General features: G+C 34.5%; 6 protein-coding genes and 1 long non-coding RNA gene across 11 annotated transcripts in view; 3 read left to right on the forward strand and 4 right to left on the reverse strand.

The window, feature by feature from the left end:
- Positions 1-8,578: 8,578 nt before the first annotated feature.
- Positions 8,579-11,731, reverse strand: dusp19a (dual specificity phosphatase 19a). Its single transcript, XM_051119762.1, has 4 exons — positions 11,409-11,731; positions 10,818-10,864; positions 10,584-10,736; positions 8,579-9,852 (listed from the first exon to the last, which is right to left on the reverse strand). The coding sequence occupies exons 1-4, from the start codon at positions 11,629-11,631 to the stop codon at positions 9,634-9,636; spliced, it is 642 nt and encodes a 213-aa protein (XP_050975719.1). The 5' UTR covers positions 11,632-11,731; the 3' UTR covers positions 8,579-9,633.
- Positions 11,732-14,705: 2,974 nt separating this feature from the next.
- On the forward strand, positions 14,706-71,684 carry nckap1 (NCK-associated protein 1). 4 transcript variants are annotated; one of them, XM_051118700.1, is made up of 31 exons: positions 14,706-15,005; positions 21,522-21,539; positions 24,801-24,911; positions 30,233-30,325; positions 30,950-31,006; positions 31,103-31,245; positions 31,361-31,451; positions 31,635-31,772; positions 32,909-32,957; positions 33,431-33,587; positions 34,988-35,044; positions 35,191-35,394; positions 36,821-36,953; positions 37,310-37,391; positions 38,622-38,680; positions 43,433-43,578; positions 43,965-44,097; positions 49,597-49,716; positions 51,000-51,139; positions 51,557-51,688; positions 54,975-55,193; positions 56,863-56,993; positions 57,138-57,235; positions 59,707-59,800; positions 61,221-61,303; positions 63,164-63,244; positions 63,315-63,408; positions 67,932-68,048; positions 68,207-68,316; positions 68,475-68,564; positions 70,720-71,684. In XM_051118700.1, the coding sequence occupies exons 1-31, from the start codon at positions 14,898-14,900 to the stop codon at positions 70,834-70,836; spliced, it is 3,405 nt and encodes a 1,134-aa protein (XP_050974657.1). In that variant the 5' UTR covers positions 14,706-14,897; the 3' UTR covers positions 70,837-71,684. The 4 variants fall into 4 exon arrangements, with proteins under 4 accessions (XP_050974657.1, XP_050974658.1, XP_050974659.1 ...); XM_051118701.1 differs by having other exon boundaries at positions 30,239-30,325; XM_051118702.1 differs by lacking the exon at positions 21,522-21,539.
- Positions 71,685-74,486: 2,802 nt separating this feature from the next.
- frzb (frizzled related protein) lies at positions 74,487-79,048 on the forward strand. Its single transcript, XM_051118704.1, has 7 exons — positions 74,487-75,376; positions 75,855-75,893; positions 76,010-76,066; positions 76,236-76,301; positions 76,447-76,651; positions 76,725-76,788; positions 78,076-79,048. The coding sequence occupies exons 1-7, from the start codon at positions 74,920-74,922 to the stop codon at positions 78,139-78,141; spliced, it is 954 nt and encodes a 317-aa protein (XP_050974661.1). The 5' UTR covers positions 74,487-74,919; the 3' UTR covers positions 78,142-79,048.
- Positions 79,049-86,714: 7,666 nt separating this feature from the next.
- On the forward strand, positions 86,715-88,989 carry LOC127170513 (uncharacterized). The gene is made up of 3 exons (XR_007828374.1): positions 86,715-86,787; positions 87,729-87,822; positions 88,903-88,989. It is a non-coding gene; the product is annotated as an uncharacterized LOC127170513 (long non-coding RNA).
- Positions 88,990-97,562: 8,573 nt separating this feature from the next.
- dnajc10 (DnaJ (Hsp40) homolog, subfamily C, member 10) lies at positions 97,563-116,613 on the reverse strand. Its single transcript, XM_051119927.1, has 23 exons — positions 116,490-116,613; positions 115,533-115,820; positions 115,279-115,444; positions 115,106-115,156; positions 114,323-114,405; positions 114,096-114,227; positions 113,920-114,013; positions 113,060-113,137; positions 112,937-112,980; positions 112,681-112,812; positions 111,234-111,323; positions 110,879-110,989; positions 110,341-110,455; positions 109,175-109,302; positions 108,805-108,921; positions 108,209-108,310; positions 105,698-105,853; positions 103,357-103,490; positions 103,218-103,271; positions 102,704-102,851; positions 100,459-100,581; positions 100,248-100,358; positions 97,563-98,442 (listed from the first exon to the last, which is right to left on the reverse strand). Exons 2-23 carry the CDS (start codon positions 115,728-115,730, stop codon positions 98,431-98,433), a joined length of 2,379 nt encoding a protein of 792 aa, XP_050975884.1. The 5' UTR covers positions 115,731-115,820; positions 116,490-116,613; the 3' UTR covers positions 97,563-98,430.
- A 1,762-nt stretch (positions 116,614-118,375) lies between these two features.
- zgc:66484 (uncharacterized protein LOC327557 homolog) lies at positions 118,376-124,598 on the reverse strand. The gene is made up of 3 exons (XM_051120128.1): positions 122,339-124,598; positions 120,605-120,788; positions 118,376-119,023 (listed from the first exon to the last, which is right to left on the reverse strand). Exons 1-3 carry the CDS (start codon positions 123,526-123,528, stop codon positions 118,904-118,906), a joined length of 1,494 nt encoding a protein of 497 aa, XP_050976085.1. The 5' UTR covers positions 123,529-124,598; the 3' UTR covers positions 118,376-118,903.
- A 759-nt stretch (positions 124,599-125,357) lies between these two features.
- vil1 (villin 1) overlaps positions 125,358-144,179 on the reverse strand; it is a 20,021-nt gene continuing 1,199 nt past the window's right edge. The window contains exons 1-20 of one of the 2 annotated variants that reach the window (XM_051119560.1): positions 142,411-142,501; positions 139,118-139,223; positions 138,940-139,014; positions 138,663-138,859; positions 136,889-136,997; positions 135,755-135,865; positions 135,453-135,655; positions 135,293-135,371; positions 134,310-134,408; positions 133,736-133,889; positions 133,040-133,140; positions 132,823-132,960; positions 132,454-132,612; positions 131,764-131,943; positions 131,308-131,453; positions 128,068-128,212; positions 127,796-127,984; positions 127,643-127,711; positions 127,305-127,469; positions 125,358-125,980 (exon numbers count right to left, since the gene is read on the reverse strand). In XM_051119560.1, coding sequence (XP_050975517.1) covers positions 125,867-125,980; positions 127,305-127,469; positions 127,643-127,711; positions 127,796-127,984; positions 128,068-128,212; positions 131,308-131,453; positions 131,764-131,943; positions 132,454-132,612; positions 132,823-132,960; positions 133,040-133,140; positions 133,736-133,889; positions 134,310-134,408; positions 135,293-135,371; positions 135,453-135,655; positions 135,755-135,865; positions 136,889-136,997; positions 138,663-138,859; positions 138,940-139,014; positions 139,118-139,195 — 2,511 coding nt within the window. In that variant the 5' untranslated portion in view covers positions 139,196-139,223; positions 142,411-142,501 and the 3' untranslated portion in view covers positions 125,358-125,866. Of the gene's footprint in view, positions 125,981-127,304; positions 127,470-127,642; positions 127,712-127,795; positions 127,985-128,067; positions 128,213-131,307; positions 131,454-131,763; positions 131,944-132,453; positions 132,613-132,822; positions 132,961-133,039; positions 133,141-133,735; positions 133,890-134,309; positions 134,409-135,292; positions 135,372-135,452; positions 135,656-135,754; positions 135,866-136,888; positions 136,998-138,662; positions 138,860-138,939; positions 139,015-139,117; positions 139,224-142,410; positions 142,502-144,179 lie in introns of those variants that run through there. The other variant, XM_051119559.1, reaches the window with a different exon arrangement.

Here is a 144,179-nt window from a genome sequence, read left to right on the forward strand (position 1 = left end):
AAATAAAATGCATTAAAGGTCTTTAATCGTACAGCACGTGACCTTCAAGGGAAGCGATATAAAGCAATAAGATAAGTTTAATGAATGTTTTATCAAGGATCATCTCAAGGTGAGTAGATGTTCCTCTCTTGATTTAATAAGCTCAAATGTCAAATGCTATATCAGACACGATCCGTGAGTAACAATCACACTCCCATCTTTAGAGTAATGACAGACTTTACACTGAGGAGAGGGGGATGGATCTGACCTGGCCCAAAGCCTAGAACTGTTCTCATGGTAGTCGCTAAGTTCTGTGACAGATAAATATGGATTAACTAAGACATTGAATCATTTCTGCATTTTTTCCATTTTCAACAAACTTAGGAGCAAAATTCACTGAGTAGATGTTTAAACACAACATGTTAAAAACATCCAGAACGGAAAAGAACACAGAATACACTGTCTACCAGTCAAAAGTTTTTGAACAGTAAGATTTTTAATGCTTTTTAAAGAAGTCTCTTCTGCTCACCAAGCCTGCGTTTATTTGATCCAATATACAGCAAAAACAGTTAACAGTTTTTACTATTTAAAACAACTGTTTTCTATTTGAATATATTTTAAAATGTAATTTATTTCTGTGATTTTTTTAGCATCATTACTCCAGTCACATGATTCTTCAGAAATCATTCTAATATTCTGATTTGCTGCTCAAAAAAACAATTATTATAATTATAAATTATTAGTAGTATTAATATTATTATGTTTAAAACAGCTGAGTAGAATTTTTTTCAGGTTTCTTTGATGAATAGAAAGTTCAGAAGAACAGGATTTATCTGAAATAGAAATCTTTTTTAGAATCTGTAACATTATAAATGTCTTCATCATCACTTTTGATCAATTTAAAGCATCCTTGCTAAATAAAAATATTAATTTTAACTTTTTATCTCAGATAAATGCTGATCTTTCTGTTCATCAAAGAAAAAATTATACTCAACTGTTTTAAATATGACAATAATAATAATAATTGTTTCTTGAACAGCAAATCAGCATATTAGAAAGATTTCTGGATCATGTGACACTGACGACTGGAGTAATGATACTGACATTTTTTTTAACTTCGATCACAAGAATAAATTATTATTTTAAAATATATTCAAATAGAAACAGTTATTTTAAACAGTAGAATATTTAAAATGTTACTGTTTTTGCTGTACTTTGGATCAAATAAATGCAGGCTTGGTGAGAAGAAGAGAATTCTTTTTAAAAAACTTTTGACTAGTAGTGTATATCAAGACATTTTTTAAGACTCCAATGGCTCATCCCTCACTGAAATACTGAAATAGTTTTGAATGAATATAAATTTTTATATTTTCCATTTTCATTTAAATTTTACCTATTAAAAAAACAATAAATTATATTTTAAAAATTATATTAAAAATAATAATAATAAGTTAAAAATAATGTTTTATTAAATTTGGCTGTTTTTGTAATTTTTTCAATCAGTTTTATTTCAGTTTTACTTTTAGTTCTTTTAGCATACCAAGTGAAACTAAATGGCATTATGACTGGTTAGATCACCTGTCAATCAAACTGTCTGAGAAGGGTCAACTGAGCTCACTGATTTGGACACATTGTGATATTTTAGCACCTGACTGACTGCGGGTGTGTTTACAGGGTGTGTAGTTTGGTTGTCTTTGGTTCTTCTAGTCCAGTGCAAAATGTATAGGTAAATGATTATATTTAGTCCTTGTTCGTTTAGCATTCACACTGTCATTTTTAACAATAACCTAAAGATACAAAACAAAAGACAGCGGTTCTGACACTTGTACCAAACTGTAACGACCAACATACTGTAGCTCCAGCAATGAGAAGAACCAGGTACTCTTGTGACATCTCGTGACATCATGTCTTTTGGTTCCTTTAGATGTCTTTGGTCTATGTTGCATTCATATTTCAGCCAAACCGCACCCGAATCCATTTGGAAATGGACCAAGACCCACCTTTTCAACAACTTTCAGTCTGCTATTTGGTGCGCATCAAGGTTTGGATGGCAGCATTCACATTTATTCAAATGAACCACATTAACAAAACAAACGTGCCAGAGTTTGTTTCAATAAAAAACAAACCTTACAAGTGTAAACACACCCTAAAACATCACAATAATCTACAAGTAATGACTCTATCAATTAATATCTTGTGAAATAGTGACCTGTTTTCAAGCATGCCCTGTCTGTCCTCTTGCTTGGTCACATACATAGTTTCACCCTAACACTTACACTGTTGGTTGAGCCAAAGTTGTTATGTCAATCCAAGTTGGGTAATGCATAACGCATATAATATATGCAAAGAAAATGGCATGGTAATCTATATGCGTCTTCTTGTGTTATTCATTGCCTGTTTTCCAAACTATCATTTACAACACTTTGAGCTTGTCTGCACTGCATTATTAACGTCACCCTAGATTTACAGCTATGTGGGAACATTCTTCAAACAATACAAAACTCTCCACATGAGCCTTACTGATAATACTGCTAATGCTTTTCAAACACATGCCATTTTTCAAAACACTGATAGCCATTTATTTCTTGCACTCTCTCAGGAATATTATGGGTAAAGGGAGCCCTCTGGTGACTAAAATCTCAACTTGTAATGCTAGTAAATATGCCATTGTGAGATTTCCATTTAAATATAGCTCAAGTGCTATTGTTTTGAAATTATGGGTAATTATATGGTATGGGTAAGCAATTACATGGTAGATTTAACAGACAACAGAGAGAACAAGTAATTGCTAAAGACCCATTATTAAGTAATTTAGTAGTATATTAAAATATTTTATTTAAAATTATGAAGAAAGGAGTGTATATAATTCTTCTGTTGACTATAAATATATTCATCTATATATTATGTGTTTTTATTATTAATAGATTTTTATATTATATTATATTATACTATATTATTATATTATAATTTAGGCTATTACAATAGATGTAGCCAATATATTATCAGTATTTGTCCTGATATCTGTCAGGCTGTATGACGATTTAATGCATGCTATTCCAAAAAAATCACTTACTTTAAAGCAAGTCACGCAATGAACAAATTAATTGTAGCATCCTTTTATATCACTGTTAAGGCTAAACAACACAGCGGTGAATCACAACTGCCCTGTCTATTCTCTAAAAAAAACACTTTTTATCATAACAAGAGAGGAGGTTGATGATTCTCAGTAATGTAATTGACACGTTCCACAACCTAGTTTGTTTCTGGAAATAATATGCATGTTTATCAGACATGAGCATGCAAATTGGTCTAATGAAACTGTCCTGGCCATACTCAAGGTCATCTAATTATCAGCAACAATGAACAGGAAATCATCTTTGAGTTTGCACTAAATCAACGCTCCTATTCTTCCATGATGACAGTGCAGGCACGTCACAGGAAGAGTTTCTTCTGCTGCTCCAGCGACAGAGTAATAAATCTAAAACTGATACGTAACAGCACGCCCTGAGTCTCAAATGAACAGAAGCTATTTGGAAACCTTCTTCATTACATAGGCTCACCCATGTGCAGACACATTTGACAGAGCACTATTGCAGGAACTCAACGACTTAATTATGGAGTTTAAAATATAGATCACTACATCAATTAACACAACCACTGTCGTAACTCAAGCTCACTTCAGCCTACGCAGTTGCAGAGACGAAACTTGTTTTGGCTGGTGATGCCAAATGACCAAAGAAAAATGCTCTGTGGATCCTCTGCAGTAAATGGGTGCCGTCAGAATGAGAGTCCAAACAGCTGATAAAAACAAAACAATAATTCACAAGTAATTCACACGCCTCCAGTACATTGACTTGAGAAGCATAAAGCTGCGATTGTGAGAAACAAATCCATCAATAAGGTATTTTAACATTAAACTGCCACTTCTGGCCAAAATATAACTCCATAATACATAATAATCCTTCCTCCAGTGAAAAAGTTCATCCGCTGTTGTTCTCTCACATTAAAATCTACTAACATATGTATTCATTTTGAACTGTTTTGGACTGTTTTGTTTTTGTAAACAGTGCTAGATGGGTGCACATTTCTCTCCTGATTCAGACAAGACAACTTTTTCATTGGAGGAGGCGTTATTATGGATTATAACCTCAACATTTTTTTTCTGGAAGCAACGTTTTGAGGGTCTGTAGATGTGTGGATTACTTGTAGATTATTGATGTTTTTATCAGCTCTTTGGACTCTCATTCTGACGGCACCCATTCACTGTAGATTTCTCTAAATCTGTTCAGATGAAAAACAAACTCAGGGCTCAACGCTAACAATTTTTTTTACTTGTTCAAGTAACTTTAAATGCGTTATACAAGGTCAAACAAAAAATAAAACACCATGTAAACTTTTCTTAAAACAGTGAGTTCCCATCAGAGATACATTCATATAAACCCCTGTTTATATTTCCAATATTTTGCGCATTGTGAACCGTGATCTTGCTCTCCCTGCTACAGTATTTTTTCTTCTTTCACCATGTCTACATCGGACGCAAGCGGCGCGACACGACGCATCAAAATACAGTAAAACCCATTATAATCATTGATGCTGTCTACACTGAACAGCACGACACAACAAATCCCTGAGAGTAAAACAGTGGCCCAAACGGGCCAGTGACAAATTCGTCAACTGTCCCAAGCGTCTTTTACACTGGCCCCGGGCCATCGGGCACTCCTTATTGTTGAGCCCTGAAACTCATCTACATCTTGGTTGGCCTGAAGGTGAGTAAATTTTCAGCAAATTTTTATTTTGGGGTGAACTGTTCCTTTAAGAACAAGATGTGACATACTAAAATTAAAGATACTTATTGTGAGCTAACAGTAGATTCGTAAGGAAGTTACTAGGGGTCAAAGGGTGGAAAAACACTGGGAACAAAGCACGCTGCCAGCACTTATGCTAATCTAACCACCAACAGCTCTTCAGTGTGATTGTGAAATAAAGAGGCTGAATTCATTCCTCTTAATTGCTCTTCATTTGGCTATAAGACAAAATCTTTAATTGCTTTCCTCGCAGCCATCCAGCACGGTTGGCAACCAAAACAACGGTGAGCAAATTAGCCCCCAATCTGCAGCATCCCAATCGACGACGCAGAGAGGCCTCGTAATGAATTCCACCGGCTTTGTTCTGCCCACTCAACCCCTTTACGTCCAAGAGGCTTGAAATAAAATAGTAAGATTCAAATCATTATAATGCATTCTCTAAAGAAACAAGACCTCCGATGACACTCTATTTAATACTGTACAGGGGTTGCCATGACAAAGACAGCAGTGAAATACTGGCCATGTCATGTCATTCTTGGAAGTGCATTCAAATTCATTTTGCTCACCTAGTGTTTTGCATGTACAGCCAATGCATATGAAGCCTGTTTAATATGATGCTTGACTACATTTGCCCGTAACTCTTTACAAAACAATCAGCTTGTTAAATAAGATTCAAATTCAAGAACAAAACAAGAACAATTTGTCTCAGTTTTAGAGTAAGATTTTTTACTTATTAATGGACTTGACACAGCATCTCTCTTTAAACACTCCCTCCATAAAATCAACCATTTAAAAATGTCACTTTCGAACTCCTTCTAAGCTTGTCGTCTCATTAGAATTTGATGTGTATTATCTAAAAAACAATTTTGATTTGCAAATGTTTTTGCAGAAAAAGCCAATTACATTTTTGGGTGTGGCCAATGATGAGTATAATGAGTAATTGAACACCTGTACACCAAGGCAAATATAAAACCGAATTAATATTGGTTTCCAAGCCGAGAAGTCGTTTTGAGGATGCATGGAAAACTATGTCAAATTTCACCCATACATTGTCTACAAATGCACTTGGACCTGATAACACTGTAAATATACTGAATCTAGCTTTTGCTGGAGAAATCCCCGGTGAATATGTTGTATAAAGGAAAATGTGCTTACCTTAAAATATGAGTTTCTCATATTTTGCAAAACCGTAAGAATGATGTTTATTCAGTAAGTTTCAGAGGGGTCAACTTTTAAAAAACTCCAAATACCACCCAAAAAATGGCCAAAATATGCTCTCAAATTTGATTATTTTGGTCATGTTTTTTACAAACGTGCTTGGACCAGATAACATTGTAGTTAAATAGAGCGTTTTTATGACACATTATCAGCTGGCCAAATTGGCGGGACCAAACATAAACAGTGCCACTGAAACAAATGAAACTTGCATACTTTGCTGATTATTGCTGCTGAAAATGGTAAATTATTGTTATGTTTTGGGCTGTACTAATCCGTCGGACCAGAAAAAAACATTTGGAGTTTCCAAAAACATCTGCCAAAAGTTATAACAAATCAAGGAGAAGAGTGCAGAAAACTGTCTGAGGAACAAAAGGCGTTTGTGGTTGGTGAAACTGAACCAGGATTTCCAGGGCAAGAATGTTGACAACCTTTGTGTTTGTTCTTATAATTTCCGGAGTAGTAGGTAAAGTATCAGACTAATATCCTAATTAATACTGCTCGTATGTATCTTTACCACCTATAAACTTTAGTTTGTCAAAATATTGTGCCCTTTCCTGCTTACTTGGTCCTTTCTCTACATGATTTAGCAGCTTCCACACAATTTTCTATGGTTTAGACAACATAAATTAGCAGAACAACGTATTCAGTAGTACATTAACCGTGCAATCCATGCTATTGTTTACATCCGAGTATAGCCAATATGGCCGCGCATCCGGATAACTGACCAAATCGCGACGTAGGTGCAAACCGTCTATACTGAATTTAGCTTTTGCTAAACAAATCTCTGCTGAATGTCTAAATAAAAGTGCTTACCTGAGTTTCTGACGTTTTTAATAAAACACTAGTAGTTTTTGTTATTTATTTATTTATTTATTTAATTTCTGTTGCTTGCTTTGGTCTCCTCCTCAGGTAATTTCTGCACTCCAACAAACTTGCAATCTAACTTCTATGGTTATTTAGTGTTTTGACGCTACTGAAAAGTATAGTGTATATGAAAAGAATGCATTATTTAATGTAACATTTTAATCTCCGAGATTCAAATCATAATTTGCACCTTATAAACTAATCCCGTGTAATGAATTGTGAATTAAATCCTTTGATAAAACACAGCTTTGATATTACTGCACTAGCATTAAGCTGTAACCAAATGTCTGACATCATTTTACCCGCTTTTAAAGTTAATAAACAAAACCATCAGTGACCATGCCAAAGTTTTCCTCAGCACGGACAGTGTTGAAAACAGCTGTGAAACTCTCATCACTTGCCTCCCTCGGTGATGACAGACGCCCTCTGAACTTCCCGGCTGACCCTCTGAACTGCATTTTTAATGACCCGAGTCTGGCTCTCGGTCAGGTCCCGGTTCGCTCTGCCGTCATCGGACTCCTTGGGCTTCACGGTCACAATGTTTCTCCTGGAGAGCTTGGATGAGAACGTGCCCATGTGGAAAAGCAAATCCCCGAGTTTATCAACACCATGGGAGATAGAGTTGAAGTGACGACAATTGCCCAAAGAGTTTCCCTGTGTTTTCGATATAAGTCATCCTAGTTCAACCATAATGTCCTAATGTAGGCATATTACTGTAGGATATAACTGTAGGCAGTCCAGTTAAAAGCGCCATCGGCGGACGTGCGCGTCCTCGAAGGTGTTATTTCTATTACAGACACAGGGGGCGCTATAACCCTGTCTATTCTGACTAGTGGAGACGTTTTATAAAAATACAGTCCCAAATATATGTGACCCTGGACCACAAAACCAGTCATAAGGGTCATTTTTTTAAAGTGTGATTTATACATCATCTGAAAGCTGAATAAAAATGATTTCCTTTGATGTATGGTTTGTTAGGATAGGACCATGCATGGCAGATATGCAACTGGAATCTGAGGTTGCAAAAAAATCAAAATATTGAGAAGATCGCCTTTAAAGTTGTCCAAATTAAGTTCTTGGCAATGCATATTACCAATCAAAAATTAAGTTCTGATATATTTACGATAGGAAATCGTAATGATCTTTACTTAATATCTTCATGATTTTTGGCATAAAAGAAAAACTGATCATTTTGACCCATACAAAGTATTGTTAGCTATTGCTACTAATATACCCGTGCAACTTATGACTGGTTTTGTGGTCCAGGGTCACATATAATTGAGCAGATTCATTTAGAGCATCACGAAAGTGGTTTGTCTCTGCGTCGTTTTAAATGTTTAAAAAAGTAACTCTTACTTTCACAGCTTTATAAATCAAATCTAAATGTTTTTACATTCATATTGTTAGCAAATTTCTCTCAGTATGGTATGGAAAATAAGATTATAAATAAAATAAAAATTAAAAAATAAAAAAAATAAAATTATGGGGCCAGTGTATGTTTATAGACTGAACAAGTTTAATGTGATCTAGTTAAAAGCACTGTCAAACACAGTTTATACAAAAAAAAAAAACAGACATGTATAGCTATTTTTTGTATATATGTACACATTTTATTCAATACAATCCATTCCACACATCCATACTTCAAAATTAAGGCTCGGTCTACACCACACAGTTAATCCCAGTAAAATTTCATGTCAAACATCCTCACAAGCATTTTATGACAATTTCCTACCTTCAGAAAAAACACATCACATCAGTGTAAATAAAACAGGATTAAACGAGAATCTTAAGATTTGTTTAAAAAATCACTATATTACTATGCAATCTATGGACATAAACATCAAAATATGTAATTAAAATTACAAAATTACAAAAGAAAATGAACTAAGATTTGATGTACCAAGAATACTTGTTTAACTAGTCCCTCTCTTTTGGTTGATATTTAAGTTACTATATTGCACAAATATAGCTTAACATCCCAGAGGATGATCAAGGATGTAAAGTGTAATATTAATAATAAATGAACTGGACCAAATTATTTTTCCAGAAAAATAAAAAGCCTGAATGTGAGTGTTTACCAAAATATGTCTGGAAAGTTGATTCTAAATGCCTAACGAACATAACAGAATGGGAAAATAACTGCATCTTAAAGGTTACACTTTGTTAAGATAATTGAAAGAGTGTTTGTATGTGATTTATTTTGATAGTGAATTCCTGAAATTAAATTGAAGTAGCACAAAGGATGACAATTGTAATTGAAATGAAGTAATTGCAAATAAAATGTAATAGGCTAAGAATGAGAACCAATGTAATTCAAATTCCAGTTCAACATCATGTAAAGCCAGTTCAATTCAAATTCCAACTGAAAGGCAGCTATGTTTCTTTTTGTCATATTAGCACCTATAAGACAATTTGGAAGTGTTAAATCAAAGCCATATATGAAACTATGATGGAAGCACTGGTGGCTTTAAAAGAGCAGTTCATCAAAAAATGAAAATTCTGTCTTTATTTACTCACTTCATGTCATTTCAAACCTATTTTATTTTTTGTGAATTCTAGACTTGTGAAGAGTAGACTGATTCCAGTCACTTTTACTATAAGGAAAAGAGCAGCTTGAACATTCTCTATAAATATCACCATTTGTGTTCAATGAAAGAAAAACAGCCAAACAGCTTTAAAAAGATATTAGGCAATAATGACAGAATTTTAATTTTGGGGTGAACTGTCCCTTTGAGATTAAATGGATGCAGCTGTAGAATAATGTTCAATCATGACCCAAACCATTTGCTTGTGTAGCATCTTGTGGTCTGAAGTTTTTCAGCTGCTCCATGAAACCTGGATTTGGACATGAGGCCGGTCGAGCTGATTTCACCAGCGCAAACGTGTCACCAAATGGCTGCTTTTCCTTCAACATCAGATATCCGATGACGACCGAGACAGAACGTGAAACTCCAGAATTGCAGTGGACAAGTACAACTCCTTTCTGAAGAAAGAAACAAACTGTCTAGTCAGACAGCAGGAAGAGAAATTGTTTCCAGAAGCTACGGGAATCCCTCAATGGAGGCATTTCATTTCACATCATTACATACTTCATTATAAAGCATGTAATTAATCCTATGCTAATTGCAAGGAATTACAAAATTGCGAGTTACGGGTGAGAGAACCACTTGCTGCTGAGTTGAGAAGAACATTATTTGATTAACTGAGCTGCTGTTTCCGTTCGCATCATAGACGACATAGTAAATTAGGGGACGGGAGGCACTACGCTCGTTTTACAAAGGAATGGAAACTTATTTCCAGCAGCCATTGTAATCATAAACCTTAGTGAATTTGAATCATGAGGCAGTGTCAGGTTAAGGGTGACTGGCGACACTATTTAGTAAAGAGGTTGTATGACAAACAATGGCCCGTTAGTGATATGATCTTTCTACAACTCGCTAAATAATGCATTGTGAAAACTCAGCATCCATTATTCAGCACGCCGCACGGTTACCTAGAATAACGGAGTTAGCCATTGGATGACCACGCAGTATCACATAGGCCAGGCGCTAAAGCCCAACACTCAGGAAATTACACTGAGAGAATGAAATATTGCTCTTATAATGCAGCCAGATTTCCATGTTGCATTATGCAAAAATGCAAGATCTGTGCAAAAACATTCTTGGACATGACATGTAATCATGAATATGCCATGAAACAAAAGGCAAATGTTACCTCAGCTTTAGCCTGGTCTATAAACTGTGCACACTCCTCGATGTGTGCTATGATATCAGTGTCAGGTAGGTCCAGTATGCTCAGTGTTTTATAGATGAACAAGTTAGGAAAGGCATTTTCCACACCATACGCAACATTTAATATATGTGTGACCTGAAATCAATGGAAACACATTATGAGTCTTAAAACAAAGTTATTTTATGATAAAATACCAAAATAATAAACTCACATTACCTTATATTTCCTCAAAGTACCAAAGTCATGAGCTGCATCTTGTGACCCTTGAAATAAACATAATTAAAATGAATACTCAGAATAGAATAGAATAGAATAGAATAGAATAGAATAGAATAGAATAGATTATCCTATGTGGGGGAAATTTTAAACTCTAATATCACAGCCAGAAATCAACGTTATACATATAAAATATACCACACAATTCAATAACAATAGCAATAATAATAATAGTAATAATAATAATGCCTAACAATAATTTAAAAGGTCTTTAAAAATCCAAATTTATTATTATAATGTATATAAATGTATATAGAATTATTTTAATAACGTTTTTATCAATTGCATTTTATTTTTGTTTATAATTTTATTTACATACAACCTTAAATATCAATTTCATTTAATGCATACATTACATATACAACAAAAAAATAAAATAATATGTAAAATAAAATTCTGCAATTACACACATTACATTTCAAAAACATTTTATGAAGATTAAAGTCCAAAAGAGCAAACAGGCCATCCTGAGAGTTTATTACAGATTTATTTGTACTTTTTAAGTGTCAAATGAGAAGATGCACTACTTACCAAGTAATAGATATGGTTTAATATATCCAACCTGAAGATCCCAGTTATTATCCTGAACATATCCACATGCAGTTTCAGGCTGTGCTGTTTCTTCCACCACCTGTACAGTGGAACCTTTCCATGTCTCAATAATCCTCCTGCCGCTCAAAGTCGTTACTCTGGTGCATTGTTTCCGCAAATTAGCTTTGGAGAAGGATTTTATTTCTTGTGCAAGCGACTGCATCACATTTGCGGTGGAGATGTCTAAGGCAGAAATGTAAAAGGCTCCGAATTTGAGTTTGTGCTGTTAGACCGTTCGTTGCTCCCTCACTAGTAATGCCCGTCTACATTTCTGTGACCTCGATACTACCTGAAAACCGAGAGGATTCATTAGCGCACCTCAGCATAATTACCTGGGGAAGATCAAAACAATAGTGACACCCAAAGGAGACAAATATAACTGCATATGTGAACCTCTGCTAAAGCGATAGCTATTATTCACGTATTTATTTTCAGGGTAGTAATTTTCTGAGAGCAATTGGTTGCCGTTCGTCTCGCCAAAACATTTGAATACGTGTTTTTTGTTGTTCTTGTTGTTGCCCCTGGTGAAAAAAACAGCATATGCTGGTAGGTATGTTTTGATGCTGGGATGCTGGTTAGGTATGTTTTGTTGCTGGTTTAAGCTGGTCCTTTGCTGGTTTATCCTGGTCTTTAGCTGGTTTATGTTGGTCCTTTGCTGGTTTATGCTGGTATAAGAACCAGCTTAAACCAGCATCAAAACATACCTACCAGCATATGCTGGATTTTTCACCAGGGGCGTTTTTTTTCTTATTCTAATTCTAATAGCATGATACATAACAACAGTACTTAGCCTATGTTTTGTTGGCTTCGAGTGATTTGACATGCATGATTAGGGTATAGCTATATCATATATAAAGGGGGTAGATTACTGATTCCAAATTACATGACAAAAGTTGTAAATAGTAACGTAATCCATTGCATTACATATTTTATGTAATATGATCTTTTAGATTACTTTTGACTTATCTCATTCATAGCATTGATTTAAAACGCATAATCTTGTACCATATTGATATAAAATACAAAGTTTAAGAAAATATATTCCATTCATTGTTATTAACAACATGAAGTGCATTAAACATTATTATTACATCAGGGTGTGACTTGTGAAGGAACTGCAGGGTATTTGTGAGTTTAATGAAAAACTAATAATTAATTAAATTATACAAATTTTACAGTAAGTCATAAAATCAAAATAAAACACTTACTAAAAAAAGAAATATTTGTTTACCTGCATGTCATGTGACCCTTCGTCAGAGAACAATGAACATGCAAATGTATACTTCATTATTAAAAAAATGTTTTAGTTTAAAATCTCAGGGGTACTTCAAGTAAATATACTGGGTGAAAGAGGATCAGATGAGAAAAAAAGTTTAGAAATTTGTGAATTAATGAATTTGTGCATTTTATTGTGTTTGAAATACGAAAGCCTTTTAAAGACGAAGAAATACATGGTTAACCTATATAATAATTATGTAATAATTGAAATAAAAATGAATGTGTTCATCAATAGTTGATGCAATATAGAAACATTTCTTAAACTTGAAATTATTTTGTATGGTCAGGCCTGATTTTGTTGTTATAAATAAATAAAAGATATGTAGATATATAGTTATAATATATGTTATATATATATATATATAGTTTCTTTTTCTTTTTCTTTTCTTCAACGTTATTTCTCTTTGTTAAAAGGAAAACTGGTTACACTGTGAAACAGTTTAACGAAGGCTGAGTATAACTTATAGTTTAAACATATTGTGTAATTGTACACATCCACATATTGTAAAGATAATCTTTGGTTACACTGAGCATTGTATGTAAGTGGAAGACTTTCTCAGTGTAAGCGGTAGGCTATTTTAGAAAGGAACATTTAAAAAATGAAAATGAGAAATTAGGGAGAATCAATAATTTATGAATAATTTGCTATTACTATTGCTATTGTGTAAATAATATGGAATCATGTAATCAATAAAAAATATCTGTAGTCTGACTACGAGTATTTAAAAAATGTAATTTAATCTAATTACACATTCTTAAATTTTGTAATCTGATTACGTTATCCAGATTACATGTAATTAGATACTACCCAGCTCTGCATAAATAAATAAATTGGGATCTGCGCTTTCAAAACAATGTATAATGAAGCTTCGAAACCTTTGTGAATCTTATATTTTGAATCACTGGTTCGGACTTCAGAGCACTTCAAAATGACCAAGTCAAGTGATTTCAGTAAAACGAGGCCTCATTGAACATTTGTTTGGTTCACCCAGTGTATCCATCTTATTTTACCATAAGAGGGCATGGTCATTTGTTAATTTTATGGGTTTGGCTTCCAGTCTCATCCACACCCAGCTATTTTTAGCTGTTTAAAACAGCACGTTTTGCAGCTTGGTATTGCAAATAGGTGTCTTACTATATCATTTTGAAGTATTATCTTAATTGTGAACTCACTGGTTTGTAGTGCGAACGGTTTTACCGTTTACTGCACAATGCTATTCTTCTCGTTATTTCCCTATAGTGGCTAATGAACCGAAAGTCTCGCCCATAGGCTTACTTCTGTGTTATATAATAAGGTGGATAGGCCTAAAACACGTTTTAACTTATTTCAGGTCAGTTTTATTATGTCGGTTCAGTTTTAATGATTTAAATAAACTTTAATAAACATGGGAGCGTCGTGGGTTAAATATTTCTAGTTGGCCTAAAGACCAAACACATTAAACAAGTACCACAAAATGTATAAAATACCACAGATTATATAGAAACATCATATTAAATGGTATTTAATGGTTTGTAAATTGTATTTAGCAGATTACACTTTTATAAACAATTGTAATTGGTTTGTAAATTGTGTCTTTGCACATTTTGGCCGGTTGACGTTGCATTTACACCATTTTGATCAGCAGGTTTCGCCAGAGGGTTTCAAAACTGAATCATTTTTCGAAGCTCAACTGAGTTTAAAAAGCTTTGTTTTATTGATCACTCATAAGAGTTATTTATGTTTTTAACACATAAAATAATCTCAGTTTCTTATCTAAAAAAAAATCAAGAAGACTTTAAACTGAAAAAAAAAAGTTTTCCATTTGCATCTATGTGTATGAAATTCACCGAATAAAATTATTAGCTTCAAAATAACTTAAAAGTCAATAACCGCATCTTTTCAACAACTACTATCAACAGCACGAGGGGGGCGGAGGTCCTGCGGAGGGCTCCGGTCACATGACGCAATGACGTCGTTGCCGGAAGCAGCCTCGTTCTGGCCGTCAGGGCAACACCTAGAAAAAAAAACACATCCCCGACGACGCGCCTCAAGCCCATAATATGGGCGAATTTTAACACTAAAAACCTACTCGTTTCGGCACCTTACTCTTTAACACTACACGAGGATTCCGTTGGGTTGTGATTGAGCTCGTTTTAACGGTCGTTTGAGCCATGTCTCGGGGCGCGCTGCAGCCGAGCCAGCAGAAGCTGGCGGAGAAACTGACGATCCTCAACGACCGCGGCATCGGGATGCTCACCCGCATCTACAACATCAAGAAGGTGAGAATAAGCGCTCCATGCATGTGTGTTTCAGACGACTGCAGTAGGCGCACACAAATACACACACATATACACACACGGGGTTGATGAGGCCAGGCCCTGATTGAGTGCGTGCGTGTGTGTGCGCGACACAGCCATAAATCAATGTTTACGCCGTATAATGCATTACGGGCTAATTTTGAATGAGATTTAATACAGGTTAGTGAGTCTCCAGCCAAAACGAGTCGATATAACGCATATTAGCAATGATTATTTTAACAGTGAGATGAGGATGGCTAATGCCCTAGTTTTACCTCCCCTACGATCGTAAAGCAAGATACTACGCTATACATTTATGTACTGGCGCTCTCTATTCAGGGCTAAGTGCACAAAGCCATGATTGAGAAGGCCTGTGAACACTATGTGTCCAAACTAGAACCTTACCGTGACCCAGCTTTTAAAGCACTTATAATGACCCATCTATAAAGGCGGATAATCCAATCCAGACATCTCAGCTTTGAAAGCGTGAGTTTCTACAAAGATCTAATTGTGTCTAGTTGGTAGTGGCCTGACAGTGCTGGATAAATTGAATCTTCCTGTTTGATATGTCAGTGGGTGTGTTGAAAACCGCACACTAAGCCCTTGCACTCCTTCAGCTGTCATACCTGAAGTCCAGAGTATGTCCGACAGATGTCAGATCAGTGGGATTCTGAAGCGGTGGTGGTTTGACAGTTGTGTTCTGCAATATTGCTATTTTATTAGTTCCTACTGATATTGAAGGGTGTTTACTCGTAAGTGTAGTTGTTTGATTTGCTGAGCAGTAATAAAAAAAATCACTGATCTGTGATTTGTGAATCAGAGGTATTATTGGATAGGATTATGAGCTATTAAACATATTTGGGTGAATAGTATAGAAACACCAATATGCCCAGGCCATATTTCAATATTTTGCTAAAATGTTTTGCATTGTGACATTATTTTCATGGCAATTAAGCACATTTTCCCTGCGAATTCTCATTATTTGAATGCTAAAATATATATATATTTATTTTTTTTTTTCAAAAATTTCAAATATATATCTATAATGTAATTTCAACACACACACACGTATATGTATGTGTGTTTTATATATATATAGTATATAAATAGTACCATGTCTGGTAATCGAACAAACAGATTCTGATAATCTGGAAAAGGCCAGATTGTACATTGGAATAAATGAATAAATGAATGAATTAAATGAATGAATGAATTAATGAGTGAATATCACTCATACAGTGTAAGAAACAATATATGTAAAACATATATATAAAAAAAATATGAAAATATGTGACCCTGGACCACAAAACCAGTCGTAAGGGTACATTTTTTAAAATAGAGATTTACATCAAGCTGTTTGCAAAATAGTGATTTACTCATTTGAAAGCTGAATAAATAAGTTTTCTATTGATATATGGTTTGTTAGCATAGGACAATATTTGGCCGAGATACAACTTTATGAAAATCTGAAATCTGAGGGCGCAAAAAAATGAAAAATCGCCTTTAAAGTTGTCCAAATTAAGTTCTTAGCATTGCATATTATTAATCAAAAATTAGGTTTTGATACATTTATGGTAGGAAATTGACAAAATAACTTAATGGAACATGATCTTTACTTACTAACCTAATGATTTTTGGCATAAAAGAAAAATTGATCATTTTGACCCATATAATGCATTGTTGGCTTCAGCTATAGCTACAAATATACCTGTGCTACTTGAGACTGGTTTTGTGGCCCAGGGTCACACAAATGAAATTGTGTCTATATATATACATAATATACATTAGCCAATCATTTTACAGACATATTTGTTAACCCTAAAACTCAATACAATGAAGTGCAAAATTTTAAATACAGCTAAAACACCTTTAAAAAAATCTATATGGAGATTTCTTTCATATTAATGCATACATTGTGCCATTTTTTTGAAACCGTGCACAAATGTGAATTCGGCAGGAAAGTGCTTCGGTGTCATGAATTAATGTCTTCATTTTCTTTATGCAAAATCTGTTTTATTCCCTGAATGTTGTGTTGAAATGTGAGTTGGACATGTTTTCATAAGATTCGCCCAGCAGTCAGAGGCTTGAAATATCTTGAATCGTGCAAACATCACACACAAATTAAAGCCTGTCAGTTCTAGTCTGCATGTTCAAAGAATTTTTTCGCTTTGCCAATATAGCCACTGTCTAAGGTTTTTGAGAAAGGCTTGGCATTGAGGCTAGCAGTAATGGAAGCAGTCCAGATCACAGCAGAAAGTGGGCTAGTGGAGGACCAGCGCTGTTAGCATTTCTCCCCCCCCACCCCGCCTCCCTCTGGCCGTGAACTCACTCAGATATGTGATGTGAATTCATCAATGTGTGTGATGCCCGTTTAGAGCGCAGAAGGTCTCTGGAGTGCCGCCTGTCTCTCCATGCCCACTGATGTCACTCGTGTATGTCTGACCTTACTCATTCAAACAAGTCATCGGGGGTCAACCCAATATTAGCCATATTCTGTTGTTCTTCTGTACTCCCATGCACCATATCCATTCAGAATACAACAAGGTAGAGTGCTCTGTGGGAAACCTGACCGAACCAGTTCAGTGTTATTGCCTGTTATTTCATATTGTATTTTTTTGTGTCAAATTTAGTTGAGGAATAGCTTTTCCACAGGACTAGAAATTGGAATACATGCTTTTGGTAGTCCTGTTGCCTAGCAACTGGCAGGCATTGCATCGAGTGCTGTAAGATCTACGTTGCATTGTGGTGGATACAGAGAGGGAGTAAAAATTTTAGATGTTCTTTTGATTCTGAATTCATGAAACTGACATTTGCTATTTTTTTTACTAAACCAATCTAAATCAATTTGTTGGTACATGTTTAAATAGACATAATCACGTCTCATTTTGCTTGTGCTTGTGCAATTTAAGCATAGACTGATAACTGACTTAGTTTTTAAACACAAGCTGTGCTAAATGCTGCTTGGAATTTGTTGGATTTAGCATATAGGTTTGTAGCAAAACTGTGTCACAGGAAATGACAGCAGAATTCTTCCGTGGAAACGACCTCAGGAAATGCATTCTTATCTCACAGCTCAACATGAAATCCTAAGAGACCGCTTTTCCACCAACAGAATGCTGGTGCCAAAGCCAGTGCCCAAACCTTTGAACCATTCTGGCCTGAGTTTCCTGTAAAATGATGGAACTCTCTGATTAACTAACATAGTGCTATGCATCGTTGGAGAAACTAACTAGCTAGTCATGACTGTTTCCCAAAAACGTAGAAACATGGTCACATCTCCATCATTTAACCACGTTGGTTCAACAGTAGCCCCTTACACACAGCAATCCTGGTAAATTGCCATAAAATTGCCAGTATGACTTTATCGGTAAATACACAAATATGTTGTTCACACAGGCAGCGGTGTTCTGGCTTTTTACCGGTAAGAGACCATTCACATAACAGCACCAAAATGCTCTAAATTCTGTGACATCGGACACTATCTTTAAAGGTCCACTGAGGTGCTTTAAAACGTGCTTTTGTGTAATTCTGTGTAGAATTCAAAATTATCCTATAAGTTTTGTTGCATATGATCCGCTCTATGATATCGTATCTCTGGACCGGAGTGTATTCACCCCAACGGAAGGCATATATACACTGTTTGAATTGTTCCCTATCCCCTATATAGTTAGAGACCATAAGTTTTGAATGCTTACATCTTCTAAATGTGAATTTTGTCATTATTTTGGAGCACACTAGCTTACATGTAAGCTTAAGGCTAACATATTTATACTAAAAGCCAAAAAACTTCAATTTTGATTTCATGGGCACTTTAAAAGCTGCACCGTTGTCTTCATTTGCCCGTATGAGTAGAAGCGTTTTAGTTTCATTGTCTATCCAATTTGACAACATTTTTGAAGTCTGAGTGACATAAGGGGATGATCAAAAAGTTCTAAATTTTGCTCCTATAAACATGAGGTGGACATCCATAGTATCATGTTTTTCCTTTAGTTACCGTTGCTATGTCCGACAAACAGTGCCGCTCTCACACTACACATTTCACTATACGCAGTGAAAAATACATCGCAGAGCAAAGAGGAAACTGACAGCACGCCAAGAGACGAGACAGAGCAGGTTACTTTTGGCATGGAACAAGGTTTCAGCTCTAAAATGTTGTAATTTTTTAAGAAATTCAAACAATAAATACCGTTTTGTGGCTCTTTAATGTGTCGTGACAGATCACTGTATTGCCTTATTAGATCAATGACACATGAACCGATCGTCTTTTTCTTCTTTACTTAAAGCATGAAAAAAACATGAATGAACATCAGAACGTATTTTATTTCCCCTGTGGAAAATGGTAGTACACACAATTTGTCAAGTTTAAGTCCACCATTAAGTTAATCTACTCTTCTGTCTGATTTGTTTGTCGGACAGAATAGCTAATTCTGCATTATGATTGGTCAGTTCACCTGTCAGTCAAGCTATTTGCGAAGGGTCAATTGCAAAATGCAAAATGGAAAAGAAGGCGGAGTTTCAAACGCTCAAACACTCACACGCAGAAAATCTGAGAGGCAAGGCACAATGGTCAAAGATGCCCATCTAGTGCATATTTACATAGAAAAACGCTTTGTAAACAGCTCGGAGTAATCATGTTATCTCCATAAGCCTGCTATGATTGGCGAATTTGGACTCAGGCAGACTTTATTCGTCAGTGCGTTCAACGTGCTCATACCGATAATCTTCATTCTGCGTTCACACAGGGCACATACCGGCAATTTACTGGTGATAAAACAACTTTTCACACTGGTAAATTGCCAGAACGAATTTACCAGTATTTTTAAAAAGGTCCTGTTCATATGATCTCTTAATGTTAATTTACCAGTAAAGTCTGTATGTGTGAAAGGGGCTATTGACTGTTTGTGATGATGTTATGCGAAGGTGGTGGAGTAATAACGTCTACAAATTAATCGATTTGAGATACAATATCAGATTATTATAGTTACTTTAAATGAATTAAAGAAATCATGTTATGCTGCATGTAATTGGAATATACTTTACTGCTATATACATTAAGGATAGCTCGTCCAAAAATGAATATTTAATCATTAATTACTCACCCTTATGTCGCTCCAAACCTGTAAGACCTTTGTTCATCTTCGGAACGCAAATTAAGTGTTATGATACTCGTGAATGGCAGTGGGGAATGACACAGAAGAGAAACATTTTTTTCGTCTTCATAAAAAAAAGGTTGAACCACTGATATTACATGGACTGTTTTAACAATGTCCTTACTACGTTTCTGGGCCTTGAACGTGGTAATTGCAATGCTGTCTATGCGGGGTCAGAGAGCTCTCGGATTTCATCAGAAATATCTTAATTTGTGTTCCGAAGATGAACAAAGGTCTTACGGGTTTGGAACGAAATGAGGGTGAGTAATTAATGACAGAATTTTCATTCTTTAAGTCAGCACCTCCCCCTCACTACATAATTTCTCCGAACGAACATGGCATCTGATGACTGCTTAACTATTTTTGTTCCCTGTCATTTTGCTTCATTTGATATTTGATGCATCACAGGTTCCTTCTTTTTTTTATGGGGTTCCCTTATGAACACATGAGCACTGATTATTGTAGAAAAAATTTAAATAACATGTTATGTAATTACATATAATGAAAAATAGGATGTTAGCTTGCTAGTCTGACTCAAATCAACCAAAGCAACTCAAAACAAAACTGTTACATTGCTCTCTGTGTGGCTGTATTGGCACCAACAATTTGGTGGAGAAGGTGTAAGAAACTGAACATAGGACAAATCCAGAGCCTAGGACAAATGAATTATTCTTTCAAGAGCTACATCTCTTGGAGTAACAAATGAACAAGCACATTTAGTCTTACCTGCTGTTACTTCTGATCAAAGTGACACTGATAGTCAAAGTTGACCAGAATGGATTCAGTCTTATATCGGTGACGGCTCACTGTAATTGGCGCTTTGGTCTTATTCTGTGCATGAGATGCTTTGATGCATTGGGTAAAGCAGATAACAATGACATTTTTGTTTGTTTGTTTGTCTGTTTTGTTTGTTTGCTCGCTCTATTCTTGCAGTGTGTTTCTGTTCGTCATTCTTTAAGTTCAGCTCTGATTTCAGTCATTTTGTGAACATGTTGACCTTGGTTCCCTTTTACTTGCATGGATTATGTTTCTTTGACTAATCACCAACTTCCTGGTCTTTTCTCGAACATGGACGTGAATTCTGAACTCAGCCCACAGTGTTCCTGCTCCCGGAGGAGTGAATTCTGCATGGTGTCAATGTTAGCTCTGGGAACGACTGCCTCGCAATGCACTGTGTGACCCAACTGACCCCTTGCGTCCCTCCTTAGGACCCGAACCAACACACTAACCGGAACCACTTACAATTAGTTCCCAAAGCTAATTTGTTTTGAAGTGAACATGCATGGTAGACGTTGGAACCTGTGTTTATGTGTAATTTTCTCTCTTTCTGTTACAATGCTTCCCCCAGCAAGGACAAGTTTGGAAGGTTTGCACAGCTTTTCACCTTCCTAAAATCTCAGTCCCCCCTTCCCCCCGCTCTCCTACCAGTCTCATGTCCCATGATCTTTCTGTACGCAACTCACAAAAAAGGCCCTTCCCAAACTGTAGCACCTGCAGGACTCTTCTGTTTAATCTTTAAACTAATTTATTTCTGTTTCATTAGCAAAGTGAAATTGTTCGTTTTGATTGTTGTTTTGCGAACGTAAACTTATGCCAGTCTTAAAGATGTTGAGTGGTGAGAGCTGGGCGATATAGCTTAAAGGAGAAGTCCACTGCCAGAACAACAATTTACAGATAATGTACTCACCCGCTTGTCATCCAAGATGTTCATGTCTTTCTTTCCTCAGTAGTAAAGAAATTGTTTTTTGAGGAAAACATTTCAGGATTTTTCTCCATATAATGGACTGATATGGTGCCTTGAGTTTGAACTTCCAAAATGCAGTTTAAATGTGGCTTCAAACGATCCCGAATGCGGTTGTAAACAATCTCAGCCGAGGAAGAAGTGATCGGTTATTTTCATAAGTAATACAGTTTATATACTTTTTAATGTCAAACGCTTGTCTTGTCTTACTCTCCCTGAACTTCGTGTCTAGCTCAAGACAGTTAGGGTTTGTTGAAAAACTCGAACTCAACTCAACTCAACTTCGAAATCGCCCTATATCGCTGTTTTACCTTTTTTGTTAAGGGTGTTTTATCTTCTTTGCATGTTCACTTTGCAAAGACTGGGTCGGTACTTCTGCAGTGATGTAGGATGATTTTGAAATGATTTTTGAAGTTGAGGGAGAAAAGGGAGAGGGAGAGTTTGGGGAGAGTAAGTCAAGATGAGCGTTTAAGATTAGAAAATAATTAAATTGTTTTTTTAATGAAAATAACCAATTGTTTCGCTGGATAAGACCCTTCTTCCTCGTTTTGTTTACACTCGCATTTAGGATCGTTTGAAGCCGCATTTAAACTGCATTTGGAAGTTCAAAATCGGGGCACCATATCAATCGATTATATGGAGAAATGTAAATGAATGAAATGAAATGTTTTCCTCAAAAAACATAATTTCTTTACAACTGAAGAAAGAAAGACATCTTGGATGACAAGGAGGTGAGTACATTGTTGTTCTGGAAGTGGACGACTTCTTTAAACAATTTCTCAATTATTTCTCAAGATTATAACTGCATTTTTGACAATATATTAATGTATATATGTTTTGTAATGATCAACAAAAATCAGTAGTTTTTGCCAATGCCCGATGAATTAATGTTTATCCATATTTTATACTGTACATTACAATGTTCATTTTCAGATTATTGCTCCTAAAATTAATATTTGCTGTTATCTAGCACTTTCCATCTAAGTTAGCACTATATGTGACCCTGGACCACAAAACCAGTCATAAGGGTCAATTTTTTGAAATTGAGATTTATACATCGGAAAGAATAAATAAGCTTTTCATTGATTTATGGTTTATTAGGATAGCACAATATTTGGCCAAGAAACAACTATTTGAAAATCTGGAATCTGAGGGTGCAAAAAAATTGCCTTTAAAGTTGTCCAAATGACATTCTTAGCAATGCATATTATTAATCTGCATTAAATTAAGTTTTGATATATTTGCGGTAGGAGATTTAAAAAATATCTTCATGGAACGTGATCTTTACTTAATGTCCTAATGATTTTTGGCATGTAAGAAAAATTTATTTTTGGCTATTGCTACAAATATACCAGTGGTTTTGTGGTCCAGGGTCACATATGTCGACAAAAGGAAAAGAAAAATTATAATATCGCCCAGCCAAATATATGTAAATACAATTCTTTGCTTACATTTGTTGGGGTAATATTATTAATGCATGAGGCTTATTTTTCTTTATTTCCCATTTTTTTCCCTTATTTGTTTGTTTTATTTTTACCATCCTCTTTATTTTCACCAAGTTTGCTTTTAACTGTAAAGCACCAGTTGGATGTCAGTACGGTAAAGAACAAGGAAGAACAAAACCAGCCATTTTTGATGCCTAGCGTAGATTCTCTGTGGGTTTATTTATTAACTCCGCTGTGATTGGCTGTGTTAAATTATCAGTGGGCACAGGAGTAATTTAGCTAATGTAAATTTTAATGTTAGTGGGTTTCGTTCTGAGATGACTGCCTGTTTGCACTATTTCCAGGGCCTGCGTGTAACCCCGTCAGTTTGCTAGCCATGCGGTGTCTTTTTTTGGGAACGACCTAATGGGCTTCGTAAAAAACACGTTGTCTTACAGCACCCTGAGCCTCTCTGTGTGTTGCCGTGCACACTGGAATGGTCTTGAGGTTCGATGCTGCGTTAGCCGTAGGTGCATGTCAAGCATCATGTAACATGTCATGTGACCATACACACTGCCCTGCCTCAGCTGCACGTCCACTGGCGCGTTCCAGCTCCTTCACTCTGTAAGACACTCACCTCTTACAGAACAGCCAGCCAATCAGACGCACTGTCCAGCAAACCCACCATCTCTCTGTTGCTCTTTCTCTCTCTCTCCAGGACTGTTTCTGATCATACACTGCTGTCCGTGTTCCACTAACTGCTCTCCAACTTCTCACGCAGCACCTTGTCCGTTTGAAGAGCATTTTCAATTCTGTCCTCTCTCTTTTTCCTTTTTATCTGTCCTTGCATTAGGGTTGGGAATCCAGAATGTTAATACTATTATACTAAAATACTATTGTGTTTATATTCTTAATTGATTTTGACACTGTTCTCAACGAATTAATACGAAAAAAAAAAAAATCAGAGCATTTTTTTTTTTCCTCTTACGTCATACATTCTGGTTGTAGTTTGATTTGCAAATAAATTACTCTTTTGAACTAATTGTTTTTGGTTAAATGAGTCAAAAATATGTGTATGTATATCTGTATACAATGTAATTTGTTTATTTTTTCGAAAGTATATTTGGTATATATTATAATATAGTTTGAAAATCGTTATGACCATTAAATTCCTTTTGATTCCCATTCCTACTTTCCATTCTGTCTGTCCTTCTTTCTCTTTCAGTCTCTCTTTTCAGTCTCAGCATTCTGGCTCTTTCTTTTTTTTTAATTTCTTTCACTGCATTTTCTAACTGTGATCAAACCCCTGCACTTTACCTCACTGTTCATCCTCTCTGATCTGTCTCAAACGGTTTGAATCTTTGTTTCATGATCAGTTAAATATAAGTCAGTTTTCTGCACATGTTGGTCCTGCTCAAGCTGTTGCACGTTTAGCAGTGATGTTTTTCCCTGTTCATTGTAGGCCTGTGGAGATCCCAAGGCAAAGCCTTCTTACCTGATTGACAAAAACCTGGAGTCGGCTGTGAAATTCATTGTAAGAAAATTCCCGGCCGTTGAGACACGCAACAACAACGTAAGTTGCATTTTCTGAATCAAGCATGTTTTAGTGACTCTGTTATGATGTTGATGCTTGTATAATGTTTACTCATGTATTAAATTATAATTCCAATCTATGTTTAATGTATTAAAGGTGCTGCAAGTGGATATTTTTTTCTAAAACCTCTTACAGCACCTTTAATCAGTCAAAATAACTGTTGAAAGAAAGTATTGCATGTTTTCTCCTGCTTTCAGTGGTGTATTAGTAAATGAGGTTTTGATCACCTTGTTTACCAAGGATCATCCCAGCTTTTCAGCAGCCAATGGAAGGTGTTTTTTCCACCATGCTTTCTGTTATTACATTGGATCAATCAAAATTAAAAAATGTTAGGAATACTCATCAAGGCACAAGAGAATATGCCCCTCTGCTTAAATCTGGTGCCGTGACCCGGATCATATCAGATGTTTTGCACTGGTCTCAGTGTTGCTCCCATTTTTGCAGCAGTCAGTGGAAGGTGTTTTATCTTCCAAGCCTTCTGTTATAATATCGGATCAATCAAAATTCATAATGTTAAGAATACTCATCAATGCACAAGAGAATATTCCCCTCTGTTTTAATCTGGTGCCGTGACCCGGATAGTATCAGATATTTTGCACTAGTCTTAGTGTTGCTCCCACTTTTTCAGCAGTCAGTGGAAGGTGTTTTTTCCTCCATGCTTTCTGTTATAATATCGAAACAATCAGAATTCATGATGTTAAGAATACTCATCAAGGCACAAGAGAATATGCCCCTCTGTTTAAATCTGGTGCCGTGACCCGTATCATATCAGATATTTTGCACTAGTCTTAGTGTTGCTCCCACTTTTTCAACAGTCATTGTAAGGTTTTTTTTCCCTCAATGTTTTCTGTTATTATATCAGATCAGTTCAAATTAAAAACGTTAAGAATACTCTTTAAGGCACAAGTGGATATGCCTCTCTGTTTAAATCTGGTGCCATGACCCGGATCATAGATATGTTGCACTAGTTTCAGTTTTGCTGATGAAACAAAAAGGCTGAAAGGGGCTCCTTAATGGCATTAACTAATAAATGTGACTTTAGATAGTTTTGAATGTTAGTGGTTGATTCCAAATGTTAAGCTTTCTATTTAAAATCTGTATGTTCTTACAACAGATAATATAAAAATAAAAAAGAAATATGATTTCTGTGTACATCTTAATTTTTGTTTAATTTTAGAATTCTATTTTAGATAAGAGCTATATTATTCTAATGGTAATAATGAATGATATATAGGTATATAATTAAGTAATATGTTCAAAAATGTGTTTAATAATAATTTATACATTAATAATACCCCCAGAAGTTTGGTGAGGCCCCTGGTTGAAAACCACAGTTCTAAATAATGACTATAGATCTTTAGCAAATATACTGCTTTGTATACATTTCCTGTGCTGATTTTAAGTGGATGTGGTGTTGGGTGAGTTGTTGTAATACTGAAACAAGTGCTCAATAATCTGTTTTCTTTGTTTCAGCAGTTTTAGTCTCCCATCTGATTACCATCATATCCCCTCAAATACCACAGTCACCAAGCCCAGTCTTTTCTGTAACACTTTGTTGTCATTGCCACGACCCTGAACATCTCTGAAGCATGTCTACCATGCTGTTGATGGGTTACCATGGTGTTCATTCCTCAACCATCAGAGAGTGATTTAAACATCACTGCTTATGGTTGTGGAAAATGGAGATTTCGTTTGAGGTCATTGTTAAAACACAACGTTTTGTCATGCAGCCCAGTTTTTTTTTTTAATTTTTCAAATGTTTAATGTTAGCTTTATAAGGTCAGAACATGAGGTGATGTCCTCATGAGACGGGCTTTCCCAGATCTGTCTGTCTTTCCAGGAACCTTTGGCCAAACATGACCACAACACCCCAAATAGGATTTATTTTTAATGTTGAATCATTTTTTGCCTGGGTCAATTCATAGAACCCAGAGAAAAGATGCAGTCAACTTTTCTCCACTGGTGTTTATCAGATTAGGAAATGACAACGACTCAGCCCATGTTGCTTTAGGAATGTAGGCGTGTCGTAGATTCACACCTCTACTGGTTTTGGTTTTGCATTCCTATTACAGTCTTTCTGTGCACAACTCAAATTACTTGTACAGCTATGGAGAAAAAGTACATTTCCCCCCTGGTTATTTGTCTCAGATACCCCTTTTCCACCAACAAGGTCCAGGTGCTGGAGTCAGTACCAATTCTCACACAATTCTCCACATTTCAAGCAGGATTTTATTTAAAAGTAGACCAAAGTTTACTGCATTGGAAGCACCTGACTGGTGTGTCTTGATGCTACATGCTACATCAAAGCAATGTGTAGAGACAGATGACGTACATTATCATTCAGCTGTCAAATAAATGGAAATTCGTCCTAAAAGCCCATCCAAGGGCAAGCTCTGAAATGTCAGTCAGCACCATTTTGGTGCAAAAGGGGTAAATATGACATTTAGCCTGAATTTTTATTTATAAGCCACAGAGGAAAGGTGTTTTTGGGAAAACTGAGGAAAATCATCAGCATCGTGACATCCAGAATCTAATGGAAATGGGATTGTCTCATAACAAATTAACCAAACATTTTCTTTCATGTGTGCTAGAAAATATGATTTTTATATTCATTCCATGTCTCAAGTGTGTGTTTTGTGTTCTTTTTTTTTTTTTTCATTTGGTCCCTTTGTAATAACAACCACCATGTCTTTTTGAAGTGTTGTAAATTTCAGATGCCGCTTTGCCTTCAAATTTGTGTTCAAGATGTTTAACTGCTTCTTGCAATGATGTGGAGCTGTGTCATGTTTAACTGTGTTTGAGTTGCCTTTTAGTGTTGTTTTATATTTCCGTTTTTGTTTTTTTGCATTTTTTGCATGCTTAACATGGCTATTTTCTGGATTATTCTTTTGGTAAGTTTGGACTCCTTGTGGAGTCCCATTTGCTTTATTTAGTTCCTGCTCTTATGTATATGTAGTTTAACATTTCAGTTGTACTCACATATATATGTCGGTATTTCAGTAACCTACATGGACAAAAGGAATCTCAGATGGGCCCATTAAATCACTCTTAAAATATAATGCCTGTCAATAATATTGTGTTTATTTGGAGTAGCTGTGATTCAATGTTTGACTAGTGATTGGGATGTGCTCTGAGCTTCCTTTGAGTCTGTTATTGCATGGTTACATGCTTTCCTCAATATATATATATCCACTTAATTCAAAACAAGTTTGAAATGAGGATTAGCCCGTTGTGCACAGCATTACATAGTTTTGCCCCAGCACACTTTACTCTAAAAAGAGCAGAGATGGAGATAAAAAAAAAAACCTTGAAAACGTTTTGCAAGCTATAACTTTGATGTACAGTTTACTCGGTTTTGTGAAAGAATCTCATTAGATCTGTCAAGTGTGTGTTTAGGTCATATTTTACCCCAGAATCAAATGAGAGAATTAATATGTATGTTGCTTAAAAGAAATAAAGCTTAGTTTGTTTTGTGATTTTGACAAAAAAATGACAATTAAGGATATTTTCCCAAAATCCTCATGATGAGTGATTGATATTATTTGTTGTACTGGCTTTAACTGATATATTATTATTATTATTATTATTATTATTATTATTATTATTATTATTATTATTATTATTATTTTATTTTTATTTTTTTATTTATTTATTTATTTATATTGCAGTAAAAATACTAATTGTGAAAGTATTGTATTAAATAAATATTTAAAAACATTTAAATGTTTAAAAACTAAAAAACTAAAATTCCCATTTCAACTATAGTAATTTGAATTTAATTGTAATTTGAAAAATTACAAAAATGTGATTTTCAAAAATGTCACTGTGATGCAAAAAAAACAAAAACAAAGAAAAACTTAATAGTTCTAAAAGTAGACTTCATTTTCTTTATGCAAAATAATTTTTTATACATATATATTTTTTAATCTTTGATTTTGGAGTGAAATGTGACCTGAACATTATTTATTTATTTTAAGATTAAGCCTTGCAGTACCTGGTCTTTGTGTTTATCACATTTTCCTCTCCATCTCTGCTGTTTTTCATAATATCTGTACCTCATATAGGCCTACAGTATTTAAGTACCAAACTCATTTTATATTTAACCTCATAATCTAGTGGATTTATATGCTTTATTAGGATGGGATGTGAATATATTTCCAGTAAAAGTATGCAGGGTGGGGATGGTGTGGTTTGATGGAACTTCAGTCTTCTGTCTGAAACAGTTTCTCCGATATTGGGCTTTATGGGTATCTAAAGTGCATCATTAACTCTTTTAGCTCTAACCTGGTTTTCTGGAAATCCTGATAGATGCTAAGGATTCTGTCACTAACTTGATTCTAGAGCATAATTGCACTACCCTTCACTCTGAAATGACAAAAGTCTTCTCAAATCATGCAGTGTTTAACTTCAGTTGTAACTAATCTATAATGTTATCCAAACTAAATCACTAAAATGCAGTCATATTAGCAGGACATCATATAGATGTGCATGTTTAAAATGAGGTCAGAATACTCGAGTTATTTTGAGTGTCTTCCCAGGTGCTGTGGTAGTGCATTTTTGCTCTAGAGTTGCAAATACCATAAAGACAACCAAAGGGTAAAGGCCGGTGCGTGTCAGGACTTGATGCAGGGTTCATTCACTCGGTTGACTTAAAACGTAAAATCTGAGAAAATTTGTCTTTGAACGGGCTCAACAATAAGGATATGTTTTCTGCTGTACAGGATGGGTTGGCTTGCCCTGTCAGCATTTCATTGGGTCTGCCACATAAATGATAAATTGTTTTGTATGTCCAGACAGGTTTATACATTATGTATTTTTTCATTACATTCAGTGTAACTTCATGACAGGTCTTTATTGATAAACACAATTATGCTAGAAAACAATGGCATATGCAGCAGATTTTACACTGTCACAAGTCATGATCTCAGTTTTGACAAATTCTCGTTATTATAGAATCAACTGAATTGACACAATTCACAGCAGCAGTATTTAGTGCATTACAAAAATCCAAATGCTGAAGTTTGCATGTCTTAAAATAGATGTACATCACTGAACATAAGTGGCAACAGAGAACTGTCCTAAAACGGCAAGTAACAGTTCCCGTCAAATGTCTTGAAACTCTCTCACATCCTTATCGTTGAACCCTGCTCTGAGACAAAATCCAGCAGGTTGAGATCTGTGGATTTTTCATTTGAGATTATTTAATGTGAGCCCTGCTGATGTGTTTCCTGGTCAGATAACACAATTATGTGACTTTGTTTAATGTGACAGTGTTTAATATGCACTTTTTTATATTACAGCAACAGCTTGCACAACTACAAAAAGAAAAATCAGAAATACTGAAGAATTTAGCTCTATACTACTTCACCTTTGTGGACGTTATGGAATTTAAGGTACGAGTGCAGTCCCACCTTATTGACCTCGTTCAAGAAACACCAACAGCACAGATGTCTGCATAAATTATTGTATGCAAAAATCATTGTAATATAAATAGTTGCAGTGAGTTGAGTGAGCAGTTTAAATTAAATGGTTTACAAACTGTTTATAGAAATTAATTCTGCCATTATTTCATTATTTTTGTACTTACATAATGTGTAATTTGATATGTCAGTTGTGTTTTAGTATTATTTATATACTATTATAGTATTTGTATTTTAAATGGACTATTTTCTATATATTCAGTTTTAATTTGAGCACATATGTTATGTGCTTTTGTCATTATATATGTTTAGCTTTCATTTTTATTTAGTAAGTTTTATTTTTAGTAATTTTAGTACTTTTTAGTATACTTAATTTTAGTGAGCTAAACTTAACTAACACTTTAGTTTTTCATCTAATATTTATATTTTGTTTCAACTTGTAATTTAATTTAATTATATAATACAATTTCCTATTGAGTATACTACTTAAGTAAAATAATGCAAAATTATACATTAATTTTGTTTTCTTTATTTTTGATAAAAGACACATTGAAAGTCTTTTAAAACCGAAATGTTTGTGCTTTTCTCTTTCTTTAGGACCACGTTTGTGAACTTTTGAACACTATTGACGCTTGTCAAGTTTTCTTTGACATTGTGAGTTGAATTAATGGCAGTCAATGCCGTCTTGAATTTTTTTGTTCAGTGACATGGCAGATGTATAACAAAGTGTATTTTTTTCCCACGATCCAGACTGTAAATTTTGACCTCACAAGGAACTACCTGGACTTAGTGGTGACATACACTACCCTGATGATGCTGCTTTCTCGAATTGAGGAGCGTAAAGCGATAATCGGTCTCTACAACTATGCCCATGAAATGACACACGGTTCAAGGTAATACATATATAAGTAGCATCTTATGTAGAGCTGCACATTGTGCTGTGGTTTGGATGTGACCAATAACAGAGCTGTGTCTGAGGTCACGTTTTGTGTGATGTTTTTTCTTCAGTGATCGAGAATATCCCAGGCTTGGACAGATGATTGTGGACTATGAGAACCCACTGAAAAAGATGATGGAGGAGTTCGTCCCTCATGGAAAAGTAAAATCTGCATGCTACAGCGAGATTAAAAGAATCTTATTACTCAGTTTCCCATCTCGTATGGAGGACATATAGGAGTACTATAATAAGAGTGTATATGAGCATGAAAAATGCTAATTATTCCTAACTTGCAGAGGTTTAAACTGAGCTCTCTGCCATTTTCTGTTTCTCTGTTTTTGACAGTCGCTGCAAGATGCACTGGTCTCCCTGCAGATGGTGTACCCACGCCGGAATCTGTCTGCAGATCAGTGGAGGAATGCTCAGCTGCTCAGTTTGATTAGTGCTCCCAGTACCATGCTCAACCCAGCTCAGTCTGACACGGTTAGGATTCAGTATAGTCCTTAATTATTTTTGAAAACAGTTCCAAAACCTACAGTTGTCATACACGGCTATCTTGTAAGGCAGCATTCTAACCGTCATTTCAAGAGGTTGATTTGGAACTTACGTTTATATAAGTGGCTGTGTTTACATGCAAAAAATAATGCATTCGTAATCAGAGAATGCGTGTAAACACTTGGATTGAGAACCGAAACTGAAAGGACTGCATATGTGCAATGACATAGAAATAGCGTTACGATGTATGACGTGCGGAATGAGCTGTCCGGTCATTATAAACTCTTTTCACTATAACTAAGGAGACTCTCTATGTATGTGCAGTGTGCACATATCAAAAAATCGATTCTGATTTGAAGCTTGTGACGTTTAAGCATGCACATTAACTCAATCACTTTATTTTGCGTTCATGTAAACGTTATGTACAGATTCATCAATCAGGATGAATTCAGTCAGATTGAAACAAAAGTTGTGCATGTAATCATAGCCAATTAGTTCCTTATATGAAGCACACATGCCTAAATCATTGCTCTCTAATACCAGCAGTGTTGCCTTTGATTTTGGCCAAACCTAAGTATCTTAAAGCTGTGCCCTAAACAATGTCTTACGGTGCCTACAAATTGAAGGGCAAAAGCCAGTGTTGTTGTGTTTGCAATAATAAAACAATTAAAAAAGCTTTTAGCATTTTATTAAAATAAAATGTAATTATTATATGGGAAAAAAATTTAACACATTGCTGTTATATGCCAAGGCACATTTCTAATTTTCATTTTAAGTTAAAGATGTTTTTAAGTACTTAAATTACTGAAACTTAAATAAAATTAAGTCAAATGAAAATATGAAACAGCCCTATAAAAATGACAAAAGCAAATAAATGAATAACTACAATTAAAATAAAAGCTCATTTAAAATATTAATAAATACTATAGTAGTATAGAAATTGTAGTTTATTATTTCACTGGTTTGTCCAAAAATCATTACCACATGGTTATTTAATATATAAGACCTTTTTGTTGCATTTCTAGCGAGAACAGCTGTATTGATATAAAACGACTCTGTGATATAAGATTTTTGAAAATAGTTTTTTGATAAAATGTGTTTTTCTGATGGTCTGTGTGTTTCAGATGCCCTGTGAATATCTATCCTTGGACACCATGGAGAAGTGGATTGTCTGTAGGTGTTATATTAAGGACAACATGAAATTTAAAACAAACCATTTTTACTTTCTTAATAATTGTCCCTATGCATACTGTGTGATTGTTCTGTGCACACTACATTTTCCTTAATTTTCATTTCATCAAAATGTAATGACTTTCTCTGCCTCTTGAAATTGCTTGTTTTCTGGAAATACATATTATGTTGCCGAAGTTAGATTTCTTGTGAATGCTATTATATGGTTGTTATACCTCAGATTGAAGGAAAGCAATAATTGTTTAAACATTGATTTAAAAAATTGATTAGTTTCTGATATTTTTGTATAGAATTAATCTCTCCTTTTTTTTTGGCCCCACTTTCTATACTACATTTTCTGTGCAGATTCTATATGGGCCTAGATTTTATACATACAACAGATTGACAGGAAGTGTCTATGTATATAACAGTAGTGTATGTGGTATGTAACAGTCTCTTTCTCTGTTCTCTCCTAGTCGGGTTCATCTTGTGCCACGCGGCTCTGAACAGTGACCCCGCGGCTCTCAGTCTGTGGAAGTTGGCCCTTCAGAGCAGTTCCTGTCTCTGTCTGTTCAGGGATGAGGTCTTCCACATTCACAAAGCTGCTGAGGACCTCTTTGTGAACATTCGCGGGTCAGCCATTGCTACTATGCACACATTCTATAATTTTAAATTATTGTGATGTTTTAATTATCAAAATGTGGTTTATGCATTTCATATAAAGCACATCCAGTGTTGGGGAGTAACTAGTTATATGTAACGGAATTACGTAATTTAATTACAAAATAAATGTAATTGTAATTAGTTACAGTTACTGAGAAAAAATATGTAATTAAATTACAGTTACTTTTGAAAAATGCCAGTGATTACAAAGGGGATTACATCTGAATTTTTTCACACACCCACCCGCACTTACAGATTTAATTGACTTCTTTCATGAATTGCATTGACTGCTCTAAAATGAGACACCAGTGTTTCAGGAGTTTAGGACACAGAATAGGACACATGCTTATTCGATAACTGTTTTATTTCCTAATTGGGTTTATGCATAAACTTTATTTTTTAAGAATGTTTTTTCCAAGGCATTGTTAGATGCTAGTGTTTCCTGTCATGACTATGCAAACATTTGATTTCAAACCCAGTATCATAGCTATTAAACTGTTTCTTGTTATGATGTTATTTACGTTATGATCTTGTTATGACATATAGCGCAACTGCGCTCACGGTGACCCGAGTTCGATTCCCATCTCGAGGTCCTTTGCTGATCCCGCTCCCCTCTCTGCTCCCAGCTCTTTCCTGTCATCTCTCTACTGTCCTATCACAATAAAAGGCATATATAGCCCAAAAATATAAGTAAAAAAAAAAAAAAAAGGCTGCTGCCATTTTTATTTATTTATTTATTTTTTGTACACTGTAATGGATTATAAGACAAACAATCTAGTACTACTACTTAATTATTTATGTGGTGAAATGTTGTGTAAGAAAACTGGTCTGACTGCACTGTATCCCTAAAATGTCTAGTTTGAACCTGTGGTTTGCTAGCAACTGATTTCTTCGCGGAAGCTTTGTGTTCAAAGATCAGTGTTTCATGTCTAATTATTCTGACACAAAACATCTAAATAGTCTATCAAGCAGCTGTGTAATAAGTGAGATAATGTACGTTCAGCCAGTTGTTAGCGCAAAATAAAGATGTGTATTATCCCTTACTTATAATCTTAATTCAGGTGATAAAGGATTTTGAAAGTCTGACAGTGATCAGTGTTGAGTGCTACTGTAAGGTTCACTCTGCCTGGTTTAAATGTTTCAAAATCTTTAACAGTTGAAAATATTAGAAATTTAGAAAAGTAATCAAAAAGTAATGTTACATTACTTTAATAAAGTAATTGAAAGTTACACTACCTATTACATTTTAAATCAAGTAACTTGTAATCTGTAACCTGTTACATTTCCAAAGTAACCTTCCCAACACTAAGCACATCATTGTATTGTGTATATATAATGATGTTGATGTGTTTGTTTTCTGTTTTCTACAGTTACAACAAACGTGTCAATGACATCCGTGAATGCAAAGAGTCTGCTCTGTCACATGCGTAAGTGGTACTTCTCATAAAGAAATTTTAATCAAGTAATTTCTAATCAAGGTGTAAGTAATATTTGGCATTTCGGACATTACCAAACCAAAACAGTTGTCACTCCTCTATATTTATCTACATATATTTTTTTTTATTTCGTCCAGGGGATCCATGCACAGAGAACGCCGCAAGTTCTTGAGATCTGCCCTGAAAGAGCTCGCTACAGTGCTGGCGGACCAGCCAGGCTTACTGGGTCCCAAGGCTCTGTTTGTGTTCATGGCTCTCTCCTTCGCCCGTGATGAGATCATTTGGCTGCTCCGCCACGCAGACAACATCCAAAAGAAAAGCACAGATGACTTCATTGACAAGTAAATCCACTTTTGTTGCATGTCAACACTCCTTCTTGAATTTCTTTTTTTGATCTATTTTTTAATGAGACTTTGTCCTACACTTTTGTATTTTTCAAAAACTAAAAACTTCAGTAATTTGGTTGTATTTATTTGTGTAAGTCACTGGAATTTGTTCCTACAGTGCATTGCAAATGTTATTTTAATATTTATATACTGTCAATATATATATATTTTTTTATATTTTTGACTCAGCTTTTTTTCCCCTTACATTTTCTAAACCAAACTAACATTTTGGATAGTTGGCAAGTTTTTAATCTAATATTTATATTTAATTTTATTTCAGGTTTATTAAAAAAAAAAATTGAATGTTTTCTGCTTAATAGTTTATGGTATATATTCATATTTTGAACATGCTTTTATTTTTATTTTTAGTTTTCATATTAGCATTTTGTGTTCTTTTGTAGTTTTTATTAGTATTTGTTTTTTCTACTTCTAATTGTTTATTTATTTTTATTTCAGTTTTAGTCATTTTAGTACTTAAGTTTAAACACATTTTAGTTAGATGCCAGTGTTTTCATTTACATTTTTCATATATATATTTTTTAAATAATTTTAGCTTTAAAAATAACAACACTTTTCATTTGATTAAATCATTCAGCACATATTTATTTATTTATTTATTTGTATTTTATATAATTTCACTGCAATTTGTTTCTGCAGTGCATTGCAAATGTTATTTTAATATTATTTATATACTGTGAGTGTTTTTTTCTTTTATATTTTGACTTGCCTTTTTTCCTGCACTTTCTAAACCAGACTAACATTTTGGTTAGTTGGCAGGTTTTTAATCTAATATTTATTTTATTTTATCTCAGGTTTATTTCAGTTAACAAAAACAATTTTGAATATTTTTAGCTTAATAGTTTATGGTATATATTCGTAGTTTGAATGTGCTTCTATTTTTATGATTTCTGTTTTATTTTATCATTTTTATTTCTATTTTTTATTTATGAAAAAAAAAATTATATTATATAATTATATATAATATTATTATTATTATTATTTATTTATTTTTTTTTTTAATAATCTTAGTTTTGTTTAAAAATAATCTCATTTGATTAAATAATTCGGCACATTATTTATTCATTTATTTAATTTATTTGTTTTTTAATATAATTTGTCCTTTGCACCTGGACACCATCTTTGGTCGTAACAGTAACATGGGATGAGAAAATCATTACCTTCATTAACATCTTTTTATTTTTCAAATACTTTGAATCTTATGATTCATCTTAAAGCAGGTTGATTCAGTTTACGGCTTAGAACCCATCCTAGTCGTTTTTGGGTTTTTGCATGTTTTTGCAAGTCTTTATGGAGAAAATAAATGGGAAGGTGCATGTGAAACCAAGGCTGTTTTTTCCATCATTCTTGCTTGTATTCTCAGGCACATTGCAGAGCTGATCTTTTACATGGAGGAGTTGAGGGCACATGTGCGGAAGTACGGCCCAGTGATGCAAAGGTACTACGTGCAGTACCTGTCCGGCTTTGACGCCGTGGTCCTCAATGAGCTAGTGCAGGTGAGACTGTCCGCACCATGAATACATTTCCTTCCTAAAAGAAAGGACACATATCAGTTACAGTTCCTTTTGAGAGCAGCTGTTATTTGTAGTTCCCTCATGAGATGAGGATCAGTCATGTGCACTTGGGTGGTTCAGACATGAACATTAGTCACATTATGAATCATTTACAAGATCTCACCTAGGGTGTCTAGAAGAACATGAGGTGAAATGCAGGAACTTCACCACTAGATGGGGAACTAGTATTGTGATTCAGCTTTGAGACTCCAGTCAGGAGCGAGACTGGCTTGTCATGGCATTTTAATTTTAAAATACACACATGAATGGTAAAATCCTTGTGTCTTCCTTCATTATAGAACCTGTCTGTCTGCCCAGAGGATGAGTCCATTATTATGTCGTCCTTCGTAAACACTATGACCTCTCTCAGTGTTAAACAAGGTAGTGAACCTCTTTTTTTGTTTAAAAACATGAAATCAGAATTAATGTAATATCAGTTCTGATTTTATCTGTAATATGTGTATCATGTACACTGCCACTCAAAAGTTTGATCAGTAAGATTTTTAATGTTTTTAAAGATGTTTCTTATGCTTATCAAGGCTGCATTTATTTGATTAAAAAAAAAAAAAAACAGAAAAAAACTGTAATATTGTGAAATATTATTTCACTTTTAAGTAACTGTTTTCTATGTGAATATATTTTAAAATGTAATTTATTTCTGTGATACAATGCTGAATTTTCAGCATCATTGGCTGATTTATTATCAATGTTGAAAACAGTTATTCTGCTTAATATTTTTCTTTTTTTTTCAGGATTCTTTAACAAATAAAATGTTGACAAGAACAGCGTTTATTTAAAACAGATTTTTTTTATAACAATATTAACTACCATCCAAACGTTTTGGGTCAGTACGTTTTTATTCTTTCTTTTTTTTAAAGAAATTAATACTTTTATTCACCAAGGATGTGTTAAATTGATCAAAAGTGATAGCAAAGACTTGCTATTGTTACAAAAGATTTATATTTTGAATAAATGCTGTTCTTTTTAGAATCCCAAAAAAAGAATCACATTCCAAAAAAAAAATTAAGCAGCGCCACTGTTTCCAACATTGATAATAACAGTAATTAATCAGCATATTAGAATGTTTTTTGAAGAATCATGTGACACTGAAAGCTGAAGTAATGGCTGATTTAAAAAATTCAGCTTTGCATCACAGGAATAAATTATATTTTAAAACATATGAATACAGAATACCATTATTTTAAACTGCAATAATATTTCACAATATTAAATGTTTTTTTTCTGTATTTTTGATCAAGTAAATGCAGCCTTAATGAGCATATAAGAATTCTTTAAAAACCATAAATCTTACTGATCCCAAACTTTTGAGTGGCGGTCTATTGTTTTTTTTTAATGTGGAAATTATGCTGACAATTTAAAAAATGCTTTATATATTAAATAATGAAGATCTGTGGCCAAATTTGGAAAAATTGAAGATAAAATTGAAGTTTAACCTCATACAAAAAATCTTTTTGTCATATAATATTATTTTATATATTGATATATAAAATATATAATATTATTTAAGTTCTTTGTAGTATGACATTGAGGCTTGTGTACTTTATATTTTCCTTTTTATTTTCACTAACTTTGTATGGGTGTGTGTTGCAGTTGAAGATGGTGAAGTGTTTGATTTCAGAGGGATGAGGCTGGACTGGTTTAGACTGCAGGTAAGCTGATCTCAGTCATTTGAGCTAGGTCAATACATGGTGTTTGCTTCCTCCGATCCTAATCAGACATAATTAACAGCTCTTATCTCTGCTTGCCTCTTACTAATTAGCAGAGGCCGGTTAACATAACGCAACTAATGCTCTCACAGTTTAAGATGCAGCACGACAAAGTTTCATGCTGACAAATGTTTGTTGCAGAAGTTTGCTTATCCTTTGTTTTTCTGAATTAAAGCAACATTTTTACATGCTGTATGAAAAATGGCTTAATTTGGAATTACTTAGAAATGAACCACAATGCATGCTGTTCTTTTGAAGCTCTGATTATTCAAGAAGAGCCTGTGCCTTTCATCCAGGCTCAAATAAATCAGACTTCGTCCCTGTGGAATACGCATGTGGGTGGGTGGGAATGGAAGCAGAGATGGAGAGACAAGCTTGTTCATGTGATTTTTGAGGGACTGTAAGTGTGTGTAACTCAAATGGATCTGGACTGCAGGGTTTGGGATGGTCCAACTTGCTCTCAAATGCGTTTCCTGTGTGTTGGTCTGCCCAGTCCCACAGCAGAGAAGCCATTTGACCTCTTCCTTAAAGGAATGTTCTCGGTTCAAAAGCGAAGCTTTATCAACAGATTTTAAGGCATGATCTCAAATACCGTAGTTTTTTTTTTTTTTTTTAAATCGCGGACACTGTAACATAATTGCAGTGGAAGTTTTTTTTAAAGACCTAACATGATCATGAAAAAGCTGGAAATATTTCAGAATTATTTCCAGGCAATGATTACCAGATTTTCAAAATTGTATAATTTTGTAATATTCAGCTCTAAAATGTCTAATTAGATATAAATTAATTAAAAAAATAATAATAATTTAATAAAAAATAGGAACGATTTGAAATGTTTTTTTAATGAATTAATGAATTTAATGAATTTTAGGATATATATATATATATATATATATATATAATAAATAATAATAAATGAAATATATATATTTATTGCTATATATAATTAATATATATTTTTTTAATATATATATATATATATATAATCTATCTGTGTGTGTGTGTATGTATATGTGTATATATAAACACAAATAAAAAAAAAATTATTTAGATTCATTTTGCTGAAATTCAGTATTTTTTAACTGTATTATTTTATATATAAATAAATAATTTGTTTTTTTGTAAAATAGAAATAATTATTTTTTGAATGCATTTTTTCAGCAAGGATTCATAAAATTGTTCCGTAGTGATAGTAAAAACATTTAGAATGTAAAGTCTATTTATTTATTTAAGCTGTAATATTTTCTACATTTTTGGCTGAATTTGTTGTGCATTGCTGATGCAATTCCTCTAGGCGGAAGTTGCTTTATCTAATCAGTTCCTCTTTGGTAACCTTGCCAGTGTCAAGTTAGTTATCTGGTTTACCGACATTAAAAAAAATTCCATGCAATTTTACACGGGTATGTTCAGTAAATGATTCTGTTACACCCACCTTACACCATCTTGTATGCCTGAACCAATGTGTTTATTGCACTTCCATTACAGTTACCACAATTTTGGACAGATTATTTCCTGTGGTAATGCCACAGATCCCACAAAAAGAACTTAATTTGCGTCGAACCCAGAACATCCCTTTAAAAGGACAGGAGGGTTTCACACAGGAGGGTTTCAGTTCACCTCTTCAGCAGGAGAAACTGCTATCGGTGCAATGTGAACATTTCTCACAGCTGAACAACTGTTTTCTGTGTTCGAGCTTTCTCCCACTCTGCTTTGCTCTTTTCACAGCCAGAGTCCTCTTTTTCACATAGCCACAAAAACAAATCGGCCCTAATAACAGCAGTGTTTATTCACTGCAAGGCCTTGAGCTCAGACTGCTCTCAGTTTGCCAGGACAAAGCAAATTCAAGGATTTAAACAGTCAGCTATAGAGCAACTGAGTGTGCGTGTGAGGCTGATGACAGATGTGGGTGTGTGGATGTATATGTTCAGCTATGTAAATCATGTCCCCTTGGCAATTTTCCCCAAAATCAAAAGGGAAAAAAAAAGAATAATATAATTAAATAATACAAGTAATAAATAATTCAATTTTTTAAATTTATTTATTTTTTATTTTATTTTATTCCAGTCTTGGTTCTGTTTAGAATCTTATTGCTGTAATTTAGTATTTTTTTTAACAGTTACTGAATCGCACTAAAACAGTCCAGTTTGTAATTTCCCCCAAAATTAAAAGGAAATATAATTATTAAATTATATAAGTAATATTTTTTATTATTATTATTTTTTTTTTATTATTTATTTATTATTATTATTTTTTTCTCCAATGTTTTTTTTGGTGGTTCTGTTTAGATTCGTATTGCTGTAATTTAGTAGGTTTTTTTTATGTATTACTAAATAAATTTTTTGCTAAATTAGATTTTTCATCTGTAGTTTAGTACATTTTTATTTTTAAATTGTGTTACTGAATCACACTAAAACAGTCCAGTTTGCAATTTTCCCCCAAATCAAAAGAAACAAATAAATAATATAATTAAATTATACAAGTAATATTTTTAAAATGAAAAAAAATGAATCAACTTTTTTTCATTTAATTTATTTTATTTTATTCCAATGTTTATTGGTGGTTCTCTTTGGATTCTTATTGCTGTAATTTTTTTTTTCTTTTTTTTTTAACTGTATTACTGAATACTTTTTTTGTTTGTTTGTTTGTTTGTTTGTTTTTTGCAAAATATGATTTTCTGTCTATAATTTAGTGTATTTTTTTTAAACTGTGTAACTGAATCACAGTAAAAAAGTCCAATTTCCCCCAAAATCAAAAGGAAAAAAAGAATGATATTATTAAATTATACATGTAATATTTTAAAATTAAATAAACGAGTCAGCTTTTTTACATTTATTTTTTATTTTATTTTATCCAAATGATTATTGGTGGTTCTCTTTAGATTCTTATTGCTATAATTTAGTTTTGTTTTTTTTTGTTTTTGTTGTTTTTGCAAAATTAGATTTTCCATCTGTAATTTAATTTTCCTTTGTAACTGTGTTACGGAATCACACTAAAACAGTTCAGTTTGCAATTTTCCCCAACAAAAGAAAATGAATAATATAATGAAGTTATACAAGAAGTATTTTTAAAATTAAACAAATAAATCAACTTTTTTTTAAATGTAATTTTATTCTCTTTATTTTATTATTTTATTATTTTTATTCTCTTTTCTCTTTTTTGTTCTCTTTAGATTCTTATTGCTGTAATTTTAGTATATTTTTTAACTGTATTACTGAACACATTTTTTGCCATATTAGATTTTCCTTCTGTCTTCTATTCAACAAAGCCAATTAATAATTAAAGAAAACAATTTGGTAATTAATACTTAAGTAAATTGATCCATAGTGTCAGTAAAGACATGTAAAATGGTACATAAGATTTCTTTAAATGTTTTTATTGCTGTTCTTTTGAACTTTCTATTCATCAGAAAATATGGAAAAAAAGAATCCATAAAAATGTGAAGCAGCACAACTGTTTTCAACATTGATAATCATAAGAAATTATTCTTAAGCAGCAAATTAGCATATTAGAATGATTCTGAAGGATTATGTGACACTAAAGACTAGAGTAATGATGCTGTCAATTCAGCTAAATTATTAAAATATATTAAAATAGAAAACGACATATTTCAATGATATTACTGTTTTTACTTGATCAAATAACTGCAACCTTGGTGAGCATAAGAAACTTGTATAGTATATGTATAGTGGAAAGTAAGGGGTCAAATAGAGGGTAAATGTTCATTAAAACTTATGACTGTTTTGCTGAAAACCAATTAGACTACTTCTCCAGGTTTGACGGCAGCCAGTTGCTCTGAAGAGTTGCCGTGACTGCGCTCTAAGCAGGGATGCCCTCTTTTCTCCTTAAATTTAGCATGCTTTCTTCTTGTTTAATGGAGCAGTTGTTGAGATAGCACTTGCCAGTATATAACAACTATCGGTTCACTCAGTTCATGTCTGCTCGTCTGCGTTTCCAAAGGTGCGGTCCTATTTCATCGCTATGGCCGATTAAACTACCAGCAGCCGTCTGCAAATGTACATCTAAAAATAAGCCCTGTTTTTCAATACTTTTTCTACTCCGCAGCGGACTTCAGTGGTGTACGATATGTTTATTGTCGTTCCCCGGACTCCATAACCACAAGCTTTGTGAGTTTAGCACCTGCTGAATGTCATGTGGCATCATCCTGGCATGCCGCGTTCTTTGAATTGGCCGATCTTTAGATGATGAAAGCCAGCGCAGGGCGTGTGCGCTCCGTGTTTTGCTTGAGTTTTCTCACACTTCTTAAGTTCAAGTTGTCCAAGAGCTGAACGCACTGGCTGGCACAGCTGCTTCGCTGCACAAAAAAGGAGGGGTTTTTGACTTAAACACCAAAGAGAATCTGTTTTGCATACTGTCTTCATTTGATCATGTATGCTAGAGAGGAAATTGTGTTGGTTGGACATTGTCTGGTTCAACAGTATCAAGTTTGCGAAAATATTTCCCAGAAAGCCTTCTCAGAAGTTAATGATATGGTAAAACATCAAACCACACTTTTCTTCAGAATCTGTCCTGGTCCAGTTTCCAATCTGATTCGATGCTCTTCATTTGCTTGAGGACTTGCTCATGGAAATCAAGCCCACCGGGCTTAGCCTTTGAGAAAAGATTGCAAAAAGTTGTCAGAATAATTAATGAACTTTCCAGATTGACGCTAACGATAATGTCTTTCTCCATCTCTAGGCTTACACCAGCGTGTCCAAGGCCTCGCTAGGGCTGGCGGATCACAGGGAGCTGGGAAAGATGATGAACACCATCATCTTCCACACCAAGATGGTGGACTCTCTGGTGGAGATGCTTGTGGAGACCTCTGACCTTTCCATTTTCTGGTATGACCTCACATCAGAGAAACAAATTCAAAAAAAGTGGCTTTGGAAGTCAGTACGAAATCAGAAAATACCCAGCCTAACTGCTTTTTAATTTAGACTGCAAGCTCATAACTCGGGCAAAATATGATTCCTTTTTGCCGTGACGGTGTCGATTCAGCAGTGGCGCAGGAAACGCTGTCTAACGCCAGCTCCGCAATTGGCAGAAGGCATATCTGTTCTCAGAAGGCCATAGCAACTGTCTGTTGTGCCTCTTGTTTTTAGATATTTCTCTTTCATGCTGGGTGGAAAGCGGACAGGGGCGTTCGTTCAGCTGATTAGATATGACTGTACCAGACGGCGAAGTGAACTGGCAGCCCACTTTCTCTTTCTTTCTCTGTCTCTGATAGCTTTTACAGCCGCGCCTTTGAAAAGATGTTCCAGCAGTGTCTCGAGCTGCCGTCCCAGTCTCGATACTCCATCTCCTTCCCTCTGCTCTGCACCCACTTTATGAGCTGCACCCATGAGCTCTGCCCCGAAGAGGTGAGTCACACTGACATGGAATCAGTCCAAAAGGCCCCAAGAGGAGTACAAATGACAGATTCACTTCAGTAAACTGATTTGAGAACATTGATTCATGAATTTTTTGTAGATATCAGTGAGAAGAGTATTCTGAAAAGGGTGAAGCTTTGATTTAAACTAATTGTTGAAATTTTATGTATGTGACCCTGGACCACAAAATCAGTCATAAGGGTAAATTTTATGAAATTGAGATTTATACATCATCTGAAAGAAGAATAAAGAAGCTTTCCATTAATGTATGTCTGTTAGGATAGGACAATATTTGTTCAAAATACAACTATTTGAAAATCTGGAATCTAAGGGTGCAAAAAATCTAAATAAAGAGAAAATCACCTTTAAAGTTGTCCAAATGAAGTTCTTAGCAATGCATATTACTAAACAAAAATTATGTTTTGATATATTTACAGTAGGAAATTTACAAAATATCTTCATGGAACATGATGTTTACTTAATATCTTAATATTTTTTTGCATAAAAGAAAAATCAATATTTTTGACCCATACAGTGTATTTTTGGCTATACCTGTGCTACACCTGTGCTACTCATGACTGGTTTTGTGGTCCAGGGTCACATATAAATATATATGTGTATATATGTGTGTAATGTAAATAGATCTCTAAATTTATGTATTCGCTCTCAAACTGCTATTTGTAGATTCAAAATATTTAATGCGTATTTAATAAAGTAAATAATAATAAAAAAAACACAGGTTTTTAGCTAAATAAACACAAATTATTTTATATAATTATTTTAATTTATCTGAACCAATGTAAAGTTAAACAATGTTTTTGTACGTGTATTTTTTCCCTACATGTGTAACATGAAAAATGTTGTAATATGTGATTCTGCAATTTTCTCATTTAAATCGTTTTGAAGTGTTTCGTTCATTCAGGTCATACAATTTGAAGTGATTCATTGAAATGAATGAAACTTACCACGTCTAACTGTTTTTGATATTGGGCTCTCTAAGAGCTTAAAACTTCCATCAGTGCCATATTCATGAGGTTTAATTAAAATAATAATTTTGACAGATATTTTAAATAAATGGGCATTTTTAGGGTTATATAATCACTTTTAATAACTATTATTTAGGGCTGTCCCCTAATAGTCAACTAACCGTTAGTCGACAAGAAGAGGCTTGGTTGACCAGAATTTTATAAATTGCTTAGTCTCAAAAAAAAAAAAAATTGACAGAAAAAAGTCTTGCAGTCCGTGAAGGACTGATTGTTAACGGCTGGTCTATGTGGTAATATATACATTGGGCAGGACATCCAAACACTCACCTGTCATTCATTGTTCTCAAATATGGTTTTTCATTTGAAAGATGTATGTAGTAGCAACCTATACAACTCAGCTCAATCTAACGTTAACCTAGAAAAATGTGTGCTATTGAAGCGTCTGTGCGGAGTATAGAAGCTGAACAATAGCGCGCTCACTGCATGACAGATGGAGGTGCCGGTGCGGTCAATTGCTCTTAAAATACTCTTTTTTTTTTTTTTTTTTTTTTTTTTTTTTTTTTTTTTTTTCATTTTTGGTCATACAGATAAAAGTAATAAATCTTTCGAATCTGTAAAGACTCCACGTTTATTGTGCACTCACAATAACAACGAAACGTTGCGCTTTTGTAAAATAGTTTAAGCACACAGGATGTGCTTTCTGCTTGTCTTGGTCTCAGTGAACTTTGTGTATACTTGCCTTTTACAGACATGAAAGATATATCTCTAGTAAAATGTCTACTTTTAAATTGACGAATTCAGATCAAAAACATATATTCTCAAATTATGTAATCCGTATGAAACATGCATGCAGCCGCATCAATACTGTGGACATGACGAGTGTGTCGCCAACTTCATTTCTTATGCCAGAAAACAAAGAAAGCACTAGTTTATTAAAAAATTACTAAACTGACACATTCAGAATTATTAAATCTGCTGGTGTGCTGTGGCAAGCTTTTTTTGTGTGCTTATTAGGTTATGTTGGCAATTAAAGTCTCATTATTCTGATTTAAATGGTTTATTAATAAATGACTATTAGTCGACTAATCCTTGAAGTGTATGACTACTAGTTGACCTGAAAAATCTTTAGTTGAGGGCAACTCTAACTATTATAAATCAGTTGACAGCTAATTTATTGAATTTGTTCAAATTACATATTCTGTTTGGCTTGTCTTGAAATCTCCGGTTTAGTTTCTATGCAGACTCTGTGTTTTTGGAAAAAACTGCGTTTTATGTGTCTGTGAATGTCCCCTAGTGAATATGGTCAGAGTTACTTTTGAGAAGAGGAGTTTGGAAAAGATCTTTTCTCTTCTCCGTCGGGTCTCGCCACGGCTTAGCCGCGACCCATGCGAGGGTTCAGGATGGAGTCGTACTGTGAATCCGGAAGGCTCCGTGAGTTTACTAGAGCTGGAATGTCCCAACATGCAGCATTGAGCGCTGTGGTCCATGTATCAGGATGTGTACAGAAAACCAAATGCTGAAAAGCATGATTTATTAAATCTGTAATTGAACCATACGCCGGTGCAGCTACCCAGGCTCCCCGGGGGCATATGGAAGCCCCTCCGCACACACGAGGAGCACAACAGATTCCTGTTTCCCCCCCGCCGGTATACGGCCGGCACATTCACCAAGTGTTTGTTCCTGCCAAACACCATACCCTCCAATATCCAATTTAATTTGGTAAATAAACCCACATTTTCACTTCTAATTGGCGGACAAACGGCACCAAAACAAACAGCACAATGAGAGTTCTCATGTCATTGCAGGGCCTGAACATTGAGCTGTCTGAGAGCACTTAGAGGAATAAAAGAGATTTATTGAGCCATAGAAGGCTTGGGTTTCCCTTATTTAAACATGAAACTCCCTCTCTCAGCATGTCTCTGAAATGGTCTTCCTCCTATGTCCACTCCACACAGCTTTGGACAGCTGCAAGCTTTATTTATGTTGGAAAAGCACTAAAAGTTTCCAAGAATATTTCCATCCTCGCTCAGAAAACTTTTTACAGCGGTTTAGAGAAACAACAGAAGATCACGGCGCTTCAGCAGAGGTTAGCCTCAGCATCACGTCGGATAGATGTGTTATTTCCAACCTGCACCGTCTCAGAGTCTTTCCCTCAAATGCCCACGAAAAGCGAGGCAGAATATTCGGGGTTGGAACCACTCGTCAAATATGAGTCAAGCCACCGAAGCTTAAAATGCCACTTTTTGTTAGTCACAGAGAAGGACCGGCCTACTTTGGGATGTTTGGGTTTTGCCAAAACGGTGCAGGAGCGGAGGGTTCAGCTCCACACAAGGGCAAAGGTTGTTTTGCATTAGTAATTTAGAGAGTATGCACTGTTTGCTCTAGGGAGGGAGTTGAGGCAACGAGACCAGTTGGGCCATAACAAAGAGCCTCACTTACCCATGGACGGGTCACAAACAGCACCTCACTGTGAGCCAGAATCACCTGAGCAGCTTATGTTGGAGTAGTTTCAGCCTCTGCACATGCCCATGGATTTTTTTTTTTTTTTTTTTTTATTTTTTTTTTTTTTATTTTTTTTTTAGCTAAAGTCAACAGTTTATGGTGGGCTGACAAATAAGGTGTTTCTCCAACCTGGTCTAAATAATTCAAGTTTGGGGTCAATTTTTGTAATATTTTTGAAAGAAGTATATTATGAACAGCAATGCTGTATTTGCTTGATTAAAGATGCAGTTCTATCATGACAACTCTCGGAAGATTTTAGCATGGTAATGGTCATGATAGTGGATCTGCTATGCTGCTGCAAAACAAGTACAGGAACTTGCTACTGCCAATACATATGCTGTTACAGGGCTGTGGTTATTTAAGACATACTTCTGCTGCACGGGTAGCATATATAATAACTAGGGCTGTCAGTTGATTCAAAATTTTTATCTAATTAATTACATGATGTTTCAATTAATTAATCAAATTAATCACTAAATAAATTTGACTGAAAATACCCACAAAAGATTATTTAAAGCTATTTGTGTATTAAATGAGAAAGTATCAAGTAGACATTGCAAATTGTAGATTTAGAAAGAAATATCCCTTTAACGTTTTTATTATTATTATTATTATTATTTGTTATGAAATGGTACTCTAAATAAGAAACTAAATTTGCCAGCAGGTGGCGGTAAATGTCTATATGAGTCATTCATTTGATTTCATTAGGAATTAAGTAAATGACTCTCTTTATGAATGGGCCTTTGAGTCACTGATTCACACGATTCGTTCAAAACGCAGATTCATTCAGAAACGAAACACTGCTGTGTTGCAACAGTTCTGCTACGGCTTCAAAGGTAATATGTTCTTTCCAAAAATTTAACAAAAACACATAATACTGTGTTTAAAATGTAACACAATATCAGACGACTTATTTACTGAACTAATGTATAAAATCACATTTTAGCTTGTGATAGATCAAGACAAAATCATCACTGGTGTCATATTGCTCTTGCTGCCCATGTGATATCGTGTGATATGAATAAATATGAAACAACAATTCATACAGGAGCATTTTTGCCCCAATATCTTGAATTTTAGGGCATAACTGCATTTATGGAGTTGTTGCTCTGCATCATATTTGTCAACAGTCAGCTGTATGAAATATAAGATGATGTATAGGTCTGGGGGCAGGGCCAGCGCATTAACTGCCTTAAAATATTTTAATCACATTATTTTTTCATAACTAAATAATTAAATTAACATGTTAAACTGACAGCCCTAAAAATAACCCATAGCAGATCTAAACAGGTGGAGCTGGGGAGGTGGAGGGTGTGAAATGCTTGTATATGGTAAATGCTAACCAGCCATTTGAATGTTGCTGCGTATGCAACATGAACCAATCAGCTTGTGCCACGCTGTTTAACGCAGTGTATAACGTTTGCATTAAGGACCCATCAGCCGGCGCCATCTAGAGTTTCATGACAGAACTTGGCATTAAAAACAGGAATATAGTGAAATAGTATTACAATTAAAAATATATTTTTTCCATTTTATAGTTTAAAATGCAAATCCTGTGATGGCAAACCTGAAGAAAAAAGCTCAAGAGAACCACATTCATTTCAGAATCTGAGTTGGCCTGCCCTTAAACACCACTCAAAATCTGTTTTTGGTTGCTTTATGCATCCATGACCTCATCCAGTTTAATTGGGTGATAAATATATGATAAATATGGCCAGTTGCCATATTATTTACAGCTGATACTAAAGGTAAAGGATTTGTTTTCTGTTCCGATAGCAGAACCAAATAGAACTGCAGTTCAGTTTGGTGCCACTAGTGATGCAAAAATGACACTCTTGATGCATTGACACCTTCACACCTATATTTAGCACTGCCCATACTACATGTACGCTGCAAAGTGAATCTTCAAGTACCTTGTACTGAAAATCAAAGTCTAGCTTAACATTAGGTTTGTGCTGAGGGAAGTGTCCTCTAATGTCTCCTTGTCTGTCCCTCCCTGCAGAGGCACCACATCGGAGACCGCAGCCTGTCCCTTTGCAACATGTTCCTGGACGAGATGGCCAAGCAAGCCCGCAACCTCATCACAGACATATGCACGGAGCAGTGCACCCTGAGCGACCAGGTCAGTGACGCACACACACGCTTTCAGTGCTGCCAAAACACAGAGGGACTTTCGGGAGTTCTGGAATTTTCCATGTCATATCTGGGATTTTAACAACTTAACTGGGTTTACAAAGTTCTGCAAATTCACAAGGAATGTTCCATTCCATTGCAATATGATCACAATGAAATTAAGCAGTGATTGATTTCCTGGACACAGTTGACAGCACCAGTTCGATGACATAAAGACAGCTTTAATGAATAAACGTACCCTTATCCCACTCTGGTGAGTGTAACCATAATGTTTTAAGCTAACAAGACAGCAGTTCATAAGTCACTTCCCGCTTTGCTCTTGTCTGGACTGTGGAAGTCACATTTACAGGAATTACAGTTTTGAGGTCGACATCAAAGCCATTTTTCTTCTGTAATCTGACATATATATTTAAGTGAAATGAGATAATAAGTTGACAAAGACTTAGGGGTAGGTCTTGATTTTATCTGTCAGGATGGTGAAAAGTGGATGTTACAGGTGTTTGGAGGAGAGGTGTTGAAAAATTAGAGGAATTTGGATTTGTGTTAAACAAAAAGGAAAGTTATTTCAGAGGCAGAGCAGCTTAATGAATTTTAAACACAAATTTAAATTGTTCTGCTTTCTATAAATTGTGCAATTCAGTTCAGTTCTTTCAGTTCAGTTTGTTTTAATTACTATATGCAAAAATGTTATATGTATTAAAAATAAGGATGACGGTATCACAGAATCATTTCTTAGTTAATTTCAAGGCAAGTGATTTATTCATTTAAGAACCACTGTGACCAATTCATAGATTCAAACTGAAAACTCATAAGTTTTAAAATCTCTTGAGTGATTCATTAGGAAGAATCAACTCTTAAGATACATTTGTTCATGAGACAGGCTACACTGGCAGTCCTGCATGTTTTTGCATGCAGTCAGCAAAAATAAAGCAACTAAAATTTAGATATTTATGGGCTTTATTATTTCCCAACACCCAATCTTTCATTACATCCAATTGAGGCTGCAGGCTCACAACTCAAGCTCACATTTTCTTTTTCCATGGATTTTATTTTTAGTATGTCATAAATCATTTGGTTCTGGTATTTTAAGAAAAATGTTTCAGTTTTTGATTTCCAACTCTAAACGCACATATTTATTGTTATTTAAAATAACTTGCACTGGTGAATTGTGCACCATATTACCAAAAACTTGTATTAAAAAATTAAATACGGTCGATTTTGATTTCATGTTGACTTTAAAAAGGGTCTTTTTCCTGTTGCTCTTCTGCACAGCTACTGCCAAAACATTGTGCCAAAACCATCAGTCAGGCCGTGAACAAGAAGTCGAAAAAGCAGACGGGGAAGAAGGGAGAACCGGAGAGAGAGAAACCTGGTGTTGAGAGCATGAGGAAGAACAGACTCCTGGTCACCAAGTAAGGATGAAACTTGCTCTTCTTCTACGTCTAGTCAAGCACTTGTTGCTCATATTTAATGCAGTCTGGGTCATATTTTCTGTAATTCATGTGTTTCATCGATGAGGACATGTCTGGATCCCTGTTAGATCTCACCAGTAGAGAATCACTGTTTTAAACAAAACCCCGCTGGAGGCCTTCATCGTATTATCCTCACATACGGCAGACATTCAAACAGATCCTCCTTATAATATAAAATGGATTTATCCTAAAGCCTGTCATGGTCACACATGAGCAGTAGTAACAGTATTGGAGTGGTGTGGCCCCATGGTGAGCAACACTATTGTGCTGGTTAAGCTTTCCCTGACTGACTGTGTAATCTGAAGGAAATGAGTTTTTAAGGCTGTTGTCTGTTGTTTTTTTGTTTTTTTTGTACAGTCTGGACAAACTGCACACTGCTCTGTCAGAGCTCTGCTTTTCTATCAACTACGTTCCCAACATGATGGTCTGGGAGCACACCTTTACCCCACGCGAGTACCTGACCTCCCACCTCGAGATCCGCTTCACTAAGTGAGTAGAACTACCATCCTGATACCAATACATAATAATCTAAAATAGGGCAGGGTGATATGACCAAAACATGTTGGTATAAGTACATGTATTAGGGAATAAATTTCTGGAAATTCTTTTTAAAAAGAATGTATTATGTATTATATAACCATGTCGAAATGTCTATTTTTGTAGAATCTAGTTCACTAAGTTAAAAAAGTTCAGACTGTACTGGTTGCCTGTGTGTGTATGTATATATATATATGTGTGTATATATACGTACGTGTGTGTGTGTGTGTGTGTGTAATATATATATATATATACACATATATACACACACACACACACACACATATATATATATATATATATATATATATATATATAGATAGATAGATAGATAGATAGATAGATATATAGATAGATATATAGATATATATATTTATATATATAGATATAGATATAGATATATAGATATATATAGATATAGATAGATAGAGATAGATAGATAGATGTGTAAATGTCTCTATACATACATACACATACATATACATATATATATATACATATATACATATATATATATATATATATATATATATATATATATATATACACACACACACATACACACACACAGTGTATATAGATGGATGGATGGATGTGTATATGTATGTGTGTCTATACATATATATGTAAATATACGTATACATATACTTTATATATAAATTTATATACAAAATGCCAATTTTAAATATTAATAATATATATTTTTTTTTTGTTTAGATTTTATATTTTTTTAATATATTTTTAATAATAATCTTTTGTATGAGAGAGAGAATGCGTGTGTTTATGTAAATATGTACATAGATGTATTTAACATTTACTTACTACTATAATGCGGGTCAAACTTTTTCCTGGATCCTGTGGATATAAATACCCCAATAGCTTGAACTGAATTTGGCTGCTACCTGCATAAATACATCACTGTTCGTTTTATCTATTAAATTACCCACAGTCCTCCCTTCCTGATGAGGTCTATCCACACTCGTTCCGCACTAGCATCAATCATATTGATTTGCCTCATAGGGGAGAGTTACTGTTGCGTTTTATGTCAAGGAAAATTGTCGTCCAGCTCTCCCTTATTAATTAAGCTGAGAACTCAACAGCTTAAAGAGCCTCTTGGGTTTATTGTTCGATTTGTGTAATTTATTGGACTAGCGGTGAGAGTTTGGGTTAGCATGATTTTTGACACGGTTCCAGAATAGCGCTTGTCCAACTAAATAAACATCAGGCGGAGGAATAACAGGTATTTTCCACTGTTGGATTCAAAACTCTGACGCGGATGCATTGGCTGGCTCCTCTCTCCCGGGCTGTGAACCCCTCATGTGGCCATGCTTCTCAGCAATGAGAGGCCCTGTTAGCAGATCTCACCACCCAACCATGTGCAGTTATTACCCATTTCCATCTGATGGGGTAAATAGCCTTGATTCAGGTCAAAGCATAAAAAGAATATATTGTGGTTATGGATCTGTTTATAGTGGCCACCATTGCTCTCCGAACAGCACCACATAACCAAGTCCAAATTGACGCTGTTTACTTTCATAAAAATGTAGTTCGGGTCGTACTGTGAATGATTCAGTGGTGCGTGTTATTCCAAAGAAAAACATGTTTGTCTTCATAAGCCTTTATCAAAATGTCATAACTTGCTGTCATAGATTTTTCATGTTTTTTGCATTTTTTTTTTCTTTATAAAATATCCTGTTTTGCTCAGAAATGTTCTGCTAATAAAAGTTTATTGTTTACAGGGTTATTATCCTAAACTAAAACTGGATCAAAAACTAAAACCATGAAGAAAAAAAATCATTGCTCAAAATAAATTAATAAAAATATATCTTTAAAAACAACTTTTTTATTCAGCTATTTAGTTCTACTTGGTGTGCTAAAATAACTAAAACAACAACCATCTCTCTCTCTCTCTCTCTCTCTCTCTCTCCCCTTATATATATATATATATATATATATATATATATATATATATATATATATATATATATATATATATATATATATATACATACACACACACACACACACACACACACACACGCACGTCTGGTTTATTATCTTTGTGGGGACTCTCCATAGGCGCAATGGTTTGTATACTGTCCACACTGTATTTTCTATCCCCTTACCCTAAACCTAACCCTTACAGAAAACTTTCTGCATTTTTACTTTCTCAAAAAATCTCATTCTGTATGATTTATAAGCTTTTGTACCCATGGGGACCGCAGGCTGGTCCCCACAATGTCAAAAATTTCAGGTTTTACTATCCTTGTGGGGACATTTGGTCCCCACAATGTAGCAAAAACAAGTACACACACACACACACACACACACACACACACAAAATACTAAAAATGACAAAAATACAAAATGACAGAATTAACTGAAATTAAAATGAAAACAGAAAATATAAAGTGATACAAAATATTAATTAAAAACTATAATAGTATCTAACTGTTGTTTATCATTTATATAATTTAGCTTTATTTATTTAGTGAATTTAATGACTATTAAACTAGTTCTGAGTGCAACTGAACATTTAGTAGGAAATTATGTAAAATAGGAAATGGATTTCATCCTTAGGGATTTTTTTTTTTATTGTATTGTTTATTCAGTTGGATTGATTTATTTTTTTATTTTATTTTTATTGCTGCTTGGTTACACCAGCAAAAATGTTTTTTCTTTGTCTTTTCTGAAGTTTAGAAGGTTACATTTCGGTAAAATGTTTTGAAAATACGTTTTTTTCTTTATTTCTTTAACAGTAAATGCACCATTTAAAGAGAGAGTTCACCCAAAAATGAAAAATCTGTCTTTAATTACTCACCCTCATGTCGTTCCGAACCCGTAAGTCATTCTTTCATCTGTGGTTCAACCGTATATGCAAAAAAGTATTCTTGTTGATTCATAAAATTAAGGTTAAACCACTGATGTCACATAGACCATTTTAACGATGTCCTTTACTACCTTTCTGGTTCTTGAACATATCAGTTGCGTTGCTATCTATGCAGGGTCAGAAAGCTTTTGGATTTAATCAAAAATATCTTCATTTGTGTTCTGAAAATAAAGGTCTTACAGGTTTGGAACGACATGAGGTTGAGTAATTAATAACAAAAATTTCATATTTGGGTGAACTATCCCTTTAATCATGTGCAGTAAAACCAGAGACATACGTTAAAGTCGGTAGGGTCAGTGCATATTTGTCTTTCAGTACTTGTTGACCATGTTTGTAACTGTCACTCAGGTCCATAGTCGGGATGACCATGTACAACCAGGCCACACAGGAGATCGCCAAACCATCAGAGCTGCTCACCAGCGTGCGGGCCTACATGACAGTTCTGCAGTCCATCGAGAATTATGTGCAGATTGACATCACCAGAGTGTTTAACAACGTGCTGCTGCAGCAGACCCAACACCTCGACAGCCACGGAGAACCAACCATCACCAGCCTGTACACCAACTGGTGAGTCTCTAAATATGTATTCCAGATTGGCCACAGAGCGAGGATGAATGGCTCTCTTCCAAAACCAAGTGTACTGCCTGCATAGACTGCTGCCTTCTAAGACATCCTTACTGAAATAGAACCTCTTGATTTGGATCACTCTACATAGGAAGCCTTGACTGAACTTGAATACAGTTCACACAGCTCAAATATTGCGTAAAATAGTCTATGAACAGTTATATAATTATAATTTGAACAGTAATACACTGCCAGTCAAATGTTTTTGCAGAGTAAGACTTTTTGATGTTTTTTAAGTCTCTTCTGCTCACCAAGTCTGTATTTATTTGATCCAAAGTTCAGCAAAAACTGTAAAATTGTTAATTTCTTTTTGGTATTTAAAATAACTGTTTCCTTTTTGAATACATTTTAAAATGTAATTTATTTCTTTGATTACAACTCTGAATTTTTAGCATCATTACTCCAGTCACATGATCCTTTAGAAGTCATTTTAATATTTTGATTTGCTGCTCAAAAGACATTTAGTATGTTGAAAACAGCTGAGTAGAATTTTTTTCAGGTTTCTTTGAGGCATAGAAAGTTCAGAAGAACAGTTTTTGTCTGAAATAGAAATCTTTTGTAACATTAAAAATGTCTTTATCATCACTTTTGATCAATTTAAAGCATTCTTGCTAAATAAAAGTATTGATTTCTATACTTTGTTTCCCAAACTCCAAGCTTTTGAATGGTATAATGTATAATGTTACAAAAGTGTTTTATTTCAGATAAATGCTGATCGTTGGATCTTTCTATTCATCAAAGAATCCTGAAAAAATGTATTCAACTGTTTTAAATATTGATAATGATAATAATAAAAATATTAGAACGATTTCTGAAGGATCATGTGACACTGAAAACTGGAGTAATGATGCTGAAAATTTAGCTTTGATCACAGGAATAAATTACATTTCATAATATATTCAAATCGAAAACAGTTATTTTAAACAGTAAAAATATTTCACAATATTACTGTTTTTGCTGTACGTTGGATCAAAGAAATGCAGGCTTGGTGAGCAGAAGAGACTTCTTTAAAAACATTAAAAATCTTACTGTTCAAAAGCATTTGACTGGTAGTGTAATTTAAGTATTGAATGGTTTTGAAATATATTAACTAGGGACCTGTGAAATTTGTTTTTATTTTTTTCCCAAATTGCATTTTAATATTTTCCTCCTTCTGTTTTTTTGTTTTCTCCCATTTTAACTTTTAATGGTTTAATTACATTTTAGTAATTAAAAAAAAAAACACACAAACAATTAATTTCACAAAATTGTAACATTTTAAAACAATAATAGGGACCTATTAAATGCATTTTTTTTTTTCAGAAATGTTGTCTGTATTTTTCTGATTTCTGTTTAATGATTTATTAGATTTCAAACCATCAAAAATGGAGGAAATTAAACAAATGCATAGAACTTTAGCAATTTAATTAGTCTTTTAAAATATAATTAAATTTTAAAAATTAATTTTTTTTGAAAAACAAAGTGCTACATAACAGGTTCAAACTGTTAAAATGAAAACATGGATGAAAAATTGTGTGATATTCTGTAGTAGTCTTTAAAAAATACTAGTTAAATAAAGAGGTGCCTGTGATGTCGTGAAATAAAAGTTGGTTTGATGCCAATCTGTGTGCAGGTATCTGGAGACTCTACTGCGGCAGGTTAGCAACGGTCACATCGCTTACTTTCCTGCCATGAAGGCCTTCGTCAACTTGCCCACAGAGAATGAGCTCACCTTTAATGCGGAGGAGTATTCTGACATATCTGGTGAGGGGAAAAGCACTCCACAAAGACACTTTGAATAAAGGATTTCCTTGTTTAGAAACTTTTCACAATGTTTTCTTCAGCTGGACGTGATTATATTCACAAACTGTCATGGCACGTCTAAACGCTCTTGTCTTTGTCTCTCAGAAATGCGCTCCCTGTCTGAGCTGCTGGGTCCGTACGGGATGAAGTTCCTCAGCGAGAGCCTCATGTGGCACATCTCATCCCAGGTGGCTGAACTCAAGGTGAGCGATAAGGGTCTCTGAGGGGAAAGTTCACGTCTTTAGGCTTGTCGCAATTTTGACTACTACTACTTCCTCTGAGAGCGTTTTGCAAGCACAGTTCTCTGCTGGAGATGGCCTGAGAGCATTTAGAGCCTCTTTTTAGTTTTCCTGTTAAATGATGATTCCCTTCAACTCACTAGCAGACCCAGAGTGAATCTAAGAAATTGTATTTATTTATTTCTTAACTAACTTACTTGTATATTATGTTTGCCTGTTTTATTTATTTATTTATTTATAGGCAAACTTTACTTTGACTTATAGTCAGGTCCAGACTGAATTAGTGGAATCTATCTATCTAACTATCTATCTATCTATCTATCTATAATTATTTATTTATTTATTAGTAGAGATGCAGGATATTTGATTTTTGCCAGTTTCCAATATGCCGATATTTTTCAACTCATTTTGGCCAATTGGCGATGCCGATACTGATATATTTCCTTTTGTTTGGAAACAACAACAGATTTCTTCTGTGTAGAAATTATAAACAAATTATTTTTTATTTTGGTTAGTTGTTAACAAGAATTTATTTGTTAGAATTAAGGGTTAAAATAAACAGTAATGTTTACATTTTTTTTTTTATACATTCAATATACATTAAAGCTTTATATATTAATCGCTTTATTTATTTATTTTTTATTTTATTTCTATTTATTTATTTATTTATTTATTTATTTTTGTCAGAAAAATGCAGTGCTAACCTGAACATTATATTTTAGGATTTTATTTTTTATTTATTTTTTACATTTAAAGCCATTATTGGCCAAATCTGATAATGGTCTGATAATATCGTTCATCCCTATTTTTGAGTTATTTATTTAAAAACATCACTATTTGATTTTATTATTATTATTCCTTTTGGGAAAAATCTCTGACTGGCAGGTCTAGACTGAATCTGTCTTTTTTTATTAATAATAATATTGTGCTTCCCTATTATTTGGCTTTATTATTATCTTGCTTATTATTATTTTTATTTATTTTTATTTTTTTAGGAAAAATCTAGACTGAATCTGTGACCTTATTATTTGTTTTTGGTTTAATTGTTTGGTTTAATATTGTGTTTTTAAAATAGAAATTTGAATCACAGTTTCCATAAAACTATTAAGCACAAATGGTTTTTGATATTGACAAATGTATTATTTTATTTATTTATTTATTTTTTTTAATTAGAATAAAATTACTGTTTTGTTTTGGGGTTTTTTTAGCAAATAAATGCAGCCTTTTTTAGCAAATAAATGAATGCTTTTTTTTTTTTTTTTTTTTTTTTTTTAGTATTTTAGGAGAAAATGTGTGACCTTCTGCTGATTTTTAAACACAGAACAATGTTTTGAAGCTCTTGACCTTAAAACATTGCTGAGAGTAGTACATTTGTAAAACATGGTTAAATTATCCAAATATGTAAAACCAAAACACAAGAGGTCGTGTAGAACTTGAATGATTGGACGTCCCAATTTAGTGGAAATACGAAGAGCCTTTTGTGGATTATTGCAGCCACAGATTCCATGTGGGCCTGTTTTCCGGGAACAGAGTTTAGGTAGCAGTTCCCCTCACTGTGAGTTATTGCATAACATCTAGACAACAACAACTGAGAACTGTCAGCAATAATAAATTAATGGTAATTGTGATCAAACCTGAACCAAATGCTAGTTTGATTGCATCGAAGGTAAAGCCTTCCTCATGAGGAATGAATAGTGTATTGTTTGCACCCCCTGACACAATGATTAAGGAATGGACTTTTCTTTTTCTTTTTTTGGCAGTCCATCTGTTTGTAAAAGCCTTTCAAAATACATTTCATTCATTAATGGCAGCTGATCTGCAAATGCGTGATATATGTAATTGAAACAGTCCACTGCATTATAAAAGTTTCTTGAGCAACAAGCACCAAGCAAAGTGTGTGAACACAGGCTTGGCACATGTCAGTGATGTTCAACATGCAAACCTCTCTCCTTCAGCTGAAAGTAATTTGGGGGAAAGAGAACCAAGTTTCCTATCTGACCCACAATCAGCTGTGGAGTGAAATGGTTTATTTTGCATTTCTATTCTGCACCATGTTCACCGAAGGACTTTAACGCGGAACGTGTTTTCTCTCAGAGCTCAAATTACGCAAATCATTTGTTGACATGCGAACTCGCTCTCTTGCGTTTCTTCCCCATTTCCGTCTCAGGCGATTTCATGCCTTTAATCGGCTACTGTTCAAGATTGTTCAGCTTTGCTGTTAAAAGTAATTTTCTGGGTTCAATTGACAGCATTTGTTTCGGTTTTCAAATTAAAATTGCTTTCTGGCAGTCAGCTGTTCTTAGATTTTCATTTCTTTAAAGGTGCATGTAGCTTATGATGTCCTCCTCTGGAAATATATACTTCGGACTGCTTCAGACATATTCGCATAATTTTTTCCTGCTTACTCATCATACTGTCGTTTGTCGCCCTTACAGAAACTTGTGGTGGACAATGTAGAGGTTCTGACCCAGATGAGGACCAGCTTCGACAAGCCGGACCACATGGCTGCACTCTTTAAGCGGCTCACATGTGCGTATCAGTTGTGGCACTTTTAATTAAATACAATACCATTGAAAAGTTGGGGTCCGTAAGATTTGTAAACAAATTATTATTTGTTGACAGCAAAATACATTTATTATATTACAAGATAATGCATTCTGGAAAAATGTATCACAGTTTCCAAAAAAATATTAAGCAGCACAACTTGTTTCAATATTGATGATAATAAGAGAGCAGGAAATCAGCATATTAGAATGATTTCTGAAGGATCATGTGACACTGAAGACTGGAGTAATGATGCTGAAAATTCAGCTTTGCCATCAAAGAAATGTTAAATGTTAAATAAAAAAAACTCAGTAACTAATTGTAATTGTACTACTTCTTTCAAAAACCAACCCCAAACTTTTCAATGGTGGCATGTATTCATATGTGACCTTAGACCACAAAACCAGTCGTACGTAGCATGGGTATATTTGTAGCAATAGCCAACAATACATTTGTCGATTTTTCATTTATGCCACAAATCATTAGGATATTAAGTAAAGATCATGTTCCATAAAGATATTTTGTAAATTTCCTACCATAAATATATTAACGCATATTTTTTAATTAGTAATATGCATTGCTAAGAACTTAATTTGGACAACTTTAAAGGTGATTTTGTCAATATTTTGATCCCTCAGATTCTAGATTTTCAAGTAGTCGTATCTCGGTCAAATATTGTCCTAACAAACCATACATCAGTGGAAACCTTATTTACCTTATCTTAATTAATCTTACTTTCAAACAATTGACCATTATGACTGGTTTTGTGGTTCACAAGTCACACATATTATTATTATTATTATTATTATTATATTAATCTGCTTTGCTCGTGAAATAACCTCCATATTTTTTCTCTTTCTGCTGGTCTCTGATCTACTTTAGATTAATCTGCCCATGAACAGCATGTAAAAACAAAGCAAACTGTGTTTGGTTACTTTATATGTCTTCCTGTCAAAACAGCGGTTTCTTGCCAGAATGAGTTTTAATGAGAAGAGGCTCACATATCGAAATAGTTTTATAGTCATGAGACGAGATCTGAAATGACAAATAAAACTCCAAAAATATAAAAATGGCAATTAAAATGAAATATTTTGTATATTTTAGATATTGTAAATTTCCAGTCGTGTCCACGAGAAGCACTGTATTAGACAATAGCTGTTTGGAATGTCACGGTATGAGCTATAATAACAATCACGGCAGACAGGGCCCTCTTCGCAGAGCTATTTGTGCTATTTTTTTTTATGGCTTGTCCTCATACAGTCATATTACCGAGCTCAAATGTGATCCCGTCTGAGGAATGTGGCCCATATACACACCACCTGCAGACCTATTTTTAGTGGTTCTAAAGGAAGAAAATGGCCTATTTTTGGAAGATATTAATATGACTTGTCTTCTATTTCTGTAGCGGTCGACAGCGTGCTGAAACGGATGACCATCATCGGTGTGATTTTGTCATTCCGCTCTCTGGCTCAGGAAGCTCTCCGAGATGTGAGTTGTTATCGAGACGTCTTGTTTTGTTTTTCTCATGACTCGCTCTACACTTACACCATTTCGGCTTACAGAAAGATGCTGTATGTCTCACTCATTCCAATATTGTATTAGCTTTTTTCTTTCATCAAATGCATAAAATGTTTTGTAGAATGTCCAAGCTGTTATTTTTCATACAGTATACAGTAGGGATGTAATGATATCAAAATCTCACAATACGATAATATTGCGATATGAAGTCCACGACACAATATTTATTGCGATATTTTTAAAAATTGGAATTTTGTACATTGTAAAGTTAAATTATTCTAATGCACTTTAAGAGTTTAAAATTAAGAGCTCCAAGTAGGGAAATTACAATGCTTATTTCCTAATTTCTACACTTGAAAGAGATATTTTTAATTTGGACTGCAGTAACGTTACCCATTTAAACCGCTAGTTGTCGGCAGTTCATTCTGCACTTTTAAGATTTTATTTTGGTGGAAACAGAAGGAAAACTCCAGCTTCAGTGAAAACAGGCTTACAAAAACACGTCTCAATACAAATCTAGTGAAATGCTGTAATCATCTGCTGCGTAAATAAAGCATAACTGGTGGCGTTTGCGTTGTCAAACGTGCTCTAAATTCACAGTTTATGCAATAAACAGGTTCACTGCATTCATTTACTGTGAACAGAGACGTTCTGAGGCCTCAAAAATACCGGATCACGAGCTCATCGCCTGAAATGTGTCTCAGACTTGATGAAAGGATTAAGCTATATTGTACTTTTCAGTTTTAGTTTGTTTGACAGATACTGTGTCAAAGCATAATGACCCAATTGTTTCATATTGTCATGTGACCATGTTTTGCTATCGCGATATCACTATATTGATAATATCATCATCATAACATCCCTACTAAACAGGGATGATGATGATGATGTGGATGTGTACTGTCAGCCTCAGGGTTACCAGATTTTCACAACATAGCCCAATTGCTACTCAAAACTAGCCCGAAAGTAGTCCAATCACATTTTGAAGGGGGTCACCCATTAAAAATCACGTTCTGTGGGGGGGTAAAATACACATTTTTTGGTGGGGTTCCCCTGGTCAAATTAGCATTCCAGGTGCTAAATATTATGTTACTGGGGGCGATTATTATATTGATAATATCATTACATTCCTAGTAAACAGGGATGATGACGACGTGTACTGTCAACCTCAGGGTTGCCAGAGATTTCACAACAAAACCCGCCCAACTGCTACTTAAAACTAGCCCAGAAGTAGCCCAATCACATTTTGGAGGGGGTCCCCCATTAAAAATCACGTTTCGGAGGGGTAAAATACACATTTTTGGTTGGGTTCCCCTGGTCAAATTAGCTTTCCAGGGGTTAAATATTACGTTATTGGGGGCGATATTGATAATATTGTTACATCCCAAGTAAACAGGAATAATGATGATGTGTACTGTCAACCTCAGGGTTGCCAGATTTTCACAACAAAACCCGCCCAGCTGCTACTCAAAACTAGTCCAAAAGTAAGCCAATCGCATTTTGAGGGGGTCCCCTGTTAAAAATCACACTCCAGGTGGGTAAAATACACATTTTTTTGGCGGGGTTCCCCTGGTCAAATTAGCATTCCAGGGGCTAAATATTACGTTATTGGTGCCAGCGGACATGAAAAACAACCCATGGCAACAGTGTTAGAAGACACTGATCAACCTCCAAAAAGAACTTCTGACTTTTGAGTTAAAGGAAAAAGAAAATAATTCAGCATTGGAATGACGAGGTTGTTCACACTTTTCGTAACTATTTAACTATTCCTTTGTTCAAAATCGTCGTAGCCCAAATGAGCTCTAATCACAGATGTGTCTTTTTCTTCAGGTGCTGTCCTGCCACATTCCCTTCCTGGTGAGCTCCGTGGAAGACTTCAAAGACCACATTCCTCGTGAAACTGACATGAAGGTAGGTGACGTTCAGACTTGCCATCAGTAGTTATGATGGGCTGCGGATCTGAAATTCTCCCTTTTCTCAGGTCGCCATGAACGTGTACGAGCTGTCTTCTGCCGCAGGCCTGCCCTGTGAGATCGACCCTGCCCTGGTTGTGGCTCTGTCTTCCCAGAAGTCTGGTAGGTTATTTCAGATCATTTGAAATGGTAATGCACTTCAGGCCATTTCTAACCCAGATGTAACTTTTTGGCACTAAAATATAAACTGGCTCACCAGTCAGAGGAAAATAAAACGCCGTAACTGGAAGTTCTTAAGTTTTGGCCTCCTAAGAAAGCACAGATTATGCCGATGTACCGATATGCGTCAGGTGTTTTTGCTCTAGAACGCAGAGCGCCTGCTTTTGGAATTCAGCTTTCATCAGCACTTTCTACAAAATAGGTACTTAGTGTGACGTCGGTGTGCATGTACTTGAAAGAAAAGTTGAACAGGAATCCTTTTTCCAAAGTGCACTTTGTTGCTCAAATCTAAAGGCCGTTTCATGCCAAATGATTTACCAGAAATCCCTGTATTAAGACCTTGGATGCAAGCTAGCTGGCTGTAAAAAAGGTTTGGTTTGTGTTGAAACGTTAAGTGGTATCACATGGTTTATATCGGGTCTAATCTGGTCAAGTACTGCAGCGCTAGGATGTTCGCTTGCACTGTGATTACAGCGTAACCTCACGCTGTAAGGCACGCTCAGAAACATACATTACATCCACACCCATGTTCACTTTGGTCACAGTATCAGTTTACCATGTCATTTCTGTGGTGAATGATTTCACAAGAAAGTTTCAAACCTCAGATGGCCAGCCCTATCTTAACCACAACCTCAAGAGTTAAAAATAATAAAAATATCTATGCATAGGAGATCTGTCTCATGAGTGTCCTTTTCAATGCTGAAGAGTAGCTAAATAAAAATGCCACTTAACATTTTCTGTAGTGTGATAGTACTTGGTTATGTTAGAAACTGCATTGCTTTGCCCATAACTACTAACTTTTGTAACAGTGTAATGTGACTTAATAATGATGCATGGCTTATAAATGCTGAAAACATTTTTTTTGCCACAATGTATTACAGAGCTACTTTACCAACATGCAAAATTGAGGCGATAATCAAACACACTTCATTTTAATGAGTCAGATCAGGTTGTTTTGGTTCAAAAACAATTCGGTAATACAATTGAGTCTATGCAAGGCGTTTTACATCATCTTTTAATGGGAATGTGTATTTAATAGGGGTGTAATGGTACACAGATGTCAAGGTTCAGTATGTACCTCGGTTTGAGGTTCACGGTTCGGTTCGATCTCGGTACAAATGAAAAAAAAAACAAATCTACTATGATAGGTTTCTTTTCATTTATTTTAAACAGACAGTAGAACAAATTACAATTTTTTCCACCTACATGTGAAAATACTAAATATTATATCAAATTAATGTCATATATAGGCTATAAAATCTGCAGTACAAATATACATACAAGGAATAAATGCTTGAAATATATTTAATTTAGTTAACTGATAGACATGGGGAAAAACTGCGACACGTAACAGCCTATATTTACTGAGCTTCAGTTCAGTTTTGTGACAAAGGAAACTCAAATGGCAGAAAGCGACATTCTATTTCTTTTTTGTTTAAGTTGATTTTGCTGGTATGAGGAAAGTTGGAGCTCGCGCACAATAACACAAAACATATCAGTTCCAGGCTTCTAGCATTGCTAACTTGACAGCGCAGTCTGTACTTTATCAAAATAAAACACAGTGAACCAAACATCAGCGCCCCCGCCTCGCTGTGTCACCGTTAGAATAGTTTAGCATTTGGATGCATCGCAAATATGAAAATATTATGGAATATTTGGATTTGTGCTGAATGAGAGCAGTAGGATACAAGAGAACAAAGCTCCATTTCGCAGACAGTTGAGTGCACAAGCCTTTAAGTTAATGTTATACTCCTTTGTCAGTGAGAGACGCGTTCATAAACAGCACATGATCACTGTCTAGTGGACTTTGTTTTCAAGTGCACAACTCCTGCCATTCGCTGTTCTTTTTCTGGCAGTTCTCGAACGGAGTTGCATTACTACGGGCACCCCCTTCTGGATTGAGGGTGAATTGCCTGTATTCGTTTTAAGGCCTCATGCACTGAACCGTGATGCCCGTACCGTGAAGGTGCGGTACAAATACATGTATCGTTACACCCCAAGTAGTATTTTTTTATACTCTGTAGGGCTGCCCCTAATAGTTCATCTGAAAGATGTATGTAGTAGCAACTTTATATGGCAGCTCAATCTAATGTTAATCTAGAAAAATGTCACTGCATGACAGATGGAGTCGCCGATGCGTTCACTTGCTCTTAAAATACTGTCATTTTTGGTTATACAGATAAAAGTAATACATCTTTCGAATATGTAAAGAGACTGTTTATTTGTGTGCACTCACAATAACAACGAAACGTTGTGATTTTGTAAAATAATGAAAGCAAACAGGATGTGCTTTCTGCCGTCTCAGTCTCTGTAAACTTGAGCATGAAACTTCGAACCTCCATGTATACTTGCCTTAGTAACATAAAAAATATATCTACAGAGAGTGAAATCTACTTTCAAATGAACCAGTTTAAATAAAAAACAAATATGCTCATATTATGTCATCCGTATGAAACACGCATACAGGTGCATCACTGTTGCGGAGATGACAAGTCAGTGTCGCCGACTTCATCTCTTAAGCTGAAAACAAAGAAACCACTAGTTTATCAATAAATTATTCAAACGTTAATGCAGTCTCCTTGCTGTTTTTTTCCGACACATTCATAATCCTTACTTCTGCCAGTGCGCTGTGGCAAGCTTTTTTTTCGTGTACTTGAGCGCTTATTAGGCTATGTAGGCAATTAAAGGCTCATTATTTTGATTTATATGGTTTATTAATAAATTAATAAAGAAATAAATTGATACTTTTATTCAGCAAGGATGCATTATATTCCTCAAAAGTAACTAAAAACCTTTATTATGTTATGAAAACATTTCATTTCAAATAATGAAATTTCATATATGCAAAAATTAGGCAACGGTTTTCAACATGCTGAAAATTCAGCAGTACCACTATAAGAACAAATTATATTAAAATATGATAAAATAAAATTAATTGCAGTAATATTTCACAATATTTGTACTGTATTTTTTTATCATATAACATAAGAATATAAAATATATTTTAAAGTTTTTTTTGTTTTTTTTGTTTTAAAACCATTTAAAGGATTAGTTCACTCCAGAGTGAAAATTTCCTGATAATTTACTCACCCCCATGTCATCCAAGATGCTCATGTCTTTCCAGGATTTTTCTCCATATAGTGGACTTTAATTGGAGCCAATGGATTGAAGGTCCAAACTGCAGTTTCATCGCAGCTTCAAAGGGCTCTACATGATCCCAGTCTTATCTCATGGAATAATTGGTCATTTTCTAAAAAACTTTTTAACCACAAATGCTCTTCTTGCACTAGCTCTGTGATGCACGTCTACGTAATCATGTTGGAAAGGTCACATTGGTTAGTTCTTCACCTGTGTACTTCGGTTCAAAAAAGGAGGGTAGGGTAAAATACTCCATCTCATCTTCTCCTCCAACTTCAAAATTGTCCAATTTTTTTTTTTTTTTTTTTTTTTTTATAAAGGGCGTTTTACGCCTACGTCACGTGTGACCTTTACCGTGTGATTACATAATATGTGAAGTTGTGGAAGCAGAGCTAGTGCAAGATCAGCCTTTGGGGTTAAAACGTATGTACATTTTTATTTTTCTGAGAAAAAGACCAATCGTTTCGCTAAATAAGACCCTTATTTCTCAGCTGGGATTGTGTAGAGCCCTTTAAAGCTGCTTTGAAACTGCAGTTTGGACCTTCAACCCATTGGCTCCTATTGAAATCCACTATATGGAGAAAAATTCTAGAATGGTTTCCTTAATTTCTTTTCGACTGAAAAAAAGAAAGGCATGAGCATCTTGGATGACACGGGGTGAGTAATTTATTGTAAATGCTAGCGTATGTAAAATTGCACTGTATTGCACATTGTGCAACCTTATTGTAAAGATTTAGCAATGCTTGAAATGCTGTGCGTCTTTATGGTTTGCGAAGCTAGTTTCAAAGTAGCTTCCCTTGCGCAGCTGTTTTCAGATGCATCTGTGCAGCATTGCTTATCAAGCTCTCATCAGGCATTAGAGCCCATTCGAGGAATCGGCTTCCTGAGAAGAGGCTTGTGCACTTAAACGTACCTCATTCCACATAGCAGTTCTCCAGAATTGAGCAAAGCTCTCCGGTGAACAGCTTTCATTTTCTCAGAGCAGCCCAGACCCTCCAGGGCCTCTTGGCCAGCACTGATGTTTTTGTTCTATTCCCCTGATGGTTCAATCCAAACGTCTTCTGTTTACTATCTAAATAGCGAGTCAACTCGAACTAGACTTAATTGAATCACTCCCAAACGCTGTTGCACTAATAACATAAATAAGAGTTAATTTTTGGACATTGGTGCCGTTTTTCTTGGCCCTTCGTGCAGATTTTCGGACACTGTCCAGAGAGAGAAATGCAATCGCTGCAATTTCCCTGCCATCTCACAATGGCAGCACGTCAGTGTTTCTCGGAGTTACCTAAAGGAAAACTCATGAACTCGATTCTCTGTGTTCGCAACAGAAAATATTAGCCCGGAGGAGGAGTACAAGATCGCCTGCCTGTTGATGGTCTTCGTGGCCGTTTCCATGCCGACCCTGGCCAGCAACGTGATGTCGCAGTACAGTCCCGCAATAGAAGGTACCAATTTTTACATTTCAGACTCGCGCTGAACCGCTGCGAATGAAATCTGATTACATCTGTGCTGTTTGAACTGCGGTTCGCTGGAATGACGCGTTTTAATGCGCATGGCTTTTATCGTGTGTGCGTGTGTATTAACCCTCTATAAATCTTTTAAGGTCACTGCAACAACATTCACTGTCTGGCTAAAGCGATAAACCAGATTGCCGCTGCTCTGTTCACTATCCACAAGGGCAGCATAGAGGATCGCCTCAAAGAGTTCCTCGCCGTAAGTAACCGCATTAGCTGGAATTGTCCTAATTCCTGGCTTAAAGCTTTTTCATTTCATTTCATTTCATTCAACATGTGAACAATGAACACTCCATTTATGCAACTCTCTCTATGGGACTTTGCAGCTTAATAAAACCCTGTAATTCTCTCCCACAGCTCGCCTCCTCCAGCCTGCTGAAGATTGGACAGGAGACGGATAAAACCACTACACGGAACAGGGAGTCTGTTTACCTGCTCCTGGACATGGTGAGTGATTCCACACCTCTGTTGCAAGACAAAAGACAGAGCGTTTCATAATGGTCTGCAACAGTGCAATCAATTTCTCCGTTGACAAATCTATTTTTAATGATAATGAATTAATTATTCAAGATGCTATATCATATGCTGTGAGGATTTTAATTATATATGATATATACTTCTGTAAAAGTCGCTTTGATTTCAAGTTTTCTATTAAAAAAAAAAGGTTATTTTGTCATTTAAACTTTAAAAAACAAACAAAAAAAAATCAGTGTTGCAGGAGTAAAAATATCTTAAAGGAAACTCCACCGTGGAGAAACAAATCACAGCCTGATGAATGATGTGATTTCCAGTACATGTTGAAATGACATATTTGGGGAAAAAAGATTTCCATTTTAAATAAATGCGGTTTAACGTAATCAAAGAATCTTGTAAAATGTATCATGATTTGCACAAAAAAGCTGCAAAAACTGTTTTCAACACTGAATAATGAGATATGTTTCACCAAATCAGCATATTAGATTGATTTCTAAAGGATCACGTGACAGTGAAGACTGGAGTAATGATGCTGAAAATTCAGCTTTGCATCACAGGAATAAATCACAATTTAAAATATATTGAAAATAAAATAATACAATTTCAAACTATAAATAATAATTGATTTTACTCTATCTTTGATCAGTGCAAATAGCGAGCATGAGACTTTTGTGTAATATATAAAAATGACCCTCTAACACTAGTGTTCTCTATTCTTTTTCAGTTCCCTCTACTTGTTTTCTTTTTATTTATTATTAAAAAAATTGATTCAAAGTACAGCTAAAACAGTACAATTTTGAAATATTTTTTCTGTTTAAAATAACTGTTTTCTATTTGAATGTTTTAATGTAATTTATTCCTGTGATTTCAAAGCTGAATTTTTAACATTATTACTGCAGTCACATGATCCTTAAGAATTCTATCTAATAATCTGATTTGTTGCACAAATAAACATTTATTACTATTATTTTGAAAACAGCAGAGTAGAATTTTTTTTCAGGTTTCTTTGCTGAATGGAAAGTTCAGAAGAACAGCATTTATCTGAAATAGAATTTTTTTGTAGCATTATAAATGTCTTTATCATCACTTTTGAAGCAGCCTTGCTAAATAAAAGTATTAATTCCTATAATTTATTTTCCAAAAAAAGTATCCTGACTCCAAGCTTTTGAATGGTATAGTGTATAATGTTACAAAAGCTTTTTATTTTAGATAAATGCTGATCTTTGGATCTTTCTATTCATCAAAGAATCCTGAAAAACACAAAAAACACAATATTACAGTTTTTGCTGTACTTTGGATTAAAAACAGCAGACTTGGTGAGCAGAAGAGACTTACTGTTCAAAAACTTTTGACTGGTTGTGTGTGTATGTATATGTGTGTGTGTGTGTGTATATATGTGTGTATATATATATACATATATATGTGTGTGTGTGTATATATATATATATATATGTGTGTGTGTATGTATATATATATATATAATTAAAAAAAATGCTATTTGTATTTTTATGCTTAGCAGGGATTACAGTCGGTAGTTTTATCATAACTTCACAATGCTTTACAGCATAAGTAGTTAATTTCCTTATAAACAATATTAATTAGAATTGTCTGTCTTTTTGTCGCAAACTTGATTGCTTTGAACCAAATGCTGTAATAATGTGACTGTTCTCCGAGCGGAACAGTTTGGTTCAATGCTTAGAACTGAAGAATGTTTTGAAATCCCTATGGAGAAAATGAAACGGGAAAAGAACCAAACCAACTGCTTTGGTTCACTCTATTTCTCCATATTTCCATCCTTTTTTTTTTAAATCCGTAACCAAAAAAAAAAAAAAAAAAAACACTTTTTTTTTTTTTTTTTTTTTTTTTTTGATGACCATCTGATGACTGGGAAAATGTGCTAAAGTTTCTGTTGTTTGTGTTTGAGAGTCACACAGCTCTTTTGATCTGCAAGTCTTGCGGGAGATTTGTCCATGGGATTTTTCAGTCTTTGAAGCGCAATCTGCAGAATTAAGAGTGTAATGGAAAGCGGGTTTTTTAAAACGAACCCACGTGCGTCACTTGCAGCGGCAGTTACATCTCAATCCCGTCGGCCTCACCATCTGTTCTGAACATGATTGTTTTTGTCTAGATCGTTCAAGAATCACCATTCCTCACCATGGACCTCTTGGAATCCTGCTTCCCGTACGTCCTGCTCCGGAACGCCTACCACGCCGTGTACAAGCAGTCGGTGTCTTCTTCCGCGTAAGAGTTCCCGTGCGCAGAGCACTTGAGGGGCGGATGCTTCAGCCCTCATTCCATATTCCTCTGTAGGATTCTCCAATGTTTTAGTCTTACCAGTTCGAGACTTTTAACGGGATCAAAACTTTTACGACACTATAAAGAGGGAAAGAAAATGATTTGTTTATTGACCACTTACAAGAATCGAGTTTGATCCCAGGGACTAGTGACACTAAGTATCATTTTGACCATTTGTTTTGGTTTGTGTTTTCATTTGCAATGGTTAAACTTGGAAACAAACACATTAAATAGTTAATTGTGCGTGTTGGGACGTGGGGGGAGGGCAAGGGTGAATTATTAAAAACTCTACATCATGCTAAATGCTTGTTACGATAACAGATGCCTCTATGAAACAGTGATTCTTTTTTTGATGTTGTTCTAGATCTAATCTGTGTGGGTTACTGCGTGCTTTCTCTCTCTCTCTCTCTCTCTCTCTCTCTCTCTCCCTCCGTGAATTTGCATTTATTTTCATTACACTTTGTGTTCCTTTGACATACTTGCCAAATTAATGGATATAACAGCATCTCATTTGGATTGAAACGGCAGAATTGTGCATAACTACATGTTATAAAAGCAACCTAGTGTTGTTTGTACAAAGCATAGTATAATTTTTTAACTAACTTTCATGATGCCTTGTGGCATTGACACTCCATTGTACCTGTCTGTGAGCTACAATAAACATTCTTACATATTTATTGAATGTTTATCAGTTGTTTTCCCCCTTCCTCTCCCTTAACCGGTTTTATATGTTTTGGATTTTTTGGAAATGACAATGTATCTTCCATAACATGAATAAACATCAGGTCATATGCAGTTTGACTGGGTCCGCTTTAATTTGTTTGATTCATTTTAATAATTCAGTCAAACCAGTTCCCATCTTCTGTCTAAATGATTTATTAATATTTAATTATTATTATTATTATTATTGCATAAAACACCTTAGAGGTCACTGGCAAGTTCATGGAAAATTCATTTGTGAAAGTGTGGAAACCCTGTAACAGTTTGCATGTGTGATTTTGACACTGTATTATACAGGAATATGAAAAATGGCTTCTATATACAGCATTTTTATTATTCTGTTTTTAGTCCAAGCCGACAGGAACATTGCTGAACTTCTTTGATCGGAGGCTGCTCGTCTAAATCTTCTCACATAAACTGAGCCAAACGGCACACTGCAGATGTTTTTAAAAGACTAGATTTACTTTTATGGACTTGTTTTTACCTTTTGTTAGCACTCTGTTTTTAGCTTCGCATTTGAGGTGTACCTGACCCTTTTTGGAATATAGTTCAGATCAAATTTTTATGCTGCTGCTGCTGATAAATTGCATAATTGAGCCCTGCGCCATGTAAACCATTTGCTACATAGCTGTTCTAAATTCATATCATAGCATATTGATATTCTGTGGTACATAGCGACATTATTTCAGTGATTATATCATCTGGTGGATGATATCACTTCATGAATTTGCTTAATAGAGCTGTTTATGGTGCTAAACCGCAGAAAAGAATTAGCACTTGAGTCACTGAGTTCACTTGGAAATTCCTAATGGGTTTTTAGCTTGGCACTTTTTCGATTTATGAGTAAATGAAGTTATGTAGTTAACATTTCTTGAGGAGACTTTAACATTTTGTTGTACTACACAGATTAGGTACAGTCATTCCTCTAAGATGCCACTAAATGGAATATGCTAACAATTTTCTACATAAAGACTACAAAGGGATGTCTGATTCGTCTCGAAGGTAACGTTACATCCTTATGGTAGTTGTAGTCTTTGTTTAGTAGCTTGCTAGCAGCTATATTTTTTTCACAAATCATGTCTAAGACTGTACTTAATGCTGTAAAACGTTAAATCGATGTTAACCGGAGACCTTGTTTTACTCGTAAATAAGTAAATAAACTCTATGCTAAAAGGCGAACTAGCCTTACTTATTTCACGATTAGAGTTGTATAATGTTTTAATGAAAATTGCGCTCTTAATATTTTTGTCATTGAGTTCCCTCAGAAATTCCTAATGGGTTCTTAGCCTAGCTTTTCGTTTTATGAGTAAATTAAGTTATGTAGGTAACATTTCTCTTAAGAGACTCACATTTTGTTGTACAACAGATTGGCACAGTCATTCCTCAAAAATGCCGCTAAACGTAAGATGCTAATACATTTCTACGAAAAGGCTACAGATGTCGGACTCTTCAAGAACATCACCTCACATCCTTGTGGTAGTTGTAGTCTTTGTTTAGTAACTTGCTAGCAACTAGAATTGTTTAGAAATCATATCTTTGGTATGAATGCGTGCTTTGTGCTGTAAAACGTAAACTCTATGTTAGCCATAGACCTCATTTTACTCGTAAATAAATAAACGTTATGCTAAAAAGGTGAATTAGACTTACTGTTTAACCAGCGAGTTTGATTTCATGATTACAAAGGTGTATAACACTTTAATGAAAATTGAGCCCTTAATCTTTTTGTCACCAAGTTCCCAATTTCTAATGGGTTTTTAGCCTAGCAGTTTTTCGATTTATGGGTAAATGAAGCAGTTAACGTTACCTGAGGAGACTTTCACATTTAGTTGCACAACATGTATACAGTCGTTCCTCAAATATGCCGCTAAACGTAAGATGCTAACAATTTTCTACATAAAGACTACAAACGGATGTCTGATTCGTCTTGAAGGTAACGTTACATACATATGGTAGTTGTAGTCTTTTAGTGACTTGCTAGCACCCGGCATTTTTCTGTCTTTTTTTTTTCAGAAAATGTCTGAGGTATGACTGCTTTATGCTGTAAAACGTGAAATGAATCTTAACCGTAGACTTTATTTTACTCATAAATAAATACATACATACACATACATAAATGCTGTGCTAAAAGGCGAATCAGCCTTACCGGTTATTTTGATTTCAGGATTACAGATTTGTATAACGTTGAAAATTGAGCCCATATTTTGTCATTGATGTCCCCCAGAAATTCAGTTTTTCGATTCATGAGTACATTATGTAGTTAACATTTCTTGAGGAGACTTTAATATTTTGTTGCACAACATAAATCACATACAGTCATTCCTCAAATACGCCGCTAAACGTAAGATGCTAACAATTTTCTACATAAAGACTACAAACGGATGTCGGATTCGTCAAGAACATTACCTCACATCCTTATGGTAGTTGTAGTCTTTGTTTAATAATTTTCTAGCAGCTAGCGTTTTTGTCCAAAAATCAAGTCTGAGGTATGACTGTGTGCTTTCTGTTGTAAAACGTGTAATGAATGCTAACCATAAACCTAGTTTTACTCATAAATAAATAAACGCTATGCTAAAAAGGCGAATTACTGGTTAACCAGAGTATAACGTTTAAATTTGTTTGTATTTTAAGTCAAGATTAGTCTACATAATGTGCAAAAACATCAGCTCCAAATAACTAGCCTACATACACTTCTTTACTTTTGTAAATGCACTACAACATCATGTGAAGTGTGACCATTTTTTTTTTTTTTTTTTTTTACCTTACTGTAGTGCCCTAATCAACACAGACCGATGTTGATTAGAGGTCTGCCTTTAAATTAACACCTCCTTATGTCCACAACTCAAAGTACTATTTTACTTATTCAAACAGCGCTTTTGTCTTTGTTGAAGTCTTTTACGGCAGCAGTAAGTCAACAGTCTTGTGTTTGAGGGCGCAACAGGAGACTGAAGTGATGAGGAGGAGGTGGGCTGCTTAATGTCCCCAGCCCACCTCTTATTCCTCCTCCTCCAGCTGCTTCCAGTCGCTTTCTGTCAGCAGGAGCCGGAGGAGAGATCAGTCCACCCGCGCGCTCCTGAAGTGAGGATCCCGACGACCATTTCCAGGAGAGAAATTCTTTTTTATCCACCTTTATTTCAGCGAGAATATAAAAATATGAGCTTCCGCTCTCTGCCTATCTGATGCAATACTTCAGTATGCTTAAGTTAGTTTGAGGAACTTTTGGGGAGCTTTTACGCGCAAGAGTCTCCAGCGCACCAGAAGATCTCCGTATGCCCTTGGTGAATTATAAATAGCTTCATCACTCAGTTGTGTTAATATGTTTTCCTACGAGATGTTCATCTGCGTTCTGGCCATCGCCTGTCTTCTGGAGATCCCCCGAGACACCGCAGCCGCGTCCTGCGAGCCCATCCGCATCCCCATGTGCAGGACCATGCCGTGGAACATGACCAAGATGCCCAACCACCTCCATCACAGCACGCAGGCCAACGCCGTGCTCGCCATCGAGCAGTTCGAGGGGCTCTTGGGCACCCAGTGCAGCCCGGATCTGCTGTTCTTCCTGTGCGCCATGTACGCGCCCATATGCACCATCGACTTCCAGCACGACCCTATCAAGCCCTGCAAGTCCGTCTGCGAGCGGGCCAAGTGCGGCTGCGAGCCGGTCATGAAGAAGTACAACCATACGTGGCCGGAGAGTCTGGCCTGCGAGGAACTGCCCGTCTACGACCGAGGAGTGTGCATCTCACCTGAGGCGATAGTCAAAGCGGAGGGGCCAGGTTATTCATGCATTTATCATTGATTTTGTCGTTTATTTATTTGTTTTGAGGTACATTTGGGCTCTTTTGACAGTCATCTCATAATTACGCAAATTTTTATACATTTACTTTTTTTTTGTATGCATATATTATGTAATATGTTTAATATATAAAGTGTACGATAATGTTTATTATTATCATTATTTTTATTATTATATGGTGTAAACTAGATGCTAATCTTATATTGATACAGAGTAGTATTAATTATGCTATATTATATATGACATTATTATAATGAAAGGTGCATTATCTCATCTCAGTATCCAAAGTGGCTCATTTTGCATGGATTCCCCCTATATATTCATATGCTTTAGTTATTAATTACAGTATGTCTAATATTTACTTTTTTTTTTTTTTTTTTTTTTTTTTTTTTTTTGGTATTGTTTATAATATCTGTAATCATTAAAATGAATAATCTTTAAACATTTCTTCCCTAAAGATAATCCTTACTATCAAGACCCTTCAAAATGTAACCCTGGTGAGATCATTTTTGATCACTTTGTGATAAATATAGCAAATTTTAAAGAGGATATTTTTAAAATGCATTTATGAAATGCAGTCTGAACATTAATCTCAGTTCTCATTGTTGTACAGAAGGAAATCCAGACTTCCCAATGGATTCACATAATGCCAACTGCAAAGGAGCTAATGGTATGCTATTTAAGCATTAATGGTTTTATATTTGTTAGGTTTTTTAGTTTTGTTTGCATGCATATATCTTAAATGTTATGTAATGTGCAGATATGTTTAACATGGCATTGCAAAGTGCTTTACAGTCTATTTTACTAAAATTTAAAACATAAACACCTTTACTTTTCAGAACGGTGCAAATGCAAGTCTGTAAAGCTTGCTCAAAAGACATATTCAAAGAACAATTACAATTATGGTAAGACCTTAATTTCATTTTACAGTTAACCTTAAGTTCTCGACAGTATTTCTTACACATCCTCTTTCTGTCCTAAACATAAAGTTAAAACTCCAAGGACTTTTTGTAATATGTAAACCTGGACATGCTTTGTTTCTCTTTGCAGTGATCCGGGCAAGAGTGAAAGAGATCAAGACTAGAAATCACGACCTGAGCGCCATTGTGGAGGTCAAAGACGTCCTGAAATCTTCTCTGGTCCACATCCCTCGAGACACCGTCACTCTTTATTATAACTCGGGGTGTCTGTGTCCTCCGCTAGCAGCCAATGAGGAATATATCATCATGGGTTATGAAAACGAGGAAAGGTCCAGGTAACGGCCTGATTTATGTGATGAGGATATTCGTGGGTTATATTCCTGTTCTCATAAATCATTTCTCCCACAGACTGCTGCTCATTGAGGGATCTATTGCACAGAAGTGGAAAGATAAAATGGGACGGAAAGTGAAGGTATGAAAATAGCATTCACTGCAATACAGTGATCCCAAAAAGTATTTGAACACTTTAGTCACACTTAAAATAGCTATTGCACTGGATGCAGAAATATAAAATCAAGTAGCAGCTGCAAGCAAATAATGCTTGATGATACTTTTTTTTTTAATAGCCAGTTTTGAAGACTTTTAATCAATTGGTCTCAAGGTGATTTTTGGTGGAAGTATGAAGTCAGTTCTCCTCAAGTTCACACAGGTGTCATAGCAGAGTTACTACAGGTGGAGAAAAATGTTCCACTAACGTGGAACTACTAGAAAGTATTCAAATACTTGGTCTTTCATACATATATATATATATATATATTTTTTTTTTTTTTTTTTTTCTCCATACATTTTGGGGTTTTTTTTTTATTGTTTTTTCACTGTGTTAGTGAGCAGTAGTTTTTCTTTTTTGTAATGATTATTTAATCAAAACAACCAAACTGCAGTTTGATTGATATTACTTTGAATGCAGAATAAAAAAAACATGATTTTTTGAAAATTCTTAATTTTAATTGACTATATATATGTAAAACGCATAATTATTTATATAATATTTAATATTAATATATCATATAATATTTTTATTTTTATATATTCACAAATCTGGCAGTTCATTTATTTATTTATTTATTTATTTCAATTATATATATATATATATATATATACACACACACACACACACACACACACAAAACATTTAAAATATATTTTTAAAAATAAAATTTTAGAAAATATATTTTTTCTGAAATAAAAATTTCATTTATACATATTTGTCACAAACACATAAAAACATTTCAAATTTATTTTTAAAATAAAACTTAAAATATATTTTTATAACATAAAAAATAAATGTAGTTACATATATTTATATATATAGACAGGTTTATTTATTTGTTTGTGTATTTTTGGTTATTTATTTAATTATTTATTGTGGTGATTGTATCTAGTAATGAAGTATTTTATCTTGAATAGTTATCATGAACAGTTTTATACCTAACTTATTTTTGTCTTATTAAGCCTCCAAATACTTACATGTGTATATATATACAGAATATAAATGTATATATATATACATATATAATATTTTGTCAAAATATATGTAGATAGATAGATAGATATAATAAAGTGTCATTAATTTCTATGTTGTATGGCTTTGACCTGCTGACATAAAATGTAACACTGTGTAGCCTTTGAATGAGCGTATGGAAAGAGGCCCCTGATACAGAGGGCAATGGGAAGTGACTAATGTTTTTCTGTGTGCCAGCGCTGGGACCAGCTGTTGCGTCAAAACCCAAACCCAAGCAAGAACCCGAGACGGACCCGCCACTAACTGTCTATTGAAAATCCACACGGAGAAGAAGAGGTTCAAAAAACTGAAAAATTGCACTATTGTACTTTTGTTTGTTTGTTTTTTCATTTTTGGCTGAGACTGTTTTTTAGTTGTTGCTTTATGTTTTATTGTTGTTATATTCTCATAAACAAAATGTTGCCTTTGCACAAACAAAGTGTTGGTTTGACATTGCCGTCTATACTTGTTGGGAAAGGGTGGCGAGTGTCGGGCAGCGTTTGCCCATCAAAGTGAAAAGGAATGAACGAGAGGGAGGAGTATTTTTTTAGCGGCGTTGAGGTGGAGAGCCACGGAGATGCCAGTGTGCTTTGACATGACGCAGCGCTCCATTGAGCTCTCTGCATACAAAAGCAACAAACGCTCTCTCATCACAAACTGCAGCTGCGCTGAATTTCCCCTCAGGAGGTTTAAACGTTCTTCTGAAGAACAATGAACGGCGCGGGGGGAGATAGAGAGAATCCTTTGGCAGCAGCACAGGGACGTCGGGATGATCCAAGACTGGGAGTGTAACATTATCGTGGACGACGAGAACAAGCTGTTGGGCTTTCCGAATGATGTTCATTTAAAAAAAGAAAAAAAGCTTTTTACATGATACTTTCTGTAGTTCTGTTCTCTCGTAGATATGCTTGATCTAAAGTGTCATTCCTAGGAAGAGGTAGCATTTGCAAGTGTCATGCAATTAAAACGGCTATTATTGTACAAACTGTACATAATGCTTTAGAATCCACCGTTATCAGTCATATCTTGGTTTACATCTAGCTGATGACATGACCATGTTTGTATGCATTGTTAATGACATCAATTTTACAAATAGACATTTTGTCTTCCAAGACAAACAAGAATATTTCTTCACTGTACTTTTCGGTTCAAGTAAAGATGTTTAATCTTATTTGACTCAGTGTGACATGTATTTCTTTTATTTACTGAAAATGAAAATATGCTTAAAAGTTACTCAACCTCAGGCCATCCAAGATTTAGATGAGTTTGTTTGTTCATAGAAACAGATTTGGAGAAATGTAACATCACATCACTTGCTCACTAATGGATCCTCTGCGGTGAATGGGTGCCGTCATAACATCACAATAATCTACAAGTAATCCAAACAATTTAAGTCCATCAGTTAATGTCTTGTGAAGCAAGAATCTGTGTGTTTGTAAGAAACAAATACACCATTAAGACATTTTTAAACTTCAAACTAATTCTTCCAGCTAAAATATAATATTTAATGATATATAATATTGATTTCTCCAGTGAAAAAAGTTGTCTCGTCTGAATTAGGAGAGAAATATGCATCGTTTACAAGCAAAATTATTCCAAAACAGTTCTAAACAGAGGATGGACTTCTTCACTGGAGGAAACGTTATTATTATAGACTCATACTTTAGTCAGAAGCGAGGGTTAAAACGTTTTTTTTTTTTCTTACAAACACATGGCTTTTCACTTCACAAGATGTTTGATGGACTGGAGTCGTGTGGATTATTGTGATGTTTTTATCAGCTGTTTGGACTCTCATTCTGACGGCACCTATTCGCTACAAAGGTGTCCAATGGTGAGCAAGTGATGCAATGCTAAATTTCTTCAAATCTGTTGTGATGAACTCATCCATATTTTAGAAGGCATGAGGGTGATTCATTTTAAGCTAATTTTCATTTTTGGGTGAACTTTTTCTTTAAGTCTTGTCTTTGAAATATTCATCAAAATAGTTTTTGCTTAAAACAAGAACAAATATCTGCCAATACGGTAAGAAAAATAAATCTTGTTTTTCCCTTTGAATTAAGTTTATTTTTCTTGCCCATTTGCAGGTTTTTTTTTTTTTTCTGTTTAAATAATTTTCATACATTTTTTTTTTTAAATGACTCAATATGTTGTCATGTTTCTCAAGTAAATGTGTCTTAAGAATGTTTAAATATTTTTACTAAAAAACAAGACAAAAACAGTAATGTTTTGCAGTGTGTTCACACTGTTTTGAAATAAAATCTGACCATATTTACTTATTTATTCTGGAGAGAACACTGGGTATTAAGACTTGTATGGCTTAATATAATGCAAATGATATCTCTTACTAAAATATGTAGTAGAAAACCCACGAAAGACTTACATATTTAACAAATCCACATCGATTTATACATATTTTGGACTATAGGGGGCGCCATTATTTTGATTACGTGAAATGGCTAGTTTTACCGCAACATAACTCGAAAAATAAAATGCTGATATGATACACATTGTGTGACTTTTGGTTGTAATTTTCAGTCGAAGGGCAACAAGAGAAGCGACGTAAGCCTTCACTGCTTTTCCCAGCAATAAGAGGACGAAAAAAGAATAAGAAAATGCCTATGGACGTATAAAACTTCCCAAAGACCCACGTCTTTACTCCACTTAAGCCCTAATTCCTTTGAGGCTTTTAGTAGAGCACAGCTAGTTACTGAAAAAGCATATAGGCAAAGACAAGAAACACTAGATGCCATCCTGACCGGATGTAAACATGCTGACCCTTGTCATGACGCCGCAGCCACTGAAGGAGCTTCTCAACGCAGATTTCACTCGATATGCGGGGGCGTTTATACTCCTTATGGCGAAAATCGGTGGTGTGCCATTTGGTAAGCCTGTAAGCTGTTTCAGTAGCTGTGTTTATCATATCAGTATTTTATTTTCGAGTTGTGTTGTGGTAAAAATAGCTTGCCGAGTGCAATAATTTTACGTCATCGAAATAATGGCGCCCCCATAGTCCAAAATATGTGTAATACAATGTGGATTTTTTTAAAATAACATAAGGCTTTCATGGGTTTTCTACTACATATTTCAGTAAGAGACATCATTTACGTTAAATTAAGTCACACAAGTCTTAATAATCTTTTTAAGGTTGAAGTGTCTAATTCCTGCATCACCAAATTTGGGGATTACAACTATAATGACTGTTTTTAAGCAGGTATCCTGACCTGAAAACTCCCCTCGTCTTCCTTTGGCTGTTGGTCACTGCATAGAGAGCAAACCTGGAGCCAGTCCAAACTAGCATGCTTTTGCAGCGTTTTGTAAAGCATTCCTGCTGTTAGGGAAAGAGAGAGCGTCTGTTTGTGCTTCTCAATGCCGCGGGTCAGCACTGGGCCCGGCACTACAGTAATCTACAGTAATAGAGTCATACAGAGTTACTCCTTGTAAACAACCTGCTCCTGAGAGCTGTTGCAATGACAGCTGCTGACCCCACGTCCACCATTACAGGTACAGACTGCAATATAGAGCATATGTAAGTGAGTTTTAAAGTAACACAAAACATATTTAACACAATTTACAATTTACAGTTTGAAGTAGTTCTATTGACAAAAAAATACTGTGAATGTCAGTGGGTCCCAAAAACCATTTTCCCTATCTTATGCATGATTATTTGATTAGTTGCTTGTAATTATTTACAAACAGCATTGCTCTTCAGTCCATGACTGTGAACAGAGCTACTGTTTAAGTCCATCCATCCAGTGAGTGCTGACCCATGTTATGTCATGCTGTTAGTTCCGGATGTTGTTGGTCAAAGAAAAATTACCCCGCGACAAATTTATGTACGTGAAAGGTCGGCGTAATCACAGGCAGGGGGTTTATGAGAGAATTAACATGAAATGGATTATTTATTGCGACATAAATTGACTAGCCTGTCTTGCCCTGCGGATCTTATGGTAAGAGCCACCGTAAGCGAGGCTAATGAAATGGCCTCACAATCAGTCTGTCCTGCAGCCCTCATATTTTAACTTGTTGAAATTATGCGACATGTGGGAGCCATCAAACAACATAGCAGCAATGTAAATCTCCTGTTTCCGTTTCTCTAGAGCTGCCGGAGGAAGGGGGGCACGTCTCTGCTCATTCAGCATCTGGCCCTGCGTCAAACCGATGGCCGGCCTCCCCAAAACATATCACTGACTTCACAAAACAGACCTGTAATGACTACCAGAGGAGCACTTCAGTGAGGCCTCACTACAGTTTCTCCATATAAAATCAGCTTACGCACCATCACGGGATCGGTTTGACATCCATTATGCATGAGAGGGGAAAGAATGGCAGATGATACACTGATGTGTTCATTTTATGATGCTGAGCAGAAACGTTTCCTCTAAGCTGATGCTTGATGTTGCTTCCATGCAGACCAAAAGAAAACCTGCACAGTAAGAAGACAAAAAGATGTGAAAGGAGAGCAAAAGATGTAAATGAAGTAAATAAATGGAGTAAATAAATAATATAAGTATTATATTATATTATACTATATAAACAGACAGACAGATAGACTGAAAGATAGATAGAAGGATAGACAGATAGTTAGAACAACAAATAGATGATAGATAGATAGATAGATGGATAGATAGATAGAGATAAATAGAATGAGAGACAGATTAGATAGGGAAAAAAGAATAGATAGAAAGAACAATAGATAGATGATAGATAGGTGTTAAATGGATAGATAGGAAGGAGGATAGATAGAATGAGAGAGAGAGATAATGACAGAACGAGAGACAGACAGATAGATAGATAGATAGATAGATAGATAGATAGATAGATAGATAGAATGAGAGATAGATTAGATAGGGAAAAAGAACAATAAATAGATAGATAGGTGTTAAATGGATAGATAGGAAGGAGGATAGATAGAATGAGAGAGAGAGATAATGACAGAACGAGAGACAGATAGATAGATAGATAGATAGATAGAATGAGAGATAGAATGAGAGATAGATTAGATAGATAGGGAAAAAAGAACAATAGATAGATAGGTGTTAAATGGATAGATAGGAAGGAGGATAGATAGAATGAGAGAGAGAGATAATGACAGAACGAGAGACAGATAGATAGATAGATAGATAGATAGATAGATAGATAGACAGATAGATAGACAGAATGAGAGATAGATTAGATAGGGAAAAAGAACAATAGATAGATAGATAGGTGTTAAATGGATAGATAGGAAGGAGGATAGATAGAATGAGAGAGAGAGATAATGACAGAACAAGAGACAGATAGATAGATAGACAGACAGAATGAGAGATAGATTAGATAGGTGTTAAATGGATAGATAGGAAGGAGGATAGACAGAACGAGAGAGAGATAATGACAGAACGAGAGACAGATAGAATGATAGATGATAGATAGATAGAACAAGAGAGAATGAGAGATAGATAGATATGGAAAAAAGAACGATAGATAGATAGATAGATAGATAGATAGATAGATAGATAGATAGATAGATAGATAGATAGATAGATAGGTGTTAAATGGATAGATAGGAAGGAGGATAGACAGAACGAGAGAGATAGTGACAGAACGAGAGACAGATAGAATGATAGATGATAGAACGATAGATAGAACGAGACAGAATGAGAGATAGATTAGATAGATAGGGAAAAAAGAACAATAGATAGAAAGAATGATAGATAGAACAATAGATAGAATAATAGACATGAGAGACAGATAGAATGAGTGATAGATAGATGATAGAAAGAAAAAAGAACAATAGATAGAAAGAACGATAGATGGATAGAATGATAGATGATAGATAGATAGATAGATAGAAAGAAAGAATGATAGACAGAATGATGATAGAGAGATAGATAGAATGATAGATAGAAAGACAGAGCAATAGATAGATAGGTAAATAATATACAATTTAATATAAAAATATATACACAGTAACTTATATTTGACTGTAAAGTGTGAGGTATAGAGATATGTAACAATCTTGTAACAAAAGTTATTGCTGCTAAACTCTCCAAAAGTCTTTAGTTGGCACAGCACACACTGCTTGGGTCTGGTGTTTAGAAGAGTACCAATAAAAATATGAGTTGCTCAGCAAAAACAAAAATTAGAGAACATTGCTGAGCAGAACAACTCTTAAAATTGATCCAGCCCTGTTTGATGTGGGCAGTGGTATCCAGAACCGCTGACAATGAGAACTGTCCCCGGACCCTCGACGGGACCTCCCTGTACTCCTGAATGCTGTGAAAGAATCAAAGACTTTCTGACCTCCATAATTCACAGCATTAAGAACTGCTGACAAGAGGAACTGTCCTTTCGGGTCTCTTTTTCCCTTTTTAGACATTTCCTGTCACACCGTAGGGTCTGCGTTCATGAATATGAACGGTGATCAGAAACACATGTTGAAATGTGTGTGAAAAATCTGGGAAATGTTTCAAATTTGAGGTGTGCAGCGCAGGCCAGGTCGCAATTACATGCTGATAATATTTCAAGGGCATAGTCATTCATATTTAATGATGATTTTTTCGTTTAATCTATGTTTTTGTCAATGTGGGAATTTGTTACTGCAATACTAACTCAGTAAATATTTTTATTCTACATTTAGCCAATTTAAATGATTGACAAACATACAGTATCCTTCATTTTGCCACTCTTAAAAGCTTAAGTATTATTATTATTATTATTATTAATATTATTAATCCCTCTGGTACACCAAGAATCATATCTAGAGTGATCTTCATTATAATCATATTAGTTATTTATGTATTGATGTGTAAAACTTTTTAATGAGGAAGAAAGTACAGAGTGCACCTTTAAACTGCTCCTTGATATGACGTTTTCTTTGGGTTTCTGTTTCTTCAGTACGTGTTAACAGGGAAAAAAAAGATATTCCAATGCTAATTAAGTTTTGCACGCAAAGGGAATGAAATGGGCACAGCAAAGCCAAGAGTCACTTAGCAATAACCTTTCTCAAACAAGGCAACAGTTATGCTTATACATAATTTGGGCTTTTACAGGGGAGGAAACCCTTATTTTATATTTAACACATTTTGGGAGTCAATATTCCCTTTATGTAACATTTTTATGGCACAAGTCACTCTTTCTTAATATTAGTTTTGAAAATATCAATATTTCCACTTTGAGATGATCGCTACAATGTGATCTGTCATCAGACTATAACTTAAAACTAATATAGATTTAAAAGAAACTTTAATTTAATAAAAGCTGAACATGTGTATCTTAAATATGTTTTAAAAGAAAAATGACTGCTACGCCCTGACAGGAAGAGGTTAATTTAAAATTTTAATACTTTTAAGGCTTCACACGTGTTGTTACTTTTTGTCACCACAGCCAGATATTTATTTTTATTATTATTATTTTTTAAAAATCAGGTATAAGGCGAAGGCAGACGTTATTTCACCTGCTGTGCGTTCAAAAACAAAATTACATAGACTGGTGAATTTTGTATGTTTTTAATACCTTTAAGTTACGTGCTTTTATTTTCTGTCAAGAACATTAAGTTCATGAACTTCAAAGTTCAAAACTTTTATGTAAGTTACAGAACTTACGCCATTGTGAGGTAACGTACAAAGCGTTTGTTTCTATTGACGCATTAAGTATTTAGAAGTAAACAAAAGTAATTCTGATTAAATAATTTTTTAGGCAGCATGTATATTGAATATTACTAACTGTTAAATGAATGCACATATATTGTTTTATCATAGTAGATTTAGCAAATGGCATCTGCAGGTTGTACACTTTCAAATGCCATTAACGAGGGAGTTCACTTCCAGAATAAACATTTCCTGATAATTTACTCACCCTCATGTCACATATGATGTTAATGTCTTTTTGAAAATAAATTAAGGTTTTTGAGGAAAACATACCAGGATTTTTCTTCATATAGTGGATTTCAATGGTGGCCAATGGTTTGAAGGTCCAAATTGCAGTTTCAATGCAGCTTCAAAGGGCTTTACATGATCCCAGCCAAGGAATAAGAGTCTTATCTAGAGAAACGATCAGTCATTTTCTAAAGAAAATAGAAATGTAAATACTTCTTAACCACAAATGCTTGTCTTGCACCTACCTGATGTCACGCATTACATAGTCACATTGAAAAGGTCACGTGTGACGTAGAAGTACCGACCCAGTGTTTACAAAGTGACCGTGCAAAGAAAGTCAAACGGCCTTTACAAAAAATGGTAAAACAACGTCGGACCGTTTTAAAGTTGGAGGAAGCGGACACGCATCGCAGAGGTAGTGCAAGACAAGCATTTGTGGTTGAAAATTATATAAATTTTCGTTTTGTTAGAAAATGACCGATCATTTTGCTAGATAAGACCCTTGTTCCTCACTTGGGTTCGTGTTGAGGCTGCATTGAAACTGCAGTTTGGACCTTCAGCCCACTGGCCACCTTTTGAGTCCACTATATGGAGAAAAATCCTGGAATGTTTTCCTCAAAATCCTTAGTTTCTTTGCAACTGAAGCACGAAAGACATGAACCTCTTGGATGACATGGGGGTGAATAAATTATCAGGATTTTTTTATTCTGGAAGTTAACTAATCCTTTAAGATGAATAAGAATTATAGACCTACGTACACTGTAAAAACTCCAACTTGCAAATTGTTCACTCAGTTTAAAAATGTAAGTCAAGTGGACACATTTTTAAGCAAAATGTTGAGTTTACACATAAAAACAAGTTAACTCAATGTTTACTATATTTTTCTCAATGAACACAAATAAGAAAGTTGAGCAAACTCAGTATTTTTATTTCTTCATTTGAGCGGTCAACTTGACATTATTGCGCATGCGCAAAGTGCCGTCGCTGAACTATACACGGAGTTTACTGCTTCAAACATAAACAACGATGGCAAAGGGAGTGGATGTCTTCTTTTGAGGTAAGTTCTTTCTGCCCAGATTTAATATAGAAAGTAAGCCAAATAAACTACACAGTTAGGTTTGTAAATGTTCTTTAAAGAAAGAATAAACATTGTTGAATGAAGTCTGGCGGCTAACTAGTTAGCTAGCTTTGTTTTTCCAAGCACCATCAGCTAACGTTAGCATTTGCAAGGTATGTATACAGATATATTTTTATAGATACAGTTCAAATGTCGATTAAACGAGTATATAATTAACCAGATAGAGGTTAATTATGTGTTGTATTTCGTTGTGCTAGGCGATATAACTTACTAGTTTATCTGGCACACAGTTTGTTGTTGTTTTGTTTTTTGTTTTTTTGTTTTTTTGTGAATCCGCGATACTGGTGCATATATGTGAAAGTGCAAGACGTGTAAGATGATAAACGTGTTTATTGACACACAACCGAAGCGTGCAGAAAATATGCGATCACAGATTCATCTCTCTGTAGCAGCTTAGTTCGCTTAAATTGTCAAATACACATAAAGTTATGTCAAAATGTGATTATTTACATAATCACTTGTAAGTCTGAAATGAGAGTCAACGGCTGAGATAAAATCGCCTGTGTGTCAGTAAATTTGATCCGTGCATTAACGTTAGCCTCATAAACCTGCTGATATTTGTTCCGTTAATGTTACAAAAAAATAAAAAATAAAAATAAATAAATAAAAAGCTAAGACAACACTCACTCCTCTTGACTGAACAAATTTAGCAGCTTCAATAAGAGTCAGTTTATTCCATACAGTGAAGATATGCAGTATTTTTTTTATACATGTATTTTTTGTATTATTTCTGACTTATTTCTGTACTGGTAAAAACTAGTCCTTATCCAGAATTTTATTATTATTATTTTTGTTATGTTTTAAACATTTAATGTCAATATTTAGTAGGAAATATAATTTTTTTTTTTTTTTTACTGCAGGACACAAAGCCAGAGGATGTCCACACCAAGGGTATGAAGATGAGCATCTTAACTATTACTGGAAGATGATGTTGTCATCCACTCAAACCTAAAGGTGCCTAGGATGTAGTACTAGAGACGCAGATTGTGTTGGAATATATACATGGCCTTACCACTGCTGTTGCTGTCCTCTTTGGCTTAATTTAGATCATCCAAAAAAATGAAAATTCTGTCATCATTTACTCACAGCCATGTCCACATCCAAACCCATAAGACATTTGTTCATCTTTAATACACAAATGAAGATATTTTTAATGAAACCTGAGATATTTCTGTCCATTCACTGAAAAACTATTCACCTAAAATTCTGATGCTTCAAAATGTTCATAAAGAGATTGTAAAACAAATACATAAGAATCGAATGGTTTAAACAAAGTCTTCTGAAGAGACGTGATCACATTACACATCACGCATTTCACACTAAATGCTGCTCCATCTCTGCAAGTGCTGTGAGTTTGAGCCTTATATAACATGTATTAAAAAAACCCCCAGAAATTGTATTATATTTTAGTTTTCTATACAGTGATAGCTTAAAAGCTGTCAATTAGCACTGCATTATAAGTACACTCTAAAAAGATGGTTCTTTAAAGGTCTATTTAGAACCGAGTTTAGGTTTTTTTTTGTTTTTATTCCTGGCTTTTTAAAAAAAAAAAAAAAAAATTGTAACTGTCAAAACACCTCATTACTCATTTTCTGGACATCAACTATCCAGCTACACAGACTATCAACACAGTTTCAACAGGTGAAGTTCTTTCTTACAATGTCTATAAAATGTTAACTTTCATATTGTAACTTGTTTCCCATTGCCAATAATGTCTTTTTCTTTTTTTTAGGTTCTTTTTTGTGTGACCAGCTCTGTTTGGTTAAGGATACTCTCTTCTCCACTAAGTAATAGAGGTAATGAGTTTATTTCACTGTTAGATTTTTCTTAAAATTATTACTTGAGTCAATGCTTAAGTGTTAAAGCTATATAAAACTATCCTAAGATCCCACTTTAAATCACTTTTTCTTTTTTTAATATTTTGAAGGGCATACTGCTTATATGTCAATTTTTGCTTATGGCCTTCATAAGCATAATTGTTTTTACATAAACACATGGACACTCTTTAACTGTAAACTCAACTGTGTATTTCAGATGCATCATATTCACAACCTCATCATCTGCAGAGAAACTGCCACTCAATCACACCACATTGATGGGCTTAAAGGCATCACAGAGGATCCTGAAATTACATTATTCCTGGAAATTTTGTCATTTATTTTCTATTTCTATTTTTACTTTCTGATGTATTTTTTTCATGTTCATTGTCAACTGTCATTTATTATTTGTGTTTTTAGAGCATTTTCATTTTTGCTTCAAGTTCATGTCAATTAAAAAAAATAAAAGTACCTAACTGAAACTACATGCTGTTTTGTTTAGTTTTTGTGTGAGTGTGTAAAACCCTAATACAGGCTAAAATACATTATAGGAAAAACAAAAATGTTAATAGATAATATATGTAAATAATATTAATAAGTAAAACTAGTATCAAAGGTATAAATATACTAATATTAATGAAAATAAACTATTTTCAAATGTACTATTTTCTAAATCCTATTTCATGCATCCCTACAATTGCGTCTCTTCAGGAGACTTAAACTGCTCAATTCATATTAACTTATATATTTATTTAATTATTTATGATCTCTTTATGAACGCTTTGAAGTTTTGGGTGAACAGCCTTTCAATACAGAAGTCTCTCAAATTTCATTAAAATATTTTAATTTGTGTTGAGTGTGAACAACGGTTTAGAACAACATGGGAGTGAGTAAATGATACATTTTCAGAATAATTTTGGTTGAATTATTCCTTTAAGTGTTGTGTTAATAGTTGAAATATTTTGCTTCTTGATCCAGTGTGTTTGTTGCATTATGGATGCGCCAAAATAATAGATGGAGCAAGATGAACGTTTAAAATGGCGGTAAAGTTTAGCTTCCTTTAAATTATATAAAAGTTTTTTTGTGACTTTTGATTTAAAACTTTACTTAAGGCTGCAGAATTTTAATATTTTTAATGTTACATTTTTCTGGCACTTAAAAAAATAATTTTTAAGTGTGTGTTTTTTGTTTAAGAGTGTTTTTATTGTAAATAGTCACATCCTAGTTACATCATAGTTTGAGTGGAGAAAAGCTAAACTGTGTTCATTTTGCAGAATGCCAATAAATATTTTCTGTAATGATGACAAAATCTTGTTTGTGTTATATTTACAGTATTGTTCATACTGCATGCATTTGTATTCTTAAAGGATGTGGAGGAGCATACAGTGTGGCTTAGAGTCTGGATGTAAGATTTAAAGTTATACATTTAAATAGTAAAAAAATGCAGTTGAGTTGGCTTAAAATACTAAAGCAACCGGCTGCAAAGCTTTTTTTGAGGTTACTGAACTTCAAGCAAAAAATTACTGGCACAACTTAGTTCTTGAAGTTCAGTAAACTCAAAAAAGCTTTGCAGCTGGTTACCTTAATATTTTAAGTTGAGTCAACTTAACAATTTAAGTTAATCTGCTGCAAAGCATTTTTGAGTTTACTGAACTTCAAGAACTAAGTTGTGCCAACTCTGACTGGTAGTTCACTCAACTTCACTGAAGTTCACTGAACTTTTATATATGAGTTGGCACAACTTCCCTCCTTTAAAGTTGAGTAAACTCAAAATTGCTGTGCAGCAGATTAACTTAATTTTTTAAGTTAACTCAACTTTTTATTTTTTACAGTGTAGTTAAAGGAAAATTTCACCCAAAATTATGTTTTTATCAACTGTTTAGACTCATTCTGATGGCACCCATTCACTGCAGAGGATCCATTGGTGAGCAAGTGATGTGATGCTAAATTTCTCCAAATCTGTTTAGATGAAGAAACAGACTGATCTACATCTTGGATGGCCTGAGGGTAAGTACATTCTCAATTTTTAATTTTAGGTGAAGTGTTTCATTAACATGGGAAAGAAAACTGCTTGTAAAGTCATTTCATGGGATATTTAAAGTTAAGTCGTTATGGCGTCACAGTGACAGAGGCCGCTCCCACGATAGTTGATTGACATGAGGGTCTTACCTCAGATCAGTTGTAACAGTCCCACCTCAATGTTTTGATGCCGGAGCAGGGATGTAAGTTAGACAAGAATTGAGCGATTGAGGTGTTGTGTTGCTGGATGTAATAATGAACGTAGTGGTCATCGTTTACTCCAGACATCTGAGCTGCTGAAGATGCATTGGATTACGTTTGTTTGTGAAGAGAATGCGCCTCCCGATCTACTTATATATCCGTCTATGTTCACGCGAATCATTCGTGATCCAGCTTCATTTATAGCAGAAGTGAATATAAGGGTTTTTTTATGAATCTTTGCGATTGCCTTTTCTAATAATGTGCTAGTTAGCAAGTTTAGTGGCTAAACGTGGCTAAGTGCGGCTAAAGTAAACAGGCTCGTCACTCCACAGAGAGAAGAGAGGGGCGGGGCGAGCAGAGCTCATTTGCATTTAAAGCAGCCTCGACCAGAATGGGCTGATTTTTGCAGAGCTGATTTTGGCAAGGTAAAAAGGGTGTTGTTTTACACTACAATTGAGAATTTTTAACCAAAGTATATTATAGACTTTTCATTAAGACCCTGAAGAATCATATCAACTTGTGGAAAATGGGCATCCGATGACCCCTTTAACTTTAAATCTGTTGAGCACCATTGAAGTCCACTATATGGAGAAAAATCCTGGAATGTTTTCCTTAAAAAACTTAATTTCTTTGCAACTGAAGAAAGAAACATGAATATCTTGGATGACGTGAGGGTGAGTAAATGATCAGGAAATTTTTATTCTGGAAGTGGAGTAATCCTTTAAATTTTGTAAGCAAAGCTGAGAGGACTAAGCTCTTTCTGTCAGCTGAAAGCATGATAAAATTAACCCAAACCTCTAATAAACAAACTCACAAGATTTTGGTTTGTATGTGTTAGAATGAACTTTGTCAGGAATTCCGAAGCTATGTAAATCTGTGGAACTTTCTGTGGAGTTCTGATTCCATGTGGCTGTTCAGATAACTGACTCTAAGCACTTTCATATGTGGCTGGAGCTTTGCTGTGTGATCGGCCTCAGTCTGATCAACTGCAGGAACATGAATAGGCCTGTTGCACAACACAGCGCTGGACTATTTTGTTGAAATTAAGCCTGTCGTTTCCAATTAAGCATCAAAAGAAATCCGTGTCATCGAGTCAGCAACACTTACTGTATGTTACCATTTATATTTATATTACGAACCCACAGAGGGCCGTGCACATATGTGTGCGTCTCCTCCGCAGGTGCGAAGTGGTGGATGATGAAGGGTTGTCTGGACTGTAGAGATCCAGCTCAAATGCATTGCAGATGTGTGATTTAGTCTGCCTCACTGTTGCTGTTGCGGAACGTTAAAACATCTGTACTGATCGCATTTACGGCTTCTTTTCTTTGCCCTCTGCCACAGAAAAACAACTCTGCCCTTTAATGAGGCCAAAGACAAGTGGAGGCTTCCTGAACCCTTTGTGGACACTTACAGGAGGACAGCTGGTGTGCAAAAACTGCCGGTTAGTTCATGCACAAATTAACATTTTGGGACTGTATGCTCACCGTCTTGTTATTTCAAACTTTTATGACTTTATTTATTCTGTAGAGCACAAAAGAAAAAAATGAGTTGCTCCTTTTCATACAAATGTGAATTGTGGCTGTCAAGCTTTAAAACAGACCTAGAAAAGCACCAGAAGTACTTCTTTGTGTGAGGATTTAGATCAGTATTTACTTATAACCTTCCCGTACTGCTGGCAGATGTCATTTGAGGTCACATATATTGTAATTTTTGGTTGAACAGTGCCTTTAAAACATTGAAAGTCTGCTGCAGTGGACCAGGTGAGAGGCTAACTTCCATTTCGAAGGGATTTGTCATGGTTCCTGCAGCAGTGTTTCTTCACACTAGATTCCCTCTGAGCAGCACATTCTCCAAGTCTCCCACAATTCAGCTATTATGCTTTGTCTTGCATTTTTCCTATTAACTTTGTATACTAATTGATTCATTACCTGTAAATAAACCTTTTCCTCTCAAGGGATAAGTCTACACAAATTGGTCAAATACAGCCTGCCTTGAGGTTTCGAGGGCTTTGTATGCTTGCAAACAAATTTGTTGTGATAAGATCTCTGCAGTGATAAACAGCCGCAAGCTGCTTTTGAATGTTCTGGAAAGCTAATCATTTAGAAAACCTGCTCACAACATCCCAGTTATCATGTTTGCATTGTCTGGACAAATAGATGCTTTACCGGTTGGGCATCTTATTTACTTATTCATTAACACCAAAGACTTTTACACAACAAAATCAAGATTAACAAAAAAAAGTTGATTGGACTTAATGGGTTAGAGTAATTCAAGGGCTGAAAATTTAAGTTTTGCTAATGCAGTTTTGAAAATACATTTTATAGCATTTTCAACAAATTATTTCTGAAAAGTGGTTTAACAGTCAAGTAAAATATTAAATATAAATAACAGTAATTATTGTTTCAAACATTTTAAGGTAAAATATTTTCATAAACATCTTCAATTTTTAAATCATGAACATTGTTGCATCCTCAGACTGACAGAGCTGGACATTTTTACTTTAAAAGACCAGCATACTACACACTGTCACTGAGCTGATTCAATAATAATAATAATAATAAATATTAAAAAAATATTTTAACGAATAACAAACTACTTTCCAAGTCGACTATTATTATTATTATTATTATTATTATTATTTTAAGCTGTTTGCTTTATTTAAATCTCCAGCTAAAATATTAAAATGAATTTTAATTCACATATTAAAATCATATTTATGTTTTAATAACATAATACATTAAATAATAATAATAATATTTAACAAAATATTTTAAGGAATAACAAACTACTTTCAAAGTTGACTATTATTATTTTTATTAGTAGTAGTATTATTATTTTTTAAGTCATGGAACTTTTTGCTTTATTAAAATCTCCACCTAGATTTTTTTTTTAACTTTAAATCCCACTGAAATATTGAAATTAATTTAAATTTATACATTAAAAACATATTTACAACAAAAGATTATCTGTATGAATGTTTTAATAACACAATACATTACATAATAATAATAATAATAATAATAATAATAATAATAATAATAATAATAATAATAAATATTTAACAAAATATTTTAAAGAATAACAAAACTACTTTCAAGGTTGACTATTACTATTATTATTGTTGTTGTTGTTGTTGTTGTTATTTTTTTAAAACGTTATAAAACTTGGCTTTATTGTAATGTCCACTTAGGTTTTTTTTTTCTTTTTAAATTTAAACACTAAAATATTCCAATTAAATTTTAATTCAGACATTAAAAAAATATTAAATATTTGTTTTAATACCATAATACATTAAATAATAATAATAATAATAATAATAGTTTATTATTATATTTATTATTAACAAAATATTTAAATGAATAAAATACTTTCAAAGTTGAGCATTATTATTAGTAGTATTATTATTAATAATAATAATACTAAAATATATTTTTATTATTATGTTTTTTTTTAAGGTTATGAAATGGTTTGCTTTATCACAATCTCTATAAAGCTAGGTATTTTTTCTTTAAATCCCACTAAAAATATTACAATTTAATTTTAATTCAGACATTGAAAACCTATTTACAATAAAATATTCTGGGTATGAATTTTTAAATAACATAATAGATACATAATAATAATAATAAATCAACTCAGCAAGACTTTCCTCTTAGTCAGTATGTGCATCTGAATTATAGTCATTAGGGAGCTTTATAGTCATTTTAGTGGAGTTGTGCACCTGATGGAGAAAAATCATTACGGTCGTCACACGGGCTTCATAAACGCTTTCCCCCGACTCCCCAATGTGTGTGAACGTCAGCCGCAGCAAAATAAAAGACTACGCGAACCGAAAGTCAATTAAAAAATAAGAAAAAGTTTTATTTTGGTGTGATATTTAATAAAAAAGTATAAAAGTTTAATCACGGTATAAATTTCAAAACACATTTTTATGATTGTCCAAAATGACGTTGGTTTTTAAAAGCATATAGTGTGTGTTTTCCGTGAACTCTAGTGTTCCTCTCGTAAAAACCACATTGTGGTTACAAGGTGCTACAACGCGCTGACGCCAGAACTGGGAAAAGCTCTGCCAGCCGAGAGAGCCTGTCCAGCGGCCCCAGGTGGGATTTTTCCACCTCTGAATGAAAGAAAATAAACGCGCAGCGATCCCGCAGGGTCGCCCAGTTCCCCAGGAATCACCAGGGCAACCGCAGCTCTGGGAACGCTGCCTCACCTGGGCAAGACGTTCACACGCTTCCCATGATTCCCTTCCAATGTTCTCTAATGGTCAAAATGACCCTGAACAATTACTACTGAACCTTGCTTTAATTTGGGGTGTGCTGCTTTTTTACGGCCTTCTCCCCACCCTGCGCGTTACCCATGATTTCATAAGCGCTGGATGGGACCCGGCGGTTAGGGGGGTACGCTGGGGTCACGCCACTGAGGGATTTTCTTCCAGCGCCCGTATGCGAGAGGCCAAGGTAAGCAGCGTGTCCTGGTGTCCGCGCGGTGGCCACGGGGTGAGCCCTGTTCCAGCGCCCATGCCAGGACACACACACTGCGCACTATGAAGGGAGCTCCTGACGGACTGACACGGGGAAGAAAAGGGTTTGATGTGTTGCCACAGCCCCTGGACATTTCGTCCTCCGAACATCTGCGCACGGGGCCGCCGAGCGCTTTGAACCCCTCCTTTCTCTTCTCCCTTGCTAAAATGGAGGAAGTTCGGATGAACTTGGACTGGAGGCGGCAACTGGGCCACGCAGGCCCCTGTAGAGATGGAAGAACTAATAGAGATGCAGGAGTTTTCAGGCTGAGGATACAAACCCACATAAGTAGGTCTATGATACCTGGACAAAAACTTTTCCCGTTCGTCTCAGCACAGGACCTGCTTTGCTCATGGGAGCTCATGACAACGCCGGCTTCACAAAGCTGTCATTAGCAGCTGTCTTGAGCTGTAACGTCAAACGTAGCATACAGGGGAAAATATTCACATTTAGTCATTTTGCAGACGCTTTTATCCAAAGCGACTTACAAATGAGGACAATGGAAGCAATCGAAATCCACAAAAGAGCAATGATGTGTAAGTGCTATGACAAGTCTCAGTTAGCTTAACGCAGTACACGTAGCAAGGTTTTTTTTTAAATGATATAATAAATAAAAAGAAAACAGATAGAATAGAAAAGGAATAGAGCAAGCTAGTGTTAGTTTTGTTTTTCTGTTTTTTTTTTTTTTTTTTTTTTTTGCTTTTTCTTAATTGTAAAATAAATAAAAAGAAAACAGAAAAGACAGAGTATAGAGAAGCTAGTGTTTTAAATTTTGAATTTTAATTTAGTTTTAATTTAATTTTTTATTTTTTTTTAATCCTCAAAACCCTAAAAATTAATCAGGCACTGGCAGAACATAGATCATATACAAAAAAATAGGTATATTTATTTTATTACAATTATTTTTTTTTATTACAATAATTATTTTTAATACAATTTCTGTTTTCTAGATATAGAATATATTTTAAAATGTAATTTTTTTCTCTGGTGGGAAAGCTAAATTGTCAGCAGCTGTTACTCCAGTCTTCAGTATCACATGATTAATAAAAAATCAGTTCAGTTACTATCTATTATAATTGGTACTTAATTATTAATATATTTTTTTATCATTATAAAGTTTTTTGAAGATAATGATACATTTTTTCTAAAACTGTTTGATCATTAGAAAATTCAAAAGAATCGCATGAATTTTTATTAGCTTAATAATTAATAGCTTTTGTAACATTGCACATGTTTTAGTGTCACTTGATTAACTTAATGCATCCATGCTGAAAGTGTATATTTATTTTTCATTTAAAAAAAAAAAAAGGGACACATTTGATGAAAGGTTTTGATCCACTGCAAATGTTGACTACTGTATATATAATCTAAAAAAAAAAAAATTGAATGGTAGTGTATCGTTTTCCTTAAAAAAATAATTATTAAGCAGCAAAAATGGTTTTCAACATTTAAATTAATAATAATAAAAAAAGTGTTCTTGAGGACCAAATCAGCATATTAAAATGATTTCTGAAGTATCATGTGACACTGAAGACTGGAATAAGGATAAAATAAAATTTTAATTTACATTTTAAAATATATTTAAATAGAAAATTGTTGTTAAATTATAGAATTTTTTTTTTTATTATTACTGTTTTTGATCAAACAAATGCTGATTTGGTGAGCAGAAGAGATTTCTTTCAACAACATAAAAAAAAAAAAAAATGATTTCAAACTTTGACCAGGAAAACAAACAGAAAAAAAGTTGTTAGATTACAGTTACTTTTTAATGGCTGTCAATGGAGAAAGATGCTTTTTGGCTGTATTATGCTTGTTACATGTAAACTAAATTATGCTAACGAGCCAAACCTTGATCCCTGTCTAACATTTCATATGCAAATAATACACTTAAAAGGAAAATGTGCAAAAACAAGTGGGGAAAGCCTGTTTAATTAAAAGAGAGTGATAAAAGGCCATAAAACATGTTTTTACTGATAACCTTACAAGGTGACCCACTTCACATACAACTTAAAGTAATCCTTAGAAATATAGTTAATGTGTGCTTTATAGTACTCCCATCATGAAACCCCATATAGAAAAATTGTTATATTGTGGCAAATCAGTCAAAAAGTCAGTGACAAAATATCAAAAAGCATTTAAGAATTGTGTCATGTTTAATAGCTGTTGTTTTTACAAATCAATAATGAATATCCATCACAATGATTGGCTGCCAACATGTAATTTCACAGGCCTATGAGGACTTAAAGCCATTGATGTTAAATCACTGCCTCCTAGTGGCCACCTGGGGAACATTCACACATCTTTAATACAGAAATATCAGTAAACAAAGTTTAAAAACAAAGAAAGTGTATTCTACAACGAATCTCTGAACAAATATAGGTGCTGGAAACTAAAACCGTTTAAAGACAACAAATAAAACGGAACATAAAACATTCAACTACAGATTTCATCTATAGCCAGTGTAGTTCTATGCTTCTACAATAATTTGGTTTGACAACAAACTCAATTATCGTTTCAGAAACTTTGACTAAAATGTCCTCTAGAAGCAAATAAAAATAAAATTCTTAAAAAAAATCCCAAAATGCAACTCGAATTACATTTTACCAAGTAAAATACAATTTCTTTGTATTTAACCGAAGCATTTAAAATCACAGAAATAATGGAGCAGCTGTGAGAAAATACATCTATTGTTATGGTCATAAATACAGTCTGTGTGAGAAAATGAAGACACTACTTGACAGTACATTCATAGATTACAGAAAGTCATAAATAATTGCACTGTGGTGACCTCTTCTGCATCAGTAACACATTTAGAGGTGTTTAGAGTCCCGATTCCTTCCTCTAAAGCAGTTGAGGTGAGGCCGCTCCTTTCTACAGTCCATTTGGCAGTAAACAAACTCAAACAAATCTCTCACGCTCATCAAAGTGAGTTCATGAGTGTGCGTTTTCTCCCATCTTTCTCATCGCTTCACATACAACAGCTGTGGATCGCAAGAGGTGTCCTATAGTTCATCCTGTAGGGATGTAAACAAAGAAATGCTGTTAACAAAAAAAATGTTTTTAATTAGAACCGGGTGATTAATTTTATTTCCAATTAGGATTCTGGCTTCCAACAATTATTAAACTCACATCATGTAAACCAAGCTGCTTTGAACTCAATATATTTATTAATCTCGTCTTTTCCGTTTATATTTTAATTGTTTTTTTTTTCCTCAGTATAATTATATTTAAAGTTCAAGGAAATTCACTGTTAAAGTTTTTTTGTAATAACAGGGCTCTGCAGTGCTCTCGCATTTGCGACTGAAAACTACTGTGCGTGACTGAAAAAATATTTAGGAGCAGTTTGCGCTGAGGGGAGCTTCAAAGGTTTCTACATGTTTTTGCAACGTTAAATTATGTATCACAGACCTATCTCACAAATCCTTTCAGAAAATGTAGAGTGAGTGTAAATAAGAGATTCATTGTGCAGTGTAGAGCGCTTCATTGATTATAATGGAACTTTGTGAGATTGCAATGAACTAAGATGAGTGACAGCTTTTAGTGATTTTTAAGGGAGTTTGTAAATGAGATATTGATTTACCACAACAGTTAAATAAACAAGAAGATAATATTAAGTGACTAACATTGTCTGACTATAACACTATTGCCTGATTTTGCTTTATTTCATCATCAAAAATAGTCTGAAACAAGTCACAACTGAGCCGCTGCGCATCTCCATTCAAACACAGCGGTGTTTCGTTTATGAATGAATGTGCGTTTTTAAACAAATCTAGTCAGTCAATGATTCAATTTCCCATTCATAAAGACTTTGCTTTATTACTGAATGAATCACCCGTTCGAATGAATCAAATGAATGATTCAGTAATTAATTCAGTGACTTGCTGCCACCTACTGGCAGTTTTAGTTTAATTTTTAAAATATCTTTTCAGTTTTTTAAATCATTCAATATTTCTGTATTCAGTTTTATATTTAAAACATTAATCTTAACATGAGTTTATGAATTTGATTGTGCTCATGCCACCTCTGAGCCTCATTAAACATAAAAAAATACCCTTACAAGCCACTTTTGTGGCTTTTTTTTTGGTAACTACTTCTTATTCAACTTGTTCTTATTCTGTTGTTTTAATGAACTTAAAAAAAAAAAAAAAAAGAAGTAAAAACTAAATTCGCCTGTAAATCATTTTAAGGAGTCAAATATCACCTCGTAATGGGAAGGCTAATTTTTTATTACATTTTTTGATTACTGATCAGAAGGTGCTCCTAAAATTTTGACTGTGCTCCTAAAGAGAAAAGTAAGCATAGAGCCCTGAATTGGTTCAAACAATGCAAGATACTTCCAACCAGTAATCATGTTTATTGTGATCTCAATTTTGACAAAAATAATTGTTGTTGTGATTTTTTTCCACATTTGAGCTGCTCTATTTGGATTGTAAAAAAAAAAAAAAAAAGACTAAAATATCTCAAATTTATTGAAGAATCCTAAAAAAAAAAAAAAAAAAAAAAAACCTTAATCTCCATAAAAATATTGAGCTGATTCTAACATCTAATATGAACAATTGTTAAACATTTTGTACCAATAAAAATGATAATAATAATAATAATAATAATAATAAAGCATCAAATCAGCATATCAGAATGAATTGTGAATTTGCATCACAGAAATAAATTACATTTTAAATTACAATATAACAGAAAACAGTAATTTTAAACTGTAATATTTAAATTGTAATAATACTTCACAAGTTTTTTAAGTAATTTTAATAAAAGCTGCCTTGGTAGCATAAGAGACCTCTTTCAAAAACTCTTTGTTCTAACTTACTTTAAGTTTGGAGGATTTTCCCTGTAATGCTAGCTGCTGGAGTCTCTGTCTGAGAATGTCTGCGATGACTGTGGCGTCTCTGCTGTTAATATGTTCTCCGCCTTGATCTCGCTAAAACAGGTTGGGACATAAAAGTATTAGTTAGAACAGGTACAGAGGAACAATATGATGGCCAGCTGGAACAATATGATGGGCAGCACTTGAGTCGTACCCGTGTGGTTCCTATGTGGGGGTAGAATCGGACACTGGGGTAGGCCGTGATCCCGGCGTTCTGGCAGGTCTGGAAGTGTGCTTGACAGTCCACTTTCCCAGCTCGCACGGTTCCCTTCATCATCTGTAGGAGGAGGAACAGGTGACTGATGCTGCTGAATTATTCATGACCAGAGCACCTGCACTGACTGAAGCTAGTCAAGAGCTTGTGCAAATGTTCATGTGCTGCTTTATTACAACTGCATTATAAATTACATGTTTAATTAAAAATGCACAACAATTAGGGTGAAAAGTCTAACTAAATCACACTTTTGTTTTAATGTCAGCAGCTCTGGAGCTGATGTGTACAAAACCTGATGCTCATGTGATCATGTTCTTCAGCATAATTTAAGAATGATCCAGAGTGCAACAGTGCCCACCCACTTTTTCAGCAGCCTTGAGTCACAATAAAAGTTTTTTTGGAGTTTCGATCATAGACAAAACATCACTTCTCCGGGCCATGGTTAAACATAAAAACAACACCAGACTACAAAACCGGACGCAACAGCACAGGTTAAATGAGACTAAACAGACTACTAGAATGTAAATAAAAACTAAAGTATGAATTAACTAAGATAAGGACAGATAAGATTACGCAGATACACAGGACTACAAAAAGTGCATGTGTGCAAACAAGTACAGACTGAGTATTTTCCCCATTCATTTTTTTAAAGAAGCCTTAGTTAAAGCATTAGAAGCCATAAACAAAATCAACCAAATGTGAGCTAAATCACAACACTACATTTATAATTGGACAAAAAGACTGTGTACTTCAAGAACATGAAGCACTGCAACTGATGTACACTACCAGTCAAAAGATTTTTAATGGTTTTTAAAGAAGTCTCTTCTGCTTACCAAGCCTGCATTTATTTGATCCAAAGTACAGCAAAAACAGTACGATTGTGAAATATTTTTACTATTTCAAATAACTGTTTTCTATTTGAATATATTTTAAAATGTAATTTATTCCTGTGATTTCAAAGCTGGATTTTTAGCATCATTACTCCAGTCACATGATCCTTCAGAAATCATTCTAATATTTTGATTTGCTGCTCAAAAACATTTATTATTATCTTATGTTATTAATAACATGTATTATTTATTTATTTATTATTATGTTAAAAACAGCAGAGTATTTTTTTTTAGGTTTCTTTAGTGAATAGAAAGTTCAGAAGAACAGCATTTATCTGAAACAAAAATTTTGTATTATTTTGTAATATTATAAATGTCTTTATCATCACTTTTGATCAATTTAAAGCATACTTGCTAAATAAAAGTATTAATTTGTATCATTTCTTTCCCCCCCCCCCAAAAAAATATGCAAACTCCAAGCTTTTGAATGGTATAGTGTATAATGTTACAAAAGCTTTTTTATTTCAGATAAATGCTGATCTTTGTGTTCATCAAAGAATCCTGAAAAAAATTTATACTCAGCTGTTTTAAACATTTAAACAATAATAATAATAATAATAATAATAATAATAATAATAATAATAATAATAATAATGTTTCTTGATCAGCAAATCAATATTAGAATGATTTCTGAAGGGTCTAACTAATGATGCTTGGATCACAAGAATAAATTACGTTTTAAAATATATTCGAAAACAAAGAGAGTTATTTTAAATAGGAAAAATGTTTTAAAATTTTACTATGTTTGCTGTACTTTGGATGAAATAAATGCAGGTTTGGTGAGCAGAAGAGACGTCTTTAAAAAGCATTAAAAATCTTACTGTTCAAAAACTTTTGACTGGTAGTGTATTCTTTTTATTATTATTATTATTATTATTATTATTATTATTATTATTATTATTATTAGGACCAACTATTACATAATTTTATGAGTATGCGGGTGCATAAGTATTCTTTTGTCAGGATTTGTTTGCCACAGTCCTCTAAATGGTGAGATTTCTTTGCAGAATCATGGGTAATGTAGTTTTTCCACCAGAAATTCTGCTATTTAACATTATTATTTATAGCAGATTGATAGTAAAACTGCATGGCAGCATTGAAAAAAAAGAAAGTATGTGATTGGCTGAAACACTGCATGTGCTCCTCTCATTGCTCCAGGTGTTAAAAGAGCATTTGCATCTATATTTGCATTTCCTGAAGGAAATGCCAATGCTTGCAAAGCAGCAAAAAATAGTTAGAAACACTGCAAACACCAACTGATGTCTTCACAAATTTGTTCTAATGAAAAGTCTTACCCTGGCAAGAACTTCAAACTCGGGGGCAAATTGCTGGCATGGGCCACACCATGGTGCGTAGAAATCCAATACCCAGTGATCCTTCCCTCCCAAAACCTTTCTTTTAAAGTCCTCAGGTGACAGATCCACTGAGGCACGAGGCAGAGAGCTATGAACAGAAGAGTCCAAGGGTTAGAAGGTAAAAAAATGCTATATAGACAGCATCCTAAAGAAATGGAACCAAAAGTGACTGATTTGTAACACTAGGTAGGTAGTTTTGATTACCTAAGTTAATGGCACAACTCTCCGCTCATAAAACTAAGCTAGTTAAAAACTAGCTACCCAGTGTTTGAGTGTAGCATGTATTTTTATTTTGTGCTTTTAGCCATAAACTAAAACTACTGAAATGAGTCAAGTCTCTTGTTTTTTGTGTGAAGGGAGCTATTTGCATGATGCAAATACTGAAATCTATCATTAAAACAGTTCAAATAGTTGGTGAATTTATGGATACTTTGTGAAAATTATTTCGGCTTACCTCAAGGCCCAAGTCTTGAGTGAAAAGGCATCTCGGTGCCATCCATTGTAGCTCCTGTTAACAATGAGAGAGAAACACTTAACTTGTTGAACCAGTGTGTGTAATTGTGTTTGAGTTACAGAAAGAATAAAACACGCACTGGTACTGATCCCTGCGGTTGTTGTTCTGAGGAAACAGGCGGATCTCTGGGTAAGCACGCACATTCTCGCCCTGGCAGAACGAGTGGTGTTTCTGGCAGTCAACCGTTCCCACATTTACAATCCCACTCAGCATCTAGAACAGACACAGCAATAGGGTTGTCACGATCGTGACATTTTGCAAGCAATTAAGTGTCAAATGACAGAAAAAAAACATTTATTGAAAGGAACTAGGAAACATTTAAAGGGAACCCTAGGTATTAAGACTTGTATGGCTTAATATAATGTAAATGATGTTTCTTACTGATATATGTGAACTGGACCACAAAACCAGTCATAAGTAGCACGGGTATATTTGTAGCAATAGCCAACAATACACTGTATGGTTCAAAATGATTGATTTTTCTTTTATGCCAAAAATCATTAAAATATTAAGTTAAGGTTATGTTCCATGAAAATATTTTGTGAAATTCCTACCATAAATATATCAAAAATCCATTTTTGATTAGTAATATGCATTGTTAAGAACTTCATTATGATTTTTTTTGCACCCTCAGGTTCCAGATTTTCAAATAGTTGTATCTCTGCCAAATATTGTCCTATCCTAACAAACCATACATCAATGGAAAGCTTATTTATCCATTTTAAAAAATGTACCATTATGACTGGTTTTGTGGTCCAGGGTCACATATGTAGTAGAAAACCCATGAAAGATTTACGTTATTTAAAAAATCCACATCGTTTTATACATATTTTGGACTATGGGGGGGGTTTGTCAAATGGTTCCACTCGGTGAGTTACTAACGCCACCTGTTGCTATTTTTACTGCAACACAACTCGGAAAATAAAATACTGATGGTGCAGCTTTTGGTTGTAAAAAAAAGAATCAGTGCAAGTCTTCACTGCTTTTCCTAGCAATAAGAAGAGAAAGAATGGGAAGATGCCTGGGGATGAATAAAACTTCCTACAGACGTTTGTTCTTTCCACTTAAACCCTGATGCCTTTGAGGCTCTTGGTAGACCACAGCTACTGAAAGAGCTTACAAACAGCAGAGACAAGAAATGCTAGATGCCATCCTGGTAGGATGTAAACATGTCGCCGCAGCCACTTAAGGAGTTTCTCAGCGCAGATTTCACTTGATATCTGGGGGCGTTTAGGCTTCTTGTTGGCGAAAAATAAATCAATTTAAAAAATAATCGATGGTACAGCATTTGGTTTAAAGGAGAAGTTCACTTCCAGAACAAAAATATACAGATTATGTACTCACCCCCTTGTCATCAAAGATGTTCATGTCTTTCTTTCTTTAGTTAATAAGAACTTATGTTTCTTGAAGAAAAATATTCAGGAATAATATCCATATAGTGGAGTTCAAAGGTGCCCTCAAGTACTTTCAAAATGCAGTTTAAATGCAACTTCAAAGGGCTCTAAACAATCCCAGCTGAGGAAGAAGGGTCTTATCAAGCGAAACGATCAGTCATTTTTGAAACAAACTGACAATTTATATACTTTTTAACCTCAAATGCTTGTCTGGTCTAGGTCTGCGTGAACTCAATACAGTCAATACAATCAATACCGTTAGGTTATGTCGAAAACTCCAATCTAGTTTTCTTCCCCAATTTCACAATCGTCCTACATCGTTGAAGAAGTACCAACCCAGTGTTTACAAAGTGAACATGCAAAGAACATCAAATGCCCTTTACAAAAAAAAAAAAGGTAAAACAGCGATGTAGGGCGATTTTGACGGCGAAGAAGAAAACGAGACAGGAGTTTGTTTTGAAATTTGTTTTGAAAATGACCGATCGTTTCACTAGGTAAGACCCTTCTTCCTCGGCTGGAATCATGTAGAGCCATTTCAAGCTGCATTTTGGAAGTTCACACTCGGGAGCACTATTGAAGCATATGAGGAGAAATTCTAGAATGTTTTCATCAAGAAACAATTTCTTAATGACTGAAAAAGAAAAACATGAACATCTTGGATGACAGGGGGTGAGTAAATTATCTGTACATTTTTGTTCTGGAAGTAAACTTCTCCTTTAAGCCATTGCCACCTGTAAGCTCTTTCAGTAGCTATGGTCATTTCATCGGTATTTTATTTTCTGAGCAGTGTTGCGGTAAAAATGGCTACCAGTAGCACCAGTAGCTCAGCGAGTGCAACCATTTGAATTAATCAAAATAATGGCACCCCCCATAGTCTAAAATTTAAAACGTTGTTTTTTTTGTTTTTTTTTTAGTAACGTAAATCTTTTGTGGGTTTTCCACTACATATTTTATCAAGTAATAAGGAAAAAAAGTGCTGCTTTAGCATTCAGATGGAGTGTCAGTGTAATATATAAGAGCAGATACCCGTGCCATTCTCCTCCACTCTGGCAGCAGAGCCTGGCAGGGGCCACACCACGGAGCATAGAAATCCACCATCCACGTCTCTGAGGACTTGCGTCTCTTCACCAGCTCCTGGAATGACTCTGGGGTCAAAGTCACCACCACAGGGTTCACCAGGTCCTGCAAAAGATGTAAATCACCTATTACATCTAAAGAGGTACATAATGGCTGCGTCCAAAAGCTCTTAAATGCTGGATTCCAAGGCAGGAAGGCATCAAGGCACGTCCAAATCCAAACTGTGCTTAACTAGGGCCCTATGATTTCCGCGATGCGGAATTCAGTCCTAAAAATGGAATTTAATGAATAGCGCGGAATGTCACAGAATTTGCCAAAGTTTGTATGCGTTAATCAAAAGTAGGTTGTTACACTTAAATCAAAACGCGATATGGACTAGTATCTATAAATATTAAGCTGCAAAAATACCATTTAAATATGAATTCTGCATGTTCTGCGTGTCTCTGTTTTTATGAATGGCGCAGACGTGCGGATTTGTTTACTACACACACTGAAACGTGCATGATGCTCGCAGTGACTTAAGCGTCTGCCAGCTCACTAAATGAGGACATAAATACATGAACAACATTTTCAAAACTGCTCTAAGAGTCACTTCATGAGCATTTGACCGTTCCATTTGAGTAAAACTAGCGTCATATCAAATACACACAGAACTGTAAAGGTAGACACGGCAACCGGTCAAAATAAAAGTCCGGTTTAAGACATTGTGCCAGAAATATATTACTATTGTTCAGTAGAATTTACATAGCCAACTACTACTAAAATGAAACAAACATTATTTTTTAAGAGTAGAATCACACAACATTTCTTCCATGTTTTAATTTTTAAAAATAAAGTTATCAGCTTAATTTTCAATAATTAAGTAAGTTCGTTTCAATATTATTAATAATGTTATATGCCTTCATTTGATAACCAGAAAATGAAACACAAAGTAGAATTTCTGAGGGGGAAAAAAAACATTTCATAAGGATATTTTAATAATACATTTGAATAAATTAAGTATGCATTTACTAAAATTAGACATGCTAAAACAGAATTTGATAACAACAAAACATGGTGACAAAAAAACATGCCCTAAACATGTAATTTTTGTTAAACTTTTAATAAATGGATGTCAAATTGTATATGTTTCATAATTTAAATTAATTTATGCTTTTTGATTAATAAAATTTAATTCAACCATTAAAAAGCAGTCAAGAAAAATTAAAACGGGAATCCAGAAAAATTAAAACGGAAAAAACGGAATTTGGAAGAAAATAAAATGGAATTTGGGAAAAAAAAAAAAAACGGATTTCATAGGGCCCTACTTAACTTCCTGTCTCCGGAGTTACCTTCTTCTGATCTAATTTTGAAGGAAGCATAGATTTATCCTTTGTTGCCTTCGATTTCCCACAATGGACCTTTTTCACAAGCCTGTGATGACGCGTTTCGATGATCATCATCCATCATAAAGTTTTTTTATATTTTGATTTTTAAAAATATGTACATTTATAACACTATACTTTGTATCATATCACCTTTTCATCAAGTTACAAAAAAAATAGTTAACGCTATGCGAGGGTGTTTGTAATGCCGTGTCTATGGGAAGGATGGTAAATTTGACATTGTTCTCTCTTCTGACTGCCGATATCAGTCTAGCTCAATTTTTTATTTTGATTGAAAGTCGTGAAAACACTTTTGTGTACATTTTCTTTTGTTATTTGAGCAAATGGGAATGCAAAAAATATATTTGTGGTACTCTCCCATTCACTGCTCTCGGATTTTACCCAACTATGACGACTTCCGCTATGAGAAACCTGGAAATGTGAGAAAGGTCCATCCTGTGCGTGTGCGTCATATATGCTATATAAATAAAGATATTCTGTTAAATTAAACTTGTTACTTTATAATAGATGAGATCTCTTTTACTTTATGAATAGTAAAAAAAAAAAAAAAAAAAAAAAAAACATAATAAGCAATATTGTTTGTAATAACAGTATTTTATAAAAATGTTAAAAGGGTTCAAATGAGTAGTAAATAAGAATAATATTTACAATATACTACTAATAATATTGAAACAGCCTCTAATAACAATGACCTCTTCTGCAATATTATTTGCATCAGTACTTTTTTTTTTTTTAAGCAAAAAGTAGCTGCCATTCTCAGTCTCTTCTCCGACGCACAGACCTTCGGTGGGTAATGACATCAAGGTCTTTATGTTTTATTAAAGCATTTATACATAACTGTATAAGATTATTTTTCTCCAAAATGTACAAGTTACCCATTAGGTAACCTAGCAACGGCGTCACGGTCTGTTGCCTCTGAAGTCTGTACGAAACTGTTCCCGGAGTTGCTTTTACAGCCTTTGAAGTCACTGCCTGATAAGGCAGCGAGGCAGCAAGTCAGCTGACTAGGCTTTCGGACGCAGCCAATGTGTGTATACTGTCAGGATTATGAATAAGTAACCAATCTTTGCCTCACCTCTATAAATTCTAGGATGCCGTCTGCGGAGTGATGGCCTTCATACTCATGGATGCTGGACTTGTTGAAGATGACAGTTGTTGGATATGCATGAATGTTGTACTGAAGAAGGGAAAGATGCAAGAGATGAGCACCAGCTCTAACCTGAACATTCATACTCTGGTAAAATCAGCTTATTTATGTAAAATCAAAAGGTCTAAAATAATATTTAAGTTAAATATAAACAGTCAAAGGCAGTGTGAGGCAGGATTATCTTTTTCCTCAATACAATGCAAGATTATTATTATTATTATTATTAATTATTTTTGCAGTTTTGCTGCTAGTGGTGCAGAAATGACACGCTTTACCCATAACACATAAGTAAACATGTAAGCCAGATGCTGTGGTTTCCTGTAGAAAAGATTCAGAAGGTGTTACGATGATTCTATAAATAGCTCTGGTATCTAAGACAGGAAGCTAATGAGGATCTGAATCCTATTAAGAACACACTATACAGGAAACCACATTCAAATGCTAGAGATGCAGAACATATGATGCCCTCAGCTTCAAATCTAAGCCATCAGGCTCAATCAACTGTCAATTCAGCCACATAGTACCATATTGCAGAGCCTCTCGTGCACAGTACAATCCAGTGTCCCAAACTTCAGCTGTCCGAAGAGCTGGATGGAGGCTTTTCTCAGCTCAGGGAGAAGAGCTTGACATGGCGGACACCACTGCAGAACAGAATTACCCATAATGATTTTTAAAGAAACCACAGATGCAAATTGTCATTTTAATTTCTGTGGCAGTAATGTTTACTGTGTTTGTCTCCGCAGTTAATTTCTCACCCTCCTGAGCTTGATTAATTAACCATCGACAGGAAGTTACCATGGCAATGTAAGTACGGGCTCAGCAAATAATCATTAGCATTTAAGCAGAGGCTGCAGTGGAGGTTTAACTGAGAAAGGTTTAGATGTAAAAACTCACTGGAGCGAAGAAATCAACCAGCCAGGGCTCTTTCTCATGGCTGGGGAAGTTCTCAGGCCTCAGTGTGGTGACGTGGGCATTCACGCTCTCTTTTGCAAAAGCCACAACGTTGTACAGTGCATCCTTACCTGCAGAGTTAACACAGAGTAAGTGGCATTAGAGTGCATTTTAAACCAATATCAAACTTAATTTCATCAATGTTACTGGCTGACGCAAAATGTCTTTTAATCCTGATGCTGGTGTCCTACAGGAGAACTTTAAAAGCCATTTTTAGCCATTCAGGGTGTGAAGGTCAACCACATTTGGTCAAACTTTACTTAGTGAAATGATGCATTAAATTGATCATTTTAAATAAATGATGTTCTTTCATTGCTTTATTGAAAATAAAAGACCGGCCAAATTATGCTAAAAATTCAGCTTTGCATGGCATGAATGAATTAATATATTAAATAGAAAATTGTTCTTTTAAAATCACAATAATAATAAAAACATTTTACTGTTTTTATCAAGTAAATACAGTTTTGTTGAGCTGAAGAGACAAAAAAAATAAATAAAAAAAGAATATTTTACCAACCCAAACTTTTGAATGGTAGTGAATATGATTGTCCTCTTCATTAGCAATGAATTTTTTATAAATACCCTAACTGAGTCAGAATACAAAGTTCAGGGAGAGAAAGGCAAGACGAGCGTTTGAGATTAAAAAGTATTTAGATTGTATTTTTTTTAATGAAAATAAAAAAAATACAAAATATAATAAAATGATCGTTTCACTAGATAAGACCCTTCTTCCTTGGCTGGGATCGTTGAAGCTGCATTTAAACTGCCTTTTGGAAGTTTGAAATCAGCGCACCATACCAGTCCATTATATGGAGAAAACTGCACAAATGTTTTCCTCAATAAACAATTTCTTTATGACTGAAGAAAGAAAGACATGAACATCTTGGATGGCAAGGGGGTGAGTACATTATATGTGATCCTTTGTTTTGGAAGTGGACTTCTCCTTTAAAAACGCGTGTAAATGACAAGTTTTCATGATCATGCAGCACAGCGAGGTCACATGAGCCTGTAACTGCGTTAAAAGACAATGATCCAAAATCCCTATTGGTTAACTGTGTCTACAGGTATATTGCCCACCCCAAGTCTAACTGAAGCTCTTTTAAACTCACCATGGTGTATCTCGAAATCATGAATTCCAACTCCTTTAAAAACAGCCACACAGGGCTTCTGTATATACAGAGAAGCACACAGCTCTGAATCTGCAACACAGTCCACCTTCCCCACCTGTGCAAACAGATAAACGCAATTAAGCCAACACAACAGCCTCGTACACCAGAAGTCATATGACCTATGTACTTAGTAAAACAATATTATAAATGCAAACATTTTACACACTCATGTTGGCCTCAAAAAACAGGCAAAAAAAACATAAAAGTAGAATAAATCAGTCTATACGGCCTTCCAAAAGTTGTCTGAAGCCATAAGAAAACTTTGCGTCTTATATCATACAGCTTCAAAATACTTGGAATATTGCACACAAGTCATATAAATGTGCTTTTTGGTGATTTTGATATGGTAACAAGCAGCATGACCACATTTGTGTTTTAACAGAAAATCCAGCTTATGGGTTTGGAACAACATGAGGGTGAGTAAATGGAATTCTTTTTATACTTTGAGTGAGGAAAAAGAAAAAAAAAATTCAAAAACCTGTATGTGAGAGTCCTTCAGAAGAGCTTTGAGTTTTTTATATTCATGCGATGCCAAATCATTATGTCCAAATGAGAAACTGATGAGCCATCGGTGATGAGCCAATTTATGCTGAAATGACAAAGTCAGAAAAAACATACATCATTAAAAATTAAGTAGGGTATCTTTCATAACATTTTCAAGCATGATTATGCCACGCAATCATATTTCATCCAGTATGTCGGTTACTGTGTAAACAGTGGTATTGCAGGTAGTGCTGGGTGCGGTACAGGACTACGCTCGGTTTAGTGCAAACAATTTTTTGTGCAGCGTTTCCTTGTTCTTAAGTTCATGATGAAGTCATATGGACTCTTACCTCAAAGCTGCTCTTTGTAAGAATCTCCAGGTCAGGCAGATGCTGCAACACTTGTGCGTATATTTCTTTAGTATCCAAACTCAGGATAAACTGCAAGGTTGATAAAATCAAAATGAAAGCCCATTAAGATTGGCTAAATTTAAAAGAATAGCTCAGCCCCAAAAACATTTTCTAAGAATTTACTCACCCTCAGGCCATACAAAATGTAAATGACTTCAGTGGAAAAAATTTGTGAAAATTAACATTACACTTGCTCAGCAATGGATTCTCTGCAGTGAATGGGTGCCGTCAGAATGAGAGTCCATACAGCTAATAAAAACATCAGAATAATTCTGTAGTCCACAAGACTCAAGTCCACCAATTAATGTCTTGTAAAGGGAAAAAGATGTGTTTGTAAGAAACAAATATATCATTAATTAACTTTAATTAACCATGTCTGACCCTGGACCACAAAACCAGTCACAAATTGCACAGATATGTTTGTAGCAATAGCCAAAAATATGGGTCAAAATGATCGATTTTTTCTTTTATACCAAAAATCATTAGGATATTAAGTAGAGATCATGTTCCATGAAGATATTTTGTAACTTCCTACTGTGAATATATCAAAACTTAATTTTTGATTAGTAATATGCATTGCTAAGAACTTCATTTGGACAACTTTAAAGGCGATTTTCTCAATATTTTGATTTTTTTGCACCCTCAGATTCCAGATTTTCAAATAGTTGTATCTCGGCCAAATATGGTCCTATCCTAACAATCAATGGAAAGCTTATTCAGCTTTTAGATGATGTATAAATCAATTTTTAAAAAATGGCCCCTTATGGCTGGTTTTGTGGTCCAGGGTCACATTTTAACTTTACACCATTGCTTGTGACCAAAATACGAGTCCATAATCCATAACAAAGCTTCCTCCACTGAAAACGTCTATTACCTTCACATTGAAATCCAGTGACATTTGTTTAGAACTGTTTTTGTAAATGTGTTTAAGTTACAAATATTTCTATCCTGATTCAGCCAAGATGACTTTTTCACTGGAGAAAGCAATATCATGGATAGAGGACTTGCATTTTAGCCAGAAGCAGTGGTTTGATGTTTAAAGAACTTATGGTTTCAATGTCTTGATGGATTTGTTTTCTTACGAACACACAGCTTTTTGCTTCACGAGATGCTAATTGTTGGACTGGAAGGGTGTGGATTACTTGTGGATTATTGTGATGTTTTTATCAGCTGTTTGGACTCTCATTCACTGCAGAGGATCCACTGGTAAGCAAGTCATGTAATGCTAAATTTCGCTAAATCTGTTGCAGTGAAGAAACAAAGTAATTTACATCTTGAATGGCCTGAAGCGGAGTACATTTTCAACTAATTTTCATTTTTAGGTGAACTATTCCTTTAAGAACTATTACAACTGGACAGGATGCATATTTATAAATCAGCGCCATACCAATACACTGCCTTTCTGAGCAAGAGAACTTCCAGGGGGAAACAGGGCAGTAGTGCTAGTGGTGATCTCAAAGCTGTCACAGAGATCTGCCTGTTTGGAGCAATCCATCCATCCTACATTGACCAAACCATCCTGGGGTAGAAAGATTACAATGTTCATTCATGCTCACAAGACAATAACATATGTTATTAAATGCTCTCTAAGACATGTGATACTGGAACTGAAATTGGTGAAATGTGATCAGCTTAACGCTTACCAACATTCCAGCAAGTTTCCGCCTTGTCTGAGGTTCCAGACAGTCTGTAATAAAAAATATGACTTGTTACAATACAACAAGAGTGATTTCTAACTTTATTTCTAACTTTAATAGTTGTCTCACCCCCAGTGTCTGCACAGAAAGTTATCAACCAGCCGATTCTTTCAGCAAACGCTCGATCAATTTCACTGAAAATGTTCCCTGAAAAATGGAAATTTGTTTTACACACAGTTTTCAGTGCAGTACGATGTAAAATACTTTATCAAATTGATATTATATATCATACATTGCATTATTATAACAAGAATTGTGAAGAAACATTCTTAAACTTTCATGAAAATCTCAAAATGCAAAATAAATAAATATGATTATGAATAGGATTCATTATTAGGAACCAAATCTAAATTAAAAAAATGTTTTAAGGATAAACAGTTAGTAAACACCTAATAACATTTCAAAATGTAGCAAATGAATCTAAAAATGTTTAATAAAAATGTAAACAAATATAGCCCATACAGCTTGGCACAGACAATATGTATTTCTCTTAATAGACCACATTTCATTATAAATTATAGGTAACACTTTACAGTAAGGTGTCATTTGTTTACTTTAGTTAATGCATTAACTAACATAAACAAACAATGAACAATACATTTATTACACTATTTATTAATCTTTGTTAATATTAGTTAATAAAAATAGTTATTCATTGTGCATGTTAGTTCACAGTACATTACTAATGTTAACAAACACAACTTGCATTAGTAAATGCTGAAATTAACATTAAAATTAATAAATGCTGTAGAAGCATTGTTTATTCTTAGTTCACATTAACCAATGTATTTAACTAATGAACCTTATTGTAAAGTGTTACCAAATCATATCATCAAAATTTGAGTAAAAGTTGGACTGAAATATTAAAATTAATTTCTTATTAGTACATCTACGTTTTGCTTAATGACAGCAGCAGACAAGTTGCATACCTTGCCATAGTTCTGTCACTTTGCTCTCCACAAACTGCATTGCAAATGTGGTGAGACCTGATTTTGTTCTGTCGCCGTAGTATTTCTCTGGCTTCTGTTGGCATGATTACATTTATATTTTAGGTTGACTACAGAGATTTGCATACATTATGCTGATAAAGGCATTCCATTCTCACCATTCCCGCTCTGAACACATAGAGGCTGGGGTAGCTGTTGATGCCTTTACTACGACACAACATGCCATTATCACCACAGTTCACAGCACCAATCCGAATCACACCGTCCATTTCCTTAGCAAATTCCCGCCACTGTGGGGTGCATCACACGTCAGTCAAAAAACTACAGTAAATTTAACAATAGGAATAGGAAGTGACTAGGAAAAGGAGAAAACAGAGTTACGCACCGTGGGGGCAAGATCGTGGCAGTGCGAGCAACGTGGGAAATAGAAATTCACAAACCAGACCTCGCCAGAATTTACAGCTGCATCTGTGGAAAAAAGACAAAACAACAATCCATTGGAAAAAAAACAAAAACAAAACAGGTTAGACCTCTATTTGGATATTATAAAATCAGCTAAAAAAAGGAAATTGGTGGGTTTAAAGAAACCTGAGCAGAATTTTTTAGGCCATGTTTATAATAAAATAATAAAAATAAATAATCCTATTTAATGTGCATTATTTTTTAGAAATATTAAGCACATTTCTTCCATTCAATTCTCATCAAGTAACAAAAAAAAAACCTGTCAAACTCATTAAAGACATGTTAAAAAAAAATATTACATATTATATATTTTAGAACTATTATGGAATTATTTATTTACTAGAATTATTATAGAACTAATTTATAAAGTGCTATTACATTTTAATAATTACATTTATTATATGGTTTAATTTTTTGCTAAATTAACTATGTTCATTCAAGGGTTTTTCTATTATAATGATGATAATCTAATGAAAATTGCTAACGACAAAAAAGAAAATTCACAAAAATAAAACAGTAAATGTATGGATGCATAATTTAAAAGATTCAGGAGAAAATGTGCTTAATGGTCACAAAAATGCAAAAAAACAAAAAATAATAATTTATGCAAAATATAATTTCTTTTTTGCCTTCTGATTTTAAGGTGAAATATAACTAGAAATCCAATCTAAATGCATAATCTGGGTGATATAAGTTGATCACTTACCAAAGTCCCCTCTGTCTAGTGTAGTAATTTCTGGATCATCATCATAAATTCCTGTTGCAAAAACACAGTTGCATGGTTTTTCTCCAGTATAGAGACAAGTACGACATATCCTCCTACTTATTCTGTGTTGTACTGTAACGCACTGCAGTAATACCAACAAAGAACACAATTACCAAAATCATATCTGTAATAGTTCCAGCTTTCATATCGTCCTCCTTGCTGTTCATCTTGCAGGCCCTTCTCTCCATACTTGTCATACTTCTTCCTCAAGTCCTCGTCCTTTAACACCTCGTAGGCCCGATTGATCTTCAAGAACTTCTCATGGGCCGTTGCATCATTCTAACAAGACAATCGCAGCATTACCAGCCCGTCAAAAATTAAGGAAGACACATATGTCTGGCTGGCATACCATGATAAAACTACTCACCGGGTTTTTATCCGGATGCATCGTGAGAGCAAGCTTCTTGAAAGCCTGCCGAATCTCACGAGTACTAGCCTCCTTTGAGATACCTAGCAGCTTGTAGTAATCCTCATCGGAGGAAATAGTAACAAAAAGCCATACTGCGATGAAAGCAAACAGAAATAACTTCCTAGAAGATCTCTGATGATTCTGGAACATCTCCATTGTTGAAGACAGTTGCTGGTGCAGATCTTAAGTGCTTCAAGGTTGAAGGACTGCTCACAAGAGTGTGATGATCATCCTCAATGAAGACACCTTGACAAGAGAGTGAAAAAGAAAAAGAGAAGTGATCTCAAAAGAACACGTAGGTGTTAACAGAGGGTGGAGCTACTTTCTAATGCCAACTTTGATGCAAGTCACATCACTCTAATCATTCATGCTTTTCAATAATTATCATTACTCTTATGTTCATTACTAATTTCAGTTCTCATTATAATTCTTATTACCGTAATAACAGTATAAAGGCAACGCAATAAACAGTACAATTACGTAGACTTTTAACAACTTCAGCTACATGCGCTAGCAAACGTGTTTTATATATACAATACACGTGTTTAGTTCTTATGAATATACAAACATATAAAACACAGATTGCAAATATATCTTTTTCGCAAGTTGTCTGAAAAGTTTTAGTTGTGTATGTAATGAGACCAGCCCGGGGTAGTTGTGCAAAGCTAAAGCTGCAAACTAGTAAGTTACGAGACTCGTATAACAGCTCAGTTTATATTTAGATCCAGACTTAAATTATTTGAATCCATTTTTGTTTGTTGGTGAATGTTAAATGTGAGATTGCGGACACAAGCTGTTGGATCACCCGGCTAATTATTGCATGCTAGTCAAAACAAACTTTTGATTTAAATCCACAAGTGAGAGAAACATTAACATTAGCACTTTTGTTACGATACAGTGTGTATATTGTCTCACCTTTTGTTAAATATTCTTTATTACTCCTTCAGTCTCCGCTAATTCATGATCGTGGCTCCGAATCACCGGTGTCTGCAAGCGTGAAGCAAGCGGACGAAAAAAAACAATGAACTCCCGGAAGTACGGCGTTTTTCAAAATAAAAGTAGTAAATATAACTGCATTTGTTTCTCGTAAATTCTGTCTATGTATACATTTATTTACAAGACTACAATTAAATTCAAAATTTTGAGTAATTAGGAAAATGAGCCAATAAGTGTTTAGTAAATGACCGAGCAGCTACTTTTCGAAACGTTGAATCAATTGAGTCAATTTGAATCAAACTTCGCAGAAACGATTCACTGTTTCGAAGCGCTTGAAACGCCATTGGTGACGCCTGCTGGTGTGAACGGTGTAAATGCAACGAGAATGTGCTCACACACATTTTACAAGCCAATTGCGAATGTTTTATTGAAAGTGCAATCTATTAAATGCAATCTAATATGGCAAAGAAGCTCAAATATAACAATTGTAGTGACCATGTTTTTTGGCGTATTGATTAGCATTTGTAAAACCACATTTTTACTACAAATGCCATGGTTAAACTGGTAACAACAAATTAACCATGGCTTTGGTATTCCAACCATGGAATACCAAAGCCATGGTTAATTTGTTGTTACCATGGTTTAACTATAGTAACCATGTTTTTTTGGTTTTATTTGTAGTAAAACAATGGCTATTTTTCGTAAGGTAAGAGAACTTTAATTTGTTTTGTTTTCATTGGTCGTTGCATATTTCTTGAGTTGGGTAAGTTAAGTCTGTGGGTAAATTGATCCACCCCCCTGTATCTTGGCAACCGTACACTTTTACTGTCACGTAACCATGTATTTTGGGAACGATGTTTTTTGGTTTTTGAGGTTACAACTTTGGTGTTTAACATATTGTTTCAGAAATGCAAACAATTAAAGATTGAAATTTAAAATTAATTTGGTTGGTTTTATGTTAAAGTTAGGTTTAAGAAATATGACTGTTTGTAAAATGAAATTTGATTATTAAATTAGTTTTTAAAATGTGAATTATCTTTAAAAAAAACACATGGGTTTGAATCAGATTCAGTCAGACAGTCAGTTTACACCCAGATGGTGCATCTTACCCACCGACTCGGGTCAACTTACCCCTAACCTTCAAGGTTGAGCCACAGGAACATTTTTTACAAGAAGCCATATTTTTAAAACCCTTTGTCATATGTTACCCTGGACCACAAAACTAGTCATAAGGGTCAATTTTTTAAAATTGAGATTTATCATAATAAATGAGATAATAAATAAGCTTCATTAATGTATGGTTTGTTATAGGACAATATTTGGCCAAGATACAACTATTTGAAAATCTGGAATCTGAGGGTGCAAAATCAAAATATTGAGAAAATCACCTTTAAAGTTGTTCAAATGAAGTTCTTAGCAATGCATATTACTAATCTAAAATTAATTTTTGATAAATTTATGGTAGGAAATTTACAAAATATGTTCATGGAGCATGATCTTTACTTAATATCCTAATGATTTTTGGCCTAAAAGAAAAAAAAATGACTATTTTAACCCATACAATATTTTGCTTGCTATTGCTATAAATATACCCATGCTGTTTATATTTGGTTTTGTGGTACAGGGTCACATATTCTGATGATTTAAAATAATAGGAAACATGCTAAAATTACTTTAGATACTTTCATTGTACTTCTGCCTCTTCCTTTATCTTGAGGACCACATAAGTAAAAATATGGCTTATCTTACCCCACTCTCCCGTTATTTCATTGTTTTGATGACTTTTCTATTATTCTAAATAATGATAAATATGGAAAATAGTAGTAATAAGGAATGAGAAAGAATGTCCAAACGTTTGATTGGCAGTAGTTTATTCATTTAAATGATCAAATATAGATATTCCCAGATTAATTAACCACTCATTTAAATCAAGGCACCGTGTCATTGCAAACAGTTGTAAACAAAATCAAAAGTGCTTTATATTTTATGTTGATTATTATTAAATTGTCACAAGGCAAACTGAATAATCCCTGAGAGCATTGTATGCATACTGCGGATTAAGAACCACACCTATTTACTTCATTTAATTAATCTACTTCAATAAATGCAATCATTTTCCATTTTTTTAGAAAATATTATTGGACATAGCTTGGAGATTGAGAAAGAATGTATCTCCATCAGTACTACACGTACTACACAGAGAGTTTAACAATTAACAGGACAGAGATATGCATGGTATCGTGACCGATTGGATGTAAACACTCGAGCAGCTGTAAACTACCTATGGATCGTTTAAATAAGTTTGTAGGGTGTGAGAGGATGTCTATAAAATGTTACACATTCGTAAAATGCTATCTTTACGATACCAAAGTATATATTTTCCTCTCTTGTGCTCAATCGGCGTAAAAGCTTATGAGTCGTTCTGCTTCTCTGACCCCTGTGAGATACGCTCCATGGGTCGTAGTGTAGAAGTTCACATGCGTAGCCTCACCAGCAAACAACACCTGGAGGTGCTTCAAAAACAAAGAGAAAATCATTTTGTTATTAACTACATCACTGCTTGATTTTGTAAAATGCAATCTGCTGTATCTTTTTCACTATTTACATCAAAATATCATTGTTATTGTTAAAACTAAGGTAACAAAAATATTTTTCATTAACTGAAATAAAAGTATAAATTTAAACTTATTAAAAGTATTAAAATGACTTAAACTTAAATTTAAATAATAAAAATAAAGCTAAATAGAATATATACATTCAAACTTTAAACGACAGTGTAAATTGTTACAAAAGATTATATTTTAAATAAATGCTGTTCTTTTTGATGTTTAATTCATTAAAATATCCTGAAAAAAGTTTCACAGGTTCAAAGAAATAAATAAATAAATTATATATATAGAGAGAGAGAGAGAGAGACTAGTCGACTAAACGGTACTAAATAACTAAATTATATATACACTACCGTTCAAAAGTTTGGGGTCAGTAAGACTTGTAATAGTCTTTAAAGAAGTCTCTTATGCTCATCAAGGCTGCATTTATTTGATTAAAAATATAGAAAAAAAACAGTAATATTGCAAAATGTTTTTACAATATAAAATAATGTTTTTTAGTTTAACATACTTTAAAATAGAATTTATTCCTGTGATGAAATGCTGATTTTTTATCAGCTGTTACTCCAGTCTTAAGTATCACATGATCCTTCAGAAATCATTCTAATATGCGGATTTATTATTAGAATGATCAGTGTTGGTTAATATCAACAGTTGTGCTGCCAAATATTTTTTGGAACCTGTGATTTTTTTTTTTTCAGGATTCTTTCATGAATAACAAGTTTAAAAAGTACAGTGTTTATTCAAAATATAAATATTTTATAACAATGTAAATTATTTATTATTAACTTTTAATAAACTTTTAATTATTAACTTAATACATCCTTGGTGAATAAAAGTATTAATTTCTTAAAAAAAAAAAAAAAAAAAAAAAGAAACAATAAAAATGTACTGACCCCAAACTTTTGAACGGTAGTGTGTATATACATATATATATATAGACGACTAAACGGTACATCTCCTACTAGTCAACGCTGAAAACAACAGTCAACTACACGACAGAAAAACATGATTTTATCATTGAAATTGCCATATTTTTAATGTTACATTTAAAACATTTTAAATAAGTTAAAATTAAACATTTGAAAAATAATACACTAGTGTAAAACTATATATATTAAGCAGCACAACTGTTTCCAACATTGATAATAGATCAGCATATTAGAATGATTTCTGAAGGATCATGTGACTCTGAATAGAAGTGAAAAATGGAGTAATGATGCTGAAAATTCAGCTTTGCAACACAGGAATAAATTCTGTTTTAAAGTATTTTAAAATAGAAGACCACTATTTTAAATTGCAATAATATTTCACAGTATTACATTTTTTTCTGTATTTTTAATCAAATAAATACAGCATTGATGAGCATAAGAAACTTCTTAAAAAAACATTAAAAATCTTACTGATCCCAAACTTTTAAATAGCAGTGTATATAAACAATAATATAAACATATCAAACACTTGTACAAGTTATTAAGAGGTTACCCTCTTTCCTCTGGATTTATCTTTAGGTGGAAGAGGTGACGCTAATGCCTTGTGTGCTGCCACTCCATCAACACCATCAGGAACAAATGTGTAGGAGCCACGGACTTGAGAATCAGAACCCCATCTGGAGATCAGCATCTTTGAGACCGCCGGCACTGACCAGCCTGTGAAAGACCTGAGCAACCTTCAAAAACAAGAAAAGACTTTGTCAGCACTTTGAGATTATTACCACTATTTAGCAATAACCATATACTTTTATATCAAATTATATAGCTTCCAGCCTTCTTAGAATAGATTCATACTACATTTAAATAGTCTGCAGTATAAATGACTCAGAGATGATGAAGAAGGGAATCTACTCTGACTCTTCTCTCCAAAACTTGGTCTTATAATATTCAAGTCAGATGATTTATCTGGCCAGGGCAGATGTTCATCCTGGTGCTTCAACTCTCCAGGTTTTATGATCTTTTTTGCATTTAACATTGGTATCTGTGATTGCATTTTATCAGTTGCAGCTCTTTCATGGATGTGTGAAGTTCTCTGGAGTTGGTTTTTGTGGAAACAGATTCTTCAAAGTGAAAATTTATTATCACTTTAGTGATAATACAATAGTTCCTAGAGACTGACACTCCCTTAATGTGTGCGTGGTTTTCGCCCACACTAATATGCTTTGCTGATGAAATCATGCCATTCTTTCATACGCAGTCATACATGTAAAGGTTACAGATGCTCCTGCTAAACAGGCTCCCGTGATATGCAATTTTTTGGTAGACTGACACACCACCCATTTCACTCAGCATTTATTAATTACTGCTGAACACACCTTACGTTACAATGTATATACTATAGGATATAGACAATGAAATAATACCAGATAATTGCTATGTTTGTTTTTACACTATAGTCTACTCAATCTATATTAACCCCTAAAATAATGGAAAGATAGGTGTTCACACCTTTCAATAATAGATTCATAATGCCTTGGTTTTCCTAAAATTTTGTTTACTAAAGCAGAATGCCAAGCAGGTCAAAGGGGGGGTGGGGGTGAATAATTTTGATTGCAGATTATATATATAGATAGACAATAACCATGTGAATATATTTTAAAATGTAATTTATTCCTGTGAGTTTTTAGCATCATTACTCCAGTCACACGATCCTTCAGAAATCATTCTAATATTCTGATTTGCTGCTCAAAAACATTTATTATTATTATAATGATGTTGAAAACAGCTGAGTAGATTTTTTTCTGGTTTCTTTGATGAATAGAAAGTTCAGAAGAACAGCATTTATCTGACATATAAATCTTTTGAAACATTATATGTCATTATCATCACTTTCTATCAATTAAAAAAAAAAAAAAAAAATCAGTTTCAAATCAGCATATTAGAATGCTTTCTGAAGGATCCTGTGACTGGAGTAATGATGCTGAAAATGTAGCCTTGATCACAGGAATAAATTACATTTTAAAATATATTCAAATGGAAAGCAGTTATTTTAAATAATAAAAATATTTCACAATATTACAGTTTTTGCTGTATTTTGGATCAAATAAATGCAGGCTTCGTGAGCAGAAGATAGTTCTTCAAAAAAACATTAAAAATCGTACTGTTCAAAAACTTTTGACTGGTAGTGTATATAGTCAAATATTGCTGATGAACTGGCAAGTCTATTAAACAGCAATATTTGACCATGGTAAAATAATCATATATCATATCATTTATGTTACCATACCTCAAACAGGTATCTCCGATTTCACTGTCCTGAAGTTTCTCCATATACAGTGCTTCTCTACCTGTGATCCAGCCACACAGAGCCGTAGGATGACGGGCCACTGTATCAAAACCGGTGATCTTCTTGAACCACGTGGTCTTCCAGGCATCTCCTTCGGACAGAGAATCGTAAACATCTTTATCTTCAGGTCCCTCTTTCCACACCATCTGAATGCCTTCACAGTCTTCTGGCCAGAAGCGCTTCTCAAAAAACAGGAAAATTTTATCAACTATCCCAAAGCCGAGATTCTTAATGGCAGACAGCTTATTTGCCGGCAAGGCCGGTTCGAACATGGTTGCACCTTTCTCTTTGAGAACCCCCAGAGAAACGGTGACAATCACATGGTCTGCCTCAAAGCTCTGTCCATTTTCACAAACGATCTGAACCGGACACCTTTCGTCTTCACAGTTGCCTTCCTTGACCAAGTCCCATCGGATGCTCTTGACAGGTGCATTACACTTGATGGTTTCTGAAGGGACATCTTTCAGGAGAACATCTAAGATGGCTCGATAGCCACCAGGTCCCAAAGTGTTAAAAAACCCCCCCTCTAAAGCAGTGTAATTGCTAATCTGAGATGCAGACACCTCGTAGAGGCTTGAGCAAGCCTCATCTGTGCATTCAGTCCTCTTGCACCATTCAAAAACTTGCTGGCCGTCTTCTGTCGCCGCTAGAGGAGATTCACCAAATGCATCATCCAGATAAGCACCCAGAGTTAGATCCCTGTGCTTTGGAGCAAGTTCATCATCAAAAGCTTTGTCGGTGAGCTTGCTGAAGAGCGAACTCACCTGATCTACGATCTTTTTGGGGACCGGCTTCCCATCTTCTTTGAAAAAGTAATCTCGAGAGGATACAGAACGGGGCAGGCACATGTTTCTGGATGCACAAGCTCCCTCGGATAGCAGGTTCTGCTCTTTTGCAATCTTGTACAGGGGGTTTCCTTTCTGTCCGTGGATCCAATTCGCTCCAACTTCAATGATGTTCTCGGTGAAGGGTTTAGTGGTGTTCACTCGACCACCAATTCTTTCCTTCGCCTCAAGAACCAGGACATTTTTAAATCCTGCCTTCACCAATGTAGCTGCAGCGGCCAACCCTGCAAATCCTGAACCTATAATCACAACTTTAGCATCTTCTGGTCCAGAGCAATCACTCATTTTTGCTGCTTTGTTGAGGTTTTTAGAGAGAAAAGCTGAAATGGAGCTGTAAGAGCACAGGTGATGAGAGGGTAGTGCACTATGCACCAAGACGCTCCTTTATGTAGCCAACCCGTGCTTAGAAACCTGTAAAACCTGACCTTTGTAGTCCATACAATAGATCATTATTTACATAATCAGGCGGTCATAGGGCATCCAACAGCAGGTGGAGATTTGCATTTTGTAGTAGGCTACGCAACATGACGTTCCCTAGTTTGGCACTTTTAAGGCTGCATGATAATAAAATGCTTTGCTATCAAATGAATGAACACACGTTATTGTTTTTATACGTCTTCCTTGATAGTAGTGAAAGTGTGAAGACAGCGACGTTGATATTTTTGGCAAAGCTGAACTTCAAAATAAATGTCTGTTTAGAAAAAAAATATTAAAACACATTAAAACTAAATAAATTTAAAATACGACACTTGCTCCAACCGCAAACAAAACAAACAAACGAACTAACAGTTCATAAAATAAACAAATAAATATACTCATATAAAATAATGCTCATACTTTTCTTATTTTTATGTAATATGTATTCGCTGTAGTATTCATGTAGTGCTAAAGCTTTTATGAATGGGACAACAATTACGTACCTGAGATTTGTCACGTATGCAAATCAGCCAGAGATCTGCTTTTTAATCGAAAACTCCAAAGATAAGCCCTTTATAAAAGACACTTTAAAAGACTTTTTAACAAGCATAAGAAACGAGTTTTCCTCTTCTTTTTCTTTCTTTTTTTTATGTCATACAGATAACAACGAACGTTTTATTATTGAACTACGTGTTACGTACTCATGACGTAAGATGGCGCTAGTATACTATTCTTGATCACCTGTGCGTGCTGAGGTAAACGTGATTTCGACCGAAATTCATTAACTGTTTATTAAGTTACTATTATACTTCAAAAAACCTCTAAACTATAACATCTCCAAACTGAAAAACAACGAAAACGTCAAATTAAAAGAAAATAATACACCAAACACACGACGCCACAAAACATAAATGCCTACCGCCTGTACTCACCTCATGAACGCCATCTAAAGTTTGCTGTACCCATTACAACCACCTCAAGGTTGGTATTTGCATCGTTTCTCACGGATATATGTATTTATGACTCACATATTAGACATTTTCATGTATTTAGTTAGCATTTATTCGTAATCATTATTTTTCTGTGCTTCGAGGTGTGTGAGGTAATTCCACCTGTTTAAATGACTGACTGTTTTTCAAAGTTTGTCACGACACAGATTAAACTCATTGTGTTAACTATATCCCAGGTGAAAGAATAGCTTAAACAAGCTTAAAAAGGTTTATTGGTTTTGTCTAGTCTCCCAGGCTATTCAGGCTGGTTTTGCTGCCTTCAAATAAATAAACATTTTGAAGACCAGAAAACTAGTCTAGACTGGATTAAAGGGCGTTTTCTTCTCACAGCCAGAATGATAGTACATCTGCAGATAGCTTTTCTAAGTAACTAGTAGCCTGCCCTCATTTGACTACCATTCTCAAACTTTGATCTCTGTGGTATTTAAATGAAAAGTGTTTTGTCACAAGTATATTGTTTTGTTACATTAAGATGCACATGCTTTGCTTAGGGCCACAGAAAAGTTTTACAATGCCTTATTGAATTTGTGCATAAGTTAATGTATAATATTTGCATTAGTGAAGAGGCAACAAAAGATTTTCCATTACCATTTTTTTTCTGTTTATTGACGTTTCCATTAGACAGGTGGTGTGCCTCTTGTACGCAGTAAATGATTAATACCAATGGAAATTGCACATTAGACAGTATACAGTAGTCTCCAAGTTTCTTTTATTATTAATTCTCAGTATACATGATTAACCCCACAAATTGTAATTGTTGTTGAAATATATTAAAATTTATTGTAGTGCTTAAGCCACTTAAGCATAAGGCGGCTTTTAGTCAGTGCTTGAAGGTTTCCCCTTGAGATGCATTAAGGAAAGATTACATTGGAAGTTTACCATGCAGCTTTAATACAAATCCCTGTGTAAAAAAGACAGATCTGCAAACTTCATTTTCCCATATTGCCCATATTTTCTGTTAAAAATTATACAATATGATTTATTCTGCTTTATAACATATGGCAATTTGAAATAAATCATTTTGCATGTGCAAAACAATACATTTAAATAGAGTAATTATATGTAAACATGAAATCTAAAAACTCTGAAAGGAAATAATCCTGACTGTAGTGTTTTTGCATCACATTACTACTATCATTCATACAGTTTAGCATGACAGGAAGTCTGTTTAGTAGAACAGGGATGCATTGCCCATCCTAAAACAGGCCCTTTGCTTTCTTCAGGTTCAGCTGCTTCCAGGATGGCATAGCATAGAAATCCATCCGAGAAATCCCCATGATCAGGCTAAAGTCTTCGTTTGACAGATAGTCCTGCATCAATGAAGGAGGTGTGTGTTAGTTTTATCAGTGGATGAATCTTTCAAAACATATTTGACCCCAAAATCAAATAAGAAAATAAAGTGTGCCTATATTAGTCCTATTAAGACTTTTTAATTGTTATATTACTATTTATTTCAATAAGAAAAGTTAAGGGCATAAATGTAAAATTATTATTAATAATCATAATAATAATAAAGTTAAATAAGATTGGGATTTATTGCATTACAGTAATGAAAATACCTCATTTATCATGCAAAAAAGCTTAATTGTCCCAAAAAAAATAAAAATAAAAATAAAATAAGGTTACAACCCAATCATAAAAATCATAAAATATCTAATTTCTCAAAATATCTTTTTTTTTTTTTTTTGTAATTTATTTATTTTAAGTAATTTCGTATTTCATTTCATATATATCTATGAGTGTGGGTGGGTATGTAAAATATGTGTGTGTATATATAATATGTTCTACCAGTCAAAAGTATTTGAACAGTAAGATTTTCAATGTTTTTAAAGAAGTCTCTTCTGCTCTTCAAGCCTGCATTTATTTGATCCAAAGTACAACAAAAACAGTACAATTCTAAAATATTTTACTATTTAAAATAACTGTTTTCTATTTTATTATATTTTAAAATGTAATTTCACAAGATCCTTCAGAAATCATTCTAATATGCTGATTTGCTGTTCAAGAAACAACAACAACAAATTACTATTATTATTTAAAACAGTTAAGTACATTTTTTCAGGATTCTTTGATAAATAGAATGATCCAAAGATCAGCATTTATCTGAAATAAAAAGCTTTTGTAACATTAACCACTATACCATTCAAAAGCTTGGAGTCAGTATTTGTTTTAATTAATACTTTTATTTGATGCTTTAAATTGATCAAAAGTGATAAAAAAGACATTTATAATGTTACGAAAGATTTCTATTTCAGATAAATGCTGCAGAAACCTGAAAAAATTCTACTCAGCTGTAAACTTAATAATAAATGTTTTTAAAGCAATAAATCAGAATATTAGAATAATTTCTTAAGGCTCATGTGGTTGGAGTATTTATGCTAAAATTTAACTTTGAAATCACAGGAATAAATTACATTTTAAAATATATTCAAATAGAAAACTCTTATTTTAAATTTTAGTTTTTGTTGTACTTTGGATCAAATAAATGCATGCTTGGTGAGCAGAAGAGACTTTTTTAAAAATCTTACTGTTCAAAAACTTTTGACTGGTAGTGTATATAAAACGAAAATATCAAAAAATATATACAAAGGTAAAGTAAAGGTTAGTAAATATGTCTGTAGATCAAGAGTTTACCTCTTTTCTTGTGGGGTCGACACCATCAGGCAGGTCTTCTGTCTGAATGTTCACCAGCTTCTCTGGAGGGAAGGTTTCTGTGACAGGGAGGGGTACATTAACCACTTGACCCACTTGAGTTGAATTGCTTGAGTTGGTTTGGTTTGAGGTTGGTTTGGTGAAATCCTGTGAAAACGACATTCTCAGTTTCAGTTGTTACTGTACATTTAGAATGTGCTTTTTGCCTAAAGAGCTAAAGAACATTCAAGTTATACTGTGGATTTTATCAGTTCATGCATTTCCTGAACCCATGACCTTGGGCTAGGGAAATGCTACCATTCGAAGAATTAATAACCTACCACAGTAATTTTGATGAGATCAGTTGCAGTCCCAAGCTCTGATTTAAGCTGGTCATATGTTTTCCCACCCTAAAAGGGAATAAAAAACATTCATCACCTGTGCCGAAGCAAGTTATCATTCCAAAAGAAGGTAAACTCATGTCATCTACTTACACTCCACTTTTGTGGGTCCCAGGCTTGGAACCAGCCTGTAAAAGTGGGCGGCTCAAACCCTTGCTTCACCACTAGAATAGGCGTATCCAGGTCACGCCCCGCAGGATGGGATTTCAGATATTCTTGTGCTGTAACCACTGCGTCATGTCTCTCCTTGTCATTGGCACCTTTGCCGATCCACAGGTACACCTGACAGAACATAGTTGTACTGCGATAGTGGTCTGGATACGGTATGAACAATTAAGAATAGAGAAAACCACCCTGACATTTACCTGATCCCAGATGTCCAGCAACATCACGTCGTCCTCATCCAGGTCATCTTGGTTGAAGTTTGTAATCTCTGTCGCTATAAAGCGACCTGTCTGGTTGGAGCACTCAAAAAGCCGGGGTGTGATACTGCTGTTCTCATCCTGAAGTCTGAGAATAGAAGAAACATATAGGCTGTGTCCTAACACATGTGAACTGCCTATGTAGACAGCATTGCATATATCCTTTGCAAGGAAATCAATGCCAAAATGCATCCCCAAGGCTAAATCCTATCCATCTTTTCCCTCAGTGCGGAAGTAAGCCTATGGGTGAGACTCCCAGTTCATTATCCACTATAGGGAAATAGCGAGAAGAATAACAACATGCAGTAATCGGTAAAACTGTTTGCACTACAAAGCAGTGTGCTCATAATTAAGATAATACATTAAAATAACATGGTAAGACGCATGAATTTGCAATATCAAGCAGCAAAACGAGCTGTTTTGTACGGCCAGATTAGCTGGATGCGTATGAGACCGAAAGCCACACCCATAAAATTTACAAATGGCCAGCACAAACACTTACGGGAAGAAATAGGTGGATTGAAATCGATCAATTGTCTATATCACTCTCCTGTGTTCTTCATTCGAAGAGCACTATAGAGTGCAACAGTGACCACTAACTAGACAGTTTCTGATAGCCATTGATTTCCATAGTATTAAAAAAATACTATGGAATAGGGCTGGGTAAAAATATCGATTTGTCAATTATAATCGGTTCTCATTTTTGCCAAACAACTGATTAGTCTAGCTTATTTTCAGTTAATGAACGTAGCGCACCTCCCATCCAATGAATCGCAAATAGCTTTATGATTTGTTACTTTTGATATAAAACAAAGGCTCAGATTTAAAATTCTGTCCATTTTATTACAATATTCAAACAATAAATGCACTAAATAAACATGAATAAACATCAGAAGGTATGTTAAAAGAAAGAGCACAACTTACTGAAATCCGCTTCCTGTCTCATGTAATTGCTTAATTAGTGTTTCAAGCGCAGAAAGATGTAAATATAAAAGTTTGTAAACAATATGTCACATAAGGTCACATTTACCTCAGAAAAAACATATTCAGTGACAATAAAACTGTTAATCAGAATGATTATGAAATGATAATGAATGATAATGAAAATGAACTCTACATATTAGAATTTTGCTAAATATTTGCACCATGTATGTACTTTGTTTGAATTAATTTAAACAATCTAAGTAAATCACCATTTAAATGTTTATATTTTTTAAAAAACTAATTGGAGTATAAATATAATTCTGTAATTGTGAAGTTAGTATTATAACTTCATTATAAAAAAGCTGAGTGTAATTGAGTGTAATTTACAATATCAAATCAGTTAATTTTACCTTCAGTATTATAGTAAAGTAATACCAACTGACGCTCATGTATATTTTACAGCATTAGTTGAGAGATTTTTTTTTTACCTTAAGAAAATTTGCCATTTTCTGTACCTGATTATATGTCCAAAATAATCAATATAAAACTGAACTGAATCGAACCAGAATAAAATTGAATTTCAGGCGAATCAAATCATAAAATTTGTGTCAAAACCCAGTCCTACAGTGGAAGTAAATGGCTACCAGCAACTGTTTGGTTATCAACATTGACCAAAATATACATTTTTTTGTCTTGGGTAAACTATCCTTTTAAAGCATTAAGTGCCATGAACCAAACCAACAAGAATTAAATCACAACATCACAACTTTTATTTGAAGCAAAAAATACAGAAAGTACGGACAAAAAGCAAGATGGTTAACAGTTTTAATGACGTATTGAAATGAAAGAGAAATATATAAGTATTCATTTGAAGGTGTGTATGTATAATATATAATGTATATTATAAATTAATTAACAATCTCAGAGCTCACAAGAAGTCCTAGATTTACAAGCTACCGTTAAAGGAGAACTCCACTTCCAGAACAACAATTCACAAATAATTTACTCACCCCCTTGTCATCCAAGATGTTCATGTCTTTCTGTTTTCAGTCGTGAAGAAATTATGTTTTTTGAGGAAAGCATTTCAGGATTTCAGGACAAAAGCTTGTGTAGCACAGGCTCTGGGATGCACGTTCACGATGCTACGTACTATTGAATCATGTTGAAAGGTCACGCAGAACATAGGCGAAACTACAGACCCAGTGTTTACAAAGCGAGTGCTCAAAGACTAAGGAAGTGCAAGTAAGTCAAACGCTGTTTACAAACAAAAAGGTACAACAATGTCGGGCAATTCTGAAGTTGTAGGAGAAAATAAGATGGAGTTTTTCGCCATTCTCTACCTTTTTGAGCCGGAGTACACAGATGATGAACTTAGATGTGATTTGTATTAGTGATGGGAAGTTCAGATCGTTTTACCGACTCTGACATTTGAGTCTCGTTCAGAAAAATGAACAAATCTTTTTTCTAGTCATTTTGTTAATTTTAACAAAATTTAATTAAAATGTTACGTGTTACTTCCCTAACACATCTACTGCTTACACAAACGTTGATCACACTACAAACAAGACCAGTAGATTCCAGTACAGAACCTAATAGGATGTTGCGTATGCGCAACTAAACGAATCACTCCCCAAGATGACTCGTTCTTCCCGAGTCAAATTAAAGATTCGTTCAAAATGAACAAATCGTTCAAGAACGACCCATCACTAATTCGCAGTATTGTGGACACGCATCCCAGAATCTGTGCTACACAAGCTTTTGTGCTTAAAAAGTATACAAATTTTTATTTTTCAGAAAAAAAATAAGGCTGATCGTTTCGCTAGATAAGACCCTTCTTCCTCGGCTTGGATCGTTTAGAGCCCTTTGAAGTTCAAAATCGGGGCACCAATGAATTCCTTTATATGGAGAAAAATCCTGAAATACTTTTCTCGAAAAACATAATTTCTTTACAGCTGAAGACAGAAAGACATAAACATATTTGATGACAATGGGGTGAGTAAATTATTTGTAAATTGTCGTTCTGGAAGTGGAGTTCTCCTTTCAAAAAATTTTTACTTATGGAACCTGACTGTTGCACTGTATTTGTTTAATATAGAATCTACAGTATATACAGCATTTCAAAATGTTTATGAGGTTCTATTTGCGTTAGGATGCAGCCTTAGAATGTAGCTTCACTATGTAGACAACAAAGCAACTCAACAGGATTTAGCGGATCTTTTTTTTTCTTTTGCAATGTACAATGTGCAAATGTTACTGTACCTTTTGCTGTTGGCATACTGCGACTTTCCACCAAGGCTTACCCAGAAGTCAGCTGGTTCCTGACCCTCTGCAATAACATTCTTCTCCCTCTTGGAAATGATGTCAGCCAGCATTTTGGCCATCTCTCTCTCGTCTCCACTGCAGCCCTGCACAGTATTATTTAAGGCAAATATTTAGAAAATATGCAGAAACAACTTCTTAACTATGAGCTTCAATATCGCAAAATGAGTTTTTGAGTTTTTGATTTTCAATAGACTTCTATATTGACGATTAAACCCTTTTTGTTTTCTAAAAAAAAGGCCCAAAATGTACACAGCTTACAAAAGAAACATCACATAATGTAAATAAGTTGTAACAGAATAAGAATAAATGAATAATTCAATTTTGACAAAAAAGTCAGATAGAACTTTGTAATTCCATGGTGACAAGATATCGTTAGCATTTGAAACTACCAACCTTGCCGTACCACAGGTAGCAGCATCTCTCAGTGCTGAGCACAAACACATCGTTGGAGTTCAGACAAGATGAGCGTGGAGGCACCTCAATGGCACGTGTGTTGTACTCATTTGTTCCATGGACTTGAAACAGACTTACTGGTGGCTGAGTGTGGGAGGAGCCTTCTCTGGAACTTCCTTCCTGTCATTTGCAAAAACAAAAGTGGTGAATGCATGCACTGCAAGGCATAAAGGTAAAGTGTGTCATTTTTGCATCACTAGCGGCTTCTTACAAAATTGTTTCCAAAACACCCCTTATTTCACAGCCTCACCTCAGTTGTTTTCAAGGCACCACACATTTCACACTTTTCTTGCCAGGCTATGAATAGCTTACTTTAATTGTTCTTACAAATTAAACTTGGTTAGATGAAGGTCTTTGTATCTTTAACTACCCAGAAAAGGGGCATATTAGTATTCTAAGGTACTAATATGCACACTAATTTTTATAATAAGCACCTTTTATGAAGTGATTGGGGACAGAGTTGTACTTTTGAAGATACTGCCCCAATGGCAAGCTGTAGTTTTTATTTGGTAACTTTTTTTGTTTTTAAAGAACAGAAAGTAATTTTTAAAACAGGAAGTGTTTTTTGTTTTCTGTTTCCATTGTTACAACGAAAGACTTGCTTGTAGAGAAACAGGCTGACAGACTTACCTCATAAACAACCATTTTGTTCTTAAAAATGGCCATTAGATGCATAGGTTCCTTTCCCATGGGGACGCGGACCTGCACAGGTTCTCCATTGTACTTCTGGTCCAGGATCACAGCCTGGTATGCAGAAGCTGTCAGCTCCGCTGTACTTGCATGGCGGCCCTAAAATGCAATCAACATTTAGAACTGAACTGAGAATGCCTGTTAAATTCCAGTTAAATTGATTATATTTAAATATAATCATTTGAATTGAATTTGAATTCAAACTGCAGGATGCAGAATTCCAATTTTAAAGTAAGAGTAAGTAAGAAAGTGGAATTAAAAAGAAGTTACAATTTAGAATGATTAAATGAAAACGGAAGAGGCACTTACTTGCCACATGTACAGAATGTAGTGTAGTTTGTTGTTGACTTCATATTTGTAAAGAATGAGGTAACAGTCCCCACCGTAGAAGTGGCCGAGCCACTTCCTCTCCACGGGGACAAGCTCACTGTCCTCTATCCTCCATACCTGAGGGATGAACACACGCATGTAGTGAGTTCTGTTTCACTGAGATGAATGTAAGGCAATAAAAGGTCATTTCACTGACCTCGACTTCGCCCGTCCCATCATCCACCATTTTCTGCTGTGCAGCCAAGTCAGGTCTGGCATGCATCGAGGTGGCATCAAACTTGACTTGCTCAACCTTGGCTACAGAATGCAGAAATCATAGCATAGTAGAGTCAGAATCATGTAGCACAAGATGGTGCACTTATACAGGGTGCATTGTTGCATTTTGTCTATGCTATTTTTTAAATTGTTGCCATGTGTACAAAGAGCAAACGGATGTCAAGTATTTTTTTTTATTTTTTTATTTGGGTCTCACCACAGATGGTTTTAACACAAGAACACATCCTGTATGAACGCTGCCTTTTTCTTAAATAGATGATCTTCTCCTGCATAGTATTTGTCATTTGAGAAGTGCTGGGTTGTTTTTTTGTGAGATAAGTTTTTGTTATTATTTTGAATGTTTTTATGTTTAGATTTTCTGCTTGAATTTAAAAAAAATTTTCTCACTCATATATTGTGGTCAAAAGACAACTTAATTCCAGTGAATCATTTTGTTCATGTAAAGAAACTGATTCAAAAAAGTGATTCACTAATTTGAATCCTCACATGGCATTTTAGGCTTAAATGTTACAGTTAATGACTATGTTTACAGTTGTATAAATTAGGATGTATTGTTCTTTAATCTAAGTGCTTAAGTGCTTTAGTGTGAATCTTTACTTTGGTAAACCATACTCACCTATTTTTCCTGGACTGTGAGTAGTGCCCATTCCAACTGTCTGTCCCTTGTCCGTCCACTTCTGGAAGAGTTGCTTGAACACTGATGATTCTGCTCCTTCACTTACTGTTTCCACATAGGTGGATGCAGGATATCCTTTTGCCTTTATGTAGGCCTAAAACAATAAAACGTGACGTGAGAGGACGAAGTGTTTCTTTAACAAGAATTTGATGTGATTACATTAACATTTGGTGCAGTTAGAAATAATGGGCCTTATTTAATCATCATTGTTCCAGTGCATTTTAAGCCAGCAATATAATAATTTTTAAACAACAGTTGTCTTAAATAAAATAACCCAGCATATTTGGTAAAAAACTTTTAACCCAGCCAGCTGGGCCAAAAAAAAACCCAGCAAGTGTTCTGTCCTATATTTACCCAGCGCTGGGTTGCCATATAACCCAAGTTGGGTTTTTTTTTTAACCCAGCATTTTTTTTTGCACACGTTTTGCACATACGTAGTTGGTAACTGAGGCCTATTGTGAAAATCATACTTTGATTAGTGATTCATTAATGTTAGCTGAGACTCCAAACTGACCTCTGCTTTCTTCAGAGATTCTGCTCTCTCAGTTTTTGATGCCTTTTTGCCCTTCCAGATGAAGATCTTTATTCCGCCTTGATCCAGCAGATAGCAGTCCTGTAACAGAAATCAGATGTCAGTTGCCATAGTTTCCCTCCATTCCCTCCAGTGTCGAGTTCTTTTATAGGCATGCAGTATCTTTTTTTTTTGAGAGACCCTTTATAACATCAGCCATAACAACAGCTTTGCATATTGCACATCAAAATAAGCATTATGCACTCAAATAGCATTTGAAAAGCATTTATCATGCATACAGCTTGCTTGCTTTCTGGGTGCCTTTTCTGTTCCACTTCTCCATTTCAAGTCAACATTTTGTCCTTTTCAACTTAAGATTTTATTCAGTTTGCTGTTTAAGTATGCTTTTAGTCTTATCATGCTCATTCATTGGTGCATGTTATTTAGTTTTTCATTATTTTTAATCAAAATACATCTGAAACAATTTTCTTTTGTCGTTAAAGTCAAGCTTTTCTTTCTTTTCAGCTTATTTCCTCTAACTATTCAACTCCCTCCTTAGCTTTTACTTTCGCTTTTCACAATGCAGTCAGTTCCTGATTAATAAAATCAAGTCTCGCAATACGTTTCTCTCATCAAACGTGCTTTATGTCTTGAAGTTATGTTCAGCTAAAGAAGCAGTTCAAACTGCGTTGTGAGCATGACTGTGTTTCTTATAGTTCTGTCTTATCTTGACAGGCATTCACTATGTAAGTGTACAAATTATGCTGATGCAGAGTACCTCTTATCATGGGTTAACTCTTTTATGATCCTTACTATTTCATCATGTGTGATCAGTGGAATGTCCTGTGCACTTTGACATAGTGACGTTTGACAGTTTATAATTATATATATATCACTGGAACCTTTGCTATCATGATGGCCTTTATGCAGAATTGCTTTATGCTCTGCGGTGTTTAGTTTGGGTCAGTGGTCAGAGTTTGTTATACCTCAGTTTTCAGTAGTTCTTGTGTTAAAGGTTTCACCGCCACTTCTTGCACTACAAGGTTCCCCTCAGCATCTGAAATACTTTTAATACAAGATTGTTTTAGTTGAAGTGCGTATTTTTCAACAGATGCTTAAATTTGTGTTTTCAACTATTTAACTTACTGAAAGAGTTTAATGGCGGTCTTGAGTTTCTCATCCACGATATTGTCTGCGATGGCATCTTTGATTTGTCTTCTGTCCCCCAGTGCTTGAATCATCAATTTCATTGCTTCCTCGGACGATTTCTCATCGTCTCCTTCCACTACAGCCACTTGTGCTCGACCGCCCCTCTCTCGATCACGAATGTCCTTCGCTAGGTTCATTCCCTACGAAAACAAAAGCATTTAGTAAACTTGCTGTGCAAATGCGCTAATATACATAGAATATGGGTATGCTTGTATTGCAAATCAATTCTAATTGGTTACCCTTAACCTCTCCATTCGGTTACTCTTGGGTCCATTCCACTGAATGATCAGGCTCCCCAGGTCCAGCAGGAAAACATCACCTTGATTAAAGCTGTTCCAGCTCATTTCCACCTGAGCACAAAGGGATTGAACCTCATTATTTGCATGTTTTGGGGGAACATTCTTACAAATAGCTCCATATCCATATTAATCTGGGATAAAACACAAAAATTCTGCCATTATTGACTCACCAAACCTGTACTCAACCTGTATGTGTTGCTTTCTTCTGAACATATAAGACGATATTTTGAAGAATGTGGGTAACCGAAATGTTGAAGGTCCCTATTGACTTTCATAGTCATTGTGAACCAGCAACTTATTTGGTTGCCCACATTGTTCAAAATATCTATTTTTGTGTTCAGCAGAAGAAAGAAATTCATAGTTTGAGGGTGAGTAAATGATGAAAACTATCCCTTTGATGCATTAACCAACATTAAGTAACAATGACTACTCTTTGTTAGCTCATACTAATATACATAATATTAACAGAAAACATTTGATTTTAATAATGTATTATTAAATGTTAAAATTAACATTATAAAACGGATAGTTCCGGTGCTTGATTCTGATTGGTTGAGCCGTGTTCTAAGCTGATGTAAATTACTCTACAAACATACACCTTTGTTTACATTTTTGTGTTGCGCGGCAACCACTTTGTTGCAACCACAACCGTTTCTGAGGAACTACATTATTTGGCGGAAGAATAATCATTAATATCATTCCACTTTATTTTATTGTGCCTAACAACGCCATTAGCTGTTATAAATTCACTGTAAACCATGGCTTCTTGGAGCTTATTGCTTTATGAACTAACAATTGAAAAATATTTAATTTAATATTTAGATATTAAATGAAATTATTTCACGTATTATATCGGATTTTTAAGTGTGCATTAGATGTTTAAATAGCAAATGCATTGCATGCAGAGTATCTTAAAAAGTTTAAAATTAACATGGACCGGATGATTTTTAATTAGGCTTAATGTGGGTAGCTGTTTTTTTTGTGTAGTTGAGTAAAATGTCACAGGGGTTTTTCATCGCTGGTTTTGTTGTAGTGGGTTTGTGAGTTCCTCTGTGTGACTGTGGCTATTCTTACCTCGCCTGCAACCACATGCTTATTTCCCTTCACATGCAGCAGTCTGCGAATGTTGTATGTGTTCGTCTCCACTTGTTTCATTCCAGATGCGACTCCACCTTTTTTGTATCTGGAATAAAAATATTAAAATTGTTATCAAATATAACTCATGTTTACTCACTCAGAGTTGATCACTTCTTGTAAAATGAAATGAAGAAGTCTGTTTTTGTAAACTTCCACATTTGTGACTAAGAGAAGCATTATAAAGTCATATGCTTCTTACAGATTCTTAAAATAAAGAGTGGCTCAGTGGTGGAAATTATGATTAACAGAAAGTATGTGCAGTGTGTCTAAACTCCCCTTGAAGATGATTCATTTATACCATAAACTAAGTGATGGCTCCTGTCAACAACATCAGGATCATAGTAACCCCAAAAAGCAAAACATAAAAGATTTAAAATGATGATTCTTATAAATTAAATAAAGGGTGATTTTTAGGAACAATATTTTTTACTAGACAATATTAGACAATGTTTTACTCCATACATTCTCATTACAATGTATGGAGACCTGTTTCCACCACTGAATAAAAAACTCAAAATTGCAAGTTATAAATCAGAATTGCTGGATAAAAACTCATAATTGCAAGAAATAAAGTCAGAATTGCGAGATACAAGCTTGCATTTGCAAGAAAAACAGTCAGAATTGTGAGATACAAACTTGCATTTGCGAGAAAAAGTCTAAATTTATTTTATTTCTTTTATTATGCAATACTGAGAAAATAGTCAGAATTGTGAGTTTATATCTTCCAATTCTGTTTTTAGAAATCGCAATTGCGAGTTTATCTCCATTCTAAGGAAAAGTCAGATTTGCGAGAAAAAGTCAGAAATGCGAGATTCAGTTCAGATTGCTCGCAAATGCAAGTTTGTATCTTGCATTTCTAACTTTTTTCTCAGAATTGCATGAAATAAACAAGAAATTCTGACTTTTTTTCCTAAGAATAGCATGAAATAAACTCAAATTGCGAGTTATGAAGTCAAAATAGTGAAATAAAAACTCGTAATTGCAAGAAATAAAGTCAGAATTGCACGTTTTTATCTTTTTTCCGCAAAACACAAATGCAAGAATCTCGCATTTTTGACTTTTTCTCGCAAATCTGATTTTTTTCTCAGAATGGAAATAAACTCGCAATTGCGATTTCTAAAGTCAGAATTGCGAGATATAAACTCACAATTCTGACTATTTTCTCGGTATTGCATAATAAAAAAACTTACAATTGTAAGAAATTAAAGAAAAAAGTTTTCTTGCAAATGTGCAAATGCAAGCTTGTATCTCGAAATTGAGACTTTTTTTCTTGCAATTCTGACAAAGTCACAATTGCGAGTTATAAAGTCCAATTCTGAGGGGGAAAAAAGACTGATATGTTCTCAGAATTGTGAGTTTATATCTCACTATTTTGACTTGCAATTTAATAACTTGTAATTGCATGTTATAATGTCAGATTGCAAGATATATTATCTCTCAATTCTGTGAAAAATTATTGTGAAAAAGAAAAAGGAATTGTGAGTTTGTATCTCTCAGTTCTGACTTTATTTCTCAGAATCGCAAATGTATGTCTCAGAATTACAAGTTTAAAGCGTGGAGTTTTTTTTCTTGCAATTGTGAGTTTATATCACGCAATGCTTACTTTATAACTCGCATTTGCGAGTTTATGTCTCAGAATCCTGAGAAAAATGTCAGAATTGCACATTTGTATCACATGCTAATCACGTTAATCAGTCAGGAGATGGCTTACATGATGCCCTGTTTAAAGTATCCTTGGAAGGTGGCGCTCTCGTGGCCTTGGGTCTCACGATGCTGCACAGCAGAGCCCCCTAGGTGTTCATCCATCTGCGTGGTGTATATCGCTGCTGCTCCCTGCTCATCCTGGGAGGTGTACTTGCCCAGCCAGTAATGGATGTCATAGGTGTAGTTGTTGCTGGTCTTGTGAGTCTAAAAATGAGATGTTTTATTTAGTATTTGTCAACTTAAATGCACTTGAGCCGATCAGGACACTAAGTGCTGATACTTACGTAGAGTATTATGTAGCTGTCTCCCTCAAAAAACTGGCCATGTGTACTAGATGGACAGGGCACAAGCTCCATATTCTGACCAATAATTTAAAAAGAAGACTGATTAGTGATTTGTTAAAGATTTCAGTATTCAGATGTTGAATGCCCTGATTTGAAAAAGAATATCATTCCTATTTACCTCCACTCTCCATATCTGAAGTCCTGGTGTAGTTTTATTGAGGACTTTGGGAACATTGGTCTTGACATCCTGTGGCATGGTGCCAGCTTAAGTCTCAAGGAAATACCTGGAAGAGCAAAAGAGGGAGGGTTGGATAGAAATGACTTGAGTTCAATGATCCAAATTGTTTTCTTAGAACTACAAACCATAGATGTCCTGTGTATGAACTACACATAAATGTGTTTGTGCATCAAATTTCACTTTCCAATACACAACCATGCGCAAACTAATATTTTTTATAGCTGTTTACGCACACAGTTTTCTTTTATCTACACAAAGAAAAATAGTAGAAAAACATTTTTTTGTCTTTAAACGTGCCGTATTTCATATTACAGTACAAACTTGGAATTTAATGGAAGATTTCTGATAAATAATGACTATTTTATGAGTAATAATGAAATTTGCTCATCCCATGAAGCTATAATATGGCTTCAAAAGACTTGTGTTTTTGTCATTTTTGGACTTTTTTTGAAAATAAGCAGCTTGAAACTGCATGAACTGTAACTATAATATATTGTTTAATGATGTTTAATGATGGGTGCGTCCTAAAGAGTCAGTGCACTTCAGTTCATGCATTAGTAAACCCAGTCACAAAAGCTACAGTTGAAGCCTTACTTACGGAAGAAAGATAGTCAGCCACGTCTGGGAAAGGAAGTGAAAGCCTTGTGTCAGATATCTGATGCAAATCTCTAGTAAAAATACTACGTGTCCATATCTAGCGCAGTTATCACTAAGTGTGGTTGTGGGTGTAATCCCACAATCCTTCACTTTATCTTCTGTACCAAGCACATAGTTCAAACTGCAAATAATTGTTTGCCTAAGCAGTATATCTGTCTTACTTTCCATAAACGTCCTTAAAACATGAAACATTTACTTGAAAAGGACAATCATGTATTATGACATTTTTGTTATTCTCTAAAGGCACTAGACTTTTTAATGGCAGTTTTATTTTTCTATATTAAGAATTGTTTAATTATATCTATGCATTAAATCTAATCTAAAAAGCTAAGTTCAAGATATATAGTAGTATTATAAATAATTATAAAATAAAATAATTGTTAGGAAAATACAATTTAAACATCTTTCTAAAAATAAGCTTAATTTTTTATGCAGGATATTTATTTTACTATTTTTTAATTTTTAATTCAAGATCAAATCTCTGAAAACAAGCTTATATATCATATGCATGTTTGGTTTTCACATTATTATATCTTGTTTAATTGGATGTTTAAATATTTTACTGAAAAACAAAGATTTTTTTTTTTTTTTTTGCACTGAACTGGCTATTGATTAGATGTATTTAATAACTTTTATTGCATTACTGATCTATTTTTATAATTTATTATATAAGTATTCTCTACATCTGCTCAGGTAACAGACTATTATTATGTTCTTAAGGAAGTTGCACATGGTTTATGATAGTCAGGAGACTATAAAAATTTGATTATATTGCGTTTGCTTTGTCTTTGTTGTGTGCAAACTATTCATCTCCTGCAGACTATGTGGCTAGTGAGGAATAGTGTCTCTGTTTCAAAACAATGACTTCTCATTTTGAAGTAAAGGACCAACCACATCCTCTCTATCCTCACATCTACATCCTGGTTACACTGATTTAAGAAACTGGCCATTGCATAGTTACTATCATCCATTTGTGGTGTTGTTTTTAACAAATTAGGCAGGAAGCTACTATCAAATCATGTGGGGTCATCGCACCTGATAATAGCTCCTACATGGAAAGTTATGATATCTTTCAGTCAATGTGACACGTATTCATTGTAGTTGTGGTTTAATTATATATATGTGGTCATTTTTGGTAGCTTTGTCTTCTCACATAAAAATTATTTTACTTAAATCAATTGATTATAAGTAACCGAGCAAATAATATACACATACAACATATACCCACTATGATTCTTGGCATAAAAGAAAAACCAGTAATTTTGACCCATACAATGTATTTTTGGCTATTGCTACAAATATACCCCAGTGACTTAAGACTGGTTTTGTGGTCCAGGGTCATATATATATATATATATATATATATATATACACGCCCTAGAGGATTATTATCTGTTTGCATATCCCAAATTTATGAGCTTCCTTATCAACATATTTCTTTGTTTGCTTGGTACCTTGCAGCATAGATGTTGATATGGTGTGATAATACGGATGACTCAGTCTCTCTTGTTTGATTGGATGGTTGCGTTTTATTAGGGGGTTGTATCAAGCAGATTGCACTAACCCTTAAGTCACTGCTCACAAACCCTCAGCCCAGTGCAAAGGTTCATATTTCTTAACTAAATCCTGGAAGTTATGCTGTTAGTGCAATAATGTCTTAACAGCTCCGCTGTGCTGTTACAGTTACAGTGACATATCGCAAATTATCTGCCTTCAGAATTACTACATGCAGTGTGTCAGAGCAAACAGGAAAGTGTGCAGAGTTTTTATGCAACCGCCCTGTGTTTGATCAGGCCTGACAGTGCTGTGTACATGTCTCATCTCCAACACCTTCTCTATAACCTTGATTAATATTCTTCCTGTAAACTGTCCATCATGGATGATGCAACCTTCTGTTTCAGACCAAAGCATATGTGCAAGCTTATAATATACAATGCAATATAGAAAAAATAGCATAACATAAAGGCTCCATAGAAAATGGATGTTTTTGAATGTTTTTAAAATGAATAACAAACTTCAAAAGCAAACAGATATGTCCAGATGCACTGTATACAAATATCAAGCGAAGGACATTTCACCTAGAAAGCCCTTTTATTCTAGAAGAGACGGTCGGAAATTAACGTTCCCATTAGGAAACCATGTTTAGGGAACTTTTTAGGAAATATATTTGTTGTCCATTAACACTTCAAATGAATCAGTTAATCGATTCAATATATGTTATGAAATATATTTAATGTTAGTTAACAAAACTCATTAGCATTTTTGAAGTGCGTTTTTGTTATTTCTCCTGTTTGTTTTTGTCACTGACTAAAGAAATGTAATTAAGAATGTTAATTCATGCTAAATATTTAGGCACAACCGCTGCTTAAATAAAAATACAGTATATTTAATTCTTATATTTCAAATAAGAAGCATTGCTGTATTATGCACTAAAATTACAACTGGGCTTTTTTTATTCTTTTACAGGGTCGACTTTTACAGTCTGCTTGGCTAATGAATCACTTTAATGAGCATCAAAGCTCAAAGCATTAAAGTCTTTTTATGCAATGGAAAGACCGAGTGTAAGAGGAACTCACCTGCCACCGGAGGAATCGAGAAAGAAGCAGCCAGGTAAAGGTGCTGCTGGTTCACAGACAGTGTTGGAGACTGTGCAACACTTTCTCTCCCTCTCTCTACTTTACAACCCTTGTACTTTTATCTCTCTCTTTGTTCATTCACTCAGGGCCATATATGGCAAGAGCAGGTGATATGCATACAGGTGTGTCATATCTGTGGTTACAGGCATAAGTTGTTCATCTCGCCCCCCTCCTCAGTAGAGCAACAGAGCGAAACAAATATATTTGTTTACCTCTCCACCCCCAGCCCATCTGGTGCAGTGCATACTTGTCCCTTACATTTTCCTTAAATTTGCTGACATGATGTATACTGTACACTGACCACCACTGATACCTCCTCCTGACCACTGAATTCCATTTAGTTTTTTCACTCTTGAATATTTAATGACTATAACAGGAAAAAAATTATATGCATTATATTTAATTTTTCATAGTTTAAAAATAGATTTAAAAATTATTATTATTATTATTATTTTTATTGTATTCTTATTTTTATTTATTTTTTTTCGTACCTTTTACTGAATTGTTAAACATTTATTTATTTATTTAAAACATCTATTCTTTTTTTCTAGGTATTCTAAGGAATTCCATATATTTAGCCTTTTTTATACCTGAAGACATTTTCTAAATAGCCCTAGTGCAGTATGCATTTCTTTGCTTGAGCAGGAGTAATTGTTTTCCAGGAAGAATAAGACATTTTTAGAAATTCATGAGTTATGCATTCCCTTTAGCTCTGCATACTGTATTTCATATCTGATCTGAAATATACACATAAGGAGATAGTGAGGCTCAAAAGCCAGAGGTCATATCTAACTATGAGATAATGGCAATTAGATGACATCAGCTTATATGGTCAGAAACCTGGTTGGTTTACCTAAAAATTAAAATGCTGTCATCATGTCGTTGTTTCAAATGTGTATGATTAGATTTCTTATGCAGAACTCAAAAATATTTTTGATATTTTTTTTGCTCCCATTTTACCTTCATTGTGTGGTTTCGAAACAGTTGAAACTTTCATTAAAATATTTCAGTTCTGCAGAAGAAAGAAAGTCATACAGGTTTGGAACAACATGAGGGTGAGTATTTTTAAATTTTTAACTGAACTATCCTTTTAAACTAGAGACTTTTTGTGTCATGGACTTTTCTGAAAAGCCAGTAGTCTTGTGACAGCAATCCTAGAAAAAAATATTTCTCCAACCAAAATAACTTTGATTTAAAGCTTATATTCAACGAGTGCAAAAATATGCTCTAATCTGGGCTGGAATGTATAACTGGTTAACACTTTCACTTCTGTGGTAATACATCCAAAAGTCTGGACACACTTGTCTCATAATGTTAACACCTTTTTGACCCTTGAGTCTTATGCTGAAAAGTTTTGTAGGCAAATATAAATTACATCTATGTGAATTTCTGTACAAAATGAAAAGTTCATTTTAAATGTTTTGAAGCAGATAGTGAAGAAGTAGCATCCAAGCATGGTTGGTTCTAGGGTTAGCGTCTAGGGTTTTTCAAACAAAGTCTCTTATGCTCACCAAGATTTATTTATGACCTAGGACCACAAAGGCAATCACAACTGTCAGTTTTTTGAACTTGAGATTTATACATCATCTGAAAGCTGAATAAATATGCTTTCCATTTAGGATTTACGGTTTGTTAAGATATTAAATCTTAATATTTGGCAATATTTGAAAATCTAGAATCTGAGGGTGCAAAAAAATCAAAATATTAAG

This window comes from Labeo rohita, chromosome 9, assembly GCF_022985175.1.
Source record: "Labeo rohita strain BAU-BD-2019 chromosome 9, IGBB_LRoh.1.0, whole genome shotgun sequence".
Classification (NCBI taxonomy): domain Eukaryota; kingdom Metazoa; phylum Chordata; class Actinopteri; order Cypriniformes; family Cyprinidae; genus Labeo; species Labeo rohita.

Bases quoted from the DNA above. Each gene is read 5' to 3' on its own strand.
- dusp19a (XM_051119762.1), bottom strand. From the start codon at position 11,631: ATGCAGTCGCTTGCACAAGAAATAAAATCCTTCTCCAAAGCTAATTTG. The intron at 10,865-11,408 runs GTAAGTAGTGCA...GTTTATTTCAAG, and splicing joins TAAACCATATCTATTACTTG to GGTCACAAGATGCAGCTCAT. The intron at 10,737-10,817 runs GTAATGTGAGTT...CATTGATTTCAG, and splicing joins GTACTTTGAGGAAATATAAG to GTCACACATATATTAAATGT.
- nckap1 (XM_051118700.1), top strand. From the start codon at position 14,898: ATGTCTCGGGGCGCGCTGCAGCCGAGCCAGCAGAAGCTGGCGGAGAAA. The intron at 31,773-32,908 runs GTTAGGATTCAG...TGTGTGTTTCAG, and splicing joins ACCCAGCTCAGTCTGACACG to ATGCCCTGTGAATATCTATC. The intron at 49,717-50,999 runs GTCAGTGACGCA...TCTTCTGCACAG, and splicing joins AGTGCACCCTGAGCGACCAG to CTACTGCCAAAACATTGTGC.
- frzb (XM_051118704.1), top strand. From the start codon at position 74,920: ATGTTTTCCTACGAGATGTTCATCTGCGTTCTGGCCATCGCCTGTCTT. The intron at 76,067-76,235 runs GTATGCTATTTA...TTTACTTTTCAG, and splicing joins CAACTGCAAAGGAGCTAATG to AACGGTGCAAATGCAAGTCT. The intron at 76,302-76,446 runs GTAAGACCTTAA...TTCTCTTTGCAG, and splicing joins AAAGAACAATTACAATTATG to TGATCCGGGCAAGAGTGAAA.
- dnajc10 (XM_051119927.1), bottom strand. From the start codon at position 115,730: ATGGAGATGTTCCAGAATCATCAGAGATCTTCTAGGAAGTTATTTCTG. The intron at 110,990-111,233 runs GTAAGAGTCCAT...TTGTCATTTCAG, and splicing joins TTACAAAGAGCAGCTTTGAG to CATAAATTGGCTCATCACCG. The intron at 102,852-103,217 runs GTAAGCCGAAAT...TTCTGTTCATAG, and splicing joins CTCAAGACTTGGGCCTTGAG to CTCTCTGCCTCGTGCCTCAG.
- zgc:66484 (XM_051120128.1), bottom strand. From the start codon at position 123,528: ATGAGTGATTGCTCTGGACCAGAAGATGCTAAAGTTGTGATTATAGGT. The intron at 120,789-122,338 runs GTATGGTAACAT...TTGTTTTTGAAG, and splicing joins ATCGGAGATACCTGTTTGAG to GTTGCTCAGGTCTTTCACAG. The intron at 119,024-120,604 runs GTAACCTCTTAA...TTGTTTTTGAAG, and splicing joins ATAAATCCAGAGGAAAGAGG to CACCTCCAGGTGTTGTTTGC.